We start from the raw sequence: 144179 nt of genomic DNA on the forward strand, positions 1-144179 counted from the left end.
AATGACAGAATGTCCCAGAGTGTTCTAAAGAACAACTAGAGCGCTAACAGTCCTACTTATTACAAAGGTATAGCACACCTGGAGCCATCGTGATGGGAATAAAGTGGTAACTCTTAAAACATTTAATTTAAAAAGGAACAAAATGAGGGGGTATATTATGCAATAGAAGGTATTATTAGTGCTGCAGAAAGAAAAATTAGGGCACATTTTGAGTGACTTTTCAAATCCTCTTCTATTTCATTAAAAAATTCTGACATGCAGTCTCCCAAAATGGCCACCAGAGACAAAAGAGCCCAAATGTAGCCCAAATATCACCCAGATGTAGCCCAAGTATAGCCCAATGACAGAATGTCCCAGAGTGTTCTAAAGAACAACTAGAGCGCTAACAGTCCTACTTATTACAAAGGTATGGCACACCTGAAGCCATCTTGATTGGAATAAAGTGGTAACTCTTTTTTTTTGTTTTAAAATATTTTTATTGTTGCAGAAAACGACAAAGACAAAAGTAATACATAGATACAATTTCCAACAAACTTAATAAGCATATAAATTCAATAAGTATAATTTTACGAATAAAAGAGTGAGAGTTAGGAGTGAGAAAACAAAGACTAAACAAATAAGAGAATGAGGAGCGAAAAAGGAAGAAATGAGTTAATTTAATTAATTAGTTAATGAATTGGGGGAACATAGAAATATTATTTGGCATAGTATAAACCTTTAACAGTCCCCGTTTCTTATACTACAAAAAATTGTTTCCAAATCTTTTCTTTTCTAGCAAGGGCTTTTGGTCCTCTATATTTAGCAAGTGTAAGTTCCATAGTTCTAATTTCTGTAACCAATGCTAACCACTCGGCTACGATTGGAGGATCCTTAGAGATCCATGTCCTTGCTATGATTAATCTTGCACAAGCAAACAGGATTGTTATAAGGTCCTGGTTTGGACAATTGATCTCAAGAATGTCTAGTAGGACCAGCTGTGGGGGAAGTTCAGGAATCTTTATCTGATTGGATTTAAGAAGGTCTGTTATTCCATTCCAATAGCTAGAGAGTGCGGGACAGGAAAAAAGCATATGCTCTATACCAGCAGCATATGTGTCACACTTTGCACATTTAGATTTATCGGAAAGTGAATTCCCTTGCGTCCATGAGGAAATTCTCTGTGGTGTGTAATATATCTCAGTGATTGTCCTATACGACTGCATTCTTAGGTTAGAGGAGTGCACAACATCACTTAAATGAGTTAGGGCGTTTTCAATCTGCCTTGAATTTATGTCAATGTTTAATCTACGAGACCACTTAGTTGCAATTTTAGTAGTATCTTCACATTTGTCTTTAATTAGAAGTTGGTATCCCAATTTTATGAGTGATTTGGTTTTAACAGAATATAAACACTCCAAAATATCAGATTGAGTAATTTCCGTAATTTTCATTTTGTTATAGAAAAAGTCTCTTAACTGGCGATATTTAAAGTGCATATCATTCGTTACACCATTTATTATTTTCAATGTTTCAAAATCTAACATACCATTAATTCCAAATATATCACCTAAAGTGTTAATATCACAGCTAGTCCATCGATTTCCTGTCCCATCTGAAAAGATACCCGGGAGACCTGGATTGTTCCATAGTCTGAGTTCAGCATTATAGAATGAACTCTTACTGATGTGCAAGATTTTATTCCAAATTTTTATAGCATGTTTTGCAGTCTTAAATTTGACCCGCTTGAAATAGTTTGGGTCGTGAGTGCGAAGCAGGAATTGGTTAGATTCGGCCCCCAGCATATACTGATGGAAAAATAGAGGAGATTCATTTTTTAGTAAGCTCCTTATTCAAAAAAAAAGGTAGCCAAAAAGTATAGGTTAAAATCCGGAAAAGCAAGTCCCCCTTTAGCTATTGGCAATGTCAGAAATTTAATAGACCTGCGTGCCTTTTTATACCCCCAGATAAAGCTGCTACATATGTTATCCAGCTTTTTAAAAAAAAGTTGATTCGGTTGTAATGGTATGGCTCTGAACAAATAAAGTAATTTAGGTAGTATTTTCATCTTAATCAAATTAAGTCGGCCTAGTAAACTAAGAGGGATTTTATGCCACTTTTGGAGAGTTATAGTAGTTTCTTTTAAGAATGTCTCGTAATTTGTTTCCAAAATTTTCCCCACTTTAGCTGCTAATTTAATACCTAGATAGACCGCTTCTCTGCAAGTGTCATAAATGTGAACATCCGGAGTATAGTTAACTATGATTTGGGTTTTACTCACATTCAATTTGTAACCTGAGATTAAACCGTATTTTTGTGCTTCATTAATTATTTCTGGCATAGCTTTATTAATATCGGTTGTATATATTGCTATGTCATCAGCAAAAGAAGTTAGTTTAAGAGCTATCCCCCCATGATTCACTGGAATAATATTAATTTGTTCATTTAGTGCATTTAAAAACGGTTCTAAAGAAAGAGCAAAAAGTAATGGAGAAAGGGGGCAACCTTGTCTTGTACCTCTTGCTATCTTAAAGTTAGCTGAGTTTTTATCTCCATAGCTTATCAAAGCCAGAGGATCGTCATAAAGAGACCTTACCCAATCTAAGTAAGACCCAGAGAGTCCCAATTTCTTTAATTCTTCCCACAGATATTCCCACCCCACTCGGTCGAATGCCTTTTCCGCATCTAACATAATCATACCGAGCGGGGTGTGAGTAGCTTCAGCTACATCAAAAGCTGTAATTGATGTATTAACATGCGTGGTAGTGTCCCTGCCTATTACAAAACCGTGTTGTTGAAGATTGACAATATATGGCATGATAGGGGCTAACCGATTTGCAGGGATTTTAGCAAAGATTTTAACATCAGAGTTAAGTAAAGAAATCGGCCGATATGATCCGCATTCTTTTTCCGGTTTCCCCTTTTTAAAAAAAATAATAATTTTCGCTATTTTCCATGATGGAGGTGCTCGCTTGGAAACATTAATTGAATTTATCACTTTCTCTAATAATGGCAGTAGTTCCTGGGCGCATAGTTTGTAAAGTTCCACAGGTAAACAGTCTTCTCCAACCGCCTTCCCTAAGGGTAAGTTATCTATGGCGCGTTTTATTTCATCTAGTGTTATTTCTGAATTGAGTTGTTGAAGCGTTTCTGTGTTTAACGCCCGAGGTGGAGTTAGATATTTGTCTATATATTGTATTATATCTGCCTTAGCTGGAAAAGCCTCAGGTGTATAAAGTTGTTGATAAAACTTAACATACTGGTTCAATATTTCATCCGTTCGATCGTAAGTGTTTGAATCTAAGCCTACTATTTCTTTAATTTTTGTTTTAGCCTTCTTATCCGCGGTTTTAAAAGCTAGTAATTTCCCAATACGATCCCCGTCTTCGTATTGATCAAATTTATACTTTTGTAATTTGGAAATGTATCTTTCTCTCAAAGTTTTTTTTAGTCCTGCTTGTAGTTCCGCCAGTTTTAACCTAATCCCTTCAACATTGTCTTTTGAATGACGTGAAGCCTCTGCAAGGCTTATTTCCATGTTCCGTATATTAGAAATTATTAGTTTATTATTTTTGCGGCTCTCAGCATTTTGCCTAAATATGTATTGTTGGGCAAATCCTCTAATGCTGCATTTACAAGAATCCCATACCATGTTTATATTAGCCGAATTAATATTAATTGAGATAAACTCCTGTATATGTTGTTTGAGTAAGGTAGTAAATCTTATATCTGTAATTAAATGTCTTGGGAAGGTGAATTTTCGTGGTTCTTTTGTTTGACCTTTAAATGTGATTTCGAGTAGCAAGGGATTGTGGTCGGAAGTGACTTTGGGGCAGATGTCAATCACACTGTTGTCTATAATTGGTTCAGAAGCCCAAATCATATCTATTCTTGAGCAAGATTTGTGTGGTACAGAATAGTAAGTAAAGCCTGCCAGCAAAGGGTATTTTGATCGCCATACATCTCTGACATTATTCAATCTTACTAGTTCTAAGATTGCTGCTCTAACTTTATGCATTCTTTTATGTTTACTTTGCCCAGTGGAGTCTACTTTGTAGTCAATAGTACAGTTAAAATCCCCTGCTAAAATAGTTTCTCCCTCCCATTCTAATAACTCTAAGCTTAGTTCTTCAAAAACAGTCCTACTTATTACAAAGGTATGGCACACCTGAAGCCATCTTGAACAGAATAAAGTGGTAACTCTTAAAACATTTAATTTAAAAAGGAACTAAATGAGGGGGTATATTTTGCCATATGAATTATGATTAGTGCTGCAGAAAGAAAAATTAGGGCACATTTTGAGTGACTTCTCAAACCCTCTTCAATTTCATTAAAAAATTCTGACATACAGTCTCCCAAGCGGCCACCAGAGACAAAAGAGCCTAAATGTAGCCCAAATATCACCCAGATGTACCCCAAGTATAGCCCAATGACAGAATGTCCCAGAGTGTTCTAAAGAACAACTAGAGCGCTGACAGTCTTACTTATGACAAAAGTATGGCACACCAGAAGCCATCTTGATTGGAATGAAGTGGTAAGTCTGAAAACACTCAATTTAAAAAGGAACAACATGAGGGGGTTAATTTTGCCATAGAAATTATGATTAGTGCTTCAGAAAGAAAAATTAGGGATCATTTTTAGTGACTTCTCAAATCCTCTTCTATTTCATTAAAAAAATTCTGACATGCAGACTGAAACATGCACTTTGAATACCAGCAGCAGACGTCCCTGGTGAGCAGTAGCTTTACTAGAGTGATCTAATGTGCAACTAGAGTGCTAACATTCAGACTTTATGGCAAATGTGTGACACATCTGAATGCCTTCTTGATGGAACCAAAGTAAACAAGCATTGAAAATGCAATAGATCTCGCCCTCGTTTAAGTTAAAGCCATTCTGTTTGTAATGAGGTGGCTTTTTAGCTTTGCTTTTATTAGTGTTTTTTCAACTTTCATGTAAATAACATGCATCTGTATGCATATAAGTATATGTATGCATGCATTTATGTTTGTATTTATATAGATATACAGATGATATATGTTTATATATGTATGTATATATATATATTCACTGAAAAAACCATAGGCTATAGACCATATATAGTTAGGAATTAGCATTTACAAAACCTTGAAAATTCACTGAAAAAACCATAGGTTATAGACCATATATAGTTAGGAATTAGCATTTACAAAACCTTGAAAATTCACTGAAAAAACCATAGGTTATAGACCATATATAGTTAGGAATTCGCATTTACAAAACCTTATTTTACTCACACAAAACCATTGAAATTCCATATATAGTTAGTTGCACTAACTATATATCGCGCACCCGCAATCCACTGCTGATGATGTCACATATTACATCATTCATGACATGGTCAGTGACATCACTGATGACATCACTGATGACATCTCAAATGACATCACTGATGACATCTCAAATGACATCACTGATGACATCACTGATGACATCTCATTTGACATTACTGATCACATCACTGATGATATCATTCATGTGATAATACGATGAACCTCTTCAGACTCTAATTTAACCTTAGATACAATCAGTGTAAACAGACACTCACAGACTGTCACTCATCCATGGAGTTACTCACACACCTAGTCAGTCATGCAAAGAATCAATCACACCTCCATTTCCTCAACTATACAGTTATACAAACTTTACTTATTCAAACATATACTAACACATATTTACTCTCTTATACAATCCCTGATACAAGTTCACAATGATCCATACAGCCACTCACACATTCACTGGCTCTTATGCACAGTTATTTATATATGTCAACTCTCACATGTACTGTGTTTTACATATGTACTTACTTTGACATGCAGCACTGAGATATCCATTCACTCACCAATACACTCATGCACACAGTCAACCGCCCATACAGCTGTTTCCACATGCACTTTTGAAACCATACATCTAGTGAATCAACTGCTCACACATCTATGCACAGAGTCATACACCTCCCAGCCACCCACACACACACTCAGTCTCCCATACAAATACTTGGGCAACCAATCAATAACCCATATAGTTACTCATATAGCTACTTATCAACACATGCAACAGTTTACAGAACAACAGACATAATGATGCACAAATTAAGACAGTTTAGTCACTAACCCATGCACTCAGTGAGACACGTTTAATCACTCACTCATACAGTCAGTCATGCACCTACTAAATCCTTCATCCAGACACTTATACATCCACTCATTCTTCAATATGTAAGACATATTTTAACTTTACAGAAACATACAGTCACTGGATGTTGTCATCAGTGATGTAATCAGTGATGTCATTTGAGATGTCATCAGTGATGTCATCAGTGATGTCACTGACCATGTCATGAATGATGTAATATGTGACATCATCAGCAGTGGATTGCGGGTGCGCGATATATAGTTAGTGCAACTAACTATATATGGAATTTCAATGGTTTTGTGTGAGTAAAATAAGGTTTTGTAAATGCGAATTCCTAACTATATATGGTCTATAACCTATGGTTTTTTCAGTGAATATATATATATACATATATATATATATATATATATATATATATATATATATATCCATTGCAGAGCAGAAAGTTCTTACCTTGGCAAGAATAACGTGCAATTCAAAGTTGCTAGTGTAACTGATGTATTCCATCATAGTGTGCGACGGCAGCAGTCTTCTCTCAAGAAGAATCTTCGCTCACATTTACTTAAATTCCACCAGCCCTGTGTTGTAAAAGAAAAGGTGATTAAAAACATTTTAGAAACTTGGTTCACCTTTTCTCCTCCCCTCTGGTAAAGCATCCAGCTTAGATGGAATCCCTGTGGAATTTTTAGCCAGATTCAGTAGTGTACTAAAAGACATTTTAGCCAAGTTGTTTACCCATGTGTTTCTGAGGGGACATCCCCCGGCATCTTGGGCACGAGCTAAAATCATTGTTTTCCCTAAAAAAAACAAAGATCCAACCGAATTAGGTGCGTATCGCCCAATCACCCTAATTAATAACGACTCCAAAATATATTCAAAATTGTTAGCAAGTAGATTGGCACCCATAATCCATAAAATTATTTCCGTTAGGCAGCATGGGTTTGTCCCAGGGAGATCAACCACGGACCATGTCCAGCGGGTGATCACTCTCTTCGACATGGCAGAGGTAGCAGGAGACCCTATGGGCTTAATATTGCTGGATGCAGAAAAAGCATTTGATAGGGTCTCCTGGCAGTATCTATGGTCGGCCATGTCGAAGAGCGGGATTGGGGACCAATTCGTTCAAGCTGTTCGGAAAATGTACGTCACACCGAAGCCATGGTTATGGTAAATGGGGACACCTCTGATACCATTAAAGTGACGAGAGGTACGAGGCAGGGATATCCCTGCTCTCCCCTACTCTTCGCCATATTTATCGATCCATTTATCGCTAAGCTGGAAATGAACCAAACAATACAACCCATCAAGACATCCAATGGCGAAACTAAAACCCTAGCTTTCGCAGATGACATTGCGATTGTTACGGCCGATCCCAATATAACAATCAAGGAAATGGAGGAAGAAGCGAAGAGGTTCGGAGAGATCTCTGGGTATAAATTGAACCGAACAAAAACCCAGATTGTAATCAATAACAAGATTAACTTTGCCGATGGAAGAGTTGTGGACAATGCATCATATCTTGGTGTAATTATCACCTCCGACCTAAATAACTTAGTGACTGAATTTGGACCCACTATTGAAACAAACAAAAAAAAAATTAACTAGGTTACATAATCTACACTTAACAATCATTGGAAGGTGTAACCTAATTAAAATGGTATTCTTCCCAAATTTTTGTACTTCTTCCGTGCAATTTGTCTCAATTGTGGTTCCTCGCTTTTCAAGGAAATAAAGAACGTTTTCTCTCGCTTTATATGGGGATATGGGAAAACACGAAGAGCCCATAGATTTATTACACATTCAAGGGAAAGAGGTGGTTTAGCCCTGCCTAACTTCAAACTGTATTGGTGGGCTACAACTATTAAATACAGTCGTCTACTTCTAACCCCAAGGAAAGATTCTAATTCCATCTGCTCAGTACCAACTCCACAGGAACTTATCCTCGGCAATAAGGCCAATAACCATCTATGGAAATTACCATACGATTGCCATCTCAAAAAAGAGCATTTTAAAACACTCAAGGGTATTTATACCGTTTGGAACCAGGTTCAAAAACTTTTGGGGATTGGTAGGTTTCCCTATTATACAACTTTAGAGAATAACACTAATCTTCCTGGAATTTTTACGGATTCAGTTATGAGGCGATGGGTCCGATGTGGAATTTCACAGTTCGGCTCATTATATGATTCTATGGGTTTTTGTTCCTTTGAATCCCTAAAAACCAAATATGGGTTAGACTCCCACGACTTTTTCAAATATCTGCATATCAGGGATTTCATCTTAAAAAAGGGAGGTGGCAGTGGTTGTTTTAAGAAAACTCTAGCAATCGATACTGTGGTTAGATCAGAAATGGTTAAAATTGGAGACATCTATAAAGACTGCAGCTTTACCAGATGATGTGGATAAACATGCATGTAAATGGCAAAACAAAATAGCTATTACAGAGGAACTTGCTCGTAAAGCATTAGAATTGTCCAGCTCTATATTAATGTCCACCAAGCTACAAGCCCAATTCTACAAAACCTTTTTCCGACTCTATTACACCCCTAAAAAGATATCCAAATGGTGTGAGGGTAAAGGTACACTTTGCCCTAGATGTGCTATGCCCAAGGCTGATTTGATACATATGCTGGCCACATGTCACACATTAGATACGATTAAATGAGAAATCTCTATTTTCCTATCTGGAATTTTAGAGACTAATATAGAGATTACTACAGCAGAAATAGTAATGGGGTGGATAGGGCTACTAGACCTAGCGCCATACAGGGACTCATATTTATCTTGATGGCCGTACTAAGAATTTGTTTGACATCAGCTTGGTTGGATCAATATCCACCAATGGCGGACGCGCTTTTTAACTGCATACAACCTCGACATAGCTATTTATAGTTGGAAGGGCTTTAAGAAGAAAAAAGGGATTAGAAATCTGGGAGCCGGTCAGACTATGGGCAGGGAGACCAGACTAGCATTGAAACCTCGAATTAGTAATGAATGTAATTACTAAAATGGAGAAGTCCTTTGATCTTCTTGTTTCTTCTGCGGTTCTTTTTTTTTTTTTTTCTTCTTCTCTCTTCTTATTCTTCGGTTTTGTGTAGCCTTATTCGATATTATCTTATTTGTGACAATACCAAGATGTTGCTTTTGCAATAGTAGAAAGTTGCCTGTATCGGGGGGGGCCTCAGGGGTGGGGAGGGTGGGACAATATAACCTCTGTAAAAACTCAATAAAGAGAATAAAAAAAAACATTTTAGAAACACAATTGCACTGGGTTTACATGAAGAAAGGAACAGCAGGTTATCAGTTAAAACTGTGTTATACATACCAGTTAGGATAATGTCAGCAAAAAAGTCATCAACCTTAATGAATATTCAATTCCTCATCAGTTTTGAGCCCATTAAGTGCCTTAGGGCCCGATGTAGGTAAATCCCATTTACCGATTTTGAAATACAGAATTTTACCGATTCGGTATTTCAAAATCGGTAAATGGGATGTAGGTCCCAACATCTGGATTCGTTACCGAATCCTTAACAATTCTTTCATTACCGATTCGGTAAATACCGAATCGGTAATGGCCATTCATTCCTATGGGCTTTGAAGCCCATAGGAATGATTAGGCATTACCGATTCGGTATTTACCGAATCGGTAATTAAAGAATTCACAAGGGTGCAGGGGGTGTCACTTTGACACCCTCTAGCACCCCCAAAACGGGCATGTGTGCAATGTGGCACACAGACATGCCCTAAGGGCACGTCTGTCTGTCACATGGCACATGTGTTCATGCACAGATGTGCATGTACACAGGAAACGGTATTTTACCATGGATTTGTATTCCATGGTAAAATACCGATTCTGTAAGCCTAGTGCCAATGGAAAATTGGCTACCCACATAGCATTTTCGGTAATTTTACCGAATCGGTACTTATTACCGATTCGGTAATAATAACGATTCGGTAAAATTACCGAATATGTGCACCTACATCTCCCTAGCCCTTTACCGATCGGAAACGGCCGAAAATCGGTATTTTCGGCCGATTCCGATCGGTAAAGGGCTACCTACATCTGGCCCTAAGTGTCTTGTTCCAGGATATACTTGGATTCCAAATGTCTCAAAGACTGTGTCTCTCACTTCCTCTTTTTATGTACAATATTCAGTTAATGGCAAAAAAATCAACATAAATTGCTATTGCCGTCGTGAATCTGTGTGAAGTGTCTAGCAACAGGATAATATTTGTCGTTATGGTTGATGGCTCTGAGGTATTCCAAAATATGTTTTTATTTGGGTGAATTGTGCTGCCCAAATACCATTTCTCCCATGGGCAAATTAATACACAGAGCACAAAATTGGAGGTGAAAGTAAGATATTTGTCGATAATTCTCTACATGCCCTGTAGAGGCGAATAATATGTGCTGATGTTTGTGCTGTTTCTACAAGCTTTACAGTGCTTGCAAGTGAAGAAACCTACTCTGGTATTGTCTGAGGGGTAGATGTTGCTGATGACACTCTTACTCAGGCTGTTCTTCAAGGACCCACCTCTTCTAAATGTCAGTCTTGGATGTCCTTCAGTTGCATCAACCAGGCTCTCTTCACTCATCAATATTTGCCAATGCTTCCCTAGAATGTCAAACCTCACTAGCCTTATTATTGTAAGTAGTGATAAATCTAAGCAGTAATGAATCGCAAGGTGATAGAATAGTAAGTAACTTTATTGTACAGTTAATTAAAACTCACAATTTTTGAAATTCACAATTTAAAAGGAAACATGTATCAAAAGATAAAAATGATTATCAAAGATTAAAATCCATGAATCGCCATATTGTGCGATAATAAAGTTTGAGTTTCCAATTTACATTTTAATGTTGTTTGTATGGGCTGGACTCCCAGAATTGTGCTCTAGAGCGCTGTCTGTCTGTTTGTATGGTTCCTCATTGTGCTTATTCTTGAGTCTTTCCGTCACTGTATCAAAGAATTTTGAAAGGCAGCAGTTGAATAGGGTCTCCTGTGGGTTGAAACATAGTTTGACTGCCTGTCTGCAAGATTTGATGCCCTTCTGGTTCCATATTGCACATAGTAAAGATCTCCTTTTGTCCATTAAGCCTGGGCAAATACATATTATGTGGGTTAAATCTTCAGGTCCTACTGCACAAAGACGACAGGTCTGATCTTCTTGATTCCTTTTCCATGGTTTCAATTCAAAAGATCCCTGTACCCTGGACACTGGTTAATGTTCATCTACTAAGCATGAGAATCTACTTGGTTGGAAGAAATACTGTTTAAGTCCAACATCACCCCCTCTATATTTGTGGTAAGGTGTATTTTCTCTGATGCCTGACCGTTCACATCAAAACTCTGTTTGTGAACTGCAAGTGGGAGATTCTGCGCAAAGTTAGACTCGACGCAACCAATGATGTCTGCCCACTGAGACAGTACATCCACCCACACTTAAATGATAAACAAACAAAAAATGTGTGGTGAAAAGGAAGGCACCTCATGGGCGAACAACCCTCGGGGAACTTGGCAGATGTTACCAATTCTATGCCCCTTTCTCATCATCGGTTGCCATTCCTTTTCAAAAAGAAAATAATGTCCAAAAACAAATAGTGCAAAGAAATAGGTGCTGAACAAGAAGTAATGACTCCTTGATGTGACAAACAAAGTGATTAAAATCAACAGCCACACCAATTGTACACCTTTATTACTAAATCTGGTGTGTGCTGGTGAAATGAAAAGGCTGGTAGCTTACTGTCGCATACCACTACCTGTAACCGACATGTTTTACTGCCTTGTGTATTTTTGGGCAGATTCATCAGGGTTCACCAATCGGTCACCGCACCAATGTTGGACATCTTTATTTTTGAAACTGTCGAGTTGAAAAACAAAGCCCCAATTAAAAACACTCCCAGAGACTTACTCCTTGCATTCGTCATATATTTTCAAGTACTAGAACGTGATAGAGAATGCACCCTTACCCTCAACCAGCCACGTCCTCTCATACCAGCTGGCAGGGGGTATCTCAGCCCTAATGTAGATTGTTGTAATAATCTGCAAATAATCAAACCTCAATCAGACACATGTTTATGTTAAATGAATGAGCTGCCAAACAACGACTTTATCCAGTGATGTTAAAAACAACCCTCACTTACTCACACATACACAGTAACTGCATCTATACATGTCCCTCAAATGGCGGCCACATGCTTACTGTACCTCGGTTCCACCCAAATGATAAACCTGATGTATTTGATTGTCTAACGTCGCATGTCATTGGGCACAAACTCATGGGGGATAGGGTATCTGGCCCGAATTGAACCCTTTAACGAGTGTCCGGCACAATATCATAAACTGCAAGTCGTTTGTCCCTCTCACTCGACACGCGCCCTTCAACCCGCCCTCAACTCCTCACCGTACACTCGTCGAACCTGGACCTTAAATCATCCCAGGAACGCCGTGGCGGTGGAGCGAACGCCTTTTGAAGTGCACCCGCTTTCTCGAAACCCGGAAGTTCGCGCTCACGCGATGGAGCACAAGTCATAGAGCGTAACAACCAGACTTGTTAGATATTGCGGGCGCCATCTTTAAACTGAGTAAATCTCCATGTATTTCTATGTCTTACAATTTTCTATGTGGATTGGCCGATCATATGCTTGCCCAAACCATAAACATAATAAACATAGCTGCCATCAACTCGATTACTAAGCCCCTGTAAAGTGTGTGGCACCATCTATGTATGAAATCATGATTAGATATTATTAATCATGTGCATAGTATGTTGTTAAAATATGATCTAGATGCAAACGTCCTAACTTCTGCCACCAATATTGATAGACAGACCCTGATTGAAAGGAACAACGACCTAAAAGGCGGTAATTATGCTGAAATAATGTTACCAAACTAAGGCCATTTCTTTAATCTCCAAATTGTTTCACAAAATAATTTTATTGACAATCACTGGAACTATTAAACCTTCCATCAATCATTTCAGGGGTGCAACTGCCAAAAGCAGAAAGGTTACATTGCCCAGAGGGTCATTTACTCGGTGCTAGACATATGATTACAGTCAATGCCTGGGATATAAAGACACGACCTATCACTCTAGATGGACACCAAGGGCACCTATCCAGGCCGACCACAAGCTGTCCTAAGTTAAGCCTGTACAAGCATAATAGAATGGTCAATGTTATAAAATAAAAGTCTGTGTACAGGAACACTTAAGCACAATGAAATCTGGGAAATTGACTACCAAATTGGTCCAGCATTGTCACCAGGAGAAACATGGCTTCACATGGACTGTACTAGAGACAGTGAAGGGCAATCCGAATAACATTGAGGTGGTGTTACTGAGCAAAAGAAAAAGGGTGAGGTAGTGCGGGCTAACGCAGCAATAATAGACTTTGCAAGGAAAATGGGAAATAGCCCGGTGGCCGCTGTCTTGAAGCTATACCAAGCCAAAAGCACTGCAGTTGCGTGCTACGGGAGCGAAATATGGGGCTCCGTACCCTTAGATGACCTTGAGGTTACTGAAAATAACTTTTTAAAGCAAGTCTTAAGGCTCCCTAGGGGTACGGCAAATTTCTCCGTCCATGAAGAACTTGGTATGCCCTACCTAAGCAACAGGATATCTGTAAACCCCTTGCTGTGATGGCTAAATAGCTGGCTAAACACAGACATACCCCTCACCAGAAATATCTTGCAAGAGGCACTAGAGTGGGAAGGGAGGGATAAGATCCCATGGATAAAATACGTTAGAAGATGTCTCCTTGAATTAGGTAGGGTGGAACTTTTTCTAGCCCCTGAGAAAATAACTAAAACTGATGTAACCTATGTGAAGAACACCTTTATGTCATCCAGGTACCTGGCGAGGGAGGAGAGGGAGCTTAAGAAAAATAGTGTGAGATTGCAAGCTCTCACCAAAACCTGTCTATTCATGGAACCTTATTTAACTTGGCCCTTGTCAGGATTTGAACGCTTTTTGTTGACAAGGTTTCGATTTGACATGATCCATTTATTGTTAGCTGTACCAAGTGGGGCTCATAGAGGACAAGTGTTGCCAGCTTGCGGCTGCGACAATAGGTCTCCGTAAGATCTGGCACACTTTTAATTTTTTTGCTCGTATTATATAGTTCCTCGAAATCTGTTTTTAAAGCCTTTACTTAAACAGCTCCATTTTGCACAAATCAGACCAGCACTTTATTACCTACAAATGCTAAACGGTGATTGCACCATGTTTGTATGTAGTTTTTTAAAATTAGCACTTAAATTCAGAAAAAGCATGGAAGGTTTATTAATAATGCTACTGATAGGAATATCCTTTTTAACTTAAACTGATTTTATCTCTTTAAACTTGTAATCCCGCTTGTGTCTGTGTCTATGTGGAAATATTCTTTTTTATAATTATATTAAGTGTTTAATGCGTATGAAATGTACTTTTATGATTGTTATATGTAAACAATCGAATAAAGATACTTTACTTACTTACTTAATTACTGAGCAAGGAAGCGAGATGGATTTTCAGGGAAAGGAGTGACACACAGGGCTTGAACGAGATAATTGAGTGGAATAGAGTGAAGTAGAACAACCAACATTGACCATTCTATTATGCTTGTACAGGCTTAACTTAGGACAGCTGGTGGTCGGCCTGGATAGGTGCCCTTGGTGTCCATCTAGAGTGATAGGTCGAGTCTTAATATCCCAGGCATTGACTGTAATCATATGTCTAGCACTGAGTAAATGACCCTCTGGGCGATGTAACCTTTCTGCTTTTGGCAGTTGCACCCCTGAAATGATTGATGGAAGGTTTAATAGTTCCAGTGATTGTCAATAAAATTCATTTGTGAAACAACTTGGAGATTAAGAAAATGGCCTTAGTTTGGTAACATTATTTCAGCATAATTACCGCCTTTTAGGTCGTTGTTCCTTTTAATCAGGGTCTGTCAATAAATATTGGTGGCAGAAGTTAGGACGTTTGCATCTAGATCATATTTTAACAACATACTATGCACATGATTAATAATATATAATCATGATTTCATACATAGATGGTGCCACACACTTACAGGGGGCTTGGTTGGCGGATATGGATAAATTAGTAATCGAGTTGACGGCTGCTATGTTTATTATGTTTATGGTTTGGGCAAGCGTATGATCGGCCAATCCACATAGAAAATTGTAAGACATATAAATACTTGGAGATTTACTCCGTTTAAAGATGGTGCCCGCAATATCTAACAAGTCCGGTTGTTACGCTCTATCACTTGTGCTCCATCGCGTGAGCACGAACTTCCGGGTTTCGAGAAAGCGGGTGCACTTCAAAAGGCGTTCGCTCCACTGCCGCGGCATTCCTGGAATGATTTAAGGTTTCGGTTCGATGAGTGTACGGTGACGAGTTGGGGGCGGGTTGAAGGGCACGTGTCGAGTGAGAGGGACAAACGACTTGCAGTTTATGATATTGTGCCGGCCACTCGGTAAAGGGTTCAATTCGGGCCAGATACCCTATCCCCCATGAGTTTGTGCATAATGACGTGTGACGTTAGACAATCACGTACATCAGGTTTATCATTTGGGTGGAACCGAGGTACAGTAAGCATGTGGCCGCCATTTGAGGGACATGTATAGATGCAGTGACTGTGTATGTGTGAGTAAGTGAGGGTTGTTTTTAACATCACTGGATAAAGCTGTTGTTTTTCAGCTAATTCATTTAACATAAACATGTGTCTGATTAAGGTTTCATTATTTGCAGAGTAATACAACAATCTATATTAGGGCTGAGATACCCCCTGCCAGCTGGTATGAGAGGACGTGGCTGGTTGAGGGTAAGGGTGCATTTTCTATCACGTTCTAGTACTTGAAAAGATATGATGTGCAATCATAGATCCAGGTGGGCACATTGACTTAATACGTTTGGAGCGGATATAACATCATCTATATCGTTCCGCCCGCCATGCTAGTACATTATAAACAATAAAATTCCCATATGTACTAGCTTCACACTAAGACAGAATTTCTCGGCAATAATTAAACCTTTTGTTGGCATGTTTATGGTGAGTGATTCAATGGTTTGAATTTATTCACCTTTTACAGAGCGGTGCTTCACCTATGTCCTGAGCCGCAGCCAGGTGGGTGAGGTCTTTACTTCTCATAAATCAGGTAAGAAGTAGTTTGTGTAATTTGAAAAGTTTCAAGTTCCATAAGAACTGGTAGGCACTAGTACAAACAGTGTGTTTGGTCTTATTCTTTGGATATAGACCTCACCAATGTCGATAATTATCAATGGTGAAAAAGAAGGTTTATTGTGGACAGGTGGCGGGTGATGTGCTCATGCCATGCATTTCTTTTTCAGTCTACTACTGAATTTGTGAGAAGACTCGGAACAAGTACACCTAGGAGGTCCAGGTGACACTTATATAAATATCTAAGTTGTTCCTATAATCTCCTCCTTTTTTAAAGAAAACACTTCTTCACACCTTAGGGGTTTTTTTGTTTGCAGTAGCGTTATTTTTAGGTCCTGAAGAAAGCAAGGCCACATGGCCATCAATTGCTGAAACATGTCGACCACGTTCCACCACTAGACAGTTTATAAATTTTCCCTGTCTTGGCTATTTTTAACATTGGTGTTGGGAGCTATACCCTATTAAAATTTCTTTTGCTCCCTAAACCAATTTTATTCACCTTTTCTATATTTTTTGGTATCACTTTGTTCTTTGCACTGCACACTTTTTCACCCCGCCAGTTACATCACCAGTACATATCTTTCCAACTCAAAACGATCATGCCCTGACCAACAGGAAGGTTAGTCCTTTCCTGTTAGAGAAAAGATCAGGTGCGGTGTTGGTCCTCGGAGCCCCAAATGATGAAGGGCGGTTCCGAGTGGTGACTGATGGGTGCCTGAGACCAGACACTAACTTGACCTGGCTTTTGTAACTTTCAGTTGTACGGCTAGTGGTAACAACTCACTACTACTGTCCCCAATAATTACCTGTAAGAATCCTGACCCTCTGATACTTTTTTTGTGATAAGTCATTACTTCTTGTTCAGCACCTATTTCTTTACACTATTTTTGGACATTATTTTCTTTTTGAAAAGGAATGGCAACCGATGATGAGAAAGGGCATAGAATTGGTAACATCTGCCAAGTTCCCCGAGGGTTGTTCGCCCGTGAGGTGCCTTCCTTTTCACCACACATTTTTTGTTTGTTTATCGTTTAAGTGTGGGTGGATGTACTGACTCAGTGGGCAGACATCATTGGTTGTGTCGAGTTGCACTTTGCCCGGAATCTCCCACTTGCAGTTCACAAACAGAGTTTTTATGTGGACGGTCAGGCATTAGAGAAAATACACCTTACCACAAATATAGAGGGGGTGATGTTGGACTTAAACAGTATTTCTTCCAACCAAGTAGATTCTCATGCCTAGTAGATGACCACTAACCAGTGTCCAGGGTACAGGGATCTTTTGTATTCAATTCAGTTGAGTGGAGGGCTATCCCATTGGTACCCGTTTCCCCTCTTGGCTCCTTTTTGTATTATATCCTTTTCCATGGTGCCAGATGAGGGAGGATTGGTAAAATGCAGAGCCGCAGCTTTAGAAATTTTTCTTTTATCTTCTGTTTGAATCCATGGTCCATATAAGCTTGAGGCTTAAGTGCTTTGTAGTCATTTAAAACTGTCCATCCGTGTGCCCTCTTTGCTAGAGCTTCCTTATCTTCTGTTAACGGTATTATTTTCGTTACTTTGGTTACTACCTTTTTGAAACTCTTATGGTCTGCTGGTGATTCCCAGAGATCAGTCAGTTCAAGTCTCTCTAGTGATTCCGTCAGATACTCTCTGGCAGGTGATCGTTCTCGTTGTTGCAGCTCAATCCAAAGGTGGGCACTTAAGGTCCGTTGTTCAGCATTTCTGATCTTGTGCCAGCATTTTATGTAGCTGCCCCTTCTTGATAAATCGCAAGGTGATAGAATAGGGAGCTGGAGTAACTGGCTTGGAGATGAGCAGTTCTTCTCTGTGTACCTTCTGTACCAGTTGGAGGGAGAATCTAGCGTTTAAGAGGAGTAACCCCTCTCTTTGAATCAATATTTTTGCATTCCACTTGTAGGCTTTCTCAGTACTACAAATTCAGTATTCTGGGGAGACTACTCTGAGCATGTAAAAGAGTGTTGCCTATTGTGGCCTTTCTGAACAATCTAGTAGTGTACCTGTTATTCACTACCTCTACTTTGGTATCTAAACACTCCGGGACTTTTTTATGAGCCCCTTGCACTGCCGGTGTGTCCCTTTTAGAGACGCACTGGTGGCGTAAAATGCGCAACTCTGCAACATATTTACAAGGTGATGCATCTAAGCAGATGCTTAACTTCGTAAACCCCCAGCGCTACATTACACCTGCATCAGGTATAATGAATGTAGGGTGGGGTTCCCTCGCAAAAATGGCTCATAGAAGTGTTGCAACACTTCTAGGAAGCCCCTGCATCGAATCCTTACGCCTGCCTCACAGCAGGCGTATGACTGACGAAGGCCCTTTCACATGGGGCTCGCCTTTGTGAAAGGAAACATTGCTGGAGCTGCGTCTGTTTTTAGACACACCCTAGCAATGCGCCACTTTTGCGCCTACAGATACATCCGGAATACTGACTTATCTGTAAATCCTTGTAACAAAGGAGCGCCGTACAGTAAATACCGGGCATCCGTGGTGTTGGAAGGAGGATGCACTGAAAAGTGTTGCATTGCTGATTTCACGCAGCGATGCAACACATTTCATAAATAAGGCCCTCAATGTCAGTTCTGCTCACGTTCCTGCTGAATTGTAAATTCAGCTTATTATCATTACGTTTCTTTACAAATGTGGTGGCTTCGATGTTATTACCTCTCCATACCACATATAGATCATCAATATGTCATATTCAAGTGACCACATGAGTGTTAAATTTGTCCAAATTTTTGACATCAAACACAAATAAATGTATGTGCAGGCAAAACCAAATCATTTCTGTAATCATTTTAGTGTGAAATAAAAATGACACCGATCGTGCTTTTAAGAAATAGCTTTACGCCTATGACTGATACTGGTATAAAGACTACGAGCATCCAGAGTTAATAATAGGTAATCATCATCCCAATATATGCCCTAAATGCAGGCAAGAAAATCCAGACGGTCCTGAATGTAGGAGGGTAGGGAAGTGACAAAATGACGATGGAATTTGTCAATGTATCCCTATCTAGGGCATTGATAGCATCCTTATGCATCTTGGGGAGCAAATAAAAAATGAGAATTTTAGGATGATCACAATGCCAAAACGAATATTCTTTCCATTCAATCAGACCATGTTCTCTATACCCTATTAATCAGTGTGTCATAATATACATGATTAAATTGAAATATCACATTTTTGTACCATTTTATACCACTGTCCGTTTTTCAATTGAGTATAACCTTCTTCAGATACATATCATTGGATAAAATAAGCACATTACCACCTTTATCCAATTGCCCAAACGAAAATTAGTATTTGGCTATAGGTTTCTAATAGCCTGCCTCTCAAAGTGGCTCAGATTCTCGCCGGGCCATTTATTTTTCTTCATCAATGTATTTAAGTCTTGTACAATAACAGTTTTAAAGGTATTAATCACATCATGGGAAAGGGTAGGACTGATGGTAGATTTGGCTCTAAAATCACTGGGACAACTCCTAGCAAGCTCAATGCCCATGTGCTCTAGGTCAAAATAATTGTCACCAGTGTTCCCACTCTCAGGTTCCAGTTGCACCAACGTGAAAAATGCATTATCCCTGATACTAAGATAACTTGAAAAGCCTCACGGGGTCTTCATAGTAGGATAGTCACCCTTTAGTGTGTACCACTAGTGTTACTTAAGTTTTATAGTAAAGTTGAAAAGATCAATGCACCTCTGAACATAGTTGAATGCATTTATGGGACAGACGGATAAATTCGATTTCAATACATTTACTTCATTACTAGTTAATGTTCGATCAGATAAATCTATCACATTCGTTGTGTTCTCCATTTCTGTTTCAATTTGAGTCCCCTCTTTTTTATTTTCATGTGGGGAACATTATTTATCAGACCTTCCTCTTCTTGTTTTCTGCCTCCCCTGCCTTTGCCTCTTCCTCCTCTCCCCTTTCCTCTCTCCGTTTGTCAGTGTTGTTGATATTTTCCCGGTTTATCAATATGAATTCTTCTAAAACAAAATCTATTCATCATGGTGCTTTGTTCTAACTGCCTTAAGCCTCTTCTTCTGCTATACGATGTTCACTGTATTCACTGTTAGATTCATTCACAGTGCCCACTGGTTCCGTGCCCGTTGAAGCTTGATTCTGTAGAATTCATGTCCTGATCATGTGTATACTCACACATCCATACATTACTTTAGTAGCACACACGGATGTTGCATTAGTGTTAGAGCAGGGAACCTATAACTATGCTACAACTAACTAGGGGAGGGCTAATGAGGAGCTATATGGTCATATCTTCTTGTTGTGACCACTCTATAAGTGAGCTGCATTTATGCAGCACACTTAGCAAGACATAAATGCCTATCAGGATTAGTTATGGCCAGGCAGGTGTCACTTCATGCACCAAAACCATTCCAGGCAACAAGCAGGCCCCCTTGCACTATGGTGCAAGGGTGTTTGCGTTAGCAGTAGGCAGTGTTATGTGTGCCAGTAAAGGCAGAGAGCAGGAATCTGACATCTCATATAAAGTATGCCACTTTCCTGCCCTCCCCTTTTCACACAGCACTCTGCAGTAAGAAGACTAAGGGGCAGATTTACAAGAAAGTAATGCAATTTCCCTGCACCACCCTTAGAAACCCTTGTGCCACCATAAATGTGCCATATTTACAATACAGTGCACCATGGCGCAAGGATTGACAGATGCGTCAGAAATCCTGATGCATCTGTTGGGGCAAAAGTCACGCATTACTGAAGTTGTGTCGCAAGCACCACGCAACTCCTGCAATGTATTTTGAGGCCTCTTCTTACTACACTGCATCACTCCTTACGCCTACTTAAAGCAGGCATAAGGTTTTGATGCAGAGGCGTCCTAGAAGTGGCACAGTGAATTCTTGTAGATTTCACTGCGTCACTGTTACAAGGCTTACCTGCGTGGGAACGCCCACCCTGCATACATTATACCTGACATATGTATAATGTGAAGCAGGGCTTTATACGTGATTAATCTCCATAGATGCATCACGTTGTAAATTGGCTGCATTTTGTACGCCACTGCTGTGTCACAAAAGTGACGCAACAATGGTGCAAAAGTGCCGCAAGGGGCTTGTAAATTTGGCCCTAACTTTGCACTCACACAATTCTAGACCGTTTTTGTAATTTGCAATCATACTGGTGATGATGTAACTATCTGGTGTTATTTGTAAGTTCAAAGAAATTGACTTGTTGCCAAACCTAATAATAAGATGTTTTTGGTTTGTTCTCTGATTTCCCAAGCATTCTCATTGCTCAGGTTGTATGTTTTACCAGTACGTGTGGCTATACATTTTAATTTCAGTGTGATTATCAGTATAGGATAGGTATTGATTGTGAGTTAGTCTGTATGCACAAAATGATGTATGTATAACTGTGTACACATATATATTTTTTAGTTTTTAACTCCCCTGATTATTACTTTATTTGAAAGTTACAGTTGTAGTGGCACATTTTCTTTTGTATGTAAATGTGATGAGTATTCCACCAACCGTGTTAATATTGCATCATTCATTGCCCTCAAAATGAGGATTACATGATCACCTTCCACATGTTTATGTATGGATGGATTCAAACACATCTACATTACTCATTGGGTGATAAACTTCTCATCTAACATCTTTGTGACAATTGCTACAGTATGCAGCTGATTGTTGCATATCACAATCTGAGTGAGACATGATTTTCTATGAGTGACTTATGTTTGATAGACCACATGGGGACTTGATATAGACACGTCACCTTTTGAAAAAGTAATTGCACAGTCATTTTGTAGTGTGAAGTTAAATGGTAGAAATAGTACTTATATGGTAAAGCGTTGACAACTTAACAGTCACGGTGTTGTGGTAGGATTCTATTTTATAATCAATAAGTAGTTTTACAATTTTTATTCATTGAGAATCATGCATCTATGTGGGTTCATAAATATGGCCATTTCAATCAGTATGTTTTGATAGTGGATCAGACATCACACTTACCAAATTCTGAAGTTCCAAATATTGTCAACACAAAATAATTTGGTATGTTTCATTTCTGTATGATATGTCTTTCAATTTTTTGGGATGATAGTCACAGTGATTAAGTCCACATTATTTTCAACAAATATAAAAAATACAAAGTTTATGACATTGTGATGTCTGAAAAATGATTTATTGTTAAAGGTCCCAAATCAAAAATCAGTTACAAATGATTAGACAAATATTAACAAAATAAATGACTACAATTTAGTCACGTCTGACATGACCTGCCATTATGTGCACAATACATGCTTATGATTCGTCATGATCATGTGGTGGGATTGCACAGTAATGCTCCCATGGGACATTTGCCTTCAGACATATGTTGTACAACATTGCACAGACTAATTTTATCTTGCAAATCATTGGTGGTAAGAACAGTTGTCTACCACCAGACTGATCGAGGCATCTGAAACTGGGGTTTAGGTCCCTAAACATGCACTCCAGAACATTTGTAGTTTTGCTCAGGGCAGAATTAACTATTTTCTGTTCATCCGTCAGGGAATTTTAATAGGTGGTCATGATCTATGGCTGCAAATCACATCCTTAGTCACCTGAAATGAGAGAAAACACCATTCAATTAATTGATTTGTTGTTACTTCTACATAACAAGCTATGTCTATTAGTGTAATAAGAGGATCGGTAGCCGAGTTGTGATGATTCAAGTAGATGTATTGAAGGATAATTAGGTTGAATCATATAATCATTAAAGCCCCACCAGGAGCAGCTCTCCTGCTACTCAGCCCTCTCTTCCAACTGTCATCCATCCACCAGGCACACCACACATTCCATATTACCTCACACACTCAACATTCCACCATTCACCCAGATAGGCTGAGCAGCAAGACAGGATAATAAGAAAGGCATGTGGCATCCAAACCAGGATACCACACCACTTTCCCCCTTACAAATGAATAAACAAAAGAATAGCGTAGAACAAGAGAATGGTCATTCTAAAATTGGATCTTACATTGTAGAATAGAAATTAAGAATAAATACATCAAAGTATCTATAACGACCACCCCTTCCCCCTTTAAATATAAAACAGGAATAAATTGATAAAACATATTTTCACATAGAATTCACCGTAACCCACACAACATGCCCGTTGGCCAGACCAGCAAAGTGAAAGAAACGGAGAAGTCAACAATTAAAATATGCGAAAAAGAAAATCACCAAAATGTACTTAAATAACTTACAATTCCTATAAAGTGACGTGTGCACAACGTACACTAATTAGGAATATGTAGGTGACTAAACTACAGAGTCACATGCAATGTACTAATATTGGATAAAACATAACACACTAAAAGTGTAGGTGACAAATCCTTGACAGAAAATTTCAGAAAATAGGAAAGTCACATGCTGGAATGCAAAAATGTAAGAGGTGAATCCACAGGCAAAACATCGTAAGAAAAGGTGGAAATCACGTGCATAGTACAAATAATACAGTCATGAGCACATATGCTAACGTATAGCATTTAACCTTAAACATAACATATGTGTATAGCATTAAACTTTCTATACAAAATAGCAAATTAACTTTAGTATGCTACTTTTAAAACTCATGTAATAACCTTCTAGAATAGCAAATTACCTTTAGTATGCTACTTTTAAAACTTGTGTAAACAACCTACTAAAATAGCAAATTACCTTTAGTATGCTACTTCTAAAACTTGTGTAAATAACCTTCTAAAATAGCAAATTACCTTTAGTATGCTATTCTCGTAACTCATAAAAATAATCTACAGTGGAACACAGGCTAGCACTTGAATATATAAAATAGCAAATTACCTTTAGAATGCCATTTTTAACACTCGTGAAAATAACCTTCTAAATTAGCAAATTACCTTTAGAATGCTAATTGCTTTTAGAATGCCACACTAGAATTGGAAGTGTACAAATATGTAGACTCTTGCAAAAATGTTGAACAATACACGATAAGGTCTAAATACAGACTTCCATTAAACAACAAACTAAAATAAATAAAGTGGACACCGATGTTAGAATGAGGATCTGATCATAAATAGAAGGTAGACTTATTTTCTCCATAACCAGTGGAACAACTTACATGAAGTTGCTGCTCACCATATACTATTTGGAATGAGCTGAGAAGAGGCACACTGTATTCAATAAACATAAAATAGCGTGCCCATCGCTGAAGTAAAACGCGCTTTATTCAATTAAAGTTTAGCGTGCGCATCGCTGAAGTAAAACACGCTGTATTCAATAGCCCAAACTCGTATTTTCATCCCTTTATACTGTATAAGGGTGTCCACAAGCGAAATCCACTCAGGAAATCGTATAAGGCAGAGTGCCCGATCACCAGGCTTTCAGTTCAAAAATACGTAGAAGATTAGTAGCACACCCTGTAAATGGACGAGTAGCAGAATCTTGTGGTGTTTGAAACCTTACCACTGTGTTTAGTGCTCACTCTACAAAGGGATGCCAGACAGTCATGAAAAACGCTGTCAACATGCGATTCCCAGCCGGACAATAACACTAACTTCTGCCCGAAATTACTAAACCAAGATGGCTGCATATTAGCCACGTAATGCCGAGTGGCTCAAAGGACGCAGAAACACTCCAACGTCGCTCCGCATACAGCCCTCATCCAAGAAGACGTCATACCCTCTCAAGGATCCGATGACGAAGACAATGGAATGGAGGTGAGGCATCGTGCTCTCGGTGTGATTGTGCAGTAAACAGCTCGTGTATAGATTTAAAAATGAAAGCGGCAGTTCAACTCCCGTCATGAGGGAAATAGTCAAAAAGCGATCAAAACTTAAAATAAAGCTTTAGGTGTCCAAGTACAATAAAAAAACACTCACTGCATGTGATTTCTGTACTTTTTTATTGAATAACAAATATATATTTACATGGAGCATGGAATATACATGAGTGGAGGGAGAGAAAGGAGAGAGAGAAAGAAAAAAAAGAAAGAAAAAGGCGCCGGGGGTGGGGGGGGGGGGGGTAAGTGTGGAGTGTTGGCCATCAGCCTTCCTTGTCTTTGCAATAGTTCGGTCTTTGCAATGGTTCGATAGATCGGATAGTTCGAGTAGTTCAAATGTCCGTTTTCCAAGTCCTGCTTGTCGTTTTCTTTTGCCTCCCCCTTTGCGATGCCTGGCGGGTGTCCTTGTTCACGCCCCGGGCGATAGAGAGGATAGGAAAGTATAGAAGTCGGAAATGAGAGAGGAGAGGAGCCTTGCTTACTGGTTTCTTTTTGTTAGAGCGTGGATCCCCAGAGTGTGCCCCTTGATGGTTGTCTAGATTCTGCGCCTAAGGGGGTTTGTGCGATGATAGGTAGAGGTCTAGGGGCCCCCAAATGTTTGACTGCCTGTGGGTTTTCGGTGAGTGTTTCGCTGCAATGTTATCTGCCCCCCTTAGGAACGTGACCCAGTTGAGCCATGCCTCGGGCGCAGCTTTCGAAGTGTCTTTCCAGTTGCTTAGGATTATTTTGACTGCAGCCGTCAACAATAGGTCAATGAGGTCACGGTCTTCTGTCGTTGTGATGGACGGGGATGCAAAACCCAGGACTAGACTTAGGAAATCTATGTGTATGGCTACTCCTGTGATTTCATTGATAAGCTTTCCAATTCTATCCCAGAACTCCCTGATCTTAGGACAGCTGAGCAGGAGGTGTTCTAAGTCCCCCCTCCCTTTGTCACAATTCCAGCATGCATCACTCTCTCGGATCCCCAGGGAGGCCAGGCGGGCCGGTGTCCAGAATGCCTTATGCACTAACCAGTTTTTGGTCTGATTTGGCGATGCTGTTATCTTTTTCCTAGAGGTTGATCTCCATAGCTCTGCTTTCTCGGTCTCGCTTAGTTCCTTCCCTGCTAAAGTCCCCCAGAAGTTTGTGACCTTATCGTTGAGTTTGGTGTTTTTGGGGCGGAGGGCTTTGTATAGGTGTGCTACTTGGTGTCCTAATGTGTTGAGACTGGCTGCAAGTTGTATGAGCGATGGTGTCCGGCTGTTGAGGTTTGCCTTCCTAATTGCTACTTTGATTTTCAGGAAGTTGTAGAGTTCTATGCTTTGTAGGTTGTGTGTTTCCTTGAGTGTGTCGAAAGTTGTGTTCGCGCCTTGGCTCTGTAGGTCTTGGGCCATGGATATACCGTGTCTGTACCATTCATGCATGTCTAGAACCTTATCTCTGTATCTTAGAGTGGGGTTGTGCCAGATGGATTCAAATTGACCTCCCTTGATGCTTGTTGTCAGTAGTTTGTCGACACTCAGGAGAGCTGTCTTTGTGTTCTTCAGGACAGGGTTGTCCTTCACTACTGGGTGTCGTGTGGCGGTTAGGAGGGTGATGGGGTTCATGCCTTTTAGTAGTCCGCGCTCAAGTGTTAGCCATGCTGGGGTGTATTCCTGTCTTGGGTCCAGCCAGTGTAGCCCCTGTCTGGATATGCATGATAGTGGAATCGTTTGAAATTTGTTATGTTCAGGCCGCCCTGATCTTTTGAGAGCCTGAGTTTGTGTAGGCTTATTCTGGGTTTTTTCCCTCTCCACAAGAAGTTGTTCAGTATCTTGTCTAGTCTCTTGTGGAAGTCTTCTGTGTTAGTCAGTGGGAGCATGAACAGCCCGGTGAAAAGGAGGAAGGTGCTAGAACACCTCAGGAAACTTAAAAGCGACATATATGTGCTCCAAGAAACGAGATTGGAAGTAGAAGATATAAAGCGCATCGGGGCCAGTTGGATAGGCGAGGTGCTGGGATCACCGGCACAGAATAAGAAGAATGGGGTAGTAACAATCACCAGCAAAAACTCCAAACTAGAAGTGGTAGACTCCCAAGCAGACACCCAAGGAAGAACGCTTGTAACGTCTCTTAGAAGAGCGGGAGAGACATTCCATGTGGCAAACATATATGGTCCCAACAGCGAAGACAAACCATTCTGGGAGGGGGTAGGTGCACAACTATACACCCTACCGCTGGGGGATCTGGTGATCGTCGCAGGAGATATGAACCAAGTTCTTGACCCAGCGATTGACAAGCACCCACATAGACCAAGCCAATCAACAAGCAACCCCAACATCCTAAAGAACCTCTGCTCCAAACTAAGACTAAGAGACCCATGGCGCATAAGCAACCCAGATGCCAGAGAATACACATTCTACTCCAACCCACACAACTCATACAGCCGAATAGACTACATCCTAATGTCAGAAACACACACCCACCTCATAGACCACACAGAGATAGGACCGAGAACAGTATCAGATCACTCGCACATAAGCCTAACCCTATCTGGCAAGCACAATGAAAGGCCAACCCGCAGATGGCGATTCGATGACAGTCTACTACAACACACCGCAGCGAAAGCCGAGATAGAGGAGGCGATAAAAGAATATTTGCTAATGAATGACACACCAGAGACAAACAGGGAAGTACTATGGGATGCCCTGAAGGCCACCATCCGGGGAACAGTCATGACAATCAAGGGCAGGTTGAACAAACAAAGGAACAAGAGAATTGAAGACCTAGAGAAAGAGATTAAAAAGCTAGAGAACAGCCATATAGCCAGAATAGAAGATAAGAACACACTCACGAACCTGACCAAACTGAAGTACGAACTTAATAGAATACTGAGTGAGAGAGCAGGTACCTGGATTAATAAATACAAATCTATTAACCTATGCACTGCAAACAAGGCAGGCAAAAACCTAGCATCCTATCTAAGGGGAAAACAGAAACACCACACGATAGGAGCCATCAAAGACAGACACAGCAAGTCCCAGACTACAAACAAAGAGATCCTAGAGGTCTTCAGAGACTTCTATGAAGGACTGTACACCAAAGAGGAAACGCTAAAGGAGGATGGAGGCAAAGAACTGCTAGAGAGCATAACCACACCCACACTATCAGACCGAGAACGCAACATCCTAGAACTGACCATAACGGAGGACGAGATAGAGAAGGCCACCGCAAGCCTCAAAGACAATAAGGCACCGGGGCCAGATGGTTTCACAGCTGGCTTCTACAAGCAGTACCTACACAGACTCAAACCCACAATGAAACAGGTATTCACGGAATGTGTCCAGAGCGGACGCATGACACCCTCAATGGCTGAGGCAAACATAATTGTTATACCAAAGGAAGGGAAGGATACAACTGAGGCGAAGAATTTTAGACCGATCTCCCTCATAAATGTAGACTGCAAGATCTACGCAAAAATACTGGCCAATAGACTCAACGCATACCTACCCAAACTTATACACAACTCTCAAGTAGGCTACCTCAAAAACCGCATGTCACACGACAACACGAGACTACTATGCCACATAATTAACCACTCCTCCCGAAGCAACAACGCAGCAGTCATGATAGCCCTGGACGCTGAGAAAGCCTTCGATAGGGTTTCATGGCCTTTTTTAGATCAATGCATGGGGAAATTCGGGATAGGACCGGAATATAGGAAAATGGTGATGGCTCTATACGAGGACCCCAAAGCACGGGTGGTGGTCAACGGAGGCAAATCGAACATACTCAACCTGGGAAGGGGAACGAGACAAGGCTGCCCTCTCTCACCAGCCCTATTTCTATTAGCAATAGAACCGCTCCTCACGATGATCAGAACGAACGTGGATATTGTGGGGATACCAATAGGGGAAGAAACCTTCAAGCTAGCGGCATACGCGGATGACGTACTAATAGTCACAGAAGACCCAGAAAGATCCATTAAAGCACTGACTGACACCATTGATAAATACGCCCAGGTCTCGGCATACAAACTCAACAAAGACAAATCGGAGTGCAAACCTTTAAACATCCACACAACAAGAACGGTATTAGGAACGTCTGAACTAACATGGCAACAGAAGCCCATAAAATATTTGGGTATCCTCTTTGAGAGAGACACTCACTGCATGTGAACAGACTGATCTAGATTAATCCTACCGCCTCCACACAGCTGTCCACGCCATGCCTGCAATAGAGTTGACATAAAAACTAATACGACCAGTAGATGGCAGCAAATAGCTAAATGATCTGTAAAACTTCCTACTTTCGTTGCGATGCAGATCAGGAATCATGTAGACATTTCTTGTTCTTGACCTTCCTTCGATTCGTTTTTTTTTTTTTAAACTGTAGAAAGGCAGAATAGACTGTAATGTATTCTCTCTGCTAGGAAAATCGTTAATTAAGGGTAGGCAGCTGAAACCATAAATTTCCTTCGAAATGGACCATGAAATTACGGGGGCTTTTTCCCTGGCATAATTCTTTTGAAACAAGTCAGAGGAGACTGGTTCATGCCCAGTATTTGTTTTCCTCCTCACGTTCCTGTACTCAGAAGGTAGTAGGAAGGCAGCAAGGAAAAGGTGAAAACTGTAAAAGTCCTTGACGCTCTTCTGCTTAAACCAGGTGGTGTCCTCCATGTCAAGAAGGGACAGGCATGAAGAAGCACTGCACTGTAAATAGGCAGGGACTAGCATACTTAAGCTGTATGCTTGCAAGGACTGGCACATCAAATTTGGAGGGCGACATGTGGTAGGTCACTGGTGGGGCTTTGATGGATGGGGTGCCAGTAAACTTTGAATAGCTTTAAAGAAATTATTTTTCCTTACTTGAAAATCTTGATCATGAAGTTTCATGGAGATCCTTGAAGTTGCAAGCCGTGTAGGTAAGTCCAAACGTCGCCAAATGTAATAAGAGGATCGGTAGCTGAGTTGTGATGATTCAAGTAGATTTATTGAAGGATAATAAGGTTGAATCATATAATCATTAAAGCCCCACCAGGAGCAGCTCTCCTGCTACTCAGCACTCTCTTCCAACTGTCATCCATCCACCAGGCACACCACACATTACCTCTCACACTCAACATTCCACCATTCACCCAGATAGGCTGAGCAGCAAGACAGGATAATAAGAAAGGCACGTGGCATCCAAACCAGGATACCACAATTAGGCATGTTGGAAATTTCCTGTGCATTTCTCTTAATTTTAAGCTGAAAAGTCTTTGATATTGTTGATCATTCCTTTACACATGAATGTTCAACATATATGGGGGCATATTATCAAGGGGGTTTATCTCCGCTTTTTTGGCTTCAAAAGCCGAGAAAGCGGAGATAAAATTATCTCCCTATTACCTAGCTGTCGCTAACACCAGTTAGCGACAGCTAGTAGGAGATAGCGACCATCTTGGGCCCCGCTTTGCATTTCAGTGATATTTATCACTAATGACATGCAAAGTGGGCGTGCCATGATGTTAGCGACTGGAAACAATCGCTAACATCGCTATCTCCTATTACCAACTTTTGGAGATATTCGCGTTAAGCGCGAATATCTCCAAAAGCTAACACCTGCCCTGAGCAGTTCTTAGCCATGTTATCCAATGGGAGGTGGATAACATGGCTAAGAGCATTAGCTCGGTAATGCATGAATATTGCTGACTTTTCAGCGATATTCATGCATTGCGGCCGTTTTTTATCGCATTTGCGATAAACCTTGGTAATACCAAGGTTTATCTGCGAAAAAAATCGCTGCAGCTCAGCGGTAAATTTTTGTCTCGAACCAAGCAATAGCGATAATTATCGCTATTGCTTGGTAATATGCCCCCAGGTTCATTGCACATATTGTACATAGTGTAAGACTCACAACACATCAACATACTAATATTGATGTTTATTAAGCAGATTAGTATTTTAAGTAAGTTTGAATATTTGCATCAGCTCTATGAGAATTGCACTCAATTTGTATGAATGTTTCTAACTTTGGATCATGTTATCTTGCATACATTATGAGCTATTATTTAGGGACAGTGACTGCAACTTTAAGACTCACACATACGTTTCTTCTAATTCCATCTATGATTTCCTTGTTTGTCTACATAAGTGTTGAACAGCCATAGATTAGATGGCATAGGTTTGCATGGATAGTTGCTTAGCAAATGTAGCCATTATTTAACATGTTACATGCAAATTTTAATTAGAGGTTGGCCAAACTCGTGGAATTTCACTCTGTGGACTTCTGCAGTGTTAAATAAAATCAGTGAGATTCCGAGGGGTTTCACGAGCAGGCGGAATACAGCACGTTGCATTGCTCAAACTGGGAGCTTGTTCCGTTTTTGTAAAATCAGCACGAATGGCACCACGTGGTGCACCATATGGTGCTGTTTCTTTGTGCCACTAGAGTAGATTTCTACTTGAGCTGCAGCTTTCTCAATGCGAATGGTTGCGACCTGCCATAACTGCCCACATTGAGAAAAATCACTGGGAGGCATTCTATCACCCAAAAAATATGCTTGGGAACGTCAATTCTCACTCGCGCTCACCAACTTAACATTGGCGAGCCACGCAAAAGGGAAAACTCCGCCAGAGGAGCCGAATTATTCACACATCCCTAATTTTAATTGGGATTTTTCATACATCAGCTAATGAGTTTTACACACGAAGTTGCCTTGATAAACTTAGAATGGTTCATAGGTATGACAGCATAGCCCTTTTTCACATGAAGCCAAATGATGTTGAAATAAGTAACATTGTTCTACAGACATGTCCAAAACACTTCCTGTATATACATGTATCTATGTGATTTTTCCTGGTTTGTGAAAATGTACTTATATGCCTCGATTCTTACACCATTTCTTTAGCATGAGAAAGTTCATATTTTTATTGTAAATAAACTAGTCTATGATACCTTGTGTTGGGAAAATTTTTCCCTAGATTATTTCCTAGTGTATCACGTATTTATAAGCCTATATACTCATTATGTCACTATTTTTTTTTTTTTCACAACCAATTTTATTGAGCAAATGAGCATCAAGAATGTGGTATCTCCACACACCAAGATCACCACAACAATATCAATGTAGCAATTACATAGGCAGCAAAGGATGGAGTAGACTCGAAATAGGCTCAGTATAAAAACTCCCCAGCAACCTACCCTAACCCACAACTCTGCCCCCCCGCTCCAAACACCCCCCCCCCCCCAACCCCCCCTACCACACGTGTATAGAAAGCAACAGAAAAGGAAATGTAAAAAGAATAAGCAGGTGTAATGCCACCAGGGCTTTGCCGCTTCAGGCCAAAATTGTCACTGTGATCAAATGTCCTCCTCCTGCTCCGCCGGGGGGTCCAAGGACAGGCCACGGTAGTCGGCCCAACGCTTCCAGATCTTGTAGTGTTTGCGCGGGCAGCCCCTCGCCTCAAATATCGGCCTCTCCAGACCCATAAAATAATCCAGCCCAGCCTTCCATGCAGACAGGGGGGGGGCCCTCACTGACTTCCATGCCCGGGCCAGGTCCCGCTTAGCCACCACCAGCCCCAAGAGCAACAGGTGACGCTTATATATGTTGCCCCCAACCCCTTCCATAATATGCAGTAGGCCCAGCCGGTGGGTACGAGGAAGGTCCCAACCCAGGACCTTAGCCAGGCAACTCCACACACCCCTCCAGAACCCAGTCAGTCGGCCACACGACCACACCGTGTGCATCAGGGAGCCAGGCACCACCCCACAACGCAGGCACTCCGGGGATGCAATTAAACCAGCCTTCCACAAACGTTCACGCGTATAATAAGCGCGGTGCAAGTATTTAAATTGAATCAGCCGGAGCCGGACTGCAATGGCGGTTCCGCGTGGGGATTCCAGCGCCTCCCTCCAATCGTCCTCATCGAGGGGGCCCACGTCCACCTCCCACGCCTCCCGAAGGGAGTGTAGGGTGGAGGAGCAATGAATAACAAGTGTCTGATAGATCCTAAAAACCTTCCTGTCCCCCAGGTCCCCCATAAACACTTTGGCCTCAACCGGGCTAAACTCCGGCAGGGAGTCGAGGCCGACGATGCTCGGGGCGAGGGCATGCCGCAGCTGGAGGTAGCGGAAGAACTGGGACTGAGGCATCTGGAACTCTGTGCGGAGCTCCTCGAAGGATTTGAGGGTGGTGCCGGACATGACCTGGCCCAGTTGTGTAACCCCAATGGCCTCCCAGCCCTCAAACCCGGTCAGGGCCGCCAGTTCCGGGAGCAGACCGTTATGCCAGAGCGGCGTCTCAGCCGTCAATTTGCCCCACCATCCCATGCGGCGTAGGGATTGCCGCCACACCGCAAAAACCACTCTGGTGACCGATGGCAACCCACAGCGTAGGCGAGCCGAATAAAGGATGGTGTGGAGCGTGCGATCCCCCATGAGCAATCGTTCCAGGGCATAAGCTGGATCACCCCTGTCACTATACCACCATTCATTGAGGACAAGTAGTTGGGAAGCTTGGTAGTAGGAGAGGAGGTCCGAGGTGGCCAGGCCACCACAGTACGTGGACAGAAAGCACGTCCTCAAGGCCACCCTGGCCGCACCGCCATCCCACAAGAAGCGGCCCAGCACAGAATTAACCTGACGGAACCACTCCAGGCCAATGGGGTGCGGGAAAATCTGAATTTGGTATAGGAGCCTCGGAAGCGCCACCATCTTGAAGATGGCCGATCTACCAAAGATAGTGAGTGGCATTCTGGACCAAGTCTTAACATCAGCCTGGACCCGTTCACACACCGGCAAGACTCCACGCGCCCAGGCCACGGCCCGCGATTCCGAAAGGAAAACGCCCAGATATTTTAGGCCATCAGTCGCCACTCGCAACTCGGCGGCCCAGGGGTCGTCAACCACTCCGCCACCCAGCACCCACAGGGTCGATTTGTTCAGGTTAAGATGAAGACCCGAGACCTCGCCAAACGCCCGCATGATCTCCAGAACTCGGGGACCCGATTGCCGTAGATCAGTGAGGAATAGGAGGACGTCATCCGCATACAATGCAATCCTATCCACCAGGTCCTCATTCCAGGCGAAGCCACGCAACCGGGCATCTATTCGTATTTATTTATTTATTTATTTATTTTGATATTTATAAAGCGCATACAAAGGCCCGTGGGCGTCTCGGCGCTGAGTTTCTGAATATTTACCCTGAGAAACTGTGGATGATTTATTGATTAAAAAGCCAGGTCTTAAGTTGTTTACGAAAAGACCATAGAGATGGACTGGCTTTAATCAATGGTGGCAGAGTGTTCCACAACTTGGGGGCTGATACCAGGAATCTTCTATCGCCCCATGAGACCGTTTTTGTACGGGGTATAACAAGATCTCCTGAGCAAGATGAACGTAGTGTTCTGGGCGGACGATAAGGGGTCAGATTGCGGATGAGATGTGCTGGTCCTTGGTTGTGCAACGTTTTATACACAATGCACAGGGTCTTGAACTTTATCCTGTTTTTGATGGATAACCAATGCAGCTCTTTGATGGTTTTAGATGTAGAATGATGTTTGGGGATATTTCCCAAGAGCCTCGCAGCAGAGTTTTGTATTGTTTGCAATTTATTCAAGACTCCTTCCTGAGCATTGTGGAACAGGGCATTGCAGTAATCCAGGGTGGACAGCACAAGGGAGGTAACAAGAGTTTTGCCGGCTTTATCAGGTAAAAAAGGGAGGATTTCCATGGCAAGGGCAAACAGGTACGGGGACAACGGGCAACCCTGCCGAGTACCGCGACCTATGCGGAAGCGCCCAGAGGTAGCACCGGCCACACGGACCGAGGCCGTAACGTTAGTGTAGAGGAGACGAATGTACGACAAGAAAACCGGCCCTAGGTTGAGGCGGGCTAACAGGGTGAACAGATATGCCCAACTCACCGAATCAAAGGCTCGGTCCATGTCCGCCAGGAGGAGTGCCGCCTGCTCATCTCTAGCACCCATGGCATCCACCGCTGCCTGCGCCCGTCGAATATTATGCCGGGTGGCCCTGTGAGGCATGAATCCGGCCTGGTCGGGGTGGACCAGGTCAGCAATGTGAGGCAAGAGGCGGTTCGCTAAGGCCTTAGCCAGAATCTTGGCCTCGATGTTGAGAAGGGAAATCGGCCTGTAAGAGTCGTGCCTGTCCGGCGCCCTGCCCGGCTTCAAGAAGACCACGATTTCGGCATGACGCCAGTCTGGTGGCAGCTCTCCCTGAGCCCGTGCCGCCTCCAGGGCGCGGCGATAGTGGGGTCCCAGCTGGACGTGAAACTTTTTATAGAATTCGCTTGGGTAGCCACTCGGGCCGGGCGCCTTACCAGTGTTTAATTGACCAAGGGCTTCCCTATGTCACTATTTTTAATAATAATAATAATTTTATTGCGTGATTTAAAAGTAAACCATTGCAAGTACAAAACATCTAAAAGGTTCAAGATTGCATTTAGAATGTTAAATTCATTAGAAGTCAGTATGTATAGATGATAACAAATGAGACTTCCATTTAAAAAGTCATATTCATAATATAAAAAGCCAGCAACAGCAAGTAAAATTTGGCAGCATTATTCCAATGGGGGGTCGCAAACTCTGGGCAGCTCAGTAAGTTTTTTTGCAGCGCGCTCCATGAATCTTACTAGGGCACAATTTAATTTAGTGTTCCTAGAGTCGAAACAGGCCAAAACTGCTGCTCTACAGCTTCTAATCATGTTTCTATTCCAATGATGCTTGAGTAGGGCCCGTCTCTCTGTCAATAGTAGAGGGCACAGGGATATGATGTGTATGATGTCTTCTTTGTGGGTCCCACAAAGTCGGCATTGAACTTTTCCATGTTCTCTTTTCCATTTTGGCCAATGAGTCAACAGGTTAATAACTCCCAGTCTCAGTTTTAAAAAACTTAGTTTCATCCGAGTACTAAACGATATGGTAAGGTACGGCTGTGGAATTAACAAGGCATAGGATTGAAGGGTCATCCACCCATGACTTCTTTTGGCAAGGCTGGCTTTGTCTTCCACTATTGATAATTGTTTGGTGCTGATTTTCGCTAGCCTTTTAAATTCCATCTGACTGGCGTGCAAGTTCCAGAGGTCATTTAGGCACAGGGTTTTTAAGCCTTTTGACCAGTATTCATGTCCTGCTCGCTATGAGTTGTTATCAATGCTGGCCCACAAATGGTATCATTATGTCACTATTCATTTGGTAAACTGAGAAGCAGCAAATATGGGTAACTTGAGGGGGCATCATTTTCAAACTTACCTGCAAGCTGTGAGGGCAAGGGCTCTTCACAACGCCGCAGACGCCGCAAATGCCGCAAACGCCGCAAACGCCGCAAACACGTGAGGGGAACGGCAGTGGTTTTTGTGGTGAACTACGACTCCTGGCAGGCCTTGGGGCGGCGGCGCACATTCCTCACGCCAGCAGCGCGCCCGGAGGCGCTAAAAGAAGCCGGAACGCCTCTCTCATCACGAGTCGCGCGTGGGAGAAGCCCGGGACAAGGGCGGGACAGTCTGTGGCAGTCCGGGCAGGCAGAGGCTGGGCTGGGCCACAGACTTTGGTCCTGCTACTGACTACTAAGTACATCTATCCCCCGCAATTTAATAATAGTGAGACATATTTTTATTTTGACTGTGGACATTGTCCAGTTTTATCTACCACACTTGGTCTCAGGTTTGTGTGCTGATTCTGGTATTATTATATTTGGATATCCATGATAGTCTTTGTTCTTTTAAACCTATTCAAACATATAAGGGTTTGTCGCTAGATTTGATAATGTCTAAACAGAAATCCGATAAAACTACACCTGTTTTAGCTACCTTAGATAACTACCTAGTGAAAGTTGTCAATAAAATCAATAATGATCGAAGAGCGTCGCTAGGAAGGAGGTGTCCCCCTGACACACACCCAGCCTCTCCCCCTCCCTCCCCATTGGTTGCACTAGTAAATGACGACAGTATAGAACGGGATAATAGGTTAGTTGTCTCGACCGATGCCCAGGTTCACTCTGACTCTCACCCGGATACCCTGGATGTATCGATTGAGGCAATTGAGCATTGCCCACCGGCCCCTAGTCGGTGAGGGCATGCAGGAAGCTGCAAATTAAGCGGGGGGAAATCGAACTAAAAAAAGAGTAGAAACTCCCCCAAAAAGCCCTCAGGTTGCTAGTGTACTGTCGGAAAGAACAGGTGCGGCTAAGATTAATCCTGAGCAACTTGACCTTCTAGTCAGAGTTATTGAAACTAAGATGGAGGAAATCATCAGATCCCTAGTGCTTAAACTGGATATTATCTCCTTAGAAGTCAAAAGGTTAGAGGGCCTTCTGGAAACACATCTGGCCGCGGACGAAAGATTTAAGGCTGTTGCCTTGGGTCCAGCCGTAGAGGGTATTGTAATGAATAAAAACATATCCAACCCACCCAGAGGGAGAATTAGCGCTACCCAAACAACTATGCCTGATCCAACACCAATTAATTGTCAGAATAATCAGGCTATTGCATTACCAGAGAGTCATTTGGGATTTAGAGAAGTGAAGAAAAGCCGTTCTATTAATCTCCCCCTGACTGTGCGCCCTATGTGGTCGTTTTGACCAATGTTCTGCCTAATAAACCCCACACCTCCCAGTCCCACCTGGAATCTCACGAATCGCTTAAAAATAAAACAGTCTCATGGTTAAATAAGCATTGTGGTTTCCCAATTGCCTATTCTGATCAAATATTATCTACCAGAAGGGTACATTGGATTGGCCCGTCTAGAAAGATCTGTAGGGGTGACTGTGTTATCATTAATTTTAAACACCCCCAACACGTTGCATACACAGTGTATATGTGCGCTCACTTGGCTATTTTTATAGTCACCTCACTGCGGCATCCTCTGATATCAGTAGAAGCAGACCCTCTTTGCCTATAGTCCGCCCTGTCTTTGAACTAACCATGCAGAATAGGTTCCAAGCTTTAAGTTCCTTGGACACAAATGACTGACATCTACAGGGTTGTGGGTTACCAGTAAGGGCAATTATAAATAGTCAGACAACTGAACCAATTGCCCTGCTTACAGACCCAGAGCAAACTCTAACGGGTGGTCTACTGGCGAATAATGACTGTGGGGATGCATCAATGGTTAACCCTAAGGCGGGGTTTGGTAAAAGTATTATGCATGTTAATGGTATATCAATTGTCAGTTGGAATATCGCTGGATTAAAATCTAAGGGGAATGTTCTGGGCTGGAAAGACCTTATTAATAGTCATGATATTTTATGTTTCCAGGAAACTTGGTGTAGAGAAAATGTAAATTATGAAGGGTTTGTTTCTTATAGTTTGGTGGCGCAAGGTTCAACCTCAGGGAGAGCTAAAGGTGGTCTTCTGATTTTGGTCTCCATTAAATGTCAAATCGTAGTAAAAAGGTACCTGACCGTGGGCACACATGTACAGCTTCTGTGGCTCATTGCGAATCAAGGGCGTAATATATTACTTATTAATTACAATAACGTGTTTGATAATTCTAGGATTACAGTAGTCAATGATCTAGCGCGTGAAATTGATAATTTTAGTAGGGAAACAAATGTTTTATTTGACTTTATTTGGGTGGGCGATTTTAATTTACCGCTGTGTGAACTGTCAACCCAAAAGGTTTGTGGGGTTATCAATAATGTTGGTTCAGATGATTTGCATTTCAAACATAACAGCTATGGTGATTCATTACTTAAGATTATGGGCTGCCATGACCTGGAAATCTTAGATTTTGATAAAGATGATCTGGGCCAGACTATCCCTACTTTTAAAAATAAGCAGAGCAGTTCAGTAATTGACCATGTCATTGGCTCATCGAATATTACCCCATACTGTGCCTCTCCCAGGATTGAAGTCTCATCTTTAAGTGACCATAACTGTATAATTTTGGAATGTACTTTGTGGGGCAAAAGCACTGTGGAAGTGGGTACTACAATTACTAATGTGGAGCCACACAGACCTAGTGGTGTAAGAATAAGATGGGCTGGGGAGAAGGCTAAAGATTTGTTAAGTTCTATTGTCAAAGAAAGTTTGATAGACATCACCCTTATTCTTGATAATGACACCGATCACAGGCGGGTTTTAACCGCTTTTACCGATATCAATAAATCCATTGATGCTAGGTTCACTAGACCTAAAAAACACAATGTAAAAATGGACCGGGTTGGTTAGACCATATGTGTACCAGTCTATTAACTAAACTTAAATGTGCTTTTGCAAAAAAGCCTAGGGACCCAGGTGAAATTGTTAATTTAAGACTTGAGTACAAGATAGCACTAAGGAGGAGGAAGGGTGAGATGCAGCAGCAGACATGGGACTCACTTAATGAAGCTGCAGAGTTATCTAATAACACACTGTTTTGGGCGACAGTTAACTCTGCCTTTCTTAAGGAGGAAAACATCCCTGAGTTAACTTCCAATGTATCTTGCGATGACTGGGTCTTGCATTTCTCCCAAATTCTTGGTCTGGTTAACACTGTTGATAACCACTCTAGTATATGGCCCATTATTACATTGGATATGAGTGCAAAAGAGGTTGAGCTTGGGATCGGTGCGAGTAAGGGGGGCAAAGCCCAGTGACCTGATGGGGTCCCTATAGATGTTTATAAAGCAGCCCCAGAGTTGTGGAGTCCCCTTTTGGCCATTGTTTTTAATGCTGCTGTTTGAACTGTGGCACCAAAAACTTGGGGGGAATCCATCATAATCCCGATTCACAAAAAGGGTAATCGATCTGATGTAAAAAATTATCAGCCCATCTCTCTTCTAGACTCCTCAGTTAGGATCATGATTAGAGTTATGTTGGTTAGACTAGAAGAGTGGGTGGAGCAAGAGGGTGTCCTGGCTGATTGTCAGTTTGGGTTCAGAAAGGGTCGGGGGACACTCGACCAGTGTATTGACCTTGATTTATTGCTAGGCAAATACACTGAAGCTAAAGAGGGCTCATTATTTCTCTGCTTTGCAGACCTTAGTAGTGCCTTCGATATGGTCGACCACACTATATTGTGGCCGACCCTGTTACAGCTAGGAGCACCAGAGGGAATGATTTTCTTTCTCGCCAGATTATACGAAAAGTTAGAAACCTGTGTGCGCTATGGCACCAAAGGCGAATGCACCTCGAAATTCAGGGTTAAACGAGGGATTAGGCAGGGCTGCGTATTAGCCCCCCTACTTTGTATACTGTTTATTAATTAAATTGACTCCATTTTAAAAGCTGTAAATGCTGATGCCCCCAAATTTAAAGGCGTCTCTGTACCAGTGTTATTGTATGCTGATGACGCTGTCCTGCTTTCAAGACCACCCTGCGGACTACAGCGTCTGATCGATAGATTTTCTAACTTTATAAAGGATAGAAAACTATCTATCAATAAAGGGAAAACACATACTATGACTTATGGGGCTATAAGAAAAACCCCTAATACCTTCTTTATTGAGGGAGAAAAGGTGCTAGAAGTAGATAAATTCTGCTATCTCGGGATAACCTTCTAAAAAAACAAAAAATGGACTAATGAATTCAATAATATTAGTAATAAAATGGCGAAAAACGCACATGGTGTTTTTAGATTTGCGGCAAAAGTTGGTGACAGACGCACAAGGGATATGCTCCACATTTATCAAGCCAGATGTGTCACCATTGCAATGTATGGTGCTGGGGTATGGGGACACACCTGTTCCCATAATTTGCAATTGGAGGAGAATTCCTTTTAAAAAAAGCTCTTATGCTTACCCTCCTCCACCCGACCGAGTTGATTCATCGGGAATTAAATATCCATTTTTTAGATGATCTACTATCATTGAGGCCATTAATGTTATGGAGGTCAATATGGCTTCAGGATGAAAAGCCTTTTATTAGATCTATTATTGAGGACTGTTTATTACTGGATAAATCCCGCAATATCCCATGGTTAAAATACGTTGCCGACTGTTATTTAGAAATATTTAATATTAATGTATCGATTGATCCCAGTGCCGCATCTAAGATATCCAAAGTAGAGCTGAAAACTACATTCCTGGCCCATAAAGCAAGACAACGGGCCTCAGCTTATGGATCTATGTCCACAGTCATGTTTAACGGTAAATACAACATGAATGAAGGTTTTCCAGGTTACTTTGCTTTGGTGACTAGTCCATCCCATAAGTTTGTGCTAACTAGGCTGAGGTTTGGCGTAGCACATCACTTAGTGGCCCTGCCAAACCTCAAGAAACACCCAACTGGGCCTTGTCTGTGTGATGGCGTTACCAAACAAAGCACTTTGCACTTTTTATTGATTTGTAAACTGTACATGAATTTTCGATTAGTTTATCTGAAACCCATGTTTATCAAATATGGTGTATGAATTACGATGAATTTACTATTTAACAAGGAGTCTGTTGATATCTGCTTTTTTACTGCCACCTTTTTAAATCGTTCTATTAAGGCACGTAAAAGTATGCTATTTTTGGGGGCGTGGCCAAGATGGCGGGGTGAGCGGACGCTTCCTCCCGTAGCTCCTCCGGCCCAGCTCAGCTCGAGCCCCGATTCCTGCGCTTCTCTCCCCCCGCGGCTGCACTGCAGGCGAGAGAACTGTGCCGGAGTTCTTGGGGCACATTTTGATACCACTTTGCCTTCTGTTGCCCCGGGGGAAGTCCCCGAAAAGTTTGTTCAACGCTCGATTCGAGGAGTGGAGCCTGGATCGCCCCGAGGAGAAGGGCCCGGAGGCGGAGCGTAGTGCGGCGCTGTCCGCGCGCCTCGGCTGGGCCGAGTGCTGAAAGCTGGGGATCACGAGGGAACGGACTCGACGGACTCCGTGGAGTGCGGAGGCTTCCTGGCCGGTGGCCTGGTGGCCAGAGTCATCGCTGGACGACAGACCCCAGACCTGCGTCGGCGATCTACCCCCCTGCCATGGGTGTCGGTGTGTGACGCCTTGCGGACCCCGAGCCTGGAAGCGAGGGACGTTGGAGTTTGTGCGGTGCCGAGCCGGGCGTACTAGCTGGTGAAACTGAGGGACACTGGTTTCGCACTTTCCCGACCCATTGCTGTTTGAGGGTCGCCCATAGACTTGCTGGCTTGGGCTGCCCCCCTAGGTTCCGCCCTCCCGCCATCTTGTCGTTGAGGAGCTGGTACTGGTGACCCTCGCCCGCGCCCTTGTCATACAGGCGCTCGGTTCATCTTGGTGCCTATGCATCTGCCGCCCTCCCTGGAAGCATGCGGCTGAGGGCCTCCGACCTGAACCTTGATTATCGCCCTGACTGGCTCGATAGTCGTCTCGCCCTGGCCCGTGCCGCCATTTTGTCGCCTGTGACGCACTACCCTTGTCCTCGGCGAGGTCTTCACATCTGGTGCCCAGGAGCGGCTGAGTACATTTGCAGCGGCCAGCTCTAGGCTTCACCCACCGCGGAGGCCAGGATGGCTGGGAGACGAGGCGCGGCACGGGGAGATCGCACTCTGCCGGACATGCTCGGCAGGGCCCAGCAACTGCGAGACAGGGCGCAGCCGTCCCCGGGGTCCTCCCGGGCCTCAACAGACACCGCCGGAGGCGAACCACCGGTCACGAGGTCCTTCATGGAGGACTTATTCAGCTCCCTCAAGGAGGAATTCCAGACTCTCAAGACCGAAGTGGCCGGAGAGGTCCGTGAAGTGCGTAGGGAAATCGAGGGCCTGGGCGAGCGGGTCGACACTGTGGAAACGGCGGCCCACCGTCGCGATGAAGAGATAGTTCATCTCCAGCAAGACGTTCTCCGCCTACGGGAGCAGTGTGTCGAGCTCCAGGCCCACTCTGAGGACCTCGAGAACAGGTCCAGGCGGAATAACATCCGGGTGCGAGGCGTGCCGTCCGCGGATGAGGGTGCGGACCTAGTGGCCTATCTGCAGGACCTGTTCCGCGACATCTTGGGAGAAGGAGCGGACTTCCCGATCCGCATCGACAGAGCACACAGGGTGGGCCGCCAGCGCCAGTCATCGGCACCACCTGATATCCTGGCATTCCTGCCGGATTTCCCCCTGAAGGAGCGCATCATGACAGAGGCCCGCAGGAAGCAGCCGCTGTCCTTCCGAGAACGACCTGTGGCGCTCTATCAAGACCTGTCCGCCATCACACTGCAGAAGCGCAGGTCTTTCCGCATCGCTACGGACTTTCTGCGAGAGCATGAGACGGCCTACTCCTGGGGTCACCCCTTCCGTCTTATCTTCCGATGGAATGGGGTGCTACATCAGCTGCGCTCCTTACAAGATGTCTGTGGGGTGCTGGGACTCACAGCTACAGAGGAAGAAGGGGCGACACCCGCATGGAGGCGCCCCGAGCGGCGGGGCCGACGGAGATCGAGGAGGCGCCAATTGTCGGCGGCGGCGAGTCGCCCTGACTCCCCTACCATCAGGGCGGATATGGCGGAGGCCCTGAGGACTGCGGCCAGGAACTTGCCTGAATCTAATGGCGTGGCCCAAACGGCCTAACTTTACTCCGGGGGGAGAGACTCTTAGCTTCTACGATGCTGGGTTGGGGCTGGGGGTTGGGGGGGAGAGGTTGGAGGTGTGTGGCTGTACGTCCACTTGACTGGTTTCTACAGACTCGCCCACTTGGGCTAGACTGAGACAATGGGGTGTTTTTTCTTGTTTTTGGTTTTGGCTGGTTGCCATGGATTGGTTTTGGGGGGGTTCAAGAGCTGGTTTGGTGTTGGGAGGGTCCCGTCCGATATTGTCCGAACACATGCGAAGCCGACTCTGGCCTTCCCTGCGCCCCTGCCCCGCGCGCCCCCTCCACTGATCCCTCGCTTGCTGCATAGCGCTTTGCTTCCCTGGGAGCGATGCCGTCCCTGAAAGTAGTGACCCTTAACGTTAAGGGTCTGAATAATCCTGTGAAGCGTAGGGCGATCCTCTCCCTGCTAGAAGGGTCGCAGGCGGATATCTGCCTCCTGCAGGAAACCCATTTACTCTCTAAAGATTGCCATAGGTTGCGCTCTGCCAAGTTCCCCACGCAACTCTTTTCCTCGGCTGCGACTAAGACTGCGGGGGTAGCCATTCTTCTAGCCAGCTCCTTCAGGGGTGAGGTGTTGTATAAACATGCCGAGCAGAAGGGGAGGCTTCTGGTGTATCGCATGCGTCTGGGGGGTGTTGCCTTCACGGTTGGTTCCGTGTACAGCCCAAATGACCACCAGGATCGCTTCCTGGAATCTGTGTTGGTAGACGTTACTGCCTCGCCCGATCGCCACGTCATTCTGGGGGGAGACCTGAACATGGTCTTTGACTCCACTTTGGATAGGTCTGCCCAGCGCTTTCCGCAGACGGGGGAGCTTTCTAGAGCGGTTCAGGACCAGATTGCAGAGATGGATCTGCATGACCTCTGGCGCACCATGCACCCCGCCGATAGGGACTACTCATATTTCTCCCACGCACACCGCACTTATTCGCGGTTGGACTACCTCTTGGTGAGCGGACCGCTTCGCTCGGCCGCCACGGCGGCAGACATCGGGGTTTTGTCCCTGTCCGACCATGCGCCGGTTTCCGGAATATTTGCTTGGCCGGCGGCCCCCCCCTCTAGAGGGATGTGGCGGCTTCGGGACACGCTTCTCCATAAGAAATCGGTGGTGAAGCGAGTGGAGGAGGTCATTCAGGAGTACCTGACCCACAATAACAACTCCGACACGTCCCTAGCAACGCAGTGGGCGGCTTTGAAAGCGGTCGTCAGAGGGGAGTTTATCTCCATTTCCTCGGCGGAGAACAAGGAGCGGCAACGTAAGAGGGAGGAACTAACGGCGCAGGTCAGGGAACTTGAACAGGTTCACCGCCGGACGGGAGCTCCTCGAGTTTGGAGGCAGCTGAAGGCGGCGCGGAAACTCCTCTCTGCGTTGGACCTGGACCGGGCGGAGTATGCGGCGTTGCGCTTGAAACATGCCTTTTACACCGGCGGGGACAGATGCGGTAAGCTCCTGGCCCACCGGCTCAGGGCTGTGCAGCAGCGCAACGTGGTAAAGGAGCTAGTGGGAGCGGACGGGGTCCCGATTTCCGGTGACGCGGAGGTGGTGGATTCCTTCCGTGCCTTCTACGAGGCGCTGTACGCTGCAGAGCCCTCCCCACCGGGAGAGGCTGAGGCCTATTTGGAATCAGTATCCCTCCCAGTCCTGGATCCCGCCCAGGCGGACCACCTAGAGAGGAGCATTCATGTGGAGGAGGTCATCTCCGCTATTGCACGGTTAAAGCACGGCAAGGCCCCGGGCCCGGATGGCTATACGGCCTTGTTTTACAAGACCTTCTGTTCCACTGTCGCGCCTCTCCTGGCTCGCTTATTCAATTCCTTCTCTGAACCGGGAGCCATCCCACCGGACCTCCTCTCGGCGACTGTGTCGGTTATTCCGAAACCGGGGAAGGACCGGACTCTGTGCGGCTCGTATCGGCCCATCTCACTTCTAAACGTGGACCTCAAGCTTTACACGGGGATCTTGGCGGCCAGATTGGGTCTGCACCTACCAGGTCTGGTGGAGGCGGACCAGGCCGGTTTTGTGCCCGGTAGGCAAACGGTCGACAACACCAAGAGGGTGACGCACGTGCTTGAAAAGGCCTCACGCGTCCCGGGGGAGTGGATGCTGCTATCGGTCGACGCGGAGAAGGCCTTTGATAGGGTTCATTGGCCGTACCTCGAGCTGGTTCTCGGGAAACTGGGGATCGGCGAGAAGTTCCGTACTATGGTCTTTAATTGTTATAGGAGGCCGTCAGCATCGGTGCGTGTCAACGGACACAGCTCCTGCAGCTTTGCCATTGAGCGCGGCACGAGACAGGGCTGCCCCCTCTCGCCGCTCCTGTTTGCCCTCTATATGGAGCCATTTGCCCAGAGGATTCGCGATAACCTGGATGCCATTGGGGTGAAGATGGGGCAATACACCCATACTGTCAGCTTATATGCGGACGATGTCTTGCTGACCCTGGATGACCCCAAGCGGTCGCTCCCTGCCTGCGTCCAGGAACTGAACTCCTTTGCCCGCGTGGCGGGCTTCAAAATGAACATGTCTAAATCTGCTGCCCTGGATGTGTCACTCTCTGTCGACACTAGGCGGGACCTCCAGCGTCTTTTTCCTCTGCAATGGTCCTCCTCCACGGTGCCTTACCTGGGGATTTTGCTTGCACCCTCCCTACCTGCAATGGTCACAGCCAACTATTCCTCCCTGGGCAAAAAGATCAAGGAGGAACTCAGCCGATGGAACAAAGGCCTGCTCTCGTGGCTGGGCCGTATCGCAGCGGTGAAGATGACGATACTGCCTCAGATCCTGTATCTTTTTCGCGCTCTACCTTTACAGCCCCCTGTAGGTTGGATACGGCAGGCGCAGGCTGACATCTCCCGCTTTGTGTGGCAAGGCCGTAAGCCTCGGATGAAACGGGTCCTCTCCATGCTTGCCCCGGAGGCGGGGGGTCTCGGTGTCCCGGACCTCCGGAAGTACTTTCAGGCGGCGCAACTTCGATATTTGGTGGAGTGGAGCCGGTGGGAGTCGGACAAGCACTGGCTCTTTCAGGACCAGGCAGTTGCGGGCCGAACCCTCCAGGAAGTCCCGTTCCTGCGGCGCACTCACCGCCCGCCTAATCTCTACGCCTCCTTTATCACCCGGGTTCCGCTGCGAGTGTGGGACGCGGTGTGTGAGCTTCGTGAGCTCACCACTTTTCCATCACCGTTTACTCCCATTGCTGGCAATCCAGACTTCACTCCGGGTCTGGAACCGGGTGCCTTTTCCCACTGGGTGAGCGCGGGTTGTAGGGCGCTTTTCCAGATCTACGGGCCGGAGGGTGTGCTCCCCTTCCAACAGCTCCGTCAGGAGTTTGGCCTAACGGAGGGGGACAGACTGCGTTATATGCAAGTCCGCCACTGGGCTCTTCAACCCCCAGTGCGCGATGTCGCTGCCCGTTCGGTTACGCCCTATGAGCGGTGGCTGGTAGCCCGGACCTCGGATGCCAAGCTTATCACCGACTTGTATAAGTTTCTCCAACCCCCGCCGTTTCATTACCATAACCCTGGGAGGGAGCGCTGGCACAGGGAATTGGGCAGGACCTTGAGCCACAAGGAATGGGACAGGATCGCGTATCGGGCGAGGCACTCTGCGTACCACACTGGGCTGACGGAGACCTTTACTAAGGTGTCCACCTATTGGTATTACACCCCGGAGAGGCTCTACGAGATGCGTAAAATCGGCGATAAAGGTTGCTGGCGCGGCTGCGGACAGGAAGGCACCCTCACGCACATTCTCTGGGAGTGCCCGGTGCTGTCGGCCTATTGGAAGGAGGTCTTGGATGAGGTGGATAGGCATTTTGAGATCGAGCTCCCGCGCTTCCCTGCGTATGTCTTGCTAGGCCTCCCCAATGACCTGATGTACCCACTGAAGTCCCGCAGGGGTAGACAGATTGCGATTGCGCTAGGCTCAGCGGTTCAAAACATCCTTGTACTCTGGCGTACCCCCGCTGCCCCCTCTATCACTGGCTGGCTACACCGGCTCTGGCAGGTACTGGGTATGGAGAAGATGTCGCTAACAGTAGCTGGGAATGTAGACCAGTTTGAAGAGCTCTGGCACCCCTTTTTAGCACTGCTGTCCACGGAATTTCGCGAGCTCACGTGTCCACGGTACCTGCGACTCCTTAGGCTGACGCCGCCGGCGGCTCCAACGGAGTGAATGTGGCGGGATCGGGGGGTTTGGGCTGGGGGGCGGGGTTACATGCTTCTAAATGCTGACTTTCGGACGGGGATGTTGGGGTATTGTTTTCTTCCTTTTTCTCCTTGCTTTTCTTTCTTCTATTTTTCCGGGGACGGGGGGTTGGAGGGATGGTGTGTTTTTTCACTGTGTTGCGGAACGCTACTCCAGCTCGGCCTTGCTCGGGGAATGGGGGTCTACTGGAGGGTCATTCGCACTGCCTTATTGCCTTATGACTTATGCCCTGTTACCCTCCGGGGCTTCCTGCCTCCCTACTTTCCTTCTGAATCGCTGCAACGTTTCGCGTCTTGTACTGTATGTTCGCTTGACCTCCTATTCCCTTCCCCATGTTTTTTGTACCTTAATAAAATACTTTAAACCTAAAAGTATGCTATTTTAGGAACACTGTCTGTATTTTATGTCATCTTTTTTATACGTACTGTATTCTGTAATATTGATATTATATATGTTTTGTGCTTTTATGGCCTAAAAAGAACATCTTTGGGCTTTTGCGTTGCTTGATAAATTTGATTTACTGCTTGCATCGCCCTTGCTTCACACTACATGATACAAGGCCAGAGCAAGCCCTTGTTAAATAGGCCTGAAATCTTCTTTTCATCAAAACCAGCTTCATTTAGCAAACTAGCACACCCTTGATGAAGCGAGCTTCAGAAAATATTTTATTCTAGCTCGTGATGTCATACTCTCATAACTTGAATTAATATAGTAATGAGTGTTTGCATGATTTGTTATAATTAAACCAATATAGAATAAGATAAGATTCCACATCATTATACAGGACTAATGTGCTTTGTGTTGCATTTGCAAGTCTGTTTTGTAACACATAACTAATATCGTTTTGATTGTCATGTTTGTCCTATTGTCTTTGTCACTATTAATATGCGGCTGATCATTCATGGCATGTGCTTTATTATATGTGCTTACATGTTTGTCCTATGTTATGATTGTCTGTCTGTGTATTATTTAATCATCTTTTTACTCTTTCAGAAACTTAAAGCTGGACACTATGAAGAATGGTAGATATTAAATGTGCTGCTTTATTTGTGTGCTTCTGCTAGGTGACTTATACTAATGGGTTAACATTAGCTATGTAGGTTGGAAACAGAATGACTTTCATTACCTGAATTAATAATTGTTTTGTGTTTGTTTAAATAATAGTTTTCTGGAAAGTGACGCAAGCTAAAAGTGGCGCAGTGACGCAAGCAGAAGTGGCGCAGAAAAAGCCTGCTGATGTTAAGCCACAGGAGAACATTTATTTTTCAAAAGGATGACAAGCTTATGAACTTTTATTATGAAAAGCTTGAAAATGAACTGCTAAAGACAACTCTGTGGAGAGGTTTGGTTGTGCCACGGAAAGCTCAGAACGGACAGGCTCAAGGTTGAAAGGAAGAGACGTGACAGATTTTGTATTGCTTGAACATCTTTGCTACAAAATGTAGCAGACTAAGGAACTGTTGCCAGGACTTTGTGCATGAACAATGGCTCTGTGTAAAAGCCTGGTCTCGTGGTGGAAGATGTCACAGTTTACTGTGGCGTGAGGTGATTCAGCCAATGGGGAGCCAGAATTCAGCTTTTGGAATGTGAAATTAGTTCGTTTAACCATAGTTTTAGGGTATAAGAATAGGCTTTAGGAGCAGATTTTTTGGCTTACGCTTCTTGATTCCAGAGGGACGTGTTCTGCTATCCGATGATTACACGTAAGGAAAGTAGCTTTAAAAGACTTTGTTTCCAGGCGATGAGGGTAGAGACAGAAAGTTAGTTAGGATTTGGAAATGCTCTTTTCACTTATTTCTGCTAATGAATAATATTTTCTTGAATTAAGCTCTCTTTATAAATGCTGAATAAAACTTTCTTATGACTTTTTAAAATGCTTGCTTAATAAAGTTCCAAACCTAAGTTTTCTTAAATATGTTTAAATAAACTTTTAAAATGACAAGCTGGTCTTGTTTATTGAAAAGAGTTCAATTTCAACATATAAGATCCATTCGCCTCATGATTCAGCTGCTCTATTGTTTCTTATGGGCCTGGTATTGATTGGTAAGTGTGATAGTGGATTGTGACATCATTTATAAAGTATTTTAGTTGCAGCGCTGGATCAATTTTGGTAGCTTAGGATGGTTATATGTTGTTTTTGACATGTATGTTACATATATGTTGGTATAGTCATAGGATTGATGTTTAACAAATGTTGAGTTTTTGATTTTGTCAGATTGTTATATGTAGTATGTAATCTTTAAGGGTTTTTCCAGCAGTGTGAAAAGTTCCTGGTTGCCATGGCAAGAGTAGTGTAGCTAGAAGAGTTACACAGTGCATTTGTCCTTTTTCAAAATTGTGGTATAGAATATATCACGTGTTGTGGACGTACAACACAAGTTTAGGGACCTTAGATGTGCATGGTTGAATGTATAGTGAGGATTGCCTATGAAATTGTAGCATTAAGCAGAGGGACCTGGTAAGCCTGTTTTAAAACTTTCTGTGAAAAGAGTAGTAGGATTTATCCAAGCTTGAGAGAAGGGTGAGATAGCGTTGTCTATTCTTATCAATGTTTGTGATGTTTTCTGTGGTTGGTTCAAGTCCTGCCAAGAATTCGTGTGTGTATGATCAGGGTTTTCTTGTTTGAAAGTGTGTGAATGATTGGTAACTGAAGGGTAGGGTAAGAATTACTCTATTGGCAATTGAGACTATTCTGTGAGAATAGCGTCGTCTATTCCACGCTGAGAATACTTGAATGAATGTGTAAAACTATCTCTTTGTTAGAGAAACAGGCAAATGGTTTCCTTTATGTAGTTACTAATTGAGTTCTAAAAAGTAATAGGAAAGTGTTTTTGGAGCCTTCAGGGTAAAGAATACGCTATTTAAAAGTATTTTAAAGTGATCTGCCCTATTTGAATGTATTTAAAAGCATTGCGCGCTGTTTAAAACGATTCAAAAGTGCCCCGATTGAAAATTGTGAAGGAGGGGCTATTTGTGGGAGTGAGAGCGTGTGGGGAGAGCCTGCAGCCGCAGCGGCTGTATATGTCAGAGCCCGCCACGCTCTGATTGGTTAATGTGCCTGGAGTGTTAGAACAAAGCAGCGCTCTCATTGGCTGAGGTGCGAGTAATATTTTAAAGTGGTTCCTGGCTTTTGCGGATGTTCCCGATCGCGCTATTGATTTAAGTTGATTATATGCATATCGCGCATGGCGAGCGTTGTGTTGCTTGGAGCGCGAGGAGAGACTATAGCAGCAGCAGTGACAAAATAGCTACAGCCGTGTGGTAATTGGCTGAGCTGACAGGGATGGCGTGCTGATTGGCTGGAGCGCTGTGCTGTGATTAGCTTGAGCACGTTGTTGGTATTCTGTATTCTGTGAGTGTCCCCAGGTATATAATGAGCAGTGGATTAGATCAGCTGCTTTGGTTTCCGTTAAAATTGCGCTGTCCTATGTGAGTGCGGAGTGAAGGAGGGGGGGCTGCTAGGAGCGAGTGGGAGAGCTGTCAGCTGCAGCGGCTGTCTACGTCAGCCGCCGCGCTCTCATTGGTGCAAACGCCGACGCGTCATAGGCAGAGCCGCGCTTTGATTGGGCGAAGCTCCGTGAGCCGCGCTCTGATTGGGCGAGGCTCCGTGACTGTGTGTTGGTCCTGAGGAGGAGACGCGCACCGATTGGCTGTGACGTGTGCTGTCACGAGAGAAGCCACGACCTGATTGGTCAGAGCTTCGTGTTGTTGGACTTCTTCTTCTTCTTTTAAAAGGAGTGCTGAGCGCTGATAGTGGAATCGCGCTACACTTGAAGAGTTTTAATTTCTGATTAGGGGGGCTGGCTTGGCTGAGGTTGATTTGTTTGTTGCTCGAGAAGAGCTGTGTCCTGGTTGGCCGCAGCGTCATAAGAAAGGCTGCGGCCGGATTGGTTGGGTACTGTGGTGGTTGGCTGAGCGTTTTAGCAGTCGCGCATTGATTGGCTAAGGCACTTGTTGTGCTGATGCACATTGTTTACTTCTTGCCGAGTGCTTAATTTTCTACGCTGGTAATGCCCAGAGCTTTGTGTTTAATAATTGATCGTTTTTAATATTTACTACATCATTGGGAAGCGGAATTTGCTGTAAATTAGTGGATAACATAGCAGCTACCCTGATTAGAAAAACAGCAGCAAAGGTGACTAGAGCTTACACTGATTATTACAAAATTAAATAAATAAATATTTACAAGCATTTTGCTAGTTACTGTATTAATTACTGGTGTAATTATAGTGTCCACAAAGCTGCATATAAATTATTAACAGCAGCGTAGCAGCAATCCTGTTCAAAGGTGGTCGCGCACGCAGAAATATAATATTAAAAAGTATACGCAATCCTTGTTTTGTTTTCAGGTGGTTCTGTCCCTTGTTTGATTTATTAGTTAGATTACTTACTGCCATTAGTGATTTTTGTGTGTTAGGTAGCTAGTGTTGCAAGGTTAATAAGGTAAACACATTTTTTAAATTGAGATTAATTATTAATAAAGGTGAGTATTTTAAAACATGGATAATTATTATTCAAAGCAGAAGATAACGTTTTTCTGCTAGCAGAAAATGAAAAATTTATTTAAAAATATTAAAAAGGTTGTTGAAATAATTTTAGATGAAGAAGATCAAGAATGGACTCCCAAATCAGCGAATGTAAATAATAAACCTGTCAGAGAAGAATTAATTGATCATTGTAAAAATTATGTTGTAAATAAAGAACAGGACAGAAATTCAAGCAGATCCCCAGAACAGATTAATGTGACGCCAAGAAAGCAGATTAATGTAAAGTCAAGAGTACCAGTTCAGATTAATGGAGTCCCAGTCCAGACCTCTTCTCGTGGTGTCACAACAGAAAGGTATGATGAGATGCCTAGCACTTCTGGAATTAATATTCATGAGCGGTTAAACTCAGACATGGAAGCAGTGACAGTTCCTGTGAAAATTGGACCTATTTCCCCAGTGCTTAGAAAAGATGAAACTAGTCCCACAGCTTTAACGGTCCCATTGAATCGTGGAATTCAAAAGTTTGCTGAAAAACTTTATTCTAATGTACCTGAAAATGAGCTAGTAATGATTAAAACTCAGCAAGAGAGAGTGATGACTCTAGTTTCACCTAGTGAAAACTGTGACGTTGACCTGATTGACCTGACACAGCCTGTGAGTACAAATTACTGTATAATACAATCAGTACAGACAGATTAAAAAGATTACAGGATAATGAGGACATGGAAGGCTTGAACAATACAGGTAGGATTGCCTCTGCCCATATAAAAGATTTAATTTGGGCTTTGAGAAAAAGGGGTAGTCTGAATAAATGTAAAACAAAATGGACGAAGAAAAAAGTGAAGGAAAAAGCGACTTTAGCTTTTGTAGGAGAGTGTAAAAATACACAGATGCAGAATGAGATAAATCAGCAGCAACAGTTACTGAATCAACAGCTACAAATTCAGCGACAGGTGGTGATTGAGCAGAATGAGATACCTCCGTCGCCATTTCCAAATTATGTTAATGAGCAGAAATATAATACAGATACAGGATTCAGTGGAGACAAGGAAAACAGACCTGATTCAGTTAAAAATGCAAATAAGCAGGGAAACTCATTTTCTAATGTTCCACAGTACAAGATGAAGCCAGAAACAATTCTTGTTATTGAAAAATTAATTAAACAGGGTGTCCTAAAAGAGATTGAGAACAGTCTTTGTAACTCACCAGATATGAGAATTAGAAAGTCAGATGAAATGTACAGAATAGTACAGGACCTGAGAAAGGTTAACGAGATAGTTATCCTTTGTTGTCCTATTGTGCCCAAACCAGTAGAGATCTTTTGTCAGATACCACATGATGCTGAGTGGTATTCGGTCCCAATGCACCCAGAGAGTCAAATAATTTTTGTTTTCAGGTTCCAAGAGAGAATTCCTAGACAGGTAACTATTGAGAGAAATAAAATGATTCAGGCAATGGAATCCCCAAAAACGCAAAAACAGGTAAGAATGTTCCTAGACATGGTTGATTACTGTTGCCAATGGATTAGTGGTTTCTCAGTAATTATGAGGCCATTGCAAAGATTGACAAAAGCAGATATAAAAGACCAAACTGTCCTGATAGAAATTGAGCTCGAAGCCATTGAGCAATTTAAAAAGAGTTTGAGTGAAGCTCCTGTTCATGGCAAGTCAGACTTCAATAAAGAAATTGAGCTTCTTGATCAAATAGCAGAGATAAAATGTGATGCAAATGGAGAGAAAAATGAACATGTCTCAAAAGGCAATGAGCACGCAGGTACCATTGTTAAATTTTGTGCTCAAGAGTGGGTTGCAATCAATGGGGAAAAATTCAATGAACATGTTTCAAGCATCCTCATACTAATCTTTGCAATTCAGACATGGCAAGAATTAAAACAATTACAAGATGAGGCACATCATGTGGAGAAAAACACATGGTTCAAAGAAGGTTTCAGACAACAAGAGGAAAATGAAATTTGCTTTTACAAAGATGACAGACCTGTTAGGCCCAATTGCATAATTGCTGACATGCCAAGGAGGTACCATGGTTCAATTGAGAGTTTGGGAACCCTAGGCTGGGAGGGTGGTTCATTTACAAATATTCAAACAGATCTTTTTGAAATGCGCCAACATAACAAACTGAGATATGTCCTAGTCATCATTTGTTTACTTTCAAAATGGTTAGAAGCTTTTCCAACAAGAAAGAATGATACAGTTTCTGTATTCCATCAGTTGGGAACAGATGTGGAAAAGGAGCAGGTTCATGATCTATTGCCAAGAGACTTGGTCAGAACAAAGGTTGATCGGAGGAGAAACTGTCTAGTACCCAGGTGGCAGAAAGCAAGTCAGATGACAACAGATACTGGATGGATGCATATCAGTCATACCCTTTGTGCACCTGCACCTGATAACACTGATGAAGATAGTGAAGACACTACAACTGATTCAGACTCTGAAGAAGAAATTTCTGAAGAAAATCCAGATCTTGAAGATCGACAAGGTGGTCGACATCTGGATGATGATGTCAATGTGAATTAAACATTGAATGAAGAAGATCTAGAGACTGTGATTCTAGATTCAGAAAATGATGAGAATCTGCCAGAAAAAGAATCTCAAGCAGAGAGAGAAGATTCTGAAGCAGGAGAAGATTCAGAAGGAGAACATTCTGAGCAAGACGAAAATCAAGTCCAGGAGAGTATTGAAAAGCAGAAGAGTAGCTCTGAATGCGGGAACAAGAATCCTGAAACTGGGAAGCTGAAGGTGATCCCTGAAGAAGAGGAAGAATTACCAAGTACCAGCTGTAAGGATGATGTTCCTAACGGAGTGAAGCTGCCGAGTAAAGAAGTTCCTTGGTACAGATTTAAAGTCTCAGAAAATGTTACAGATGGGAGTGAAGAGTCTGAGATAAGAAAATTAAGAAAAAGGGCTTGGAAAGCTGAATGTAAAGAAAGTAAGCCTAAGAAGAAGCTCTTGAGAAAAGGTAATGTCTGGCCTAAAGATTTAAAATTCAAATATGAAGTGTCAAGCCAGAAGAGTGATTCAGACAAAAAAGAGCAAGCTGAAGAGAAGATTGAAATGATTACCAGGAAGAGCAAAAGACCATTGAGACCAAATGTAAAATACAAGTCTCCAGAATGGGCCTACATAACTATCACTCCAATAGTTGAGGAGCGCAGTAGCAGTCAAAATGGTTTAGTTTTCTTTAAGTTGAGGTTTATTTTTGGCATAAGGCTGAAGAAATTTTGTTAGGGTGACACAAGGTCGAAGGAAACACTTTTATGTAAGACGCAAGGTCGAAGAAAACATGTTTTAGAATTTAAAAAAAAAAAGAGGGGGTATATACTATGTACTAATTTTTCAAAAATTTTCAAAAATTTACTTTTTGTTTTTTTGTTTTGTTTTATACTACTCAGATTGATATTTGTTTTGTTGGTGCAATTCAAAATGTAGTTATGCAATTTAAACCTTAGTTCCCTAAATTCATTGGGGGTTGGGGATTTAAAGGTGGAAAGGATCCAACTTAGCTGAATAAAGAAAGGGTAAAGGATATAGAATTAGTAAGATGTAAGACTCAATACTAATTATGAGATAGATGAAATTAGAGTTTAAGTACTAATCCTGAGTAAGCCTGAAACATGTTCAATAGATAAAAATTTTAAGTAAAATTTTTGGGTGTTGTTTGGTGATTTTGAAATCACCAGATGAGGGAGTTGATGAAGTGAGCTTCAGAAAATATTTTATTCTAGCTCGTGATGTCATACTCTCATAACTTGAATTAATATATTAATGAGTGTTTGCATGATTTGTTATAATTAAACCAATTTAGAATAAGATAAGATTCCACATCATTATACAGGACTAATGTGCTTTGTGTTGCATTTGCAAGTCTGTTTTGTAACACATAACTAATGTCGTTTTGATTGTCATGTTTGTCCTATTGTCTTTGTCACTATTAATATGCGGCTGATCATTCATGGCATGTGCTCTATTATATGTGCTTACATGTTTGTCCTATGTTGTGATTGTCTGTCTGTGTATTATTTAATCATCTTTTTACTCTTTCAGAAACTTAAAGCTGGACACTATGATGAATGATAGATATTAAATGTGCTGCTTTATTTGTGTGCTTCTGCTAGGTGACTTATACTAATGGGTTAACATTAGCTATGTAGGTTGGAAACAGAATGACTTTCATTACCTGAATTAATTATTGTTTTGTGTTTGTTTAAATAATAGTTTTCTGGAAAGTGACGCGAGCTAAAAGTGGCGCAGTGACGCAAGCAGAAGTGGCGCAGAAAAAGCCTGCTGATGTTAAGCCACAGGAGAACATTTATTTTGAAAAAGGATGACAAGCTTATGAACTTTTATTATGAAAAGCTTGAAAATGAACTGCTAAAGACAACTCTGTGGAGAGGTTTGGTTGTGCCACGGAAAGCTCAGAATGGACAGGCTCAAGGTTGAAAGGAAGAGACGTGACAGATTTTGTATTGCTTGAACATCTTTGCTACAAAATGTAGCAGACTAAGGAACTGTTGCCAGGACTTTGTGCATGAACAATGGCTCTGTGTAAAAGCCTGGTCTCGTGGTGGAAGATGTCACAGTTTACTGTGGCGTGAGGTGATTCAGCCAATGTGGAGCCAGAATTCAGCTGTTGGAATGTGAAATTAGTTAGTTTAACCATAGTTTTAGGGTATAAGAATAGGCTTTAGGAGCAGATTTTTTGGCTTACGCTTCTTGATTCCAGAGGGACGTGTTCTGCTGTCCGATGATTACACGTAAGGAAAGTAGCTTTAAAAGACTTTGTTTCCAGGCGATGAGGGTAGAGACAGAAAGTTAGTTAGGATTTGGAAATGCTCTTTTCACTTATTTCTGCTAATGAATAATATTTTCTTGAATTAAGCTCTCTTTATAAATGCTGAATAAAACTTTCATATGACTTTTTAAAATGCTTGCTTAATAAAGTTCCAAGCCTAAGTTTTCTTAAATATGTTTAAATAAAGTTTTAAAATGACAAGCTGGTCTTGTTTATTGAAAAGAGTTCAATTTCAACATATAAGATCCATTTGCCTCATGATTCAGCTGCTCTATTGTTTCTTATGGGCCTGGTATTGATTGGTAAGTGTGATAGTGGATTGTGACATCATTTATAAAGTATTTTAGTTGCAGCGCTGGATCACCACCTTCTAGCTTTCAAAAATACTTTAATGACACAAACAGGGTAACCATCTTGATATACGTGGCAAATCCTTATACCAATAATAATAACAATTACTTTTTTAAAAAAATTCAAACTGTTTCAATGGTTCTGTGGGTAATTTATGCGTGCTGTGTGCTACCATTACTCCCCGTGGCTCCTGAAATGAAAAAGACTCTAAATTTCAGTCCTGCTGGGTGTGTAAGATAGTGATTACAGATGAGCACAACGAGACGTAAGCAATGACATACGAGGATGGGTTACTTGTAGTCTTAATGATATTTGACCACTATTCAGAGAAAATCAGAAAATGATTAGCTATCTTAATGGACAGCTTAAGGCGCATTTCTATATGGTGTACTGTTCACGCATTGATCTAATTTGACCAATTGAGTTGCAGGAGTTGGTTAAAATATAATTTTAGCATTCCTCGAGATACTGTGAGGTTGAGGAGGTAGAGAAATCCTTGACAAAAACTCAACTCTTGAATAGATGGCATGTTCATAGGATAACAGCATCACTGTGTGTCCTGTGGAATGATTCAGTCAGAACACTAAAACTCACCCACTTCGTACTTCATTCACTTTAGAATTGACCAGTTCAGTAAAAAGTCAAAAGCTCACTAGAAAAAAAAGGACAATGCTTACTGAGTTGAAGAAAATAAAGCCGAGAGCGAAAGGCTGCAAGAAGAGCATTGCCGTTCCCATAGCAACCATAGTTTAAGGACAAGGAACATGCCCAAATGTCCTCAGAGGGATATGAAACAGACCAATGTACAGCTTTCATTTCTGCATCAGAGTTGTGGCAAAAGGAGACTGCGCACCACAAATGAGTACACAAGAAGCTCAGGAGAAGGAATGAAAAGTGCTCTGTCTACTGAAGACACCCACAATTCAATTGCCTGCAAAGAGGAGAGAGTGATTACCCTGATCCTGCATTATGTGCACTACGAAGCCAGAAAGAAGAAATCAAAGGAGTGGCATGGCCTGATAAAAATTCAGGTATAGATGGTAATCGGCCTTAGTGTTATTTGTTTATAGTAAAAATACAATGAATCAAATGATTGAATGTTTTTCCAGGAGAGACAAATAGAAAAAATGACCAACCTAAGACCTGTGATGTGTAAGTGGTCAATGTTTACTCCCTCACTCCGCAAACAAAGAACTACACAGTGTCGCTTTCTGCAATTATTTTCTTTCCCGAAATGCTCCATTTAAACATCTGTCATTATGTACAGCTGCTTTTGCAGAACTCCAAGGCATATTGTCCTGATGAAGACCTCCAGTGAATACGGTCCCATACCAGTGAGGCTGAAACTTAATGCATCAGCAAAAACAAAAAATGTTGTACGGAATGCTGAACAATGTAAACAATCACCCCAGTCTCAAAAGATCTGGGATTAATCCATCGTTCTTTTGCTCACCATGCCACCCCAGTTTGTACCCAGCCATATGCAAATCAGTCTTGCCCTGCTCCTCATAGGAACAGCCGATCCCAAACAGCAAGCCAGGTCCTCCCTGGACCAGTAACAAGTATCCTGCGAGTTGCGGGGCCTCAAGGAAGAGGTGTGACTGACTCCGGAATCTGGGGATCACGGTTCGATCCCTGGCACTGGCGGCAGATTAGCCCAGCACCATGTGACTCTGGGCAATAGCTTGCTTAATCTTCCCGACGGCCCCCAGCGCCTAGAGACCCTTAAGGGTGATTGCGCGCTTTACAAATGTGGAATATTATTCACCACTCATCAGCCAGGCTACTTGATTCCAGTGGCAGAACGATCACGGGACCCATGTCTGGGTATACCCTTCACACTTAGGGTGACAAAAGCAAAGGGAACTGGGGAAAATTTATGGATTTAGGTCCAGATCTCTGTACTGGGGTGAAAGTTTGACATTGTTCAACATTCTGCCCATCAATTGTTCTTTTTGCATTTGTTACTCCGAGTGGGACAGGTATACCCAGACATGGGTCCTGTGCTATCTATATCACTGGAGTCAAGGTAGCCTGGCGGATGAAGGGTTAAACAACTAAACTGGTACCAGGATGCTTGTTTGAGGTCCAGGGAGGACCTGGCCTGGATGTTTGGTCTGGAATGTTCCCATGTGGGAAGCAAAACTAAAGGGGATGATGGATGGAGTGTTGAACAATGCAAGCACTCATCCCAAGTCAACTTATCTGGGTTAAATCCATCATCATTCTTTAGCTCACTCCACCACCCCAGTTCAGACATGGCCATATGCAAATCAGTCTGAACCTGTGCCTCATGTGAACAGTCCAGCCCGAACTGCCAAGCCATGTCTTCCTTGGACCAGAACCGGAAACAAGCATTCTGGGACCGGTTTCTGGCCAATCAGCCGTCATCAGCCAGGCTGGCTTGAATCCAGTGGCAAAGTGAGCAAGGGACCCACGTCTGGGCTTACCCTGCCAACTTAGGGCGAACAAAGCAAAACCAAAGGGGATGTTGGATGGAGTGTTGAAGAATGCAAGCACTCACCCCAAGTCAACTGATCTGGGTTAAATCCATCATCATTCTTTAGCTCACTCCGCCACCCCAGTTCAGACATGGCCATATGCAAATCAGTCTGACCCGGTGCGTCATTGGAACAGTCTCGCCTGAACTGCCAAGTCATGTCTTCCCTGGAACGGAAACAAGCATCCTGGGACCGGTTTCTGACTAACCAGCCGTCATCAGCCAGGCTAGCTTGAATCTAGTGGCAAAGTGAGCAAGGGACCCACGACTGAGCATACCCTGCCAACTTAGGGCGAACAAAGCAAAACCAAAGGGGATGATGAACGGAGTGTTGAACAATGCAAGCACTCACCCCCAGTTAACTGATCTGGGTTAACTCCATCATCATTTTTTAGCTCACTCCGCCACCCCAGTTCAGACATGGCCATATGCAAAGCAGTCTGACCCTGTGCCTCATGGGAACAGTCAAGCCCGAACTGCCAAGCCATGTCTTCCCTGAACTGGAAACAAGCATCCTGGGACCAGATTCTGGATAATCAGCCGTCATCATCCAGGCTAGCTTGAATCCAGTGGCAAAGTGAGCAAGGGGCCCAGGTCTGGGGATACCCTGCCAACTTAGAGCGAACAAAGCAAAACCAAAGGGGATGGTGCACGGAGTGTTGAACAATGCAAGCACTCACCCCCAGCCAACTGATCCGGGTTTAATCCATCATCATTCTTTAGCTAACTTCGCCACTCCAGTTCAGACATGGCCATATGCAAATCAGTCTGACCCTGTGCCTCATGGGAACAGTTCAGCCCGAACTGCCATGCGATGTCTTCCCTGGACCGGAAACAAGCATCCTGTGACTGGTTTCTGGCTAATCAGCCGTCATCAGCCAGGATTGCTTGAATCCAGTGGCAAAGTGAGCAAGGGACCCAAGTCTGGGCATACCCTGCCAACTTTGGGCGAACAAAACAAAACCAAAGGGGATGATGGATGAAGTGCTGAACAATACAATCACTCACCCCCAGTCAACTGATCTGGGTTAAATCCATCATCATTCTTTAGCTCACTCCGCCACCCCAGTTCAGACATGGCCATATGCAAATCAGTCTGACCCTGTGCCTCATGGCAACAGTCCAGCCCGAACTGCCACGCGCCAAAACCGGTCCGAGGATGCTTGTTTCCAGTCCAGGGAAGACCTGGCTTGGCAGTTCGGGCTGGACTGTTCCCATAAGGCACAGGGTCAAGACTGATTTATATGTGGCTAGGTTCAAATTGGAATGGCATGGTGGGCAAAAAAACAATGGATTTAGGCCCTGGTCTTTGTACTGGGGTGAATGTATGACATTGCTCTGCATTCTGTCCATCAACTGTTGTTTTTGCATTTGTCACCCCGAGTGGGACGGGTGTGCCCAGACGTGGGACCCGTGCTCTCCATGCCACTGGAATCAAGCCATCCTGGCTGAAGAGGGGGTGAAACCCATAAACCGGTCCTGGGATGCTTGTTTCCAGTCCAGGGAGGGCCTGGCTTGGCAGTTTGGGCTGGACTGTTCCCATGAGGCACAGGGTTAAGACTGATTTGCATATGGCTGGGTTCAAACTGGAATGGCATGGTGGGCAACAAAACAATGGATTTAGGCCCAGATCTCTGTACTGGGGTAAATGTATGACATTGTTCTGCATTCTGTCCATCAACTGTTGTTTTTGCATTTGTCACCCCGAGTGGAACGGGTATGCCCAGACGTGGGTCCTGTGCTCTACATGCCACTGGAATCAAGCTATCCTGGCTTGAAGAGGGGGTGAAACCCATAAACCGGTCCTGGGATGCTTGTTTCCAGTCCAGGGAGGGCCTGGCTTGGCAGTTCGGGCTGGACTGTTCCCATGAGGCACAGGGTCAAGACTGGTTTGCATATGGCTGGGTTCAAACTGGAATGGCATGGTGGGCAAACAAAACATGGATTTAGGCCCAGATCTCTGTACTGGGGTGAATGTATGACATTGTTCTGTACTCTGGCCATTAACTGTTGTTGCATTTGTTCCCATGTGGGAGCAGGGTCAAGACTGATTTTTATATGACTAGGTTTAAACTCAAGTGGCTTGGGGAGCAAACAAACAATGGATTTAGGCCCAGATCTCTGTACTGGGGTTAGTGTTTGACATTGTCCAACATTCTGTCCATCAATTGTTCTTTTTAGATGAAACTTAATGCATCTGTAGTATTATACAGAGGAGTGTATGAAACCATTGTGGACAGTAATATTCCACAAGATTTGCCCCAAAGAAAAAAGTATGGCCATTAAAATCCTAGTCCTGCACATTTGTCATGTATATTGGGATGGGTACCTTCTATGTGTCACTTAAGCATTTTTGGAAACTAGAATTGGGTGTGCTCATTTTACTTCAGTGTGAATAATGTTCTTGTCACAACAAAGCTCATTGTGATAATAAAGGCCATGCAATATTTGAACTGTAAATCTGTGAATGGCTAGTTTTGTTTGTACTAATTATTGTCAGAATGCTCCCCTTACAGCATCTTTAATGGTATATTACCCCATACATGAGTGCTGCTATTATGATAACTGTTCTTCATTGACAGAAGGAACCATCAGTGCTATTCTGTAGCGAACATGTTACAGGGCCATCATGCATGAAGGGGTCTATGATTGTACGGCAGCGTATAAGCATCCCTCTGTTTCATATTCCACTGCATGTTAGAGACCCCAGGGTTAACCTCTCCCTGATAGTAAGCAAGGTTATTAGATTTGATTGTGTTGTCCAATCTCAAGCTCAGTTAGAAAAACCCTTCATGTTCTTTCTGACCAGTAGCATAACTGAGCTTGGTCTGCTTGCTGCATTGGGCAGAGGACTCACTTACTATCCCAAGGGGTGGGGCACCATGACCCTTTGATGGTCTTCATGGATGACTAAGGGGAAATTATTAATAAGTTATGTAAATGGGTGAATCATTAGATTAAGCTGTCGATCTGTATGGCTGGTTGCATAGCACTCATTAAAATTATAGTTCTACCTGTACTGACCCACCTCTTTGTTAGCATACCAATTACACCAACATGAGCCTTTAATAACAAATTTAACTCACTCATGGTTAGACTGATTTGGGCAGATGGACTGCCTTGGGTCAAAATTAGCACCCTTATTTCGCACTTTGAAGCCCGATAGCTCTCTGTAATGGAATTTGAGCTATATGTTTGTTTGGCTCTGGTGAGATTCACCCACTTTTTAGATTAATGGATCTCAGGGAATTTCCCATGTTGCAACAGAGATAGAGACAGCTCTCTCAGGATGGTGGTGCTTTTACTGACTGGATAGCAGGGGGCTAACTGGATCGGGTGCTATGCGTGGTGGGCTTATGGAACAGTATGGCAGGTAGGCTGGTGTAATAACCCACACGAAGGCAGAAGCAGGTTGATTGACAAGCAAATTCTATTCCGTCTTCACTTCTCGTGTTCAATAAAATGAATGACGTTGGCTGTCTCTCATAGAACGTTCCAGGCTGAACATTCAGGGAGGAGCCAATACTCATAGAAATGGGAAAGGGGGAAAGGAACAAAGGGAATGATAAAACAAAGTAAAAATAGAAAGTAGAATACAACAACTGGGTTAGCAATCATCTTAGTCCCCATTGGTGCCAATTGGGGATAACTTTTGGGTACCCTTAATATAGAAACCTAAAGTGAAAAAACCACCTAAGAAACTGTGGGCGACTTCAGCAGGAGACCAATTCACAGTGGGCCATATAAAACTGTGGATCACTTCAAAGGAGACTATCCTACATTAAAACCACCGAATTAATTCTTATACCAAAGAATGCACAACACATTAAGAGCTCTTCTCCCACAGTTTCCCGAAGAACTTCCCTCTCTTACTGCTCTCACCTCTATTATTAGTAATCCTTGTGCCTGACATCTTGTATCCAACTATAGAAGAGTCCTAATTGACTCAAGACTTTGTGCCACATGGAGCCAGATCTGATTGTGAGACAGACCTATGGCAAGACTTCAGATGATCAGTGGAAATACTGCTGCTCCCTTATGAAGGGTATGTCCTTGGAAAGCGGATATAGACTCCTGCATTTCAAATTCATCCAATGAGTCTATTTCACATTGCAAGACTCAAAGCATTCAGTCTAGCCATGTAGACCATATGTGTTAAATGTTCATATGAGAAAAATGATTTTTTAACATGGTCTACTGACGTTCAGAAGTGGCAACTTACTTGAAGGAGAGCTATAGAGAACTGGGGAACAGGGTGATCAAAAGACTTCTCTCAAGCAGTGGCACTACTGGCTATATCAAGGATGGTCCGCAATCCACAATGCACTTTACAACTTTGGCCCTTTTACTAGCCAAGCAATGGATGGTGATCTGTAGAGTGGGGGCCCCACCCCTAGGTAATAGATGGAATTTGAAATTTGGTTTTATGTAGTAATGACTTCTACCTCCATGTCATGACCTAGAGAGATATGTGTACATCTTACATAACATTGACAAAGTATGAATCACAGCACAGGTCCTGTATCTTAGAATTCAATGTAAGCCTGAGAGATAGGAAAATGTAATTAAACTCCACTTTTTTATTCTTTCAATGTTTTGTGTAATTGGTAATAGTTCTAGCCATCCTGTATATATCCGATGGTATTTAGGTATATAAAACCAAAGCTGTAAAAAATATGTATAGGCAAACAGTGAATGACCTCTGTACACAATTCAGGAACCATAATTCACCATTAATTAATCAAAAACTTTAACAGCCTGTAGCCAATCATTTTAACCTTGTGGACCATTTGCTATAAGATTTGAAGATTTTACTTGTGGAACATGTCTTAAAGGAAGCACTACTAGACTCCAGAGAAAACTTTTGGATGTACTGTTTAAAATCATTGCATCCAGATAGACTGATCATCACTGGCAATACCATCTGATTACAGCATATCTTAAGAACTCTCAGGACTGCATTCATTCAACATTCCAAATGGAATCTTCACTCATGATGTTTTTGGAAATGAAGCAGTGTCATCTGTGCAGTGACTGAGAAAATGAAACCAAAGGTTCCGGAGACGTTATAGTTAGGGTCACAATTCACTTGTGCAAAACCAGTGAAATTCAACAGTTATAGTTGCCTGATGTTAGAAATGAGATCTCTGGTTGGCTAAGGCTTGCGCCAAAGCCAGGTAAAGACCACCACTCTAGTCAGTACTGAGAGAAGAGGGGTCCCAGTGTGAGATTAGAAATTAACGCAAAATATATTTAAAAAAAAGAAATACACTGAATGAATCTACACTGTTTTTATTCACAATGTAGTTGTTAATTGGATATAGTATCCAGCAATAAACATTCAAAAGGTTGTACAGTGCCCCAAGGAACAAGGGAAAAGTGATAAGGTGAGGATAGTGTGGATAGGGAAATGTGACATTAAAATCAGACAGTGATGTAGACGCATTTGTATGTCAATTTGAACAGACAAAAGACCATTAATTCAATGCATCACTAGATCAAAAACATGCTCCACATAATACATAAATGTTAGAGTTTTGGCGTGAAGCTGATAGAAGAAAGAACAGTTGTCGGCGTTTCAACCATCAGGTTGTGCAGGGATTAAGTGTGCCCTTGCTGGGGGGTCTACATCAGGACAGGGCGGGGGCAGGCAACCTATTTAATACATATCAAAGAGTAGATTCAGTGTAATTAGGCTACTTGTACGAAAACATAGTAAGGATGGTTAAATTAGCACACTGTCCAGGGAAGAGCATACCTAATTAATCGTTGCTCGTCATCACTTTGATAGTTGAGTGGCCGGATTACCTGCTTAATTGGAAGCTAAGAATCCTAGAGTTGAGAAATTAAGGAATAAATAAAGAATCACTAAAATATGTAATTTTGTTTAACGAACAGTTTAAATGATCCTAAGGTCTAAAATTGAATTAGACATAGCTCTCTGAGGAAGATGGCAATTGAGCATTGTGTTCATATAAGTACAGTGATTATTGACTCACATTAAGGATGGGCGTTTAGGGAGGAATCGAATAAAGGCCCGGGGACGCTGGGCAATGGAGATCCGAGGACGAATCTGTGGGGAAAGGGTCACCGTTAAGTTTGGCGGAGTGAGACAAAAACGGGGTAGAAAAAGGACGAAAAATCCCACAGCTTACCCGAAGGTGAAGAAGTGCTGTTGGCGTCCCCACAAGATTAGTGGTGCAGAGTTTATTCAATAAGCACCGTCTGGGGAGAAATTAAAACAACCGGGATAATGCATTGTAGGTAGGGTAACCCATACGTGAGATTACGAAAAAGCCGTTCGTAGGAGTAGTTAGGCAGCTTACCGAAGACAGAGTAAACCTGGCGTCTCGCCCGCTCGCGTCGGCAATGGCAGACGGAGCTTCCTGTATGGGTTGTAACTATGGTAACCGTGTCACGTGACCGCATTGTCGGGTGTAGACACCATAGACAGACTAATGACAGCGATAGAAGATTCCAAAACACTGCTGATTACGGGGAGTCAGTATTGGCATTAAAAATTACCGGGAAATCACTGGGGAACTTTCAAGTTGTTATAGTATTGTATTAGACCACGGATAAATTAATCGAACTAGCAATAGTTCATTAATTAATATTTGTCAAATTGGGCATTGTATTAGTTGGTTGGCATTGTGCCCAGGACAGCACAATGTACGTAACCTTTGCCAAACGTAGAGAATATTCGATCCCAAGGGGACATGGGTAATGAATACGCAGAAACGGGACACCATCAGATTACAAGACATAACTGGTAAAATAAACATATAGCATTTAAAAACACAGTCTATAAATCGATGGTTGTAAGACATTCGCAGATAACTAATAGGAAAATACGTGGACATGTTACCATACTTCAAATGGCGTACCTGTCACATGATGGTAAAGACCATTTTATAGCAAGATGGATCATACAAAACGGACAGATTGCTTATTGTCATAGGGATTTGTATATCAAGGCTTGTAACATAGCTGCACAAGACCTGTTAGAAGATATATACGCACATCTTTGTTCATTGTCAGGCGTACCTGTCACACGACGGTATAGGCCCTTAATTACCTCATGTAATGAGTAAACATGGTCAAATACCCCTGCGCATGATAGATAATCATAGAGGTAGATTTAGGGCAGAGTGGCTAGTTGTGAGAAAGAACTGTCATGTTCGTTAAGGCCCGTATGTATTGAATCAAAGAAAAACATCCACTTTAATTCTCGTTTATTGAGAATACTAGTGATATTCCCCCACGGGGTCCTAGTGTTGCTTTCTCAAGTACTACCCATTGAAGGCTTTCCGGGGAGTGTGAAGCCTATCTGAAATGGTCTACTAGAGGTGCGCCCTGCACCTCGCATCTGATATGGCTCATATGTTGGAGGGTTCTCATTTTGACCTTCTGTTGTGTCTGTCCAATATAGATCAAATTGCAAGGGCATGTTATCGCATAGATTATATTGGAGGTGTTACAATTGCTGAGAGACTTGAGCTGGACTTTCCGTTGGTTATGCTCAAATTCCTTAGTTTGTATAGTGGTATCGCAGGCCTTGCAGTGGCCACATCTAAAGTGACCAATGATTGGTGGAAGATTCCATAGGGATGTGATGGTTGTTTCTTCGGGGGTTGGTAAAAAAGATCGTACCACATAGTCTTTGACACTTTTGGCTTTCCTGAAAGCGTGTAATGGTGTACTTGTGTGGTTGACATGATCTGCGATAAATTTCAAATGCTGATTTATAATGCGCTTTATTTTATTGTTCTTAGTAAAGAAGGTTGTGACACACACAATTTTATCTTGTTGATCCGTGGTGTCTTTTTGGGCCAGTAGATGCTCCCGAGGGTAGAACCAAGCACGCTTCCTGGCTTTGGTGACAAGTCGTCTCGGGTACCCATGTTGTTGGAGACGATTAGAAAGGTCTTCTGACTCCTCAAAATAATGTTCTTTATTGGAACAGTTCCTACGGATACGTAGGAACTGTCCAAAGGGCAGATTATCGCGGAGAGCTCGAGGGTGATGGCTATTATACTGTAACAAGGAATTCCTTTCTGCTGGTTTGCGATAGAGTGTAGTGAGAAGGGTACCTTGATTCTCATAAATATTAATGTCCAGAAAATTCACGGTATGGTTGTCAGACTGGATCGTGAATTTGAGATGTGGGGATTGCTGATTAAGCCATGTATAGAACGATGTCAGTTCACTAGGGTCACCATCCCAAATCAGTAGAATGTCGTCGATATACCTCATCCAGAGACGGAGACGGTCTCTGAATGGGTTGAGGACATTTAAGATGGTATTATCCTCGAAGGCTGCCATGTAAAGAATAGCCACATCAGAAGCGAAGGGAGCCCCCATCGCCACGCCTTTTGTCTGGAGAAAGAACTGGTTCTTAAATATAAACAAGTTCTTAGTCATTGCTATCCTGAGTAGGGCAATAATGAATTCTGTTGGAACTGGCACGGGTGCAGGTCTTCGTTGTAAGCACCTAGTTATTACAGCTAGAGCTTCCTCTTGGGGAATACAAGTATATAAAGAGACAACGTCACATGTGGAGAGAGTGACACGCAATGGTGATGGTGACCCTAGTGAACTGACATCGTTCTATACATGGCTTAATCAGCAATCCCCACATCTCAAATTCACGATCCAGTCTGACAACCATACTGTGAATTTTCTGGACATTACTATTTATGAGAATCAAGGTACCCTTCTCACTACACTCTATTGCGAACCAGCAGAAAGGAATTCCTTGTTACAGTATAACAGCCATCCAGTAGCGGTCGGCAGTAGGTGTTTCTATAGGGCGGTGACGTGGGCAGGAGGAGGGGCAGGGTGGGGGGAAATAATGTATGGATTACGGAGTTTTACAGGTAAGTAAACATTTAAATACATAAAACGAATTTCGTTGCGCACACTGCATCACCAAATGTGATGCAGTGCGCGCAACGAAATTCGTTTTATGTATTTAAATGTTTACTTACCTGTAAAACTCCGTAATCCATACATTATTTCCCCCCACCCTGCCCCTCCTCCTGCCCACGTCACCGCCCTATAGAAACACCTACTGCCGACCGCTACTGCAGCCATCACCCTCGAGCTCTCCGCGATAATCTGCCCTTTGGACAGTTCCTATGTATCCGTAGGAACTGTTCCAATAAAGAACATTACTTTGAGGAATCAGAAGACCTTTCTAATCGTCTCCAACAACGTGGGTACCCGAGACGACTTGTCACCAAAGCCAGGAAGCTTCTTTGGTTCTACCCTCGGGAGCTTCTACTGGCCCAAAAAGACACCACGGATCAACAACAAGATAAAATTGTGTGTGTCACAACCTTCTCTACTAAGAGCAATAAAATAAAGCGCATTATAAATCATCATTTGAAATTGATCGCAGATTATGTCAACCACACAAGTACACCATTACACGCTTTCAGGAAAGCCAAAAGTGTCAAAGACTATGTGGTACGATCTTTTTTACCAACCCCAGAAGAACCAACCATCACATCCCTATGGAATCTTCCACCAATCATTGGTCACTTTAGATGTGGCCACTGCAAGGCCTCCGATACCACCATACAAACTAAGGAATTTGAGCATAACCAACGGAAAGTCCAGCTCAAGTCTCTCAGCAATTGTAACACCTCCAATATAATCTATGCGATAACATGCCCTTGCAATTTGATCTATATTGGACAGACACAACAGAAGGTCAAAATGAGAATCCTCCAACATATGAGCCGTATCAGATGCGAGGTGCAGGGCGCACCTCTTGTAGACCATTTCAGATCGGCTTCATACTCCCCGGAAAGCCTTCAGTGGGTAGTACTTGAGAAAGCAACACAAGGACCCTGTGGGGGGAATATAACTAGTATTCTCAATACACGAGAATTAAAGTGGATGCTTTTCTTTGATTCAATACATACGGGCCTTAACGAACATGACAGTTCTTTCTCACAACTAGCCACTCTGCCCTAAATCTACCTCTATGATTATCTATCATGCGCAGGGGTATTTGACCATGTTTACTCATTACATGTGGTAATTAAGGGCCTATACCGTCGTGTGACAGGTACGACTGACAATGAACAAAGATGTGCGTATATATCTCCTAACAGGTCTCGTGCAGCTATGTTACAAGCCTTGATATACAAATCCCTATGACAATGAGCAATCTGTCCGTTTTGTATGATCCATCTTGCTATAAAATGGCCTTTACCATGATGTGACAGGTACGCCATTTGAAGTATGGTAACATGTCCACGTGTTTTCCTATTAGTTATCTGCTAATGTCTTACAACCATCGATTTATAGACTGTGTTTTTAAATGCTATATGTTTATTTTACCAGTTATGTCTTGTAATCTGATGGTGTCCCGTTTCTGCGTATTCATTACCCATGTCCCCTTGGGATCGAATATTCTCTACGTTTGGCAAAGGTTACGTACATTGTGCTGTCCTGGGCACAATGCCAACCAACTAATACAATGCCCAATTTGACAAATATTAATTAATGAACTATTGCTAGTTCGATTAATTTATCCGTGGTCTAATACAATACTATAACAATTCGAAGGTTCCCCAGTGATTTCCCGGTAATTTTAATGCCAATACTGACTCCCCGTAATCAGCAGTGTTTTGGAATCTTCTATTGCTGCTATTAGTCTGTCTATGGTGTCTACATGCGACAATGCGGTCACGGGACACGGTTACCATAGTTACAACCCATACAGGAAGCTCCGTCTGCCATTGCCGACGCGAGCGGACGAGACGCCAGATTTACTCTGTCTTCGGTAAGCTGCCTAACTACTCCTACGAACGGCTTTTCCGTAATCTCACGTATGGGTTACCCTACCTACAATGCATTATCCTAGTTGTTTTAATTTCTCCCCAGACGGTGCTTATTGAATAAACTCTGCACCACTAATCTTGTGGGGACGCCAACAGCACTTCTTCACCTTCGGGTAAGCTGTGGGATTTTTCGTCCTTTTTCTACCCCGTTTTTGTCTCACTCCGCCAAACTTAACGGTGACCCTTTCCCCACAGATTCGTCCTCGGATCTCCATTGCCCAGCGTCCCCGGGCCTTTATTCGATTCCTCCCTAAACGCCCATCCTTAATGTGAGTCAATAATCACTGTACTTATATGAACACAATGCTCAATTGCCATCTTCCTCAGAGATCTATGTCTAATTCAATTTTAGACCTTAGGGTTGTTTAAACTGTTTGTTAAACAAAATTACATATTCTAGCGATTCTTTATTTATTCCTTAATTTCTCAACTCTAGGATTCTTAGCTTCCAATTAAGGAGGTAATCCGTCCACTCAACTATCAAAGTGATGACGAGCAACGATTAATTAGGTATGCTCTTCCCTGGACAGTGTGCTAATTTAACCATGCTTACTATGTTTTCGTACAAGTAGCCTAATTACACTGAATCTACTCTTTGATATGTATTAAATAGGTTGGCTGCCCCCGCCCTGTCCTGATGAAGACCCCCCAGCAAGGGCACACTTAATCCCTGCACAACATGAGGGTCGAAACGTCGACAACTGTTCTTTCTTCTATCAGCTTCACGCCAAAACTCTAACATTTATGTATTATGTGGAGCATGTTTTTGATCTAGTGATGCATTGAATTAATGGTCTTTTGTCTGTTCAAATTGACATACAAATGCGTCTACATCACTGTCTGATTTTAATGTCACAATTCCCTATCCACACTATCCTCACCTTATCACGTTTCCCTTGTTCCTTGGGGCACTGTACAACCTTTTGAATGTTTATTTCTGGATACTATATCCAATTAAAAACTACATTGTGAATAAAAACAGTGTAGATTCATTCAGTGTATTTCTAATTTTTGAATATATTTTGCGTTAATTGCTAATCTCACACTGGGACCCCTCTTCTCTCAGTACTGCTATGACCCAGGTCCCAGTGATTATGTTTGGGTGAACCCCTTAGGTATACACCACTCTAGTCAGGGCAAGGGAGTTACATGCCAAAGATAACCTCTGCTTACCCCCTTGGTAGCTTGGCATGAGCAGTCAGGCTTATCCCGGAGGCAATGTGTAAAGAGTATGCGCAACACACACAGCAACAACACACTAGGTACACCACAAAAGGAACTCCACACAAGGTTATATCAAAAATAGCTTTTGTATTATCATAAAACACATTAGAATAGAAATCACAAAATATGCACAGTGCCACTTGGCACTGGGCAATATTTATAGGGATTATATACACCTGACAGGGCCAACTGGACCACTGTCAGAACCATCACAAAGTGAATATAGTAAATGTAGAACATATCATAAACGTAGAACACAACCAGTAATTACTGGCAAACACTGTACAAATCATCATCCTGTAACATAAACCGTATTATGCACAGTAAAACATTAGGCGTGAAATATATTCTGCGCCAACCTCAGAAGCCTAAACATATTAGACCACAACCTCCTAAGCATAACTGCTATTAGAGGCATAGCTCACAGTAGAGAATAATCTTACTAGCATAAACCACAGTGAGCAAACCCTCATAACATAAACCACAGTAGAGGCATCAATCAGGTGCATAAAACACAGTACATGAATCACATTTCCTGCACACCACATAAATCACATTAGGCCCTGGCGCCCTATAAACTTACCAGTCCCCTTGACCAACTGGCCTTCTCAGAGAGCTCAAATGCCCTATGTCCCAAATTTCAGGGCGGCTGCCAATGCAGCAGAATCCATGTACGCATTTGTGCTAGGGCAGAGTAGTGTATCTAACTCCTATCTCATACAAAAATGCCCCCAAAGAACTGTTGGCCTAAACGTAGCAGCTGAAGCTAATTGTCGTGCAGCTGTGATGCCAAACGTGGGCCTGGGCACTCACTATGCCCTCTGAGAAAATGTGCACAAATGTGCCCGCGCTGGTGAGACGCAGCTGAGCATACACAACATGAAGAGGCCCTGGCACATCTGTGCCTCTTCAGCCCCACTAGGCTTCTCTGAATCAAATTGCCCCCAAAATGATGCAGCTGCCCGCTACGGCGGTCCAGCAGTGCAGAAACAAAGAGCACGGGTCCCTCTGGGTCCTCATAACACAAAGATGCCCCCTCTTTGGAGCTGCCGCAACAGCGAGTCCGCTCATGGAAAATAGGCACTGGCACTAACCACACTGAGTGCTGAGAAATGCCCCCACTGGGACTTTGTAAATGAACTGGCCCCCACTCGTAGGAGTGGCCCACTTCCTTTCCCAGGTCCGCTCAGACTAGGAATTGGCACAGGCAAGGGTCGCAGCTCCACTCACCGGGGCATGGCAGGCTCTCTTCTTCATTGGTGCTCATGCGGCGGATCTCCTCCGGTCTGGGCGGCAGGCTGAGGAGAGCCCCCACTGCTCAGGGATGCTCTCCTTCTCTCTCGGCTTCTCCGGCAGGTGGGACTTCCTCTCCCAGCTCGCTGGACATGTTTGAAGCCCCGCCCATAGTGAGGCAAGGCCACCTGGCTTCCTGGTCATGCCGAGCTGCGGTGGTGATTACCGAAAGTAGAATGCGGGGTGGGCTCCTGCTAAGTCAACTAACGCGGGGTGGGCAACCGCATATAAAATAACACATAAGCAGGGTGGACCGCCAAAATTAGGATAAAAGCTTCAGCGGGGTGGGCAGCCTTAATTACACCAGCATCATGGGGAATCCCTATGTCGGGATTCCCTCTGCAAGGGGCTGCAGCTCAGCGCTGCGCAGCCACGCTCTTGTTCCTATTGGGCAAATTTAAAAATAAAGCGCTCCCAGGGCGCAAGATGCCCTACAAAAATCCTGGAGGATAAAAAGAAGCATAATGTCCCTGGGGCATAGCTGGGCCCAGGGAGGCAAGCCCTCTTGATGGTTCCTCCTGGGCCCCAGCAGCAGCACACCCCAGCAGGATCAGGAACAGCACAGCATCATGGAAGAGAACAATTTCATGGGGTCACAGCCCCTATACTTATACTACACCATCTCCTTGTCTGCAGCGCAGGGCTTCAGGAACCAGATGCAACTTGTTCAGGGGGGATTTGGAGCACTTTGTTTTCCAAACTCCTCTTCACCTTTGTCAGGTGGGGGCTAGGTGATCTGACACACCAAAGGGGACAGAGCCAGCATTGGCCAGGCTGGGCACAGTCCTATTCAGGGTCAGGGGATTACTCCTCTCACTACTCCCAGCATAGATGTCCCACTCAGCCTAGTGTTGACTAACCCTGCCCCTCCCTGAGCCACATACAACTCCCAGCCCCTGTCACTCAAAAGCCAGACATGCTATTCACATCAGGCAGGCAGACACATAGCACACGGAAATGCCAACGTCTGAAAGTGGCATTTCCCAAATAGTCACAATAAATCTGCGCACACCATTGCACAGCATTTATTATTCCAATTTCATACATACTAAACTTGACCACTCTGTTCCTCCCATAGCATGAATTACCACAGACACACACTGATCAGGGAATCCCCAATGGATTCCTATGGGAGGGCAGGCCAATCTCACCAATGTAACACAGAGAGCGCATGAACTTTACACTCTACCACAGTGCTAAAGTGCCCAGAGGCCTAAAACCACCAACACCAGGTTACAGAAAAAGGCTAGGAGAATGCAAAAAGTTTAGGAGTGAACCTGAGCAATAACTTATGCCCCGCAACGGATTGCTTATGACCTCATGTTACATCATGTGTGTGATGGTCAGTGACATCACTGATGACATCACTAATGACATCTCAGATGACATCACTGATGACATCATCCCGCTAGTGTAAGTGCTTTACAATAGTTTCTGAAAGTTAAAGATATATATTAAGCTACTGCCTAGGCTAAATTACCATCTTGCTCTACTAATGAGTGTTTCTGTCTAATATATCTCATCTGAGTGACTATATTAGTGGAGGAGTTGGTGTCTGACAAGCTGTATGGGTGTATGAGTCGGTGTATGAGTGGCTCCATGGATGTCGTAGTGGATATGTGAGTAGCAGTATGGGTGACTTTGTGAGTGGCTGTGTGTGTGTGTGTGTGTGAGTGAGTGTATCAGTCACTGTGGTGGCTGTGTGGGTAGCTGCATAGGTGTGTGAGTGGCTGTGTGAGCAGTTATTTGGATGAGTAGCTGTGTGTGTGTATAGGTGAGAGGGTGTGAGTGACTGTATTGGAGAGTAAGTGCTGTTGTGAGTTGCTGTAAGGGTGAGTAGGTGGGTGTGTGAGTGGTTGAATGGATGTGTGAATGGGTACATAAACGGTTCTTTGGGTATGTGAGTGGTTGCATGGGTGAGTAAGTGTCTGTGTCAGTGGCTAAATGGGTAAGTGAATGGGTGTGTGAGTAGCTGTATTGGTGAGTGAGAAGCAGTGTGAGTGGCTGTATAGGTGAGTGAGTGGGTGTGTGAGTGCCTGTATGGGTGAGTGAGTGGCTGAGTGAATGTCTGTATGGGTGATTGAGTGCCTGTAACCGTGTATGAGGGTGTGTGTAAGTGTCTATTTGTCTATATGACCGGATATGTGAGTGGGTGTATGGGTGAGTAGATGAGTGAGTGACTATGGATGAGGGAGTGGGTGTGTGACTGTGTGAATGGATAAGTGAGTTGTGTGGGAGTCGGTATATGAGACTTTCAATAGGATGTGAGAGGGTGTGCGAGTGGTTTTGTGAATGATGTCAAAGTGGCGTCATCACTGGTGTCTTTTGAGATGTAATCAGTGATGTCATCAGAGGTGTCACTGACCATGTCATGAGTGATGTAATATATGAGGTCATAAGCAGCGCATAGCGGGCCTAAGTTACAGTAAGCTCATGTAACTATAACTGCTGAATTTCACGGGTTTTGTATGACTGAAATGTGACTCTAACTATAGCGTCCCTCTAACCTTTGCTTTTTTCACTGAAAGGTTTTTTTAAATTCTATTTCCTAACTATAACGTCCCTGTAACCTTTCGTTTTTCAGTGAATTTCTATGTTTTAAGTCTATTTCCTAAAAGTAACTTCCCAGTATCCTTTGATTTTTTAAATGAATTTCTAAGGTTTTTAAATTTTATTTCCTAAGTGTAGCCTATAGCTTTTGAGAGTGACTGTGTGAGTAAATGCATCAGTGTCTCTGTTTTTGTGTGAGTGAGTATTTTTATGGGTCTGTCAGTGGGTATGTGAGTGTCCTAGTGGGTCTGGGAGTGTCTTAATAAGTCTCTCACTGGGTGTGTGAGTCTTTGAGTGGGCCTGTGAGTGGGTGCGTGAATCTGAGTGGGTCTCTAAGGGGGTGCATGAGTGTCTGAGTGAGTCTGGGAGGGTGTGTGTGTGTGAGTCTGTGGGTCTGTGAGTGGGTAAGTGGGTCTGTTAGTGAGTGTGTGACTGGCCAGGGCACATTTGAATGGGGGATAGGAGCCATGCAGCCTCCCTCCCTGGGCTAATTTCAGCCCGGGCAGACCCTTTCCCTGTGCCCCGGCTATAATTGAATGGGGTAAAATGGCCATGCGACCCTGCTATCTGGCCTATGTCAGCCATGGAGACCCATCTCCCAGGGCCCGGCCACAATAGAATCAGGGTGAGGGGGGTTGCGTGGCTCCCCTCCGTGGACTGATTTAGGTCTCTGGGGAACGCCCAGCCAATATACTATGGGGGAAGGCCGTGCACCCCTCCCTCACCAGGCCAATTTAGGCCAGAGAGACCACAAGCACAATTAACTGAGTTAGGGGCTGTACGGCCTCCCTCCCTGGGCAGATCCCGGCCCCAGGGATCTTATCCCCTGGGGCCCGGCCATGTCACCGGGTGTCCCCAGGGCACCCAGTGTGCAATGGGTCCACGTGAGAGCACTAATGCCCTGCTGTTCCACCTGGCTCCCTGCGTCCTGTGGGAGCTGGCATTGCTCTGACAAACAGGGGACTGCTGAGAGGCAGCTCCCTGTCTGTCAGAGCAAATGTTTTCATCTATTTCCCTGCACGTATATTTGCATGCAGGGAAACAGATGAAAACTCTGCTTTCTGCATGCTGTAGCTGATTTATTGCTCTGGCTTGCAGATAGTGGAGTTATGTTTTCTTCTGCTTGGTAGGAACTGTCAGCTCCCACCAAGCAAAAGCAAATAGCTACCTCCCGAAGATGGCCGCTTGAGAGGTAGCCGGAGCCAGCCCCGGGGGGTGGCGGTCCCCAGGGCCATATATGGCTCCTTGAGGGGGCCACGCAGCCCCCCTCCATCATAGAAGTTAGTCCCGAGTAGGTGGTGGTCCCTGGGGCCGGGGGGTTGCGACAGATCCCCTACATTCATTCATTTTAGACTTCTTGGGGAGGTGTGGCTGGGCTGAGCTCACCTCGCTACAATGTAACACTGGATTCTCATTCAATCACCGCGGCACAGCATATTTGACTGGCTTCAAGTTAGTGTCTGCCAATGGGTCCCCACGAGATATGAGTGAGATCAGGAGTGAGACAGAGAGTCCTGTCACACCCACTGTTATGGGTCATTACGAAACCTGCCGCCATCCCATGTTGCGAGCTGGCGGCAATTTAGAAGGCTGCATCATGAGTTTGCAGTGCCGCAGTTGTTGAAAAGTAATCACGAAGCGATTGTAGTTCCCAAGTAAGTTTATTATGACAGCCCCACACAGGTGGAGATGCGTGGGTCAGCAGAACATCAGTTGTGACCGGTGATGTCACAGGGGTGAACTCGTGGAGGAGATGAAATGTTAAGGGAACCGATGGGAAAGGGAAGAACTGGGGGGAGCTCACGCGCAGGGAAAGGGAAGGTACCACGCGCTGGGGCACAGGGGGTGAAATGAATGAGATACAACACATCTTCCTCTCTTGAGGGTTATGACAACTGTGCCACGGAATGTGGTAAACAATATCATGAGAGTACATAAACTGGTGAACAATTAGTCACAGAAAAAGTCATCCAAGCGTTTTGGTCTGTGGATGGTTCTACCAAACCTTCCTGATACCGACGGCAGGTTAGGTGCACATTCGGTGTCGGAATGGGAATCATGGCTAGCTCTGCCAAACCTACCACTGAACCTGTGACCGTCAGATGCAACTTCAGAGTCAGAATGTGGGTCATCGTGACTACTCCGATTACATGACGAAGTGCTGGGATTGACACCAACAGACTGGTCTGTCGATTGACCATCATCTGAGTCAGAGTCAGGTTGGAGATCGTGTGTGATGTTATTTCTAGACAATTTATTATCTTCAACACAAGCCCTATCCACATCCACCCACAGATCATTGTTAACCGTAACCTGTTGCTGTAGGTCGTGAGTCTTGCCTCCTGGATGATATTTTGCCAATCTGCTCATGTGCCATACTTTCCCATCACTGAGTCTTGCCGCATTGTTAAACAGTTCATCAATGTAAAGAGGGGCAGTGAATCTGCTATCTCCTTTCTTTACTTTTTTTTCCAAACGAACTTTCACAAGGTCGCCGACTTTAAATGCATGTTCTTTGGCACTGTGTTTTGAATCATACCACTCCTTGTAGTATTTCTGGGCTTTGATAATGTTATTCCTGATGTTTTCTGATGACCATTCTATTTGCCTGGATTTGGACATCCACCCCAGGTCGATGCTTAAAGGCTGTCTGCTTCTCATGAGAACAAATGGTGCCGTGCATGTGCTGGCACACGGAGATATCCTGAATGCCCAGATGAGTTTGTAAATTTCTTCCTCCCAGTTTTGGTTTGCGTTTCTAGATAGTTGTATATGTCCCTTCAAGACACGGTTGAATCGTTCCGTGAGACCATTACCTTCTGGATGGTAAATTGAAGTGGTGTGATGAGTGATACAGTTTCTTGCTAAGAACGACTTGAAGGCCTCTGAGCAGAATTGCGGACCATTATCTGTGAGTACTGATTTAGGTAATCCTTCACTCAAAAACAGTTTGTCCAAGAAATTAATGAATTTTGAGGTGTCAATTTCATCGACTATTTTGATTTCTGGCCACTTGGAGAAATGATCTATCGCCACTAGGATGTACTTGATTTCGCCGTCATGTCCTTCGATGGGCCCCACAATGTCTAAGCCCAATTTCTCCCATGCCATTAGGGGGGGTTGAATTGGAGAGAGACTGATTTTTGAAGTTTTGAGGGTTTTGTCAGAGTCGCAGCATTTTACACAGTTCCTGACCTGGACCTCAATTTGTTTGTCAATACCTGGCCACCAATAACTTGACCTGACTCTCTGCTTAGTCTTGGTGATGCCAAGATGGCCTATGTGGCACAATTTTAGAATTTTGTCTCTGAGTGTGACTGGGGCTATCGCTTTACCTATTCTGTACAACACACCATTTTCCCAACTGAGTTCATTTCTTGTTTCCCAGTATGCTTTGATATTGTCATGTAGGTTGCGCTTTTCTGGCCATGCAGAGTTGACGAATTTGCATACTTCTTGCAACGTTGAGTCACGCAACATGTGTTGATTCCATTCTTCCGCAGATATTCCATCCAGGTCAGTGTTGAAGAGCAGAGCTACTTTCTCCTCCTCTTCTTGTGTGGCCATGCTTTCAGCGTGAGGCAGAGGCAGTCTGCTGAGGAAGTCTGCAATTTTATTTTTCACTCCAGGCCAATATTCCGCCGTGTAGTTGTAATCCAACAGCTTTATTGACATTTTACTCAGTCTTGGTGAAGCATTTTGTAGGCCCGAGGCAGACAGTATCTTGATCAATGGTTTGTGGTCTGTGCGAAGATGGATTTCGTATCCCCACACATACGCTCTGAAGTAATTGAGCGCCCATGAACAGGCCAGCATTTCACGCTCAATTACCGAGTACTTTTCCTCAGCTGAGGTGAGGGACCTGGAAGCAAAGGCTACAACCCATTCTTGGTTCGATGAGTCCTTCTGGGCTAGAACAGCACCAATTCCCTTGTTGCTTGCGTCGGTGGTTAGATAGATTTCTGCTTTGGGATCAAAACCTTTGAGAAAAGGTGCCTCGCTGATTTCCTTTTTGATGGTATCAAAGGTGACCTGACAGTCAGATGACCAGAAAAAGTTGGTTTTATTTTTCAGTAATTGTCTTATACTGTAGGTTTTTTCTGAGAAATTCCTAATGAACTTGGAGTAATACTCCGTCAAGCCAAGAAAAGCACGTACATCTTCTTTGCTTGAGGGACACGGAGCATTGAGGATAGCGTCCACTAAACCTTGTTTGGGTTTAATGCCTTCCTGGCTGTTGGTGTGCCCAAGGTAAATCACTCTGTCTTGTGAAATTTTACATTTGTCTAGTTCTACAGTTAAACCATGCATTTTCAATTTGTTAAAAACTTGCCTAAGGCGTGTGTCATGTTCCGATTGGTTGCTACCCATGACCAGAATATCATCCTGGAAAAACCTGATGCCATCAACACCTTCCAGAATGGATGTCATGACCCTTTGGAAAAGTGCTGCAGCAGAGGCTAAACCAAAAGGTACCCTGGTAAACCGATAACAACCAAAGGGTGTGATAAAGGTTGTGAATTTTTTACTGTCAGCGTGTAGTGGGATTTGGTGGTATGCGGATTTCAAATCCAAAATGGAAAATACACACATATCATTTGTGGCACTAAACATTTCGCAAATACGTGGCAAGGGGTATTGATCTACAATAATGTTCTTATTAAGGTCCCTTAGATCGATGCAAAGTCTAATTTTCCCATTTGGACGTTTAACAACAACCAAGGGGGAAACCCACTCCGCAGATTCTACCTCTTCTATAATACCATCCTTGACAAGTTTGTTTAACTCTGCTTGAACATCATCCCTCACTGACACTGGTAGATGTCTTACCTTGTGAATGCAAGGAACAGCTGAGTCTTTTAGCTCAATTTTATGTTCGAAGCTGTTTAGAAGACCAACTTTACCTGAGAACACTTCTGGAAAGTCTTTTAGTATTGCCATTTTACAAGAATCATTAATAGACAACACCGGGTCAGCGCTGTTTGGATCAAGCATGATACCAAGATCAGCTTGGTCACTCCAACCAAGGACAGAAGGGCCTTTCTTAGCAACAAAAAGTCTGCAAATTGCTCTCCTGTTTTTAAATTCAAATTCTAGATCGCGAGTTCCTAAGAATTCTATGTTGTTTCCCGTGTAGCTTCTAGCGATGACCTTTGATTTTTCAAGAGTTGAGCCAACTTTATCCGAGAATTGCTTCCACACATTTTCGTTTATAATGGTGAAGGGAGAACCAGAGTCTGCCATCAGATTGACTGTCACACCACCCAATTATACATCACACATGGTTTTTTTCTTCGTAGTCGGCGTGAGTTCCAACACGTCATATTCAATTGAGAAGACATAACTGACGCTGTCGGAGTCAGAATACTCAGAATCTTCATCTGTGGAATCACTCTCTTCATGAATTTGTCGGACTTGTCTGTTTTGTTTATAAATGTTCCTGTTGCATGCTTTAGCGATGTGTCCAGTCATTCCACATGACAAGCATTTTTGATGTATAGCCGGACACCTTTTAGAATCAGCTAAATGGGTTGGAGACCCACAGCGATAACATCTAAGTTCAGCGAACTCATTGTCTCTGGTACTACCACGCCTTTCACTGCTTTGTCTTGGTTTGCTTGGTTCGTTTCTTTTGTGATTGTCATGTCTCATTTCTCTCTTATTCCCTTTGTGCTTTAGTTTGGTTGCATTAGAGGATCTTATAGCTTTAACTTCCACAGGTTCGTCCATAACTGCTTTTGCGCATCTGCCAGTGAGTTCAGCTTTCTTGACAAGAGCAACAACTTCTTTCAACGAAGCCTCTCCGTTAACCCAAAGTTTATCCTGGATATTGGGGTTGCTCGCGTGCATAATTATTTGATCACGCACAAACTCTTCTTGCAGTGCTCCAAATCTGCATGTCAAGGCTAAGTTGTTCAAGGCCGCAACATAATCTTCAATGCTTTCTTCTTTCCCTTGCTTTCTTCTTGAGAATTTGTACCGGTCAACAGCCACACACACAATAGGCGAGAAGTGGTCGTCAAGATCATCTAAGGCATGCTGATATACATCATCACCGGTTCTTACTTTCTTCTCTATGTTGTTATAGGTCTTCACACCGCCTGGCCCTAAACAGTACAACAGTACTTTTTTTTTCTTCACAGCTGTAAAATCGTCATCTTCCACTGTCTCAATATAATTAATGAAGTATTCTTCCCACTCTTTCCAAGGCATGCATGGTGCACCTTTGAGAGGTAGGAACGCTTGTGGTTGTGAAAGATTTAAAGAACTAAGAGCACACATGGTGGTAGACAAATTATTGGCTCAAATTCTCAGAGTGATGCGTTCTATGTGAATGTCACTTATTTTCTCTTTATGAATTGTTCTTAGCTGTCACCTTTAAAGCTCCTACTTTGTTACTTTAGATCGAAATAGTCTTAAGTAAAATGTTTAGTTCACTCTGTTTTACTGTATAATAATAGTCCCATTCATGGACACTTTATGCAAGATTCTAGGAAAACAGGGCGTTGGCCGGGCTCGAACACTAGGCTTGCACAGCACAATCAATTTCACTCGGTTCGTTTTTTCATCACAGTCATACGTTCGAAGGTGCTAGTGAATGTTACTTGTATTTCTCTTTGTGAATTATTCTCAGCTGTCACCTTCAAAGCTTCTACTTTGTCACTTTAGATCGACATGGTTTTGAGTAATATGTTTATTTCATTCTGTTTTACTTTATAATATTAGTCTCATTCATGGACACTTTATGCAAGATTCCAGGAATACAGGGCGTCGGCCGGGCTCGAACGCTAGGCTTGCACAGCACAATCAATTTCACTCGTTTTTTTTTTTTTTTAAATGGCCGCCAACGCTGCGTTTCAGTGACGTCACGCGTCACCGAGCATGCGCAGGTGTGATGGATTTTGAGCGCGAACACAGCTGACAGGGATTTCCTCGAAGAATGCGTACAGCGGACGGATACACAGCTGACAGGAATTTCAGCGCGCAAGCTCAACAGCTGCTTGGAGACAACGTCGAACACCCTGAGGCGGCACACAATAACAGGAAGTCCCAAATGCCGTTCGGCCCTACCTCCGTGAAACGCCACAGCTGACACGTCATGAGACACTCAAATCTCGGCTGAAGTAATTGGCATCCACATACCACAACAGTTCGGTGGTTCTCGTCCTCATCCACTCATGACGATAAGGCACAGGCACCGGAATTCCTACGGTAAGAGAAATTGTTCCGATCCTTCAGTAGAATACCGATTTCATCAGCGTTTAAATCCGTCAGCTGTTTCAAACATGTACACCGGTGTGAGGCTGAAGTTCCGCTGATATCCGCTCCTCATCGCCACTGTTGAAAAGTAATCACGAAGCAATTGTAGTTCCCAAGTAAGTTTATTATGACAGCCCCACACAGGTGGAGATGCGTGGGTCAGCAGAACATCAGTTGTGACCGGTGATGTCACAGGGGTGAACTTGTGGAGGAGATGGAATGTTAAGGGAACCAATGGGAAAGGGAAGAACTGGGGGGAGCTCACGCGCACGGAAAGGGAAGGTACCACGCGCTGGGGCACAGGGGGTGAAATGAATGAGATACAACAGCAGTAATCATGACTGGGACCCTGCAGCTGATAGCCGGCCCGAGCGAGCCTGATGAGGGCGGCCGGCAAACAGAAAGGCGAGTCAGGGGGCGTGCGTGTGATAGAGCGCGCAGGTCACCTAGTCATGTTTTACCATACTCACCTGGGCCCATAAAACAATTTCATACTTTAACCAGGTAAACCTTTGCTCTACATCAGTGTATTTATTTTAACTTAGGACTCTTAATCTATACACCTTGACTACCAATCCAAGTCATCGGTACCTAAAGTCCTAAGGGATCAAGGGAGTTAGAATAATACATAGAAATATACCATTTGCACTCACATATATTAACCACAAACTTAGGAAAGGTTTAAATTCTTTATCTATGAAAAGTTCTTAAATGTCATGATCAGAGCATTTGAAACCAAAGATCTTTCAATTAGGAAGATAGCCATTAAAATGAGAATATGGAAAGATTTTATAAGACTGTCTTTAAGCATTTGACAGTGGGAATGGTAGAAAAGGGAAACAATACAATGACATACCTACACAGAATATTTACCTAAAACGGTGTGAAGACCAACCCTGGCCACGGGCTGGGATAAAGGACAGAACCCCGAAAGTGCAGGTGCCAGCAAGACTACAGGTGGAGACCAGAAATCAGGACAAGTGCAGCCAAATGGATCAGGACAGGCCCACCACAGGTTAAGACCGGCACCCACAGATAAAGTTGCTACGCCGCCGCTACAACCCTCTCTGCAGCTAACAGCCAAACCCCGATTGGGTTATCGAATCTTCTGACAGAGTACTTTGCCAGCACCTCTGTTCTCGATCACCTATTGAGTGCATTGGGTCAGTGACAGGTCAGCTATTCGGACAAGTCGGACAAATTAACTATCTAAGCCTACTCTAGTTATACTATTTCCAGGGCAGTGTACCACCCCCCAATGTTGCAAGTGTAAGGATCCCCAATTTTGATTGGACAAAAGAACGAGGAGAGGTCATCACAACATACCAAAATGAAACTTTTCTCTTGAATATTGAAATTAGCGTTCCCGCCCATCAATTTATTTTCCCATGCACTTTTATTCCACCCGGCAGTGAATATATCAATAAAGATTACAATGTAGTCCATATTTTAGTTTAGCTTCCTTCACAGGGGTCAGGAGTTGACGTTCCCATGAACATCTTCTAGCAAGTCAGGAGTTGGCCGGGTTTCTAAGGTCAGTGCTTCATGGACTTGAGTTTTTCTGCGCAGTCGCAGTTCCTCCAAAGATGGAGCTCAGAAGTACATGACAGGCCCAAAGTGTGATACACATGAGAAATAGAAAAGAAACAGTTTTAGAACACAGAATAACTGGATGTTCTGTATACCACTTATCTCTACACTATTCCCATTACTTAATTTTAACTACAGCATTATGTATTAGGAAGAACAAACAGCTTACAAAAGCAGCGATGCAAGCTTCTTGCACGTTAGGACACAGAGCAGCCATCTTAGTTCTAGTGCGCAGAAGCAAAAGTTTCCCACCAAAGCAGAGAGTATGTCATGTCACGTGAGTGTGACAGACGCATGCGCAATGGAAAATCCAACTTAGCAGCGGCCATTTTAATGCAAGCGAATTACGGTTAGTAAAAGCACATAGTCAAGCTTCCCCTACATGCTAGATATGTTGTGTAATGCAATATTAATAAGACAAAACATGTTAGTTAGTACGTTATGAGTTATTTGAGAGGGTTGAGTTCAAGTAAATCGCTTTACATGCGCAACCTTGCTCCATCAATCCCCTCTTTGATGATAAACTATATCATCACTAATTAATGAAACAGATGCCAACTTTCACATTTCTCCCAACTCAATTTCTTCAAACTTTCTGTTTTGTTTCTTATAATTATTCATGTGAACGTTTTTTACTTTCTTATACAAGTGTCCATTCAGTCCTTGTAACTCAATTTCATTACAAGACCGGAGGCTACATTATGCATACATCTTTAACGCAGATCTCAGAAGCCGCATCACAACACAAAAGTTCCAAAAAGAACAAAGGCAACAGCTAAATGCCATGAGCCAACAACACACAGCCTCTTTTAAATGTGGCTCCCAAGCAGATAAGTCTAAATTTATCTTGTCTCTGATTTTCTCTGTTTTTCTCGTATTTAGAGGTTTTATATTTCATTATTGTATTGCCATGGGTGTGTCCTTATGGTGTGGCAGTTTTCTTCCCCCGTAACCCTTCACACCCTTTCCTACCGGTCTCCAATTTACGGAGATTCCCTCACTGCTACCCCCCCTCGTTTGCCCATGGTGTAATGTTTGTTTATCTTATGCTTATGCCTCATGAGTGCCTGTATCTCGATCGGTTCGCTCTGTAACATTTAAATTCTTGACATAACTCACTCTAAACGTGCCTCGCACGTCTCCATTTTGGCGATGACCATCGTTTTTCTCCTCTGATGAGTATCGTTTGGTAACTTATTTAAAGTTATTTTGCACGGCTTCCCTCTCGCGCTCACAACAAGAGACTCAGAGGCTTTAAAGGAATGGCCCTAGGCAACGACGACGATGCGTCGTCACGTTGCTAAGGGCATTTTCTCAAGACGCTTCGCCTCTTCGGATCATAGAGAGGAGTTGCCTTGACAACGTCTCAGCTTCACTGCGCACTCGTAATCCCTCACGAGTGGCAGTTTGGTTAAATTACAGTGAGTGCTTTATTTTGGCTCTTTTCATAGCGCGAGTTTTGTTCTAATTAGCCCCGATTGCGCTATTTGTTGAATGATTCTATGTTTGGATATAAATAATTGGGTTATAATATTCGAGCTCATTTTAGGAGCCTGTTTTTCCCGAATTGCTCGAACTGCTCTATTTGCTTACTGGGATATATCTTATTAGGAATATCCCTGATTGGTTAATTGGCTATTTAACCTTATTGGTTTTATTGTCACCCCTGTGTGAGCTAATTTTACTAATGACATCATGTCTAGCTCGGGGTCAGAGGAGGCTTCCGCCCCCACACGAGGTGTAATTTTTCCATTGAGCCTAAAGACGAGTCGAAACGTCGACGCTTACTTTTCTGGTTTCACCCTGGACCTTGTTTCCTTACTTAACGTGCCTATTTTGGAAATTACATCCAACCAAAAGACTATATATATGAACTATACTTAGGCCGGGTGAAAATATACACAGTGTGGGACAGTGATTTGTTACTGACTGCCCATATGTTCTCAAAATAATGTATTTATTTTTGTCACCATTTCTGATTCTTCCTTTTCTCTCTTGAACACTTATATCAATCTTTATCACTCCTATCTATGCACGTTCTCAAGTTGGGGGCACCTTTATTTATGAATATATTGATTATACTGTTGTAATCCTTTGGTAAAAATGTATGTTGACATCCATACAGGTGTCGATAAACCACTTGGATATAGTAATGAATTAAAACTGCTTTATAGTATTTCAGTCCGTTGCAGCCTCTTTTTGGCACTTTTGTCTATCTTTGTATTTATTACTCAGAGCTGATAATTAGTTGTATGCTCGTAATTTTCTTGAAGAATCAACTTAGGATTGATTTATACGTTGTTTACATTGAGATCCAGGACCGTTGTCTTTTTCATATAATACGATACCCAGGTCCTTGACCAAATTGGGTTAACCCCATTTTTCTAAATGGTTCCCACACAAGATATGGGCAGTGAACATTTTAAAAAGATGCTCCAGATGGAGATGAAGTCCTGTTTGAAGGAGGGGCTTTCTCACATCATCAGTTCAAAACTCCCCCCTCAAGAAGATGAGTCAACCCGGGGTAAGAGGCAGAAGAAGAGCAATCATAATGATTTGGGCATGGGAGGTCTTGGCACCTCAATGGATAAAGGAGGTCCTAGCACCTCGAGGAGTGAGGGAGGTCTTCGCACCTCGAATCAATGGGGTGCCCCTGGCGGCACAAAGAATTCAGGTGTCCTAAGCGACTCACAACATTTTGAGGGCAGAATGCGCTAGGCCATCTGTGGGTGATAAGACCTGTTACACCCCTAATCTTGACCCTGATTTCCTGAAATTCCTTTTTAAGTTGGGGCGTGACCCCAGGAAGGGTATGGAGAAGTCCTTTAAGAGCTGTCAAGATCGTCTACTCGACGTCCTCGGACCGCTCACAAGGATCCTTGACTCATCAGAGGAGAGCCACTTAGAGGGAACTCCCCTCGATACTTAAATGATAAGAGGCTGGAGCCAGAGGGCCATTATCCTTTTGGGGAATGCCAAAGCAAGCATCAATGCCGAAAGGCGTAGAGTGGTCCTTACTCCCATTAACCCCAAACTCAGCGATCTCGCTGATAAGGAACCCACCAAGAATCATAAAGGGCTTCTCTTAGGCGAGGATCTAATTAAATCACTTGGCAAGTATGTTTCGACATTTACCGCCCTAGACAGAGTGCAACAAAACATGCGCAAGGTTTTTAATACCGGTAATAACCTTTTTGGAAGGGCCGAAAGACGAGGCCAACCTTCTGGCCGTCACTCCCAGAGGCCCAACTATACAGCATGCGGAGGTGGCAGAGGCTACCAGTAATACCAACAATACCAACAATATCCAAGTCCGCAGTTCTACCCTCAGAGGGGTAGAGGACAGAGTGGCAGGGGATTCAGATCACGTGGATCAAACATTCAGAGTAATCCCTCAGGTGAGTGTTCCCCCTCTACCTTTCTTATCTTTCCCCTTAAAGGTGGGCGGCAGACTGAAGTATTTCCTAAAAAATTGGGAATTTTTTACTCAAGACACTTGGGTACTGAACACCGTAAAGGGCTTTACAATGGATTTCGATCACAAACCTGTCCAGGTTTCTCTCCCAAAGAGTATTCCCCTGTGCACGGAACAACAAGCTATAATAGAAGAGGAAATCTCTTCGATGATTCTAAAAGGCGCAATTTTGGAGGTTCCTATGGAACTCATGGGTTTCGTGAGCAACCTTTTTTTGGTCGAAAAGAAAAACAAGGGTTGGAGGCCGGTTATAAACCTTTGGCAAGTCAACAGATTCATTTCTTACAGACACTTCAAAATGGAAGGAATTCACCTTCTGAGAGACCTACTTCTAGAAGGGGACTGGTTGGCCAAACTAGACCTCAACGACGCGTATTTTACTATTCCCATGGCGAAGGTTCCTCAACTCTTCCTCCAATTTCTATGGAAGGGTCGCTTGTACCAGTTTCAAGCACTTCCATTTGGTCTCTCTTCCGCACCCTGGTGCTTCACCAAGGTCATGAGAGCCGTTGTCTCTCACCTAAGATCAAGGGGCGTTCGTCTAATCATCTACCTGGATGATATCTTCGTTATGTCGCAACAAAAATCACATTTAATTTGAGCCCTGGACTTTACGATGAAACTTATAGAAAGCCTAGGTTTCATCATAAACAAGGAGAAATTATGCCTGATTCCCTCGAAATCCATAGAATTTCTAGGCTTCACGGTCGACACCACCCGTTGTCTCCTCCTCGAAAATCTCAAAAATAAAGAAGCAAATAAAACATGCTCTAAGCCGACAGAGTCTCTCCCTCAGGGACTTGGCCAGACTCCTAGGTCTCCTTTCGTCTTCAATTCAGGCCATTTTTCCAGGGCCTCTCAACTATCGGGCTCTTCAGAGGGTCAAAGCGAGAGCTCTGAGGTCAGGACTTTGGTATGGGGATCATATTTCTCTGGACTCAGACTCACATTCAGAGTTGGTTTGGTGGCTGAACAACCTGGAGGCATGGAATGGGAAGGCCATTTTTGGATCATCCCCGGAATTCGTACTGGAGTCGGACACCAGCCTGCACGGCTGGGGTGCTTGCCTCTTGAATCAGAACACTGGAGGACTTTGGTCTCAGGAGGAATCTCTCCACCACATAAATTACCTGGAATTGACCGCCGGTCTTTATGCTCTTATGAGCTTCAGAAATTCTCTTCAAGGAAGGTCTGTCCTTTTAAAGATGGACAACATGTTGGCGGTAGCTTATATCAATCGCCTTGGAGGCACAAAGTCTGCAGACCTTTCGAATTTGGCAAAGAAACTATGGATGTTTTGCTTAGAGCACAAGATTGCTCTTAAAGCGGAATATCTTCCGGGGGCAGCAAACTCGTCCGCGGACTGGAACTCAAGGTTCCTTGTGGATTTCAGCGATTGGAAGCTGAATCCTTCTGTCTTCAGGACCCTGAATCTGGTTTGGGGTCCTCTGGAAGTGGATCTTTTTGCAGGCAGGCTCACCTCCCAACTCCCAAACTATTTCAGCTCGATGCCCGACCCGGGTGCTCAGGCATTCAACTCATTCCTTCAGTCTTGGAGGGATATCCGGGGATATGCCTTCCCCCCTTTCGCAATGATTCAGAGAGTGCTTCAGAAGGTGAGACAGGATCAGTGTCTCCTCACTTTGATATCTCCCTTCTGGCCCTCCCAGGAGTGGTTTCCCACAGTTCTGGAACTGACTTGCAGTATTCCCTTCTTAATCCCTTCACTGGAAGATCTTCTCACAGATTCAGACGGTCGGATACACCCTCTAAACCTCAACCGGAGTTTATCCCTTCTTGCCTGGAAGGTGTCAGGAGATCTAACGAAGTCTCAGGTCTTTCGGATGCGGCTTCAATCCTCATCAGGGAGTCTTGGGCACCAGGCACCCATTACAGATACAACAGAATCTGGAAACTTTGGGTACGTTGGTGCATGGAAAGGGACCTGGATCCCTTGGAGGCCCCTATTGTTGATGTGACTAATTTCCTGGTTGAACAATTCGAAAGAGGACTTAGTTACAGATCCATCAACTGCTTTAGATCTGCAATTTCTGCAGGCCATACTCTTGTTAATGAAAAGATCATTCGGAAAAATGTCATTATTTGTAGGGTTATGAAGAGTATCCGTCTTAAGAGACACCCTAGACCCAAGTATGATATACTTTGGGATGTTGATTTGATTTTTCGTCTCTTTAGTAATTGGCCTTCTAATTCTCTCCTCAACAGGAAGAATCTTTCTATTAAACAGTCTATTCTTTTATGCTTAGTTTCTTGCAGAAGGTCTTCAGATATCAGTTCTCTTGATATTACCTATCGTTCTTACAATGTATTTGGCGTCAAGTTCGATATCCATAGTAGAACTAAAACCGTGTCTGACTCCATATTTTATACGTGGTTTGACCTTCATCCTAAACTATGCGTTGTTGAGTGCATGAAGGAACATGATCTTAGAATGTCTGGACCCCGTCCGGTTGGTGTTAATCAATTGCTTATCTCCTTTGTTAAACCTCATAAGGGGATTAGTTCCTCCTCCATCGCTAGATGGATTAAATCTGCAATGAGTCTAGCTGGGGTTGACTTGAGTAGATTTCAGGCTCATTCCCTTAGAGGTGATATGGCTAGCATATCACTTTGGTCTGGAGGTAAGTTGGATGACATCTTGAAAGCTGCTGACTTGTCCAATGCCGGTACCTTCGCTCGTCATTATTGTAAACCTATGCAACACATGTCTGATGTTGTTTTTGGAAGCTTCCAACATACATAATGTAGCCTCTGGTCTTGTAATGAAATTGTGATTCTCATATTTACATGACTAGAGAATCTGGATTTCATTAAAGACTCGCAGGCTTATATTATCCCTCCCTCCCTCCTCCAGGGGCATTCCAATAGATATTGTTACCTTGTACAATTTATTGTAATGCTTACTGTCCTTGATTTATAACTTTTGGACTTGTTCTTTATAACATGTTTGGTATTGTGTCTATTGAGTTTTTTTGGATTAATTGCTTTATCCTTTTCAGATAATGCCTGATCTTGACAACGCCTTTCAAGAGTGCGTTCTGCCTGGATCTCTTTCTTTCCTGCCTTCTCCACTCAAGTTTCGAGATATCCTGTTTTCATCTCCTATGTTGCGAAGTTTGATTCTTTGTCGCCTCAAGCCTTCAAGCTCTTTCATGAACTTTATCTTCTTTGATGTCCTCATTTAAAAGAGGCTGTGTGTTGTTGGCTCATAGCATTTAGCTGTTGCCTTTGTTCTATTTGGAACTTTTGTATTGTGATGCGGCTGCTGGGATCTGCATTAAAGATGTATGCATGATGTCAGCCTCTGAGTCTTTAATGAAATCCAGATTCTCTAGTCATGTAAATATGAGAATCACAATTTCATCAATATTTCTCTTTTTCCCTCTTTTATTTACTGTATATGTCTTTTTGTGCTTACGACATTTGCAACAAATTATTATTTCTAAAATCAGCATGGCTATTCCCACCATTGGCTCACTATTTTACCCACAAAACTTTTCCCTACATTAGAAAACCAACTACCTATAGAGGAGATACCATCTGTAAGTCTCTTCCATGCACTATCAACCTCCAGTGGTTTGAGTTCTCTTTCCAAATGTGTAATATTTTTTACATACCCTTTGATTTCAATACTTTTGTCTGGTATGTAAGGGCAACAATGTTGTGCTTTCAACATTCTGCAGACTCCGCCCTCTTTTGCTAATAGTGTATCAAGAGCAAGTCGATTTTGTAATCCATTGATCTGATCGAAACCAATTCGGGATTGATCATCAAAAATTCTCCAGCAGTGTCAGTCGACAAGCGATCCACCACTGTGATAATTTACAGATTCTTTGAGTATTCAAAACCACTCCCACTGAAGGTATCAATGCACTAAGTATATCACCTACAATTTCAGAAAAACTAGCTCTTTTACTACGTATTAGTTCATTAGTTTCTTCATTGTTTCCAGTAATTTCATTTACATGATATACCTTTGGGAATACTATTCCAAAATACCAACTTTCATACCAATGGTCAGGCAATTTAAAATATGCTTTGTTTCCGCAAGTATAATAAATTCTAGGAAACACAGGTTCAGTTCCATCTTTGAATCCCTAACCCCCAATCCATACTAATATTATAAAGAGAGAGCCCAAACCTTTGAGGCGGGTAAGCTCCGGAACTACAGCACCAATCAGAACACCCAATACAGCATTGGAAAGGTGAGTATAAGCAGATGGACATAGGCTATACACCAGACCAATATATCGATTACAAGTGAAAAAGACCGTTTTGGGACAAAGTAGTCCGTTGTGGGCGTGGACGTTCCGCTGTAAAGCAATGCTTGCGAAAAGCATTCTGTGTGAGAATAGCGTTCTGACACGTTTTGAAGTGGGCGTGTCGTTTAGCATTGTTGTGGGCGTGTGCCTTCAGAGATGCCGGAATCATTGCGGAGAGGGGGAATAGCGTCCTTGGAGTTATGGCATTTGGCAGTGACGCTATGTGAGGCATCTAAGTGCACCCAGCAAGTCTTTGGGGAGTGCGTGAACCTACTAAGGCACACGCCCTCAGTGTGCATGCTAGGACTGATCAGGGACGTCAGCAGGACCGGACATACACGTTCGCATTCTGCGGAAAGGACAACAAACCGCAGAGCACACGCTCACCTTCCGCGAAACAGAAAGATGGGTTCTGAGCAGCCGCACAGGCAAGTCGCATGAAACAATAAATGTACTATGCCATGAGCTTTTAACAGGGGCGTCGGCAGGAGCGGACACACACGTTTGCATTCTGCAGAAAGGACAACAAACCGCAGAGCACACGCTCACCTTCCGCGAAACAGAAAGAGGGGTTCTGAGCAGCCGCACAGGCAAGTCGCATGAAACAATAAATGTACTATGCCATGAACTTTAAAAAAAACTTTGCCTTGCCTATTCTAACCATTTAAGACATTCTTTTTCATACCCGGACAACGTCAGGATGGGCTGATAGTTACCTTATAATTGTATTCACATTCACTGGAACCAATGAATATATTGTTATAATAACTTGTTCTCTCCCTGTGGAGACAGAGTTTTCCTTTCTTTTTGAAATCCAGCAACATAGCAGCTTGAGTCTTGCCATTTAAAGTAAATTGATACTTGTATAGCGCACTACTCACCCGCAAGGGTCTCAAGGCGCTTGTACGAATACCGCTGTGGAACCCATCCTGGCTTTCCCTGTGAGGCGTCCACTCCTGGGCGCCCCCAAGGTGGAGGCCAGGCATCCTTAGCGTTGTGGGGGCTGTTGTGGAGATTAAGCAAGCTATTGCCCAGAGTTGCAGAGTGGGACTCCATGATTGGAATAGGCACGGAGGCAAGAATTATCAGGTCCGTGGAATTTTTGAGCCCAAGACCCGCCGAGGCAGGGAATTGAACCCTGGTCCCGGGCTAGACCTCTGCATCAGGGTCTGCCACTCTAATCATTGAGCCACACTTCTCCACTCCAAGTAAACCCTGTATTTTCAGCCCATTTGGGAATCTTTCGTTTCTGTTCAGTGGTTTTTCTCTGGAATCCTGTCTCCTTTTCTGAATGAAATGAAATGAAAGCAAATTTGTAACGCGCAAACTAAGCCCAATGGGCATTAAGGCGCCTAGCTCAGAATTAGTTACATGTCCCAGGAAGCTGATTACTGGTAAGCTTTCTTAAAACACCATGTTTTCAGGGCCTTTTTAAAGAGGGGCAGTGAGGATAAAGACTTAAGTTCCAATGGAAGTGCATTCCAAAGACAAGGGGCAACTGTAAAGAAGGCTCTTCCTCCCCATCTGGTCTTCTTAGTCCGAGGGATAACCAGACGGTTCTGTTGTAATGAGCGTAAACATCTGCTGGGGACATAACCGGAGAGAAGTGATCCCAGCCCAACAGATGTTCCAGCTTTCAGAGCGCTATGCACTAAACAGATGATTTTAAAGGAGATACGGTGCTCTATAGGAAGCCAGTGTAGGCTCTTTCTGGCTAGTGTCGCAGAGGAGGAGCGGGGGATATCCAGGACAAATCTTGCTGCCGCATTTTGTACTATTTGGAGGCGCTGGATTAGTCCCTTATTAATCCCTGCATACAGTGAGTTGCAGTAGTCCAATCTTGAACCAACCAATGCAACCTCTGTCTGTTTCCTAGCTTGCGGGGAGAGATAGTGCACTATTCGGCGGAGAATTTTGAGAATTCCCCAGCAAGTAGCCACCGTTCTATTAACCTGAAGGGTCATTGCCAACGAAGTATTGAAACTGACCCCTAGGTTCCTAGCTGAATGAGAGGGGACCAGGCAGGTTCCCAGGGATTGCGGCCACCAGTCGTTTGACCACACATCCTGGTCCTTTCCAAAGATCAGCACCTCGGTCTTATCGCCATTCAGCCTCAGGGAGTTGACTATCATCCAGTCAGAGACTGATTGCATACAAATCCTGAAGCTGGACGCGGAGGTGCTGACCGGTTGGGCTAGTGACACCATAATCTGAGTGTCATCTGCGTATGACACGACTTCCATTCCCTGTGCTTTTACTAATCTCGCAAGGGGGGCCACATAAATGTTAAATAGGGTCGGGCTTAAGGCCGACCCTTGTGGTACCCCACATTGCAGAGATGTAGCAGGGGAGAGGTATTCTCCTAGTTTGATCCTCTGTTCTCTAAGATCTAAAAAAGAGGACATAAGGTCCAGGGCTGGCCCCTCCACTCCTATCTCCCTCAAACGAGATGTTAGAATCGAGGGAGATAGGGTGTCGAATGCTGCGGTCAGATTGAGTAAGACCAGCAGCTTTGTCTTTCCCTGATCTACTTTCATTCTGATGTTATTAGTAACCATAGTGAGTGCAGACTCTGTGCTATGAAGTTTCCTGAACCCATGCTGGGTATGATCTAAAAACCCAGAGGAGTCCAAGAAGGCAGACAAATGCAGATTCAGGTGGGTCTCAAGCATTTTGGCGGGGGCAGGAAGTAAAGATATGGGCGTAAAGTTTTTCAGGATTGTGGGGTCAAGGGAGGGTTTTTTAAGTAACGGCCTGACAATCGCTTTCTTCCACACTGAAGGAAAGATCCCGTATAACAGGGCACTATTCATTACTTCCAGTAGAGGAGGAAGCAGTGTATTCCTACACTCCTTCATCACTTTAAGAGGACATGGATCCAGAGGGGAGGAAGATTTAGTCCTATTCAGCAATGAATTAAGATTGTCGAGTGTAATCAGTGGGAAATTAGAGAGAGTCTTGGTAGGGTCTTTAGGCCAGGCTTCTAGGTTTGTGAGAGCCTGGATAGTGTGATTCCCAAGGAATTTTTTCTGCGTTTCTAAGTTAACAGCTATCTCATCGATTTTGGTATAGAAAAAAGTTGAGATCTTATCGCAGAGCTCCTGAGATCCCTTCACTGGGTCTGGAACTTGTAGTGTGCAGAGGGAATCCACTATCTTGAACAACTCCTTCGATGAGGTGAGAGAAGTAGTAAGGTCAGAGAAATATTCTTGTTTTGTCTTAATGACCGAGGCCTTATATTCACCCAACAGTCGCTTGTGAGTCTCTCTGTCAATAGTGTCCCATGATTTCCTCAATTTTCTCTCCTGTCTCCTGCAACCCTGTCTCAATAACCTAAGAGGCTCAGTGAACCAGGGGGCGGAGGGCCTGCGCCTCGCTGAATATCGGCGTATAGCTGGAGCTAGAACATCTATTGCACCAGTGATGGAGTTGGCAAGATTTTGTGCTGCCTTCTCAGGGTCTGATGGCAGATAAACAGAGCCAATGAGAGGGGCCAGAGAATCATTGGTGATATTTTTATAGTTCCTTTTACCCTTTCCCTGAGTTTGTTCTTTACTAGGGGGGACTGAGTGGGAGAGGGTCAGAACTAACGGTACTGCCAGATGGTCTGTCCAGACCAGCGGTTCCAGAGTCCCCGTCTTAACTCTAGGGTCGTTGGAGAAAACTCCATCAAGTGTGTGGCCTGCCCGATGTGTTGGTCCTTTAACCAGTTGAAGAAAGCCACACTCTTCAAGAGGATCGACCAGAGAGGATGTATCTTTAGAAGTGGAGTCATCTAAATGAAAGTTTAAGTCCCCTAAGATAGTGAAGTCATTTCTCAACTAAATTCAAAAATATTTTCTCTTTTTCATGTAAAGTGCATGTTAAATTGTTCTTGTGTGCTTCAGCTATATCTATAGTACCTATTGTTAGAAAATATTCACCCATGTAACGTGTTACATCACTTTTAGTATGTACAGGATTCAGGTTACTAAGTAGAAGAAGTTCGGAAAACATCAGATCTGAATTAGAATAATAATATTGTAATTGTCCTTTATTATAAAATAGACTAGCTAAAATACTACATGAAATTCCATAGGTCAGGGGCAAATGGTGGTAAGTCACACCTTCTGCAACAGATGTGGATAATTTCATACAAACATAAAAGTCACTTATTTCTATGGCTTCTACATAGTGTACTAATAGGTTAGCAAATACGTTCAAGTCTATTCTATTTCTAATTCTATTATAGTGTAATCCTTCCTCATCTGATGCTTCTAAATCTACCTTCTGTTTAATGCTAAGTGCTTTTTCATGTGTATCTATTTTCCTAGGTGCATCCATTGTATCAGGTACACTAGTGTCATTCTGTATGTTTCTACTCATTAGATAAGGAATAGCTACGGTCAGTCCTAACCATACTATGAGTATTATCACTATACTACATGTGCACACTCTACAACATGTTTTCCATTAACAGTGCGATCAGCCATTTCTGAACAAGGAGACTTAACCCCTTTTTGTAACTTTTACACAGTCTTTTAACCTGTGAAATTTTCTCAAGTTGGTCTCACTTCTTCGTTAGTCTGATCAGCAATAAAGTTGTCATCACTTTCGTCACTTATTTCTAAGTTTTCGAAATCTTCAAGGATGACGTAAGTCCATTCAGGGCCTCTGAATTTATAATTCAGTCTTTTTAAACGTGGACTCCTCCTTCTTGGTTGTTTTGTGGATGGTTCGGCTTAAATTGATATTTCATTTACTTGTTCTGGTTCTTCATTTATTGTCTTAAGGCGAAATTTCTGTCTTTTAACGAACCTAGGCCACTTGTCTCCCTTTCTGAGTCTTTTAGCTGGCACTGTGCTCTGACCTTTTTCAAGTGTTCTCTTATTTTCATTCAGTTGTGGCACATCTATTTAAATGTTGTCCTCTGTATCCCTCTCTATCTGACTAGGTCCAGGTCTTATTTCTGTTTCTTATGCCTGGTTACTAATCTGACCTTGTTCAGGTGTTTGCTGAATTTTACTTTGATTTGATTCATTTATTTTCTTCCTGAACACGTTTTTCTACACCTATCTTGTCCTGCTCAGACTCTTCAAACCCTTGATTTTCTTCTGCCTGAGCTTCCCCCTTGTACCTATCAGTCCCTCCCCAGACTCTGGAGTTTTGACAGGTGGATGAGATGTCTGAGTATATTGATCTTTCCTTATCTGGTCCAACTCAGAATTACTATTGGCTTGCATTTCTGTAATCTGAGTACGTTCGTCTATTCCTGACTCATCCTCACTATCACTCTGTCTGTCGAAATAGGTTTGACTTCTGATTCTCACGTATTCTGCAGGTATGTTGATTACTGGAATCCAATCATCCTGACTGGTGCTCGGTTGTTCCTCTTCAGCTACTTCAGGATTGATATCTTGAGATCCCTCAGCTATACAACCTTCAGCTTCAGTTTCATCAGGTTCAGTCACTCTTTTTCTGTGACTGGCATGGATCCAATTTGATATTCCTTTGTACTTTGCAGCTGTGGTGGTAACTAATATCACTTGAAGTGGTTTGCCCCACCTTGGTGCTGGGCAAGATTTTCGTGTATGTTCCTTTATCACTACCCAGTCACCTGGATTCAGATCATGTGCTGGAGTTGATTGTCTGGCGACAGCGTCTTCCCCAACCTGGTGATAGATAGAACGCACTTGGTCAGTCAGTTCTTTGCAGTACTTTAGTACCAAGTCATCAGATATATTTATCAGTTTATGTCCTGACACCCATGCCTGCCTCATTGCTCTACTATGAGTATCTCATGAGGACTCAAGCCGGTGTTCCTGTCTGGAATACTTCTGAGCCCCATCAGAACACGAGGTAAAGCATCAGGCCATTCTAATCGGGTAGATTCATACATCTTTCCCAATCTTGACTTGATTGTGCCATTCAGTTGTTCAAACACCCCAGAAGCCTCTCGCCGGTATGCACAGTGCAGCTTTTGCTCAAATTTGAATGTTTCACAGATTAGACCAATTATTTCATTATTAAAATTAGACCCTCGGTCTGATTCAATCGTTACTGAAAAACCAAAACGTGGTATGAGTTCTCTGAGTAGGAGTTTGGCTACAGTGATGCTATAATTTCTGCATGTAGGGTAAGCTTCCGTCCATTTTGAAAACAGGCAGGCAATAACAAGGACGTGCTTCAGTCCTCTGCAAGGGGGTAACTGAATAAAATCAATCTGCAGTCTTATGAATGGTCCTTCTGCTTTACCAATCTCCCCAGGGCAAACTACAGTTTTCTTACCAGGATTCATGTGTTGGCAAATTAAACATCTTTGGCAAAGACCCTCTGCTATGTTCCTGAACTTCGCATTAACCCATGATTGTCTGAACAATCGGATCAGAGCATCTCGCCCTAAGTGGGACTCTCCATGGTACATCCTAGCCATAGGAGCAAGCATATAGTCTGGTAACACAGGCCTACCATCAAGATAAACAATGACACCATCTTCAGCCCTTCACTGACAATCTATCTTTCTCTACTCTTCCCTTTCTTTTGGTTCTGCTTCATTCTGCAAATCTCTCACTTCTTCCCACGTTCTCACACCTTCAAGCAACATAAGTTGGAAGCTGTTTCTACATGTATCAATTTCTTGTTTACGGCCATTTTATATTTGGCACAAAGTTGGGCTAATTGGTCAGCATATCTGTTACCAGCTATCACTTTGTCATTTACGGATTGGTGAGCAGCACACTTGACCTTAGCCACTTCTTTTGGCAATTGAATTGCTTCTAGCAAGTCCTTTACATAATGACCATTTTTAATAGGAGTACCTGAAGAAGTCAGAAACTTCCTTTACATCCAAATCTGGCCAAAGTCATGCAGAACCATACTGGCTATCGGTGTAATTGGTTACTTTCCAATTTTTCCCAAATTTGCAAGCTTTTGTTAATGCAACCAATTCTGCTACTTGTGCAGAATTGACTCCGGGTAAATAGGATGCTTCAATTGGACTCCCCAAGGTACACACAGCATAGGCAGCACTCAAACCTCCTTCTTCATGTCTCATGCATGAGCCATCTACAAATAGCTCATATTCTGAATTTATCAATGGTTCTTCTCTTATGTCAGGACGTGGTTTAGTACTGTATTCGGTTAGGTCGATACAATCATGTTCGACTTCTCCCTTTACTTCTGCAAAATGTGAATCAGGTAACAGGGTTGCTGGGTTTAAAATATTACACCTGGCAATGATTAAATTTCCTGCACCTACAACGATTCGTTCATACTTAGTCAGTCGACTAGGAGTCAAATACTGAGTTTTGGTTGTTGTCAATAATGTCACCACTGCATGTGGAACATACACAGTCACTGGATGTCCCATATTACTGGATTCACTTTGCTCAAGACTCGTACAAGTTGCAGCTACTGCTTTCAAACATCCTGGCAACGCAGATGCCACTGGATCCAGTGTGGTAGAAAAATATGCCACAGGACGTCTCATTAAACCCCGAGTTTGGGTCAGAAATGAAAGTGCACAATTATCTTGTGTATCACAGAACAGTGCAAATTCCTTTGAATAGTCAGGCATCCCTAGTGTTGGAGCTGTACACAGACATTCTCGTAATTTCAAGAAAGCAGTCATGCTTTCGTCATCCCATTCTACTGGGTCTTTTGCTCTCTTCTTTGTCATTTGTATCAATGGTTGTGCTAGGACTGCAAATCCCACAATCCACTGCCTGCAGTAACCTACAACTCCAAGAAACATTCTGCTCTTATTTTGAGTTTGAGGTAGATTCATGTTTTTGATTATTCTGATCCTTTCTGAGGTAACCCTTCTGACACCTCTTTCTATCTGGCGCCCCAGATATTTAACTGATGTGGTGCAAAATTGTAGCATTTCAGGTGACACGTTATGTCCTCCTTCACCCAAATGATTCAGTAAAGCAATGGTATCAACAACACAGTCATTTCAATTTTTAGACGCCACCAATAGGTCGTCTATATACTGTACCAGGACTGACTGTCTGGGCAGTTCCAGAGGTTCAAGAAATGTTTTCAAAATTTGATTGAAAATCGAGGGGCTTTCCGTATACCCCCGAGGGACACGGTTTCAAATGTAGACATGGTCGTCGAATTTGAACGAGAAAAGATATTTGCTATCTGGATTTAATGGTATGGAGAAAAATGCAGGACATAAATCAATTACGGTAAACCATCCAGCTTCCCACGGTATCTGATACAGAATCACTACAGGGTTTGGCACAACTGGACAGCATGGGACAACAATCTCATTAATTTTGGGGAGGTCTTGTACAACCCTGTACTTTCCGCTCAGTTTCTTTATGCCAATTATGTGCGAATTACATGGACTGCTCCTTATTTCTTGTAAAATGCCTGTTCCAACCAAGCGCTTTATTTCTGCTGCAACACCTGTTTTTATTTCTAGGCTCATTTTATACAGTCCAATATTTGGGTAGACTGCACCTTCCTTCACTGTCACTTTTATTGGATCAACATTTGCCATTAATCCTACATCTTTTCCTGTAAAATCCCACACATTAGGATTCACCGTATGCTGTAATTGCTTTGGTAGGTTTTCTATAGTCAACTAGGTCTTGCTTACACAGCGCATGTGGTAGTCTTACGACCCGCCCACAGCATACCATTCGTTGTGTTCGTTGTCACTCTCGGCGGCTGTAGCAGAGACCTCCGAGGACCGAGCGGGGGTGAGAGAAAGCTGAGAAAAGCGCATAGGAGCCCCGCACACTTGGAGCGCCTTGAAGCAGCGGAGCGCCGTTCAGCCATGCAGCCGTAACTGCAAACCACGGTGCTGAGTCGCGCTGGTGTTGCGTTAGCGTGCGGTGTGTGGGCGTGCTCCAGTGCACCAGCGGAGCCCTCCTCTCCCCAGTGACAAGGTGCACACCGAGTGTGGTGACCAGCGAGGAGCACAGGTGCTGCGGCAGCGAAACCACCGAGGTGCAGATCACAGAAGCCGGGACCGGGACTGGCTGGCAGTGAACGGAGGCCCTGAGAGGAAAGGTGCACAGGTGTTGCTGAAGCCGGGACCAGTTGGGATCAGCCCACCAAAGGAAAGGCAAAGCGGTTTGCTGTAGAACTAGCGCCACCCAACGGTCAGCCACCAGCCCCGAGCAGTGGACCTGAGGCGGTGAGGAGCTGAGGAGAGCGTGGGAGCCAGGCAGGGGGGAGAGCGTGCAGAGTCGAGCAGGGGGAAGTCAGGGGAAACCCCCGCTCCTCTGCCCCTTTGTTCCCCTGCTGTCGTCATCGCCAGGAATAGCCCAGCCAGTAACAGCCCAGCCAGTAACAGCCCAGCCAGCCACCCGGCAACCCTTCGTTCTCTCTCCTGGGGAAAAAAACTGCCAAAGCAGATGAGAGTTGCCAGACATCAACCGTCAACTCCATAACCCATAACCCCACAGGTACGGGGAGAAGACAGCTGGGCTACAGGAGAGTTGCTCAATAGGAAGAATCCAGGAGGACACAGTAGAAAGCAGAAGGCAGAAGGTAAGAGGCGCAAGGTGCGAGGCCCTTTGGGAAAGCTGCCCCTAAGGGAGGCTTGTGGAGAAATACATCAGAATACCATTCGATCAAAAACTAAAATTTATGTAACCAGCCGAAGGCTTTTTTTACCATCGGGGGAGCGAGCAGACTTTCACACAAAGGCTAAAAGGCAAAAAGGCAGACAAAGGCAGACAGAGGTCCTTCAACAACACACAGCAAAGATATAACTTGCAATCCAGCCCTATTAAGCCACCACAACTCCACCAGCCGCGACTCAAAAATTCAAAAGACCTACAAGAACAACGCTAAAGTACCAAACATCAAAGCACCAAAGCGCGTCATGAGGTCAGGAAAAGTCAGAAAAGCAACTGTCAATGCCCCGGCCAAACGGCGCAGGGCAGAAAAGCGTAAACACAGAAACAACTCAGATAATTCGCAGATTGAACAAGAAGATCCTTTATTATTAGATACATCGCTAGAAAGGCCAGAAAGGATCGACATAGACACAGACACAGACACCAGTAAAACAGATAGAAAAAGCAATCAACCAAAAATCTATTCTATTTTCACATTTTTGAAAGAACCAGGCTCATTCCTAAGTACCTCTAATAGCAACCTCAAGGGGCTCCCTTCGCCAATGGAGCCTGAAGGGGGTTGTCAAAACTCACACATAGAAATGGCAAAAAACAAAAAGTGTGGAAACAAGTGGAACCAGTACACTCCCGAGAAACAGAGTACACAAATGGAAAGCCTTGATAATGGCAAGAGCGGGAGTGACAAGGAATCAAATATACACCAAAGCAGTAAGAAGGGTTATCCCTTAGAGCCAAAAATTGCAATACAGACAAACGCGCAGTTACCAATCATAGAAATAGGGGCAGAAAATAGCAGTAAGGAACCTAATACCAAAATTAAAACAGCCCCACCGGGAACTGGCGAGTCAAGCGCCCCAAACCAGGCAGACACGGAGCCTCCAAAGGAGGCTGAACAAATAAACAAATTAAATCACAACTCAGGTAGCACTATCTCCACTGCGAAGGCGGAACGTATCACTGATCGGGAACAGGACATAGACACAGTCCTGGGGAGTCAGCTCGCCCAAAAACTTGGTCAAATGGGCCAGGGTAGAGAGTCAGAGAAAACGCCGGAAAGAGTGGAAATGGAAACACCGGAAACAATAGAAAAAGCCGCAAAACCGGACATAACTCAAGCACACGACCAACCGACTGCGACTGACATAGAAGACAACTCCCAGCTAACAACAAAAGAGTGGGAGAGGCTGGTAGCGTCATACTTACCAGCTAATAGTCAGGTCGATCACAACACAGAAGAGAGAACACCAGGCCCAGACAAGATTTCACCAACCAAAGATCACACAAAAAGTGCGGAAGTCCTATGGTCATCATTGTTAAACACTCTCCAACTATCGATAAAGGCCATGCAGTACCACTCGGATAAAATGGACATCCAGCTATCCCTTTTAAACTTCTTGGCCATACACGTAGCCAAAATTGATAACAAGTTGGCAGACATGAACGAAATGATAAAGAGGGTGCAAGCGGAAACTAAAATAGAGCAGCCAAGCTGCGCCTGCTACACAATAGTGGATAAACTCACCTCAATCCCCCATCTTCTAGGCGACATTGTAGCGGATTTAAAACAGACAGCGGGAAAAACAACTGCAATGGATACAGATCCTAGTGAGGAGGGCCCAAAACAATTCCACAGAGAGCACAGTGAACAGTCAGACATTGTAAATCAACAGAACTCATCTACTGTGCCCAACAGTCAAAGAGGAGACCATGCGCCAAACACCCCTATCGGCCCTGAAACCAGTAAATTTAATCACAAAACCTATGCAGGTGTTGCAGGGATATCCATAAGGCAGCCCCCTGACAATCAAAGGAGCGAAACCAAGGTGCAAACAAACACAATCCCAGGAAACACGCAAGGGCTAAAGCCAGAAACCCGCAAAAGCCCCCACAACGAAACCACTGGGAAAGCAAGCAAGGAAGAACCGAGGGTAGAAAATAAAAAACCCCGAAAACAAAAAAGGAAAGGTAGAAATAAGATGGTCAATATAAAAAACTTTTTCAATAGGACAACCAAGACTCCAGAAAAAGAAAAAGAAGTGGTTGAGGTAACAGAAAGTCCGCCGCTGTTTGTTGCCTGCCGTGACTCTGCTTTGCATCTCCGTGAGGAAAGGAGATAAGCTGCTTCTACTGTGACCGCGTTTGGAGGCTGTTCGACAGAGGTCGGGACTGCGAGACCCAGGGTTCTGCGCGTGAAGACCGGAGCGCACCTGGAGTCTCTTCCCGCCCCTGTTCCGCCCTGATTGCTTGGCTGCCTGCTTTGATCTGATTCGCCAGCTTCAGTATTTACAGCTCGCGGCCCCCGCTCCGCGGGTGCCGCTCGCAGCTGTTTGTTGCCTGCCGTGACTCTGCTTTGCATCTCCGTGAGGAAAGGAGATAAGCTGCTTCTACTGTGACCGCGTTTGGAGGCTGCTCGACAGAGGTCGGGACTGCGAGACCCAGGGTTCTGCGCGTGAAGACCGGAGCGCACCTGGAGTCTCTTCCCGCCCCTGTTCCGCCCTGATTGCTTGGCTGCCTGCTTTGATCTGATTCGCCAGCTTCAGTATTTACAGCTCGCGGCCCCCGCTCCGCGGGTGCCGCTCGCAGCTGTTTGTTGCCTGCCGTGACTCTGCTTTGCATCTCCGTGAGGAAAGGAGATAAGCTGCTTCTACTGTGACCGCGTTTGGAGGCTGCTCGACAGAGGTCGGGACTGCGAGACCCAGGGTTCTGCGCGTGAAGACCGGAGCGCACCTGGAGTCTCTTCCCGCCCCTGTTCCGCCCTGATTGCTTGGCTGCCTGCTTTGATCTGATTCGCCAGCTTCAGTATTTACAGCTCGCGGCCCCCGCTCCGCGGGTGCCGCTCGCAGCTGTTTGTTGCCTGCCGTGACTCTGCTTTGCATCTCCGTGAGGAAAGGAGATAAGCTGCTTCTACTGTGACCGCGTTTGGAGGCTGCTCGACAGAGGTCGGGACTGCGAGACCCAGGGTTCTGCGCGTGAAGACCGGAGCGCACCTGGAGTCTCTTCCCGCCCCTGTTCCGCCCTGATTGCTTGGCTGCCTGCTTTGATCTGATTCGCCAGCTTCAGTATTTACAGCTCGCGGCCCCCGCTCCGCGGGTGCCGCTCGCAGCTGTTTGTTGCCTGCCGTGACTCTGCTTTGCATCTCCGTGAGGAAAGGAGATAAGCTGCTTCTACTGTGACCGCGTTTGGAGGCTGCTCGACAGAGGTCGGGACTGCGAGACCCAGGGTTCTGCGCGTGAAGACCGGAGCGCACCTGGAGTCTCTTCCCGCCCCTGTTCCGCCCTGATTGCTTGGCTGCCTGCTTTGATCTGATTCGCCAGCTTCAGTATTTACAGCTCGCGGCCCCCGCTCCGCGGGTGCCGCTCGCAGCTGTTTGTTGCCTGCCGTGACTCTGCTTTGCATCTCCGTGAGGAAAGGAGATAAGCTGCTTCTACTGTGACCGCGTTTGGAGGCTGCTCGACAGAGGTCGGGACTGCGAGACCCAGGGTTCTGCGCGTGAAGACCGGAGCGCACCTGGAGTCTCTTCCCGCCCCTGTTCCGCCTATTTAAGACACACCCTCCACGCTAAGCGGGACGCGTGCGGGACGCCGGGCTAAGCCCGGGCAAAGGGCGGGCCGTCTGTGGCCGTCCGTGGACGACCGAGGACGGGACGGGCCACCCTACTAACTATCATCATATCAAGTGCCTGGTATTTTCTCAGTGCTCTTATCCGTAAATAGTCATATTTGTCTATTGTGAGTTCATTGGGGATTTCAGCTCCTCGAAAGCTCCTCTCTAACACAACAATCCCCAACAGCACTAGAGTCGATAAAAGGGATTCATCACCCCTGTCAACAACCGGTGCACAAATGGGCTTTAAGAAACTGAGATCTCGGACAGTTTATATGAAAAGAATGGGAACCGATAATGCAGTACGAATCACCACGGATAAAGCTATTAAACAAGGTCGTTTAACCCATACACCAGCTATTACAGCTTATTTTTCTACACTCTTACCTAAAGAGATCCAAGATATACAATTGTTAAGCAACGACACTAACCCTGAAGAAAAAGTCTCCGCCGGGGAGACAAAAAAACTCATAACAAAATCTACCCCAATGAAATGTAGCTCACAATCAAAGGAGGGATGTTTGGAATTAGACCTAAGTAACAAACTATCAAGCACTCCGAAAGACTTTCTTCTGTCATTTCTTGAAACGAGTGACCTGAAAACTGTAACTCCTATAAAAAACAGTGGGGGTGCAAATTTATTCAACGATTTAAACATTAGCAAACAAATTATTGCAATAGAGAATAAGGATCTAGGAATAACTAATAATACCCAGTCAAATACCTCTTCACCTATTGTTTTGCTTGATCCCTCTCTTGACTGCTTCGATCGTAATAACAAGAACAATACTGCTGATAATGTCCCTCCAATATCTAGAGCTTTATTCTCTCTACAAGAGATATTGGAATCTGTTCTTTCATTTCTCTGTAACATTCTTGCAAACTCTGATCAAACATTGGATGTCCAAATAGGTATTTTAAAGCATTTGGTAGAAGAAAAAAAGAACAAAGATTCCCACGCAGCACAAAAAATCAATACGTCACACAAAACTCATCTTGAGCCGCAGAGAACTCTGAAGGATTGCGAAAAAATTCTAGAGAAAAAAACGTGTGACCAGAATACTCAAACCGTAGACATCCAAAAGCAAGAAAAACAAATAATCGACAACTCAAATGACTCAGTGATATACTCTTTGAAAAACTTATTTAAAGAAAAACATCAGCAGAAATTAAAACACTTCCCAATATTTTCAAAGACCCTGGCAGAGAATAAGTCAATGAATACTATCGTTCCTGAAATGCAGGAATCAAGAATAAGCATCACTAATGCAATGAGTGAAGGAAATGAAGAAAAACAAACTAACAAGAACCTAGAAAAGAATATGGCATCTGGGACAAAAAATAGAAGAAAGCCTTTGAGAAGGATCCAAAAACGGAAAAATCGTAAATTAAAATTTCAAAAACCCGCAATTTTTAATGAAATCAAAGAAAAACAATGCGATATTAAAAGAGAGTCGCAAGACGATGAAAAACCAGTTGCAACCAGTAACAACAGTGAAAAGGTGATGCCTCAACTAGACCCGACAGTAAAAGAATACATCCCTACTAAAGATTTCAAGCAATCAGATCGAAGTAAAAATATCTACACAGAAGAAAACAACAGCTACTTTAGAAAGGGGGAAGGACCTTCTACCAAAACTCTACAAATTGAGGAACTCTTTCCCATTGATGCGGCACCGCTTAATAGAGGAAGGATTTTAAACCTACTACGACATATAAGGGCGCTAGATACAATGACTAGCAATGAAATCCATCTTGTGTCCTTTCCAAAAAAACAAAATAACAAATTGACACTGGTTACCTTTTGGTCAACAGTTCTCCCAGGTATAATATTAAAGGAGAAAGAAATATTATATAAACACGGTTACGATGTAGTGGAAGCAGAAGAACCAACGGACTTTAATACCCTTAATGGGTATAATGCTCAAATACAGGCTATCACCAACTCTCTAGTCAATAAATATCAGCGAACAAACAACATGACTGAAGATCGAGATATTTCAAATCTTAAAATACTGGTGAACAAAGGCCATAGGGCAGTATGGTACAAAACTGATAAGAAATCTGAAGAGCATACAACTACTGAGTCCTGGGCTTGGGTCTCTGAGACTCTAAACAGCAACAACATTTCTAACTTCGGTCAACACTCTGTTTAGCACGGGACTAAGGATAACATCTTGGAATATCGCTGGCAGAACTACAAACAAATTATCCTTGGTTATGAGAAACCTCCCAGACATATTGCTTCTACAAGAAACATGGGATACTGCATCTTTCATACTTAAAGGGTACTTTGTATATGAAAACTTAGCACTGTCAATTAACCGAGGTCACGCAAAAGGAGGATTAGCTTTACTGCTAAGGGAAGATTATCTGTGGGACCAAGAAATAATAGACACAAAATCTAACAACCTGCAGTGTATTCAGATATCTGTAAAAAAACACAACACTGCTCCACCACAGGCAATCTTACTCTTCAATGTCTACGCTCCTCCCGGGGAAGAAAACGACAACACCTTTCTGGATATAATAGAAATGATTTCGCACATTATGGAGATCTATACTGACTCATCCTTTTTAATTGCGGGGGATTTCAACAGTAAAATCTCCGATTCTGAATTCAATAGGTGGGCAAGTTTGTATGCAGAAGTAGGTCAAGACATCATAATCCCACAATTCCCTGAAGGCATATCAACCAATAAAAGAGGTAGACTGTTATTATCGGCAATAACAAATCTCAATGGACTTATATTGAATGGAGCAATTGAGGGAGATACTCCTGCAAAGTTTACCAGGCAAGGCAATGGGTCTCCATCCATTATAGATTACATCATAAGCAGTAGGGACCTGTTTGATACTGCCTTGTTATTATCTAATCAATTTTGTCTGGAGAGTGATCACGCAATTATGCAATTAACAACTGATTGGATACCTAAAAATTCCGAACCTAGCCATATGATTTACATCGAAAGTACTGTTTTAATGGAAAGTGAACGGAGATGTATCTATTGGAATTCCTCGACTATTGAAAAAATCATGATAAAAATTGATTACTCTAAACTTTTAGAACAAAGATTCTCCAAAAATCCTATAGAAAATTTCGAAATTATAATTAAGGATTTTAAGAAACTTATCCAAAGTATGATACCGCCAGGAGCCAAAAGCAAAATCAAAAAGAAGGAGGGAAAAAATGGATATTCCCACAAGAACTCCGAAGTAAAAAAACAATTAAACAAACTCATCCGTGCCCAATACATGAAATTTTCATTAAACGTTAAGAAAGAAATAAACAGATTAAAGAACCAACTGAGGCGGGAGAACCAAAAGGAAAGAAGAGCTATTGAGGATCGTAATTGGGTGGAAATTCAGACTGCTGCAAGTACATACAATCAACGTAAATACTGGTCCTTAATCGCGAAAATAACTGGTACAAAGAAAAAATTACAATCCATCCCGGTTCCCCCGAATGACTGGGAACTATACCTCTCAGATCTCTATAAAGCAAACCCAACAAAACTGGAAGTAAGCTGTAAAGAAATGAAATACGAAAATGCCGAGAGCTTTTTAATACGAACTACAATCATTTCGGTTGAATACAATATACGCAAAGCAAGATCTACAGGCGCATCTGGTCCAGATGAAATCCCGATAAAGGCGCTACAAGTTGCACCGAAAGAATGGAGCAAACTATTATGCCCTCTCTTCAATTACATCTTTGAGACTGGACAAATTCCAAACTCCTGGCAGGGGAGCATAATTATCCCTATTCATAAAAAGGGAAGTAGAACCCAAGCTGGAAACTATAGACAGATCGCGCTCATGGATGCAGTTGGCAAAGTGTTCGCAGCAGAGGTGCTAGATCGCCTGAAAGAATGGGCCTTTTCGTCAGGACTGATACCCATGTGTCAAGCGGGCTTTAGGCCTAAGCATTCGGTTACAGATAACATAGCAGTAATTCAGGTAATCTTCGATAAATACATTACCCTGAAATCCCAGGTAGTCTATGCCGCATTTATTGATTACTCAACGGCATTTGATCGGGTTGATCGACCTACCCTATGGAAAAAACTTAGGGGGCTTGGAATTCAAGAACAACTGTTGCAAGCAATAATAAATCTACATACAACTACCTGGTGCCAAGTCCAGATGGGGGGAGAAAAAGGACTTACAAAAAGAATCCAAACGGAGAATGGATTAAAACAAGGGTGCCTTCTAGCCCCGCTCCTTTTTTCCCTCTACTTAAGTGACTTGCCTAACCAATTGCAAACTGGTTCTAATTTACCGCCAAAGATCGCCCAGCAAAGTGTAATTTCATTACTGTATGCTGACGATATAGTATTATTAGATCTAACCCCTTTCGGACTGCAGGCATCATTGGACATTTTGTTTCAATATTCGAAGGAAAACTATCTCATACCAAATATAAAAAAAACCAAAGTGATAGCTTTCTCAGGAAGAAAACGTAGCGCCAAGTACCCCTGGAAGATCGGGGAAGAAAAGATAGAAGAAGTAGTTAACTATCCTTATCTCGGGAGGATTCTCTCCAAAAATTTAACAAACATAACCCAGGTAACTAACTTGCAAAAGAAAGCTGATATACATGTCTCTGCTCTTTTGAAACTATACAGTGCAACAGGGAATCGACACTTCTCTGCACTGTTGGGGACATATAGAGTAAAAATACCACCTGTGTTAACTTATGCGACGGAATACATTCCCATAAAGCAATGGGCTTTCATGGATCAAAAAGAGGGGAAAATTCTAAGAAGGATCATGAAAGTTTCCGATGCTGTACCTGTGCAGGCACTGAGACTAGAACTATCAGTCACAAGCTCATACGCAATAGCTATCGCCAACGTAATAAGATGGGCCTATAACTTGATTCATGCAAAAGAGAACACTCTAAGGTCTGTCTTGAAAAAAGAGACTTTTGGTGCAGAGCCGAAAAAGCAAGTGTTTCTGGAAAATTTGGATATGGCATTTCGGCTGGCACACATTAATATTGAAATATTGAGCACTTGGACTCCAGCGCAACTAAAATTGTTCTTAAAAACTTTTACCCCTAAACTGAGCTACGAACTGGACTGCTCACACTGTAACAAATTGACTATTTACAAGCCATTTGTGGAAAGGCTTGAATATAAGCAGCCCCAAACTTATATTGGATTCACCCTGACACATGGAGTAAGAAGAGCAATCACAATGTATCGGTTGGGCATTCTACCTGTTTTAGCATTTACTTCCAGATGGCTCCCAGGAGGATCTCCTATGTGTACCTTGTGCACAGGTGGTGATCAAACTATAGAACATTTGTTGCTTGTGTGTCCTAACCATAAAGTAACCCTAGCTCGTACTAGATATCTTAATCCAATATTTCGCTCTTGCAGAATTACTAGGGGGAGAGAACTTTTGGACATATGTGGAAAACCTTTGAATGAATTTATTTGCTATAATTTGTATAAATTTTTAAAACAATTTTTATCTTTGTACTAATCGTGCAGCATTTTCGTTTATGAAATGTAAAATTTTATTGTGGTCCTCTGTTGAGTACCAACACAAATAAATTTTTGACTTTGACTTTGTCCGCCCACGACTTCAAAAAGATCTCCGCTCAAGGAGACATCAAAGATGACAAAAAGGGAGAATCCCACCCAATTAATCTCAAAAGGGGGACCGACGGCAGACGGTAGCAAGGGATCCACCCTGAAACATGAATTTATAGCAGCCACCAACACGAACAATGGGGCAGTGCAGGGGGTGGACCATACAGTAGCCAAGACACACGATAGCCCAGGGATAGAAACGGGCACAGAAGACATCAAAAAACCGGAGGCTGGGCAGGTGGAAGCAAACAGAGGCACAATACTGTTCATTCCCGAATATAAGTCTAGATGCAGAGGGGACACTCTCAACCGAGGCAACATCTTACACCTACTATCAACGTTCAGTAGCCTGTCGGACATTAGTTCAAAAGATCTAGCGGCAGTGGAATTCACCCACTGCTACCAACTGTCAGATCTGGAGATTACTAAAACAACATGGACAAGGAACGAAACTGCGATGAGAATAATGGAACTAGAAGCACACTTTCTATCCTGGGGGATTCGCCTAAAAAGACTGGAAAAAACTGGGTACCCTGAACCACTACGCCAGGCATATAATGAGCAACAAAGCCAAAATCTGACGAACAAACAATCACAAGCAAAAATTAAAAGTGTCTTAAAGGGGGCCAGAAGCCTTTCAGTTTCCAGGATGTCTCCTGAGACCAACAGGCAAATAAACAGGCCACTTGGCCACGACGAATGGAACTGGATAGCAAGGACAATCAACACAAGGGCCCCTAGGCTCTGACAAAACACTCAACAAAAACACGTAACACAACAACAGTTAAGAATATGTTCTTGGAACATAAACGGACTATGGAACAAAAGAGAAGACCTCGAGCTCTTTGATTACTTCCAAAAATTTGACATTATAGCACTCCAGGAGACCTGGCTAGACCAACCATATCAAATCCAGGGCTTCACCTCACATTATCTCCCAGCAATAAGAAATGCCAAATATGGCCACTTAAAAGGCGGACTGGCAATATACACTTCCATTAAGAGCTTCAATGACCCCATTCATATAAACGCGACACAGACAGGCAACAGTTGTATACTCACTATAGAATTAGAAGTGAGGGGTAAAGACCAAATCCAAAAGTTAAGATTTATGAATGTATATTTACATCCCCGGGAGAAAAAAGCTGGAATGAACCTCTTGATGGAAGAAATCTCAAAAACATTGGCAGAAGCGGAAACCCCCAACCTTATAGTAACAGGGGACTTTAATATGTTCCTGGGAGGGTTTCAAACTAGGGATACATGTCTGGAGGACCAGTTCCGAGCATGGAACATCCCACAACAAGCAATAAGTAAATGGGACAAACAAAATCGGCTGTCAAGGACTAGTGTAAAGGACCTAGAACATCATAACCTGGCAGCGCTAAATGGTCGCTTCACAAACGATATCCCCCCGACAGCCACCTTTCATAACTCATCTGTCAGCTCGATCCTAGACTACACATTCTCATCTCTTCAACTCTTTGGGTATATCACGGACTTCCGAATAGGCACAATGTCAGTCAGTGATCATCAGCCGCAAGAATTTAGCCTTAACTTCCAGGGGGCCGCGACAACCTTACCAGCAATAAATGTAGGTTGTTCGCTGACGATGGCACAGAAAAGAATAAAATGCAACACAACAAACCTGGAAAGCTTCACAACGGACGCAAAAAGCCGGTGGGAAAAGATTATCACAAATCAGCCCGATCAGTTAAGCGCCTGGGAGCAATTCACGAGCAGCCTTGGACAGGCACACACCAGGAAACCAAAGAGTCACATAAACAAGGAATATAGAAACAGCAACATACAGACAAAGATGTCGGAACCAACCGGAAACCGCTACAAGGCTACAAAGCAAAACGCCAAGATCAAGCATCTGAAAAGAAACATCAACAAACTACTGCGGAAATTACATCGAGACGGACCTAACATCATAATACAAAAGGAACTGCAAAAACTAAAACAGAGTAAAAAAAGACTAATATGGCACGAAAAAAGGGAAGCAGAGGATGAGTTATGGGCCAGACTTCTACATGACGCAAAAGGAATCAACACGAGCGGTAGATTCTGGAAGACCGTCAACAAACTCCAGTATTCTAGAAACACTAGTATAGACTCCTACTTAACTGAAGATGCCTGGTCCAACTACCTTCAGGCCCACTTCAACACAGCAAAAGAGCCGGCAACAAACAGACGACTAGAGAAGGGCAGAAAAACTCGAGCTGGGCCCCCAAAACAGGACATTACTGCATTAAATCCTACCGAAAAACAAATTATAAGCAGGATCGTTAAAGGAAAAGCGGAGGGAGCACCAGGCCCCAACGGGATACCGCCAATTCTCTACAAACAAAACCCAGAATATTGGGCTATGGCCTTACTACCTCTTTTCAAACAGGTAATAGACACCACAACAATTCCTGCATCGTGGAGAGGCTCGATACTAGCACCAATTCATAAAAAAGGCGACGCAAAGGATCCCAAAAATTACAGACTAATAGCCTTAATTGATAACGAGGCCAAATACTATGCTGGCCTTCTACTAGAAGAGCTCACAGAATGGTCGGAAGCAAACGCAGTAATCCCCATCACCCAGACAGGATTCCGAAAAGAACTGGGCACATCAACAAACATTCTGGCCCTCTCACTCCTCATAGACGCCTCGAAGACAGCTAATCTGCCCTTGTACTTATGTTTTATTGACTTCGCCGCAGCGTTTGACAACATCAACAGGAACTTGCTATGGTCAAAGCTGGAAGACAGGAACATTCCATCGGGATTACTAACACAGCTAATCTTATTACATACGGGCACTTGGGTTCAAGTCAAGTTAGGAACAGGAGATCTCCTATCAAGGAAAATACAAACCACAAAAGGCTTAAAACAAGGGTGCGTGCTGGCGCCAACATTATTTAACATCTTTATGTCTGACCTAGCACAGAAGCTGGATGAAAGCAACTCTCATGCTCCAAGCATAGGTGGCTTCACTCTCTCAAATTTAATGTACGCTGACGACATTGTCCTAATTAGCAGAACACCGATAGGGCTACAACACCTAATCAGCACAACCTTTAATTACGCAACAGAGAACAGCCTAAGCATCAACTTCACAAAGACCAAAACAATGAGGATTAATGCCAAAAGATCATCAGTAGGGCACTGCTGGCACATGGGAGGGCACACACTTGAAAAAGTGGAGGAATACAAGTACCTCGGCGTAATTGTGGACACCAAGGGCTCATTTCAACAGCAAAAGGAAGCAATCAAACGAAGGGGTATCAGCATAGCAATAGCACTAAGGGGCCTAAAAACGAAAGTAGCTGGCCGAAGCTTTACCCCCCTGCTTCAAGTATTTCAGGCAAAATTGACACCAGCCATAACGTATGGAAGCGAATGCCTACGAGGGAGAGACGCTCAGCAATTGAATAGCACAATAGTGAAGGCGATCAGAATGATATTCAGTCTGCCCACTTACACCTCGCCGGCACAAATAAGGCTGGAATTTGGCCTAAGAAACCAAACGCTGGAGCGAATGGGTGCCTATGCCAAAAGATGGCACAAAATCCAGAGAGGAGAAGCTGCTAGTCTCAACTTCTACCTATGGAAAGAGATAGAAAGAAAGAGCAACAGCGCGGCCGCAAAATATTTAAACCAATCAATAAACACCTTGTGCCTACAAGAAGCCTGGAAATGCAGCGGGTCCCATAACACCTTCAAACAGCTAGTTAACAAATCTGTTAGAGCTATCTCATTTATAGAGGACAAAGCAAGCCTAGTCAAACGTGCGCACGGCTGGATGGTCATTAAAAGCTACACAAGCAGCCTCAACCAAAGTTACCTAGGAGCTGGGTTTACCAGGAGCATAAAGGAGAAGTTCTTGCATCTACGGCTGGGCCTACTCCCATCTCAAAAACACCTTCCTCCATGGAAAAGGTCCAAAGCAACAATCAACTGCCGAATATGCGGGAACGCAAAAGAAGACATTCAACATCTAATTTGCACCTGCAAAGGCTTGGTCACAGAGCGCAGATTACATCTAAAAGTGCCCTTTAACAAGCTGGGCATAAGAACATGCCGGCAAGCGGTCATGGCTTGCTTCGATGGAAAACACATCCAATTAGCATGCCATTTCGTAAAATTTCTAGAGAAAGCAGAAAAGAAACAGGAAAGCCAGATGGCAGACACCAGCTGCAGCAAAAATCAAGAAGCAAATTAAAGTCGCACATTACAACAAGGCTTAAAACCCAGGGGCAATGCCTTCTACACAGTCACCGCAGGAATATAAGGGACCAATGCTACCGTGTAAGACTTTTCCTTCAAGCAATACAAGGGACTTACGGATTTTAACTCACGTTTTGTGGAAAAGCTGCATAAATTTCTGCAGCAATGACCATTAACATCATGAACCTATAGTCATTTTATACTTTTATAATTTTATTTTTTCCCATGTACTAATATTTGCAATGGTTTTAATTAACTGAGCAATAAAGATTACTTACTATAGTCAACTTTTTATTCTCAGTTTCTTGTTTTGCTAACATTAATTTATAGATTCAATCTTTGTCTGGGGTTTGAATTTCAACTCCACTTGGGGTGCAAAAGATGGTGCAATTCATTTTGCACAACAAGTCTCTGCCTAACAGATTCACTGGGGGCTAGAATCGCACACGACAAATTTGTGCATTTCTTTGAAATTACTAATTTGTTTATTAGAAACGCCCAGTACTTGGATCGCTTCTCCCGAGAGGGGTAGGTTTGGAAGGTCTGCTGTTCTTATAGTAGAACGGGTAGCACCAGTGTCCAAAAGAAAGGTAACATCATTTCTATCAACCTTTCCTTCAATGTATGGACCTGGCTGATCTACCGGCAAGGATGTGCCAAGTACGCACTCCTCATCCTACCCTCTCAGGCACCGTCAGTAAGTGTCCTCATCAAAAAATGTGTCACTCAACAGAAATTGTGATGTCACTGTGTCTCTCCTACCACTTCCCTCCCACTTTGTGGTATCCACACTATAATTTGCTTTGCTCCCAGAATCTGGCATAGGTGCAAGGGGTAGCTGGTTTTGTATTACCTGCTGCTGTTTCTTTGACACCTCATTCTGCGTCTGTGGATTCAAATGATTAGTTTGTATATCGTTATTATTGAGTACAGCTTTACATTTGTTCCTCCAATGCCCCAATTTTCCGCACCCATGACATGGGAATTTCTTTCTAGCCTCATCTCTGTTGAACTTTCCCTTTGGTTTGCCCTCATTATCATCTCCTTGAGCCTGATTATTTTTCATTTGGCTTAATTGGAGTTTCTGTTGCTCTGCTAATTTTACTTGTGCCCACATTACTTTTTCTTTCAATTCTTTTAGCTTATTATCAAGTTCATCTTCACAATATTTCGCATATTTAAGAATTTAATCGATCTGTTTGGCCTGCCAACAAATGTTATGATCTTTAATCCATTGTGAAATTTCTGGTCTTAATCCTGACACAAACGGATAGATGAAATGCGTCATGTCTTTTGTATCAATATTTTACAAGCCACTGTACTGTTTAAACACTGGTAAAAGACGTTCATAATATGCATGGACAGATTCATCTTTATTCTGAGTAGTTCTGTCTATTCTAGTCCAATCGGTTTCTTTAGGGGGTACTTTTCCTTTTAAATATAATATTACTTGATTATATTTTTTCATCACTTCATCTGATAGTGCTCCTGTCTTTGGGTCTCTAGGGTATTCGTCACTTGGCCAGTCAACAGAAATTTTACATTCTGTCAACAGATCTACGGGAACAACAATGTCAAATAACCCATCCAAATCCTTTAATAAACATTTTGAAACCTTCACAAACCTATTGACTTGTCTGTACCACTCTACAGGTTTTTCTCGGAGTTTCGAGAAATCATTTGTAAATGATAAAATGTCCTGTCGGGACCAAGGGACATGTACATAACCTCCACCTGGCACTTCTCTCATTGGACACAACCTTTCCGCTTCTTCTGATTCTTTTATTACATATTCAGATGCAGTTTGTTTTGCTTGAGCCTCTTCTTTTATCTTTGCTCATCTAGTTTTCCACCTATCTATGTCACCCCATTTCTGCGATAATGGCATAAGCTCCTTAATTTGTACTTTTCTACTTGACACATTCATATTCTCTAAATATTTGTCAGAAAATTCAGCTCGATATGGTTTCTGAAACACTTTAGATTTGCCAATGTCAATTCCCATATCAGAGGCCACATTCATTAATTTCTCGTGAAATACTCTTGAATTTCTACAAAGGCTTTTACATATGAATAATAACTTGTCTTCACTGAATGTATTTAGCCTGTCCAATCCCACATTTCCAGCAATCATTTCTTCTAATTCGACTCTAAATTTTAATATGTCCAATACCTTTGGCTGTGACTTTGGATTTTCTATTTCTCTGGACCATGTCTCTATTTCTTCTGGAATTACTACTGTGGCACTTCTCGTACCTGAGGATGTCTCCATTCTTACTTCTCTTGCGGTAATAGGAGTGTGTTTCCTAATCGAACTATTTTTAGGTTCCCTTATAGGTAAATCCATAAGGGAAATTACAAACCCACATTGACTTGTTTGGTCATCTACTATTAATGTCTCTTTTCTTGGCTGCACTACGGGTGTAGTTAGAACAGGAGTTTTAGGACTAGGCTGTTTTTTCCCCATACAAGGGAACAACTGGACCAATAGTTACCGGAATTGTTAGGGCTTCAGCACTCGTAATCAATTTGGAAATTTTCTGAATTAACTCACTTCTTTGTTTATTCAATGCTTCTCTTTCTCTTTCTTGTAATACCTTTTCTAATGCAGTCTCATGTATTACTTGTGGAATTAAAGGCGGTTTCAAGAACGGAGCACTAGGATTAACTGTGCTTGGCTCCTCATTATAAGGTGGCGGATTTTTCATTAACAAATCCTCCAAGTAATCATCATCTGATTCACCACTAATTAAATTTTTCGTTTTCTCTGTCCTCTTACTTCCTGTAGGTTCTTCTAAAGTCAATACAGGGTATAATCCCTCCACTAACATGGACTGTCTCCATTGTTTCATTTGCTTGTCTCTTGTTTCTTTTGGAAATCGTGGATAAAACTTACTCCAATTCCTATTACTTCTGGGTCTCGTTCAAAAGTCTCAGTTTCCCATTCCTCTAATGCATCATACTGTGTTAATCTAGGTCTGAGATCTAACTCATTCATGCGAGTTCTCAAATTGTACAAAATTCTGCCATTAAAAGTACCATTTTCTGGAAATGCTAAAACACCATCTTCTTTAGTGTACTCCATCCAATTTTCTAACCAAACACAAGTGTGATAGCCCCTTTCAACCATCATGTATGATGCAGGCGTATTTGGTGGTGGAATATTGGGCCCAATTCACAGAATGAACTTACTACTTTTGGCATTCACAGAATGCACTTACTACTTTTGGTATTCACAGAATGAACTTACTCATTTCGGTATTCACAGAAGTTAGGACTACCAACTTTAGGACTCTTAAATGCCTTCTGTGAATACCGAAAGTCTTAAAATTAGGATTTTTCTCAATTTAGTAGTAGTAAAGTTAGGACTACTAACTTTAGGACGCCTAAATGCCTTCTGTGAATACCGAAAACCTTAAAATTACAATTTTTCTCAATTTAGTAGTAGTAAAGTTAGGACTCCTAACTTTAGGACTCCTAAATGCCTTCTGTGAATACCGAAAGTCTTAAAATTAGGATTTTTCTCAATTTAGTAGTAGTAAAGTTAATTATCCTAACTTTACTACTACTAAATTGAGAAAAATCGTAATTTTTAGACTTTCGGTATTCACAGAAGGCATTTAGGCATCCTAAAGTTAGTAGTCCTAACTTTACTACTACTAAATTGAGAAAAATCGTAATTTTAAGACTTTCGGTATTCACAGAAGGCATTTAGGCATCCTAAAGTTAGTAGTCCTAACTTTACTACTACTAAATTGAGAAAAATCCTAATTTTAAGACTTTCGGTATTCACAGAAGGCATTTAGGCGTCCTAAAGTTAGTAGTCCTAACTTTACTACTACTAAATTGAGAAAAATCCAAATTTTAGGACTTTGGGTATTCACAGAATGCATTTAGGAGTCCTAAAGTTAGGAGTCCTAACTTTACTACTACTAAATTTAGAAAAATCCTAATTTTAAGACTTTCGGTATTCACAGAAGGCATTTAGGAGTCCTAAAGTTAGTAGTCCTAACTTCTGTGAATACCGAAATGAGTAAATTCATTCTGTGAATACCAAAAGTAGTAAGTGCATTCTGTGAATACCAAAAGTAGTAAGTGCATTCTGTGAATGCCAAAAGTAGTAAGTTCATTCTGTGAATCGGGCACGATAATCCCTTCTCTCGTTTTAATCGCTTTACCTTTCTTGAAAATGTTTTTAACCCTTTTAATAGATGACATTTTTCTTTTCTCTCCGTACATGATATAAGGTCTTCCTCTTATGTACTGTTCTCGCGTAAATCCTAGATAATTCTATCAGGTTTACTTCCTACAATTGGATCTATATGCCACATATATTTTATGCCGCTTTGCTTTGAGATGACACTCGATTGTTTACAAAAAAACTTCCAATACCTACGCTTTTCTTATTTTCAATGACCAATCAAATTTTAGAATTCAAATAGACTCAACCAATGGTTGCGCGGCTTTTCCCATGAGACGAGTTCCCACGCTCCTACACTCACCCCTCCTTTACAGTATTACCTCAGCTACACACCCGCTGTCTCAACCAATACCAGCGCAGCTCTAAGTGACGTCAGCGCAGCTCCGCAACTGACTCCCTCCTTTGCAAGGTAATACGAAACTTATTTCTTTTCACTTTTAAATGCACATCTAATTAATTACCAACGTAGAAACCTTCGCCACTGTGCCTGAGTGACTAAATTCAAAGAAAAGATGATTTGCATTCACTACGAGTAAATCCCTTCCGCTTACTCTTCACACACTACAAGTAGATCCCTTCCGTCTACCTTTCATTCAAGCATCGGAAAACCTGTTACTCCTTCGGGCTTACCCTTTCTAGGTGATATAAGGCCAAAGTTTCACCAGCGAACCCCTTTGCTATCAATCAAGCTCAGAAGAACCTGGTACTTCTCCAGTGTGATCCTTTCTAGGTGATATCACACCAATGTTTTACTAGCAAACTCTTTGCTATCAATTATTCACACATTTATACAGAAAAGTCCCTAAAAAGTGCTTCCAGTTTTACCTAACCATGCACTTACTTCCTCAGACAAGTGACCTCACTGCAGAGTGGCTTCCATTTATCACTTGCTTATTCTGGCCCCGGGGATTCCAAACAAAACATAAAACAGGTACGAACAAATTTGGTTAATATATAAAATACAAAATCAATATTCAATCAATAGTCGATACATAATTAACTAACTACCTATCTTATCTAAACCCTAACCACTCCTCAGCTACCAAAAGAAATACTGATAGAGCGCTCAGGTCACCTAGTCATGTTTTACCATACTCACCCTGGCCCATAAAACAATTTCACACTTTAACCAGGTAAACCTTTGCTCTACATCAATGTATTTATTTTAACTTAGGACTCTTAACCTATACACCTTGACTTACCAATCCAAGTCATCAGTACCTAAAGTCCTAAGGGATCAAGGGAGTTAGAATAAAAGATAGAAATATAACATTTGCACTCATATAATAACCACAAACTCGGGAAAGGTTTAAATTCTTTATCTATGAAAAGTTCTTGAATGTCATGATCCAAGCATTTGAAACCTAAGATCTTTCAATTAGGAAGATAGCAATTAAAATGAGAACATGCAAAGATTTTATAAGACTGTCTTTAAGCATTTGACAGTGGGAATGGTAGAAAAAAAGGGAAACAATACAATGACATACCCACACGGAATATTTACCTAAAACGGTGTGAAGACCAACCCTTGCCATGGGCTGGGAAAAAGGACAGAACCCCGAAAGTGCAGGTGCCAGCAAGACTACAGGTGGAGACCAGAAATCAGGACAGGTGCAGCCAAATTGGATCAGGACAGGACCACAACAGGTTAAGACCGGCACCCACAGCTAAAGTTGCTACGCCCGCGCTACAACCCTCTCTGCAGCTAACAGCCAAACCCCGATTGGGTTATCGAATCTTCTGACAGAGTTCTTTGCCAGCACCTCTGTTCTTGATCACCTATTGAGTGCGTTGGGTCAGTGACAGGTCAGCTATTCGGACAAGTCGGACAAATTAAATAGCTAAGCCTACTCTAGTTATACTATTTTCCAGGGCAGTGTACCACCCCCCAATGTTGCAAGTGTAAGGATCCCCAATTTTGATTGGACAAAAGAGCGAGGAGAGGTCATCACACCAAACCAAAATGAAACTTTTCTCTCGAATATTGAAATTAGCGTTCCCGCCCATCAATTTATTTTCCCATGCACTTTTATTCCACCGGCAGTGAATGTATCAATAAAGATTACAATGTAATCCATATTTTAGTTTAGCTTCCTTCACAGGGGTCAGGAGTTGACGTTCCCATGAACATCTATTAGCAAGTCAGGAGTTAGCCGGGTTTCAAAGGTCAGTTCTTCATGGACTTGAGTTTTTCTGCGCAGTTGCAGTTCCTCCAAAGATGGAGTTCAGAAGTACATGACAGGCCCAAAGTTCGATACATATGAGAAATAGAAAAGAAACCGTTTTAGAACACAGAATAACTGGATGTTCTGTATACCACTTATCTCTACACTATTCCCATTACTTTATTTTAACTACAGCATTAGGTATTAGACAGAACAAACAGCTTAGCAGCGATGCAAGCGTCTTGCACGTTAGGACACAGAGCAGCCATCTTAGTTCTAGTGCGGAGAAGCAAAAGTTTCCCACCAAAGCAGAGAGTATGTCATGTCAGGTGAGTGTGACAGACGTATGCGCAATGGAAGATCCCGCGTAGCAGCGCCATTTTAATGCAAGCGAATTACGGTTAGTAAAAGCACATAGTCAAGCTTCCCCTACATGCTAGATATGTTGTGTAATGCAATATTAATAAGACAAAACATGTTAGTTAGTACGTTATGAGTTATTTGAGAGGGTTGAGTACAAGCAAGTCGCTTTACATGTGCAACCTTGCTCCATCACGTGTAAGCAGAAATGCAGCTGCTCTAGGTGGCCCAGCCACCACCGGCAGTCAAAAATACAAGCAAGTGTCTGTGTGCCTGGGCGGAGTCTAAGTCAGGCCAGGGGGAAAAAAATCATTCTAAGTTCAAGTTAGTTGTGTGTAATAAAGTTCTAAATAATTATGAGCTTGAGTTTTCCTTGCCTTCTTCCATCTAAGTTCCTCGCACACATGCACTGACAGACACACACAGACTAAACTTGACCTAAGACACATGCACTTGTGTGCTGCAGCTAACAGACAATCGATTTCTCCTGTCCTCGGGTGCAGGCAGATGACGAGCATGAATAAATGATCATCTGTAAAATGTATTCGGTTGGAACCTGCCTGTGCCTATTATTTAGCTCTGCGCATTAACGATGAAAGGAGTGATGGTCGGAGGGAGGGGTGACTTCCCTTTTCTAGTCGATTAGAACAATTATAAACCAGTCCATTCAAGTGTACAATCTGTCTGCACAGTGCCGTCTTCATTATTTATACCAGATAACGAGCAATAGACTTTATGACCAAGAGCACACACTCTTTTCTTTTAACTTAAGAACAGCTACGTGTGCCTCAGCATCACTCTTCTGAGGCTTGGACAACCACCAGTGCAGTTTACGGCGATGGCTACAGTGAGTCCGAGACGTCTTTATTGCTTGATTTTGCTGCGAGAAAGTGTCACTCACAGTCTTTGAAATGTCACTCTTAAGCACACTAAAATTATGAAAGAGTCACACATAGCAATATAACATCTGAGAGGCTATGCATAGACTGTGCACAAATGGGGTGGCATTCATTAGGACATTGAAGATATACATATTGGTTTTGCCAATGCTGTTCCTGCATTTGATCGAACTAGCCATATTTCGGGTGCTTGTGACGTTTAAAGCATTATCGGGCATATTATCAAGAAGCGGCGTTAACATTATCGCCGCTTTAGCGGCAGAAAACTGCCACTAAAGCGGCGATAATGGGCTTAATAATACCCCCTTGTGAATTCCTATAGAAGCCCATGTTCTGGTGTGAACATGGGCTTCTATGGGAATTCTCTACGGCGTATTATCAAGCCCATTATCGCCGCTTTAGCGGCAGTTTTCGGCCGCAAAAGCGGCGATAATGTTAACGCCGTGCTTGATAATATGCCCCCATATTCGCTCCCAAATTTTGAACCAGTCATGACAAAACTTCACTTTACAAGATCACTCCTAAGCATGTTTGTGAAATGACGACGTTTGACTCTGCTAAAGTTTTGTGTTTTACTGAATTATTATATTTTTGTCTCGCCTGCCATCCAGTGGTAGTGTGGAAAATTGCAATATAGGTATTGGAGGTAGATGGTAATATTTTTGTATTTTGAACTCCAGATTAGAAATAATTGTTATACAAGTAAATAGGTCTGATTTTTAATGACTCCTTGAGCTCCCGACCTTCTTCGCGTCTGAATTTGCTAAAGGTATGAATTGGGGTGCCAGAAGCATGAAAAAGTGAGGGAATTAAAGTAGTACCTTTATGTTTCAATCTATTTTGTCAGAGGAAAGGGCGTCTATTTAACTATTATTAGGACGTAATTTACGGATTCGTAAATGCTTGGATTTAAATTTAGACCGGATAATACGTTTGTGTTTTTGGTCAGGTGAACAACATTGGTCGAGGATTAAAGAAGAACAAGCCCGGAATGTCATAGAAAGAGCTAAACCAGGGCAAGGCCAAGGTTCTGACTTGGCTCTAAAAACCAAAGCACGAGCTGAACCACCGAAAGAAAGATCAGAGGCATCACACAACAGATATTGCATTTCAATGTAATACATTGCATTAGCTAACAGTATTGAGTGGCACTTAAAAACGCAGTTTTTACATTTTAAGAATATTAAATTAAGAGGGCTTGAAAGAGTTTGCGATACATAATCCATACTTCGCTGTGAATAATATAAATAGTATACATTGTCCATAATACTAATATCATAAATGGCCCAACTTTGAACTGAATTAAACTATGTATTATTACGTTTTTAATGGGATAACCATACAGTGATTATATGTGCAGGTAACGAAAATAGGATTTAGTGGTGTAAACTTGTTGGTCAAGAATCACACAATTTGGTCTACTGAAAGCCAGGAAGTTCATTTTGGACTCATGCAATTCAGCTATGAGAGTTACCTCCTCCTCTCCCAAGTGTTAAACGAAATAGGAATGTTTTTGCACAACTGTCTTTCGGGTAAGGGTGGGCGTAGTTCGCGAAGTAGCGCTACGCGAAGCTACGCGAAATGCACTTCGCACTACACGAACTTCACGTAGCACTATGCGAGCTGCGTAATAGCATGTTCGCACTGTGCAAGATGTGTTTTCAATGATTGCACAGTGCGGACAAGCATCCGGCACTTTGCAATCATTGAAAACGTCATCTTGCACAGTGCGAGCTGTAGTTTTCTGCTGCTCGAGTAGATTATTACTCGAGCTGCAGCTTTCTCAACGCGAACTGGTAGTTTCTCATTGAGAGCGGTCATGAGCATGCGCAACCACTCACAATGAGAAACTTTACCTCCCCGCGTTGAGAATCTCGCCAGGTTGTCATTTTGCTTGCTCACGGTCACGAACATGACGTTCAGGACCGTGAACAAGCAAAAAATGAGCGCTGCACTACGCATGTTTGCACTGTGCTACGTGCCGCTCGCGTAGTGCGAAGTTGCACAAACTTCGCAAACTCCGCGAGAGTAGCGTAGTGCTTTGCCCAGGGTTACTTTCCGGAGCTGATATTACACTATGAGGCATATTCTCAAGGACTTATTGCAGAGTTAGCGGCACTTTATCGCACCCAAAGTGGCAATAGATGTATTGCACTATTCACAAGCAGGTGCTAACAGCCGATATCGCCAGTTTTCCTGTGATAGCAGCCGCAAAAAACATCACCACGGATGACACTGGCAACTAACAATAATTAGATGCAAAGTAGGCGTTCCCGGGAAGAAAATAAAGCGACAACACCACTTCACAACATTCTCAACGACCAGCCAGACCGGCAATAAGATCACAAAACATGCGATAAGGTGAGATAGCAGCCGGGAATTAACACCTGCTCTTTTCTGGTATTAAGTCGGACCATAACCTGCACCAGAAATGGGAGCCCAGCCCACAGCCACACCATAAGAACAACAGATGCCATGGAGCTACTGATCATGTAGCTCGGAGCCCCAAGAGGGCCACAACACCCATCGCCACCACACCCAAGCCCCCCCCCGACCCCCGCCCCAGCCGGACTACCGCAGAGGCAGCACAGACAAAGACAGCAGACCTTCAGAAAACGCACCAGCCTCACAGACTTAACGTCAGAGGAAGTCATTGACCACTACAGGCTCAAATGGACAACCATCCTCCGCATCCTGACCATCAATGCCCACTTGCTGATGGTACCAACACAGTGGACAGTCAACATCCCTCCGCCGACAAAGCTGCTGGCTGTGCTGCACCTGTTGGCCTCTGGTACCTTCCAGCCAACAACCGCCAGAGTCAGAGGAGTCTCACAGCCAGCCCTATCAAAGATCTTCACACCTATCTTGGATGCCATCATCAGCTTGGTACCCCAGCACCTTCATTTCCCCCATACTGTGCAGGAACAGCTGGAGACCAAGCAAGGCTTCAATGCTGTATTTGGCTTCCCGCATGTGTTGGGGGCAACTGACTGCACACATGTCCTATTTGTGCACCCTGCCGACACTGCACACAATTATCGTAACAGAAAGCACACGTATTCCATCAATGTGCAGGCAATAGTGGAACACTGGGGACTCTTCACCAATGTCGTCGCCAACTACCCAGGCAGTCTCCATGATTCCTTCATCTTCCGACAGTCCATCATCAACCAGTGCTTGAGGCTGGCACCTACGGAAATGTACTGCTCGTTGGTAAGTACCAAATGAACACACCACACACCTCAACTCCACAATCATGCAACTCACAACTCTGGGAATGCACACGTTACAAACTCACATACAACATGCCAAACAACATGCCCACCTACCAGACATGACAGCACAACTTCCTGTGGTACCCTGGGATAGCCATGTACACAAGCCATCAACGGCATGGCACCTCAGCCACACAATAGCAGAATGTGGGGAGAGGTGGGAACCTTTGAAAATGATGGTGGATTGCGCACACTATGATAGTGACACCTTCTACTGTGGGTATACCGGTCAGTGTGCTACGTTAGACATATGCCGGCCTAGCATATCAGGTAACTACTATAGTGTGGCCAGGTCTCCTAAGGTGACTCAGACTCTAACGGGTACAACTTTGTGTGGAATACTCAAAATACAACCAAATATCACAATTTTATACCAGCACTATATTTACTGAAATTCTTTTCACATTCCAGAATTGCATAATTCAAAACTTTTAGTAACATACAATAAATGCATGTTTAGTGTGTAATTTACAATTGAACATTACACACGGTAATTGGCAAAGAAACAGAAAACAATGCCCAATGCATTTCGGGACATCAAGTCCCTTCATCAGGGCCCAACCTGTAATAATGGGAACCAGGCATGTGCGAAGGAGGCAAGTGACCCATGAATGAGAAAGTACACACTGCCAAGTGTGGCGAGTATGTGTGCTGGCCAGATTTCAGTATGCAGACCACAGATATGTCCATGTTGACATATACTGCTGGTGTTTGGAGTGTAGTGGGCAGTGGATGGAACAATGTTACTTCAGGCAGTGGGGATGATCACGGAAATGTAGCTTGTTAGGTTCCCCCTGTAAGCGTGACCAGAGTGGGCTGGCCCGGCGTACGCCAGGCCAGCGTAGGGGTGTGAATAAAAAGCCCGTTGATCTGGGTGTGGTTCTCTTCTGGAATGGCCAAAGTGTCTGCCAGGGCGGTGCCTTTCAGCCCGCCACGAGACCGACGCCATGAGTGGCCGTGCTTGCGATCCTGTGCGCTGCTGCACCTCAGGCCGCTGGTCCCCAGACCCGATTTGGCCGCCCCTGCAAAACCAGGCCTAACTGCTCATCAGCTGACACCGATGTGTATCAAAGAGGGCTCACCACGTGCTGGTGCAAGCTCTAAGCCCGAGGCCGCGACCTTGGCAGCCTCCTCAGACCATCACAGCCTCTGCGACACAGGCCCCCAGCACTCCTTTCTCGTTGACTTACTTCACCGCTGCCTCCGGCCTACTCTGCGGTCCAGTAGGTCACACATTTGGAACTGAGTGTTGATTTCATGATGGCCGAGTTCATATCATTGTACGTAAGGAGAGGAGTAAGAGGAAGACACGGTTCAGTCCGGAAGAAAAATGAACGTCGTCATGGAGGGGATTGAACACTACCAACAACTGCTCTGGTGCCACTAACTCTGTGCATCGCAAGCCAATGACACGTGGCTGTGGGCCCCTGCTGACTGCAGCCTCCGGCCTACACTGCGGTCAAGTAGGTCACACATTCGGAACTGAGTCTTGATTTCTTTATGGCAGAGTTTATACCATTCTACAGGCCTCATCGCAAACTGCATCCCCTTTCAGCTCTGGTGCCACTAACTCTGTGCCCCAAAATTAATGGACACTCTCTGGTTGAACTTTGGTGGAGTCTATATGGCCTGGGGGTTGTCTTCATCATCATGTAGCTGATACTGATATGGTGTTAAAAACAAGTCTGTAGCATTCATCTCCTCCATATTGCCTGTTTCAGCTTAGTTCGGCCCTCTGCATCATGCCCTGGAATAACACCTCCCAGTGTCCCCTGAAACACTCTGCAACATTCAGCTTCAACATTGACGAGGACCCTTGTGGCCCTACCTCAGTGCACCACAAGTCATCGTCCCGTGGCAGTTTGGCTGTGCCGGCCGCAGTGCATCCGGGGCCACTAACTCTGTGCAGCTCAAATCATGGACCCTTGCTGTTTCACCTTTGAACTTCTGATTGTCTGATCACTGTTTTAGTTGTTGCCAGCACCAACCACTCCATGAGGGTTGGCTTACACTCACCCCACACCCATTCAGCACAGGCGTCACTGAACATGTGACTCTGGCAATAAAAGGGGCTGGGCGCACGTGCCCGTAGCTAGTTCCACAAACTAGCTAAGTGTGTCTGTGCGCTCACTATGTATGCATGAGGGCCCCGGGCCCTACCAAATTACATTGTGCTTTGTACAGCAGATGCAACCATGTCACCTCAGGCAGTGGGGAAGAACTGGGACATGTAGCTGTGTCGTACCCCCCTGTAAGTGTAAGCAGAGTGGGCTGGCGTACGACAGTCCAGCGTAGAGGTGTGGCTGATCACCCCGGGGCATTGGGCATGGTGAAGTTTTGGCCTTGCCAAGGAAGTAACTAATGCGTGTGTCTTTGTTGTAGTGTTGGCGCCACATGTCCTGCAACGGACAATGTTGCAATGTAGCATGCCCCTGGAGTGCGGGCTCGGCCTAAGGGATAAATGAAGAAGCACAATCCTGCTCAGGGTCCGGGATCATACATGCTAACTGTTGTGTGTGTCGCTATTACCGCTGCATAAGCCAAAGGTCTACCCTCAACCGCATCGCGAGTTCAGTCAGCCATAAACACTACATCTGTGTCCGCCCTATCCTAACCATAGGCCTACACACATGTGGCTGCCCACCTTCAATGCACAACATCACAATGTCGTTGTCAGGCTTGTGAACATGCGCAGACAGGCATGACAATGGTGTGCCGTAGGAGTGCAAGTGATGCAACCGCACTGCGCACACTAGTAAATAGGCTCGGAGGAGGGAGGAGCAGTAGTGAGGCTACGTAATACACATTGATGCCACTCATTACATTTCAAACAGGAATCACTAAGTCACACATATCACACACCATTGAACTAGTGAGCCTGTCAACACATCATGCAAAACCAACTATTGACTCATGTCTCTCTGCACTGTCACAGGTGATCAAGGATTTGCACTCTGCCCTTGGATGATGACACCCCTCCGAGCCCCAAACACACAGGCCCAGAGGCAGTACAATTTGGCCCACAAATGCACCAGGGGCATTGTGGAATGCACATTTGGCGTGTTGAAGTCATGTTTCAGGTGCCTGGACATCACAGGTGGAAGCCTCCTGTACAGCCCAGACATTGTGTGCAAGATGATCGTTGCATGTTGTGTATTGCACAACATATGTGTACGCACCAATGCCCCATGGCTACAAGTGTCAGGTGCACCGGACGATGATGAGGAAGATGAGGCAGGTGGACCACACCCCACTGCAGCTGCAGCAGGAATAACCTGTAGGAACACCATCATTGATAATTTCTTCACATGAGCACGTCACATTGTGACAGTCCTTAGCAATCATGGGACAGTACAAAATGACCACAGGCACAGCATGTGCAAATACATTCATTACAACACACAATCCCTGATTGCATGTCACTCCTTTGTACAAGCACATGTAGTGCTAATAATCTCAGAAATTGACAATAGATGGTGGGTGTGTCACCTCTGAAAAGAGAGGCTGTGCAGGGTGTCATGTGTTCGGAATGCCATTTCTGTTTTTCAAAGATAGTACGGAATCCCACTCATCAGCGTTTCACACATGTCCCAAATTATTATTTTTATCAACACTTATAAAGCGCAACTAACACCCTACAGGTACCCTGGCACTGTGATACAAATGTCTGGCTAAGCGTAGATACAGATGGAATGCTGTTACCAAAGGAAAGGATTAACATTATGTCAGAGGGCGTACTTGAGGATAAAGCCATGTCTTTATCCTTTATATGAACTGCAGAAGATAATCCATTTTTTAATATCAGGTGGTAGTTTGTTCCAGAGGCGTAAGGCTGCTGTACTAAAAGTATAACACAACTAAAGTATCCACGGGTCTAGTCAAACTTAGAGCTACACTAGGCTTGAAGGTACGTGACCCTGTTCAGAGTGACCAGTACACAGACCTGGACAATCCTTTCAGGAGGACGGATTTTCATCACTCACCAAGGTGACATGCTTCATCATCTGGGTCTCCTCCTAGTGATACACTAGTGGCGCCAATGGCTACAACCCTTACAATATGAAGGGGAGCTCACAGAGGTTTTCACAAATACTTATTGCGCGATAGTGCGCTCTGTCAGATCCACTAGATGTGAAGAGGTGTTTTGTTAAGGAGTGTTGGACGCAGTGCACAGAAGTGAAAAAAGTGAGTTAAAAATGAACAGAAGGAGAGAACAACTTTAATGGGTATCTTCTTATGCCAAAACTAAAAACAGTCCAACAACAGTTTTAACATAATAATTCCGAAGTAAGAGTAAAGGAAGGTCTATGTGTTTCAGCCACTTGGATTAAATTAATCCTTGACTTTCTTCAGGACCATACAAAAAGTATATTGCTACTGCATAAAATGTGCCATGAGTGAAAAACAAAATTAATAAAAGCAGGGTTGGAACAAATACAACCATGTAATCTGTAGCAATAGGTTTTCATGTCCTCATCAGTATAAGGAATGCTGTTAGCATCTGAGAAAAGGAAAAATAATCTGTCACATATCTGAAAAGCCACGTGTAATCTAGATATATTTCATCTGTTAGTGGCATCCTAATTACCGTCTAGTTCCTTGGAGTATCAAGTATGTCTTACCCGTATAATGTGAGGAAGACACTTCACCTCACCTGGCAACAGCTCAGGAAAATTAGGCCCCGCTCTGTAGAAAAATAAAACAGAGGGCAAAGAATGCTCTAAGTCTCACCATGTTTATATCTCTCCTGGATTCAACTCAACCAGGCTCACAGTTATGAAATTAATTAAAATCCATCTCAGAACTACACAGTGCGCCAGAAAAGCAAGACACAACAACAGCAACAAACTTTGCCCAATTACAACAAAAAGACAGAGTAGCAAAAGGCAACTCACATATATCTCAATTGCCCTGGAGTTATAAAAAGGCTTCACTACACATGATTGTTGCATCATATATACATATTTGGACGACAATCATTATTCTAGGAATGATCTATGTCAGATGTAACCATAGGCACAAGTATATGACTCAAGGGTTAAAGTATGCTGAGTTCTACCTGGATATTTAAATGTACAGAGCTCTGTGGCAAACTGAAAAGCTGAAAATAGTGTATATGGGAAGCGTTCAAGAGCGCCTAGATGTCGAAGGAACTCTCAAGCTATCACAAGTTCTTTTAATGAGTGCGCCACAGCTGTAACTCCAAACATACTATTCTCAAGTTTACAAGCATTCGGTACTCAGGCAATCAAAAATAACATGAGGAACACCTCAGCGTTTCACTTACGTAAGTGTCGGTACCTCTGGCTCGTACCGAGCCATAGGGGAGGTACCGGTGCTGGCCTCGTGTCATGTTCTAAGCCGTACTAAAAGTCCTACCTCCTGATTTATTTTCCTGTCTCTGGGCACCTTCACCAGATTGGCCGAAGAGGATCGAAGGATTCGGGGTGGGGGGCACACCATTCGAATTTGTCTTACAGTGATTTGGGTCCGAAGTCATGCAAGGCTTTGAACACTATACGCAATGCCTTAAATTTGTATCCTCTGCGAGATTGGGAGCCAGTGCAACTCTGAGAGTGCCTAAGAGGTGGAAGAGCGGCATGATATCATCAATGCCAGCTTGACCACCATGGTCTGTATTCTCTGTAATCTCTCAATCAAATACCTTGGTGATCCCAGCAGCAGGGCATTGCAGTAGTCCAATCTACTGAGTATAGTGCTTCTAGCTATCAGTGTTCTAGCCTGTTTTGAGAACATCTGGAACATTTTCGGAAATGCTCTAATCAAGGTAAAGCAGCTCCCAGCTGTTTTGTTAACATGATTTTCAAGTGTCAGTTTATTATCAAACATGACTACCAGGTTGCATACTGTGTTGCTGGGAACCAGTGGGGTAGCAGTGGAAGTAGGCCAGAAATCAAACAGGAGTGTAGGGGGAATTCCACCTACTGCATAATGTAGGATCTCTCTCCTGTCAGCATTTAATTGAAGAGATTTCTCTCTAAGCCAAAGTGCTGTGTCCTGCAGACAGGCATGGAAGTCTTCTAGGGATACAGATTGCTCACCCTCTAGAGACAAGATAAGCTGAGTGTCATCTGCCTAGTTCACAAGATTAATGTTATGAGCCCTTATAACAGTAAGTAAATGGCTCATATAGATGTTGAATAATATGGGACTAATCACAGATCCTTGTGGGACACCATGCAGAGTGTTGGAAAACTTGGAGCGAAAAGGGGGAGGGCTACTGCCTGTTATCCATTAAATAGATACGATTGAAAACACTGTAAGGCAGTGCTCACAATCCCAACCTCTTCAAGCCTGGACAGAAGAACCTCATGGTTTACCGTATCGAATGTGGCAGACAGGTAAAGAAGAATTAGTGTAGCTGACTGTCCCCTGTTTGCAACGCATACGTAGATCGTCCATGATGTTCCATGGTCCTGGGCGAAATCCAAATTGCACCTTGTCCAGAATGTTGTTGGTTTCTAAAAACTGGGAAAGTGCTTTACTGACTAATCATTCCAAGATTTTAACTGGTTATGGTAGAAGGGAAAAAGGTCTGTGGATTTTTGGACAAGCCGGGTCAAGTGATGCTTTTTTCAGGAGGGGCGTCACCAACACCTGTTTCCAGCAAGTTGGCACAGATCCACTAGTGAACGATTGATTGCAAATTTGCTGAAGTACTGGGAAGAGTTCAAAGGCCAGCTCCTTCCAGATTTTATGTGGAACCGGGTACAGGGGGGATCCTACAGTGACCCCCATGGCCATTTTATTGAATTCTTCCAAAGAAAGTGTGTCAAAGTGATCTAGGGAATAAGATTTATCCACCCCTGCCCGTCTTGCAGACGGTGATTCCTTGGGCATATTACCCATTTTAAGTCCATCAATAATGTTTCTAATCTTGTCCTCAAAGACTAGACTAGACTAGACTAGACTGTCACCTATTTCCTGGCTAGGCATAATCTCGTTCTTTGAGCAGTCTGGATTGATCATATCATCTACTATCCTAAAAACACTTCAAGTACTGTTTTATGCCTTCAGAATAGTATCTGCAAAAAACTCTGTTTTGCTACAAGAATTTCTTCTCTATACTCAGCTATTGCCATCCTCTACTAAATTGTTTCTTCGTCTGCGTATTCCCTACGCTATTTCCTTTCCGCTTGCTTACAGCCCAGTTTCAGGTTTCCCACTTTTTCAATAAACCATGGGAATGACGGTCTACCTATTTTTTATGACTTTTAAACGGGCCAACTTGGTCCAGCCTAGTGTTTATTTGTTCACAAAATGGTACATAATTCTCTTCCACCTGCTTATTTAAAACACAACCCTAGTTAAACAGAAATATTGAAGACACCATTGCCTTTTTCAAGACACCATTCCAGTCCCTGATTTGAAAGTTCCTGACTTCCTTAAAGGTCAGTTTATTCATCCTGGGGTTATAAGGCTGAAAAGCAATCAGATGATAGTCCGACCAACACACCAGTAAGATGTCTACGGTTCCCATTGTCTGTTCATCAGAGAACACTAGGTCCAATATGTGTCCCCTCTTATGAGTGGGCTCAGTAACCCATTGTTTAAATATCCAGAGGATTGATTAAGATTATGATATCCCGAATCCAAAATCCCGTTAGGCTACAAATTAAAATCCCCCACAATGAGCAGTCTGGAGTGGGTCAATGCCAGATTGCTCAGGACTTCAATTAGCCCCTCCTGTAATTGAGGACTGTTTGTTCCAGGAGGTCTATAGCTGACTATACCAGTCAGTACTTGTCCCTTGGGATCCTTTATAAGGAATCCCAGAAGTTCAATGCCCTCTAGCTCATCAATACCAGAAGGAGCGAAGTCCCAAATTTCTTTGAAAATGACCCCCACGCCGCCTCCTCTGCCACTGGGTTGAGGCTTATGGAAGGCTTTATATCCAGATGGGCAAGTCAATCCCAGTTCCAACTCTGATCCAGGGTGTGTCCACATTTCAGTCATGAACAACACATCTAGTTCATACATTTCTATTAACAGTTGAATTTCCAGGTGGTGCTTGGGCAGGGATCTGACGTTAAGCAACCCACATCATTGCATATATGCTTTCATTTGTGACCTACAATTCACAACAGGGCTTCTTTTAGGGTTCAAATATGTACCACCATGATGCAGGGATGCACCCTGTGACTCAAGTCCCACAACTTGAGCAGCGTGGACGTAAGGGGAAATGACTGCCCCTATATTCGTCCATGCTTTCAACCTTGATTAATCATAGACATGACACATCTGTGTGTATTAGAATGTATTATTCACGTTCAGTGAAGTGTTGAAGCTGTCTAGTACTGGGCCATGCAGACAACACTTTACAATGTTGCTCCGTGGAGGGCCAGCCAGAGTCCTTTAGGGATTGACAAGTTACTCGGAAGGGGAAGAGTCCAGTCTGCAGGCTGATTGCTGTGTCATTGTGAAGCAAACAAAATATGGCAGTCTATGTCGAGGTCAAGTGTTAGTGTCGCAGAGTGTATCGGGGACAGTGGAAGGTGTTATTCCAGGGCACGATGCAGAGGGCAGAAATAAGCCATATGGCAGAGATGAGTGCTACTGCTTCCTTCTTACCACCAAGGTAGATTTATCCTTCTCTTCGTCCTCTGACGTGTCATGTGCCTCACATGTGGGTGGTGTTGTTTGGTCTGCAGCACTGTGTGACTCTTACACATCAGGGGCCGGAGATGTGGATGTAGAAGTAGCAGCAGCATTCATCTGCACAATGTCTTGTGGCATCACTCCCATGATAAGGATCTGCAGGGCATGGAATGTCCCATCTACAGCTTTCTCGTGTGCAGCCTTGGTAGCCATTCTTTGCGCCTGCATCTGCTCCATGTTCTCCATGACCCTTCTTATGTTTCCCAAATCACGGATTAAATTGCTGTAGACACTCTGACTAGACAGTTGTTGTCTCTGAGTCATGACTCCAGCAACGTCAGCCATGGATTGTTGGAGGGCATGGGGCAGACTGTGGGTGTCCGTTAGGGAGTGTTAGTGGTCCCTGATGGGACTTAGACACCCACATTCGACCTCCTCCTTCTGGCAGTCTAACACACGGTGTTGGAATGCCATGTGTTCTTTGGTGAAGTGCTGGGAGACAGATGTGGTGGTGGGTGCTTTCTGCTGTGTGGTTTGTGCATGGGGTGGGCTCACCTCGATGGTGCTGAGCTGCCCTGCTACTGGAGGTGGGGAGCGGAGGTTGTCCAAGAACCGTTGGAGTTTGTCGTAGTCGATGTCCTGGGTGTAGTCTCCATCATCACTGATGTGATGTAGGGTTTGCTCTGCTGGAGGTGTTGATTGTCCCTCTGCAATGTAAAGTAGAGGTGCAGTTTCACAGTGTGTTCCATGTATGTTGACGCATTGGCGAAGTTTACATAAAGACTGCATGACAATGTACATTGTGACTGTTTGTAACGGGTTGCCTATTTGATGCGAGACAGTGGACATTTGTACTACATCACGGATGTGAGGTTGTACTCGTACATTGTCATCTCACAGTTTCCTGCTATGCCAGATGTGATTGTCCATTTTGTACACACATGCGGCATCAGTTGTGTGCTGTGTTCTGTTGTGAAAGTGTTGTAGTTTGTACCACATTGTTGTCAATGTTGAGGTACTCTTATTCATATGTGTGTGTGCTGCATTGGGGTGAGTCGCCCCAGCAACTCTGATTTGGCTGCCCCATATCCCTCTCAGGCGGTGTGCCTTTGACTTCTGTGCTTCTACAGTGCTGAGATGTTGCAGACCTGTGTAAATTGGGCTCTTGTTCGAGTTGTTACTCTTGGGCATGGTTTGTTGGCAGATGATTTGTTGTCGTCAGGGGTTGTTTGTGCACGTGGATGTGTCAGAGTGTGACCATCTCCTTTCTGGATGTGGCCCACACTCAGTCACCTCAGTGTCGTGGCGTGCACAATGTCATGATGATTGGACTGAAGCCATGCTAATCGCCATGTAGTGTCACTTGCATTGTCAGTGTGGCTCACAAATACGCATCTTTGCTGGGTTTCGCACGTGTGCATGTGTTGGTGGTGAGATTGGTGATGTGTGGGGTGGGACCCCTTTGGGCACATGGTGGACAGGGGCCTACTTGGTGTTTGTATGTGTGCTGCAGTGTGGCACAGGGATCAGGGACATGATCCAGATTCATTGTGGCTGTGCAATGTGCTCTACTTCATTGTGCATGTGTGCCATTGTGCCCATCTCTCCCTGTCCCCCCAGTCCCTGGTCGGTACTCACCCTGTTGATGTTGTGTCAGGTCATGTTAGGAGTGTCCGGATCCCCAACTCCTGACACCGTATCCTGACTGATGATTGTGGTCGCCATTTTCTCTGTGTCATCCAGCTCCTGGTGTACCACTGGTTCCCCACATCCAATCTGCGTTACTGCTTTCATGTTGGCATCGAGTTTCTTCTTGGTTTTGCCCTTCACATCATTCCAGCGCCTCTTGACCTCTTCCATTGTCCTCCTCAACGCTGCAACTGCATTCACATGGTCCAAGAAGTCTGCCATATTTGCGCCTTTGTTGCCAATGACACATTGGAGGTGACGAACAGTTGTTGGTAGTGTTCTTTCACCTCCATAACGATTATCCTGTTTTTCTGCGGACTAAACCGCGTCTTCCTCTTTCTCTTCTCCTTGACCTTCCCCGACCCAGAGGTTCCTTGCTGGTTGTCTGTGGGGCTTGTGGGGTTTGCGTTGTCCTCTGCACTTGGTCTGGGTGTGTCCATGGTCCTACGCAGTTACATTTTTTTATAATGTTTTATTTCTCTGCATTTTTAATGCATTTTCCCGCATGACATGTGTGAATTGTAGGCCTGTCGCTGGTTATCGCAGATTTCTGTATCGCGATTTGGGACATCGCCGCTTTTTTCACATTCGTGTTTCGCATTTATTAGGTGTTGCGTTAATTTCAACGCAGTCATTTGACGCGTTATCGTGAGACTATCGCATGGTACCGCTGTGTTTAGAATACAACTTTAACACAGCATTATTTTTCTGTGATAGACTGCAATATGCATAGTTGTGTTTAGCTAATTTTGCGATAAACAGCACACGTTCTTGTGAATATCCCCATGGGTTCAAAATGTTGAATAAAATTGACTGATCAAAGTATACAAGTCACATAGTACACGTACATTGAAACAAGTTGGGCAATGTAAGAGTGATTGATTCACCGAAGAATATCTGCAGAATTAGTATATAACATTCCAGAAAACTACATAGATTAGAAATATTGAGCATGCCCCTCTTTTAATCATCATAGGATGTGACATTAGATAAAAACAACACTTCAACAGAATGTGGGTGATAACTATATTGCAAGTTTATTTAACCCCTTGGCTGCTAGGCCTCCTCGTGCTAAGCCTTTTTTTGGCTATTTGGGGTAGTTTGCGCTTAGGACCCTGTAACTTTTTGACTACATAAGGTATCCACACCAAATTTGAGTCCTTTTCTTCCAACATCATGGGGATTCTAAAGGTAGTATACACAGAGTGTCCATGGGTCTATCAACAACAAATCTACCCTAAAGAGACATAAACCAACAAATTAAGTGTGTACATGGATCAAAAAGTCTCCTTATAAATAAGGATATCCATCAGTCACCATTCAATACCACCCTATTCATCATCTGGGTTTCCTTATGACATACCCCTCGTGAATCATAAAAGATGTTTATTAGGACTAGGTGGACACGTCCTACATCCAATTTATGAAACACGGAATCACTTTATAGATGTTAAGTAATGGTGTCGATTGACGGGTAAGAATGAGAAAACTGCAGTGCGTGAAATGTGTGAAGTAATTGGTGACTTAAAATTGGGTAAGTGAGAGAAACATGAGTTTATTATTATTGCTCAATTGCCCAAGATTAAAAACAGTGCAAAAAAATGGTAGCTCTAACAAATGTCAGCCACTATGGTTACTTGGTCAACATGTTTCAGCAGTAAAACAGGACACTATTGTCCTCTGCCTTCGTCAGGACCTCTATCAATGATTGCTACTGCAAAAGAACAATTCAATGTGAAAGATAAAAACAAATCAAGGAACCATTTCACCTGGACTCCTAGGTGTCTGGTCACTCCTCCTGTATTTAGATTTACTCAGCCACTGTGGGATTCACAAATAAGATTGGTTACATGTCAGAAAAAGAAACAGAAAAACAGCTGGTGTCTCTATATGTAGACATCCAAAGCTGGCATAGTTGCCATCTGCAGGTGTTTCATCAGGGTCAACATCAAACAGTATATGTGTGTTTATACATGAGGTAGGTAACTGCTGCTGCTTTCCTAATTCGCAGGAGGGTACGGCCTCACCTCACCTGGCTGCCGCTCGGGGAGAAGAAGCACTGCTCTACAAAAATCAAAAGAAGGCATAGACATAAACAATATCATGTGACCTGCCTCTTATGATAAGTCTGTGCATTTCAAAAAAATGATATACCATCCTTGATAGCAATCATATACTTCATAAGCGAGTCTAGATGATCTTTATGTTGTCATAAACGACGAGATGTTCTTAGCCAGAAGTGTGCAGTCCATACAATCACAGAGAGTGTACTCCTAAAGCAAACAATTCAAAGTATCTACTAGAATCGTCAATTCTTTTAATTGAGTATAGCCTCAGCACACATGGCACGCTATTTATTAGCAATGCTAGAATCTCAGTTTATCCACAATCTGGGGACAAAATTACTCTAACACCCGGCATCATCCATCTCACAAACCACTCACTCCACAAGATGTTCATCCATAGTATGTTAAATAATATAAAGCATCTTGCCCATGTCCGTATGTAGATAAAGATAAATGTGAGACCATACGGTTGGAATCTTGAGGCAACTCTATCAGCACTCTAACCAGTCCATATTGTTAAGGTTAGGGGCCCCCACAATGACTGTTCGCCAAACTCGGCGTCGGAACCCGTGTAAAGTCAGCCCCCATATACCATTATGTAGACTTGCACACGGACAGCAAACTGATATACTGATATAACCAGCTCACCTCTCCGTCGGTACTCCAATCGGTCTACCGACCGGTGTCGTACAACCGCCATCTTTATCTCAGTGCATTTGCTGTTAGAGCATGTGACATAACAAGGCGATCACATGTTCGCAGCCAGAGTCCCTGGGAGTCTGGGAAATGTAGTTCCCTATCTGCACCACAGCATAATGAAAACTTATAATTGCTATCATTCTTTTTCAATATTAGGATATCGATGTCGACACAACACATTTTCACAGTGAAAAAGGACCCTTTTATGCAAAGTGCCTAGCTGTAGATTTTGAAACCTATACATTTTTTAAAACGCTACACCCAGGGGAATCCAGGATAGGGTGACTTCTCTGGCTCTCACCAGGTTCTATCACCTAGAATCCCTTGCAAACCTCAAAATTTGTAAAAGAAAACACATTTTCTTCACATTTCTGTGGTGGAAAGTTCTGGAATCTGTGTGGATCCACAAAATTCCACCCAGCACGCATTCCCCAAATTCTTTCAAGTAAAATGGCACCTCACTTGTGTGGGTAGGTCAAGTACCCATGACAAGCAAGGACCTAAAACCTATTGAGGTAACTTCAAAATTATCTATCACAAAACAACCTGGTTTTGCAATGGTGGTCCCATGAGTTTTTGGCCCGGGCTCGGCGGCCATCTAGGGAACCTACCAAACTAGCACATTTCTGAAAACTAGACACCCTGGGGAGTCCAGAAAGGCATGGCTTGCATGGATCCCCAATATTTCCCTACCGAGAATCCCCATGCAAACCTCAAATTTAGATGAAAAAAAATCTATTTTTTCTGAAATTTCTGTGTGGGAAAGTTCTGGAATCTGTGTGGTTCCACAAATTTCCTTCTACACAGCATTCCCCCAGGTCTCCAGATAAAAATGGTACCTCACTCGCGTGGGTGGGTCAAGTACCCGTGACAGGCAAGGTCTCAAAATCTATTGAGACAAAATCAAAATTACCTATCACAAAACAACATGGTTTTGCATGGGGGGGTCCCATGACTTTTTGTCCCGGGCTCGCGGCCACCTTGGGAAACCTACCAAAACCAAACATTTCTAAAAGCTAGACACCCAGGGGAGCCCAGCAAGGTATGGCTTGCATGGGTACCCCAACATTTCCCTACCCAGAATCCCCTGCAAACCTCACATTTTGTTGAAAAAATCTTTTTTTTCACACGTTTCTTTGTGGGAAAGTTGTAAGATCACCTTGTTGACACAAATTTCCTACCAAGCAGTGTTCCCCCAGATCTGCCAATAAATATGGTACCTCACTTGTGTGGGTAGGCATAGTGGCTGCAACAGGAAATGGCCCAAATCGTACTGTGGAGACTTCAAAATTACCTATAACAAAACTACCTGGTTATGGGGGTGGCACCTGGGGTTTTGGCCCCGGGCTCGCCGCCATCTTGAGAAACCTACCAAACCAACACATTTCTGAAAACTAGACACACTGGGGAGTCAAATGAGGTATGGCTTGTGTGGATCCACCAACGTTTCCCTACCCAGAATCCCCTGCAAATCTCAAATTTAGCTAAAAAAACACATTTTCCACATATTTTTGTGTGGAATCACTGTGGCGGCACAAATGTCTTACCCCACAGCATCCTCCTTAGTTTACTGAGTAAAATGATACCTCACTTGTGTGGGTGTCCAATGCAGAATTGGCTAAAAACGTATTTAAAAAAAAATTTAGTGCTTAAAATTTTTGGTACTATACCCTTGTTCCCAGGTGACCCCCCTTGCAAAACCAGGTTGTTTTTTGATAGGTCATTTTGATGTCTCCTCAATATATTTGGGCCCCCTCCTGTCACTGGTATTTGACCCACCCACGCGAGTGAGGTATAATTATTATCGGGAGACCTGGGGCAACGTTGGGTAGTAGGAAATTAGTGGATCAACATGAATTTCAGAACATTTCCCACACAGAAATTTGAGAAAAAAGTGATTTTCTAAATTTGAAGTTTGCAGGGCATTCTGGGTAGGAAAACGTTGGGGATCCATGCAAGCCATACCTCTCTGGACTCCTCCGGGTGTCTAGTTTTCAGAAATGTGTGGGTTTAGTAGTTTTCCAAGATGAACAATGAGCCTGTTGCCAAAAACCTAGGTGACCCCCTTGCAAAACCAGGTTGTTTTGTGATGTCATTTTGATGCCTCCTCATTATGTTTTGGCCCTTGCCTGACACGGGTACTTGACCCACCCATGTGAGTGAGGTATAATTTTTATCGGGAGACCTGGGGGATTGCTGGGTGGTAGGAAATTTGAGGATTCACATAGGTTCCAAAACTTATGCACACAGCAATTTGAGAAAAAAAAGTTATTTTTACAGCTAAATTTGAGGTTTGCAGGAAATTCTGGGTAGGAAAACGTTAGGGGACCCATGCAAGCCATATCTCACTGGACTCCCCTGGGTGTCTAGTATTCAGAAATGTGTAGGTTTGGTAGGTTTCCCAAGAAGGGCACCGAGCCCAGGGCAGTAGCCCCCATCTGCCCCCTGGGGAGGCAGAAAGACTGACATTTCTCTGGAGGGGGGGGGGGGGCATTGCAATGCTCTTTTTGGGCAGCCCCGACCACGATATCAATAAAAAAATCCCTGGTTTATAGATGGCTTTCTGCCCCCCAGTGGGCAGATTGGGGGTTACCGCCCCGTCTGCTTTCTGGGGAGGCAGAAAGACTGACATTTCTCTGGGGGGTGGGGCATTGCCATGACCTTTTAGGGCAACCCAACGTCAATAAAAAAAAAAAAATCCCTGGTTTTTAGTGGGCTTTCTGCCCCCCCGGGGGCAGATTGAGGGTTACTACCCCCGTCGGCCCCTGGGGGGCAGAAAGACTGAGATTTCTCTGGGGGGGGGGGCATTGTCATGCCTTTTCGGGCAGCCCCCACCCCAACATCCATAAAAAAATCCCTGGTTTCTAGTGGGCTTTCTGCCTCCCCAGGAAGGCAGATTGGGGGCTACTGCCCCCATCTGCCACCTGTGGAGGTGGAAAGACTAACATTTCTCAGGGGGGGGGGGCCTTTCCATGTCCTTTTTGTGCAGCCCCCACCCCAATATCAATGAAAAAAAAATCCCTGGTTTCTAGTGGGCTTTCTGTCCTCCCGGGGGCAGATTGGGGGCTACTGCCCCATCTGCCTCCTGGGGGGTCAGAAAGACTGAAATGTTTTGGGGGGGCATCGCCATGCCCTTTTTTGGAAGCCCCCAACCCAACATCAATAAAAAAATAAAATCCCTGGTTTCTAGTGGGCTTTCTGTCCCCCCGGGGGCAGATTGGGGGCTACTGTCCCCGTCTGTCTTCTGGGGGGAATAAAGACCGAAATTTTTCCGTGGGTGGGGGCATTTCCATGCCCTTTTAGGGTAGCCCCCACCCCAATGTCAATAAAAAAATTAAATCCCTGTTTTTAGTGGGCTTTCTGCCCCAGTGGGAGGGCAGATTGGGGGATACTTCCCCCATCTGCCCCCTGGGGAGGTAGAAAGACTGACATTTCTCTGGGGGGCATTGCCATGCCCTTTTTGGGCAGCCCCCACCCCAACATCAATAAAAAAAACGGATTTCTAGTGGGCTTTCTGCCCCCGCGGGAGGGCAGATTGGGGACTACTGCCCCTGTCTGCCCCCTGGGGGGAAGAAAGACTGACATTTTGCTGGGGGGGCATTGCCATGCCCTTTTTGGGCAGCCCCCACCACAACATTAATTTTAAAAAATCCCTGATTTCTAGTTGGATTTCTGTCTCCCCCGGGGGCAGATTGAGGGCTGCTGTCCTCGTCTGCCTCCTTGGGGGGCAGAAAGACTGACATATCTCTGGGGTGTGGGGGAATTGCCATGCCCTTTTAGGGCAGCCCCCACCCCAACTTCAATAAAAAAATTAAATCCCTGGTTTTTAGTGGGCTTTCTGCTCCCCCGGGGCAGAGTGAGGACTACTGCTCCGCCGGCCCCATGGGGGCAGAAAGACTGAAGTTTCAAATGGGGGGCATTGCCTTGCCTTTTTGGACAGCCCCACCCCAGCATCAATAAAAAAAAATCCCTGGTTTCTAGTGGGCTTTCTGCCCCCCCAGGAGGGCAGATTGGGGGCTACTGCCCCCATCTGCCCCCTGGGGAGGCAGAAACACTGACATTTCACTGGAGGGGCATTGCCATGCCCTTTTTGGGCACCCCCATCCCAACATCAATTTAAAAAATCCCTGGTTTCTAGTGGTCTTTCTGCCGTCCCAGGGGGCAGATTGGTGGTTACTGTCAGTCAGTCAGTCAAAAATACTTTTATTTGATCTCGTTAAAAATCATAAAAGAATGGAGAAAGTTCAATGATACAAACATGTAAAAAAAAAAGAAACAAAGTTACTTAATTGGATAAAATGTTGAGGGTTAAAAAGAAGCTAACAGAGAAGAAATGAAAACACAATGCTGTCATGACCTAAATAATCGTCCATAGAAAATACATTAAGTAAAACTTTCATGTTAAAAGAAGTTTTGAACAGAGAGAGGCGATGCTGTACACCGGGGGCCCAGAATTTGTGTTAATGCAGGGGATGAACAAGGGTCCAAGTGGTCTAAACTGAACCACTCCAGTTCATTCTTGTTTGTTGTCTAATTCTTTGGCTGCCATTTTCCAAAGCATAATGGCTTTGCAAGAAAGTTCAATGGAGTGGCCTCCAAGACAATGTATAACTGCCGCTCTGCATGTCCGTAGCTGATTTTTTATCAGCAACTTGCGGAGGACCCTTTTCCGAATTTCTAGTAGTGTAGGGCAGATGCATAGTAGATGTAAGAGACTCTCTTCTCCTTGTCCGCACAGCCGGCATTCTTTTGTTGACCATACTTGTTTCCATTTTGGGGTTAGGTCCTTCGTAGGG

The sequence above is a fragment of the Lissotriton vulgaris genome, chromosome 8 (genome assembly GCF_964263255.1).
Source record: "Lissotriton vulgaris chromosome 8, aLisVul1.2, whole genome shotgun sequence".
NCBI classification, from domain to species: Eukaryota; Metazoa; Chordata; class Amphibia; order Caudata; family Salamandridae; genus Lissotriton; species Lissotriton vulgaris.